This window comes from Pistacia vera, unplaced genomic scaffold (genome assembly GCF_008641045.1).
Source record: "Pistacia vera cultivar Batoury unplaced genomic scaffold, PisVer_v2 Contig829, whole genome shotgun sequence".
Classification (NCBI taxonomy): domain Eukaryota; kingdom Viridiplantae; phylum Streptophyta; class Magnoliopsida; order Sapindales; family Anacardiaceae; genus Pistacia; species Pistacia vera.
In genome coordinates, this window is record NW_022196700.1 from 701,693 (window position 1) to 845,871 (window position 144,179).

General features: G+C 35.0%; 5 protein-coding genes, 1 non-coding gene and 3 pseudogenes across 6 annotated transcripts; 5 read left to right on the top strand and 4 right to left on the bottom strand.

The window, feature by feature from the left end:
- Positions 1-605: 605 nt before the first annotated feature.
- On the bottom strand, positions 606-911 carry LOC116117980 (auxin-responsive protein SAUR64-like). Its single transcript, XM_031403960.1, has one exon. The coding sequence runs from the start codon at positions 909-911 to the stop codon at positions 606-608; it is 306 nt and encodes a 101-aa protein (XP_031259820.1).
- Positions 912-26,529: 25,618 nt separating this feature from the next.
- On the top strand, positions 26,530-27,201 carry LOC116117981 (secreted RxLR effector protein 161-like). Its single transcript, XM_031403961.1, has one exon. The coding sequence runs from the start codon at positions 26,530-26,532 to the stop codon at positions 27,199-27,201; it is 672 nt and encodes a 223-aa protein (XP_031259821.1).
- Positions 27,202-29,851: 2,650 nt separating this feature from the next.
- On the top strand, positions 29,852-38,995 carry LOC116117982 (annotated as a pseudogene).
- Positions 38,996-55,826: 16,831 nt separating this feature from the next.
- Positions 55,827-63,287, bottom strand: LOC116117983 (dicarboxylate transporter 1, chloroplastic-like). Its single transcript, XM_031403962.1, has 3 exons — positions 62,127-63,287; positions 60,741-60,962; positions 55,827-55,961 (listed from the first exon to the last, which is right to left on the bottom strand). Exons 1-3 carry the CDS (start codon positions 63,222-63,224, stop codon positions 55,827-55,829), a joined length of 1,455 nt encoding a protein of 484 aa, XP_031259822.1. The 5' UTR covers positions 63,225-63,287.
- Positions 63,288-66,131: 2,844 nt separating this feature from the next.
- TRNAS-GCU lies at positions 66,132-66,213 on the top strand. The gene has a single exon. It is a non-coding gene; the product is annotated as a tRNA-Ser (tRNA).
- A 15,516-nt stretch (positions 66,214-81,729) lies between these two features.
- On the top strand, positions 81,730-83,368 carry LOC116117984 (annotated as a pseudogene).
- Positions 83,369-103,142: 19,774 nt separating this feature from the next.
- LOC116117985 lies at positions 103,143-110,515 on the bottom strand (annotated as a pseudogene).
- Positions 110,516-129,211: 18,696 nt separating this feature from the next.
- On the top strand, positions 129,212-130,432 carry LOC116117986 (uncharacterized mitochondrial protein AtMg00810-like). Its single transcript, XM_031403963.1, has one exon. It carries the CDS (start codon positions 129,212-129,214, stop codon positions 130,430-130,432), a length of 1,221 nt encoding a protein of 406 aa, XP_031259823.1.
- A 1,926-nt stretch (positions 130,433-132,358) lies between these two features.
- On the bottom strand, positions 132,359-140,458 carry LOC116118000 (outer envelope protein 61-like). Its single transcript, XM_031403985.1, has 11 exons — positions 140,363-140,458; positions 138,651-138,881; positions 137,220-137,276; positions 136,979-137,107; positions 136,674-136,751; positions 136,484-136,554; positions 136,049-136,098; positions 135,726-135,924; positions 134,154-134,691; positions 133,616-133,759; positions 132,359-132,964 (listed from the first exon to the last, which is right to left on the bottom strand). Exons 1-11 carry the CDS (start codon positions 140,456-140,458, stop codon positions 132,818-132,820), a joined length of 1,740 nt encoding a protein of 579 aa, XP_031259845.1. The 3' UTR covers positions 132,359-132,817.
- Between the last annotated feature and the right edge of the window lie 3,721 nt (positions 140,459-144,179).

Sequence of the window (144,179 nt, forward strand, 5' to 3'; positions counted from 1 at the left end):
ATCTGGTCTGGAGCAGTTCACATAGCTGTTCTGTAGGCATGCTAAAGTGATGTATTTTGGTGAATTCAGCATGTATTTAGGTTGCCAAACTTGTAGCTAATTAATGTGATGTAATCAGAGTTGCTAAGGATGAGTGGTTTGGATGTCATTTTGGACTAAAATATGTTTTATGGTTAGGTGCAATAGTGTCTATCATGTATATATGTCTGCTGTAATTTCCAGATTAATGTAATGCAATATTTCAGCTCTTTTCCTTTCTTGTTTTTCACCCTTTTCTCTCCCGTAAGACCACATTCATGCTCATAAAACCAACAGAAGAAACATAACTTGCATCAGTTATTAGACAAATCTCCTTCACAGTCAATACAAGAAAGGACAAAAAAATTCCTTTCGGATTTACAAGATTAAAAATTATGAATAAAATTACAGCAAATAAGTAAACTGTGCAATCTGTTTTTAGTCAGTAAGTCTACAAAGTCATTGCTATTAAAAAAAAAAAATCAATAGCCAAATATAAGTGTTTGCTGATGGCCTTGTCCTTGAGTAAGAGAAGATGATGCCAAATGGTGACATGTTGCAATAGAAGTGAGTAAAGCCTTCTCTAATTATGCAGGCATGTGTCCTCGGACCAATGAAATGACATACTTTAAGAGGGTACTATCACAAGGCAATGTGATAGCTCCATGAGTTGGAAGACCAAACTCTTCTTCAGACATTCTCAACAGCTCTATGAAGACATTTTGGCTGAGATATTCCAAGGGAACCATGAACCTTTTCTCATCAGTTGTATACACAACAAAATGGCCTTTATCAGCAACTAAACTTCTTGGATACATGATTCTCCTACGCTTCGCAGAAGCCATTCTTTGCCACTTCCTTGCCAGTTCAATAAGCCTTTTTGGGCTGATCATGATTGGAAATCCGACTTAGACCTTTAACAAACTAGAACTTTGAGTTATAGAGCTTATGTTTTTAAGCACGACAAACTATGCTATGCAGAAGTCAGTCAGCTGTGATATATATAATTTCACAAGTATAGCCCAGTTCACTTATTTTTGTCTTCTTTATGTTATGTTGATTGGAAGAAATGCCATGTGATCATCAACTATGTTTTGATTATTGCTAAGCAATAAGCATCAAGCCCCATGTAGGCCACAATCACTTGGTTGTTATGCATTTGTTTTCTTCTGCCAAAAGGGATGCATTAAAGTTCTTAGTCCCACTTAAGCATTAAACTTCCCAAGAGAAAACAGAAATCGAACAAAATCATGTTGTTATTCAAAGTATGTTGAGCTTATGTTAGACCAAAATCTTCTTGATAAAAGCAAGACCTAATTACTATATATGATTAATTACCTATATATGATTTGAGGCACAAAATCTTGCATGCTTATGTAAACAAACAATCTTTGAAGAATCTGCCAAATTTATAGAGCAGTAATTGCAAGGAACAAGCCCATGTGCTTTCCTTGTGCAGTTACTATCAATGCAAAGCTATTGTAAGTACCCACGTTAGACTAAATGATGTAGATATTGAACACAAACGAGACAGAGAAAGCAACAAAAGGCAAGCATATTACCGTGATTTGAAATTTGGCTGTTTCTTCTTTCAAACCAACTACTTGAATCAAATTATGGAGATAATTTTGTCTATTTCAGATCTTCACTTGCCAAGAATCCATCAAGCTGATTATGTTGCACATATTGTTCCTCATATGGAACAAATGAGTTAGATTTACCAAGCCGTATTCCTCATAATATTTTGCCTAAGGATTTTTTTTGTCTTCTCTTACTATTCAGTGTATCTTCGAAGTGAATTCTATTATTAAGTACGATAGTTATAAATCCTCTCTAAGAGATAAAAAATTGATATATCCAGGAGGAAAATCTTAAGAAATTGAACTACATTCAATACACGTTAAGATGTTCATAGAAAAAAATGACTTGAATTGTTGAAGGTTGATGCTGTGCTGGAAGTTTGGTTTGCCGAATGTATGAAAAGGCTGAAAATGTTTTGCTCTGCATGGACGTGCATGGGGTTGCTTCATGGTTCAGCAGTTTAAGTTCTTCTGTAATTTTAATGTTAATCCTTGTATTTATTGGCTCAGCTCTTTTGTAATGAAGTTGTTAGTTTTTTGAGTAGTTTAGCTGAGATTAAGGAAAAGTCTTTGATAGTTGTTGAAACAATAAGTGGAAGTATGTTATATGCAGACTTTTGTCTAATGAAAAGATATCCAGTTTTTAGTTTATCTTTCTTCTTCTTTGCACAACCAGCATCATAAAAAACGAACATGGTATCAGAGCTATACTAACCAACCATCGTCTATCAAGTTCACTCAAAAACTCATCCCAAATCACCATCAAACTTCAGCCTTATGCAAGAACAAAATTTTTCAAAAAACTGCAACTAGTTTTTCGCATGGCTTCTCAATCTGCGTCTCTCTCACCTCCAGTGTTCAATGGGGACCAGTATCACATTTGGGCTGTTAGAATGAGAGCCTACCTAAGAGGACAAGGGCTGTGGCAATATGTGGAAGAGGAGAAACAGCCACCTGAACTTGGTCCAAACCCAACTTTGAATCAAATGAGAATGTATGAAGAGGAAATGTCCAAAGCTCCAAGAGCTCTTTCTCACATACATTCGGCAGTAATAGACCTTGTATTTACAAGGATAATGGCATGTAAAACTGCAAAGGAAGCTTGGGATAGACTAAGAGAAGAGTTCATGGGAAGTGATACAACCCGTAACATGCAAGTCATGAACCTGCGCAGAGAGTTTGAAATGCTGAGAATGTAGGAGGTAGAGAAGGTTAAAGAGTATGTAGATAGACTCATGAGTGTGGCGAACAAAATCAGATTGTTGGGAGTTAAGATGAGTGACAAGATGATAGTTGAGAAAGTATTAGTCAGCCTTCCAGAAAGGTTTGAGTCCAAGATATCTTCCTTAGAAGATTCAAAAGATCTCTCCCAAATCACCCTCACTAAATTGGTTCATGCCCTGCAGGCCCAAGAACAAAGATGGTTGATAAGGCAGGAGGACTCAAATGAAGGTGCTATGTTGGCTGCTCAAAAGGGAGTGAATATGCAGGGAAGTAATAGAAAATATGCTAGGGATAAGAGAGGAAAAGAGAGAGCTGGTGGACAGTGGGGAAAACAGAGTGGAGGAAGAAATTATCCACCATGTTCCCACTGCAAAAAGAAGGGACATCCGGATAGCAAGTGTTGGTTCAGGCCTGGGATTCAATACAGGGGATGCAAGCAGTTCGGCCACATTGAAAAGGTGTGCAGGAACAAGGCTGCACAGCCACCACAGCAAGCACAAAGTGTAGATGACCAGCAGCAAACCAGTGAACCAGAACAGTTATTTATAGCTTCATGCTACTCAATGCAGACCAACAGAGATGTTTGGCTGATAGACAGTAGATGTACTAACCACATGGCAACAAATGTGGAGAATTTTGTTAGACTGGACAGGACTTACACTCCAAGGTTTACATGTTGGAAAATGGGGACTTATGTGAAAAACACCAGCAGCCATGTAGATGTAGCACCAAACTCAGGCAAGTGGATTAACCGAGTATTATTTCTAATGTTTTATAATTTTTTATTTTTAATTATATTAGTTTTATATAAACCTTTATTTATATTTTTTTTTTTTGTACCCCGTTTGTGTTACCCCCCCCCACCTTTTTTTTTTTTATTTTATTATTTTATATGAATTTTTTATTTGTTTTTTTATTAATTATTAATTTTTATTATTATATATTATTTTTATTTATTATCTTTTTTTTTTATTTATTTTTTTTTTTTTTATAATTTTATATTATTATTTAATATATTTTTTTTATTTATTTTTTTTTTTTTTTTGTATTTTTTTTTTCTTTATGTATTTGTTTATTTATAATATTATTATTATTTTATTTGTTATATTTTTTTTTTTTTAATTTTTTTTATTTTTATTTTTTTTTTTTATTTTTTATTGATTTTTATTTTATTTATTTTTTTTTTTATATTTGTAAATTAATTTATATATGTATTATAATTAATATTATTTTATTTTATTATTTTATAATATTATTTTGTTTTTATTTGTAGTTTATTATCTTATTTTTGATAATTATTTTTATATTAAATTTTTATTTTAAATTTTATTATATTTTTTTTATTATATTAACTTTAATTTTTTAATTATATTTAGATCTATTTTTTATAATATATAGTATTATTATTATTTTTATTATTTTTATTTTATATTAGATGTTTTTTTATATATTTTTTTTTTTTTGTTTATTTATTTAGTTATATATTTATTTTATTTAATTATTTTTTTTTTTTTTTTTTTTATATTTTGTATTTTATTTAATTATATTTTTATATTTATGGTATATATTTTTTTTTTTTTATTTTTTCTTATTTTTAATTGATTTTAATAATTTTTTTATTTTTTATTTTATTTTTATTTATATTTTTTTATTTTTTTTATAATCTTTTATATTTATATATTTTTTATGTTTTTATATTTTATTTTTATTTATTCTTTATTATTATTTTAAATTGTATTTTTTATTTTTTTATTTATATTTATTTTATTTATATTCTTTTTATTTTTTTTTTTTATTAATTTTTTTTTTATTTTTTATTTTAATATTTATTATTTTTTATTTTTATTTATTATTTTATTTTATTTATTTTTTTATATTTTTTATTATTTATTTTTTTATTATATAGATTTTTTTATTTTTTGTTTTATTAGAATTTTTTTTATTTTAATTTTTATTTTTATTTTTTTATATTTTTTTTATTTTATTTATTTTATATTTTTTATTTTTAGTTTATTTATTTTTTAATATATTATATTTTTTTATATTTTTTATTTTTATTTTTTTTTTTTATATTTTTTTTTGATTTATTTTTTTTTAATTTTTTTTATTTTTATTTATTAATATTATTATTTATTTTATGTTATTTTTTTTTATTATTTTTTAATTTTTATACTTTTTTTATTATTTTTATTATATTTTTTATATTATATTATATTATTATTGATTTTATTTTTATTTTGTTTTTTTATATTATTTTTATCTCATATTAATTTTTATTTTATATTTTTTATTTTGTTTTATTTTACCCCTGAAATCGCACAAAATTTGCTAAGTGTAGGTCAAATGTTAGAGAAAATATGACGTTGCATGTCCCACAACATTCTTGCATTATAAAGGATAGTAGGGAAATGATTGTTGAGTGTAAGGATGCTTGGTAAAAGGTTTTCCTCTGGACTGGAAAAACCCGAAACTCAACATTAATCACCAAGGTTGAAGAGTCTGAGTTAATGGCATAGGAGACTTTGACATTTTCATTACCTTGGAATTAAAGAGCTTAATTCAAGGGCCTGGTATTAGACCTGCTCGGATGAAGAGAAAAGGACTTGTGCACAGCCTGCCACGCTTGGAAAACTTAACAGGCCCTCATTCCCTTCGGATCAAGCTGGAGCAAGTCACAAGCTGCAATGTGATCCACTCGATATGTGTGGGTCCCAAGGAAGACAGAATCCTTAAAGGGAGCAGGTACTTTGTACTCTCAGTTGATGATTGTTCTAAGAGTGGCCTGGTTTATTTCTTGAAGAGAAAATGAAGTGGCTGCTATGTTCAAACAATTTAAGTTGCTGGTGGAGAATGAAGCTGGAACCTTATCAAAGTATAGAATGACAATGAACAAGTACACTTCAAATGAATTTAAAACAGTCTGCAACCTAGCTGAATATATGCGCAGTCACAGCACCATACCCCCTCAACAGAATGGTGTTTGTGAAAGAAGAACGAACACTATGAAATGCCAGGTGTATCGAGGCTTAAAACCTCCCTAAATGGTTCTGGCAAAGCTGTTAATACTAGCATGTTTTCCCCTGAATAGGCTGCCCACCAGGCAGTCAACCTCAAATCAACACCAATTGAGGCATGGAGTGGAGTCAAGCCAGCAGTAGGAACCTGAAAGAATTTGGAGCATAGCCTATGTGATGATCGCCCAAAAAGGTCCAATTGGATGACAAGGCGAAATTGGATATTTATAGCCTACGCAGCAACTCTAAAGCTATATAGTTTTTGTTCCTGAGTCCAAAGGATTGTAATCACAAGGGACATAAAGGTTGACTGTTGAGTCTGGATGGGAAGAAAAAAAAGGTTGATTTGCAGTACTCAAGTAGATGAGAGAAGAGAGGACTAGTCAGAGTGATTCAGAATGAGGAGAAGAATGCGTTAGAGGAACAAACTCTGGACGATTGTATGAAAGGTGCAATTGGTAGTGGTGCACCAAGATGCTTGTGCTGCAAAATCTGAATTTTGGGGTGCAATGCAGGAAGAACTAGTAATGATGATCAAATCAAACCTGGAATGTACAGAGACCTGAAAAAAGGAAAGTATTCAGGTGAATGGTTTTCAATAAAATCACACCTGATGGCTCAATCTACAAGCACAAAGCAAGGCTGGTGTAAAGGGTTTTGCACAGCAACCACGAGTGATTTTTCAGAACCTTTGTCCGCCGTTGCTAGGCAAGACACATCAGTGTGTTGGCTTTGCACTTGACTCAGTTCATTGGAATTTTCCAGTGGATGTCAAGTCAGCATTCCTGATGGATGGATTTCAGGAGCTGTATGTAAGCAACCCGAAGGCTACAAGGTGAGGGAAAGGAGGACGATGTGTACCTATTGAGAAGCCTTGTATGGTTGAAGCAGCCCCTAGAGCCTGGTAACCCCGAATAAATACCATTTGTGCGCGTCTTGGATATACAAGTCCTAATGAACACACTCTCTAATTGGAAAACGAGAAAGGAGTGGCTGTGGATTTCTCTCTATGTTGATGACAGTAATCCTGATGAATTGGACCATAAGTTGGATATGCAACTGAATTTGAAATGACATATTTGGATTGATGAAGTACTTCTTGCATGGAGATATCAGGCTGCTGGTGAGATTTTTGTGTGTCACAAAGGTATGCAACCGAGCTTCTCTTAAGGTTTGGAATGGAGAATTGCAAACAGTGAATACCCTCTGGTCTCCACCTAAAATTAAGCAAAACAGATGGTCAAAGGGTGATAAGGGAAATACAGAAGCTAGGGAAGTTGTGTATCACACGCACCAGACCTGATCTTATGTTCACTGCAAGTTCCTCTCAAGGTTTTATGAGCAACCCAAGTGAATTGCATTTAAAGCTGCCAAACTTGTGCTGAGGTATGTGAAAGGAACCAGCATGTTAGGCATCTGTTTATAAGAATCTGAAAGTCCTAAGTTGTTGGGGTCACTGACAGTGATTGGGGTGGATCCCTGATGGGCAAAAAAAGCACCTCTGGTTATGTGTTCTATCTGAATGAGGGTGCAATCAGTTGGCTGTCAAGGAAGCAGGAAACTATGGCATAGTTTACAGCTGAAGCTGAATATGTATCTACCGCAGCAGCTGTGAACCAGGCAGTGTGGCTTAGGAAGATGCTGAATGACTTGCAGCAAATGCAAGTGGATCCTACTTTGATTCTATGTGATAACCAGTCGGCTATAGCAATGGCAAAGAATCCCGTACTTCACTATAGAACAAAGCATATTAAGATTAAGTATCATGCTGTTAGGGAAGCTGAACAGTGTGGAGAAGTGAACTTAGTTCACTGCAGAGGGGAAGACCAAGTTGCAGACATCATGACAAAGGCATTATGCAAATCCAAGTTTGAAGCCTTGAGGCTAAAACTTGGTGTTTCCAGCCAAAGCACCAAGGTGGAGTGTTGAAGGTTGATGCTGTGCTGGAAGTTTGGTTTGCCGAATGTATGAAAAGGCTGAAAATGTTTTGCTCTGCATGGACGTGCATGGGGTTGCTTCACGGTTCAGTAGTTTAAGTTCTTCTGTAATTTTAATGTTAATCCTTGTATTTATTGGCTCAGCTCTTTTGTAATGAAGTTGTTAGTTTTTTGAGTGGTTTAGCTGAGATTAAGGAAAAGTCTTTGATAGTTGTTGAAACAGTAAGTGGAAGTATGTTATATGCAGACTTTTGTCTAATGAAAAGATATCCAGTTTTTAGTTTATCTTTCTTTTTCTTTGCACAACAAGCATCATAAAAAACGAACATAAATAAATAGCAGCCGTGTGATGACTTCTTCCTAAAGATTAATATTATATCCCAGAAACTAAATTTAGATCAAGATCATTAGGAGTTAAGAATCTTGTTGCGAAGAGTGAAATAGAAAAAGACTATAGAGGGAACATAACTAAAATCTGTGGAGGAAACATAACTAAAATCAGTTATTCAAGTCAAACTTTTCCTTCCCTGTAGTTAGGACATTGCAACTGCTTAGCTTCAAGAAATCATTCCCTTTAGTCCTCGTTAAATCTTTAGTACCTTTATAAGTTTCACAGCTTATAAGCAGCCCTGCTTTTCTGAGTAAACTACGGCAACTGATTAAATTGATCTATAGAAACTCAAATAAATTTTAAGGAATTTAGTAAAATGAAAATTTGCAATTCATTAGTACAAGTAGTTTGATGCTATTGGTTACAAGAAACATTCATCTGAAAAATCCATTTCTCATTCACAGTCAATACTGACAGAAAAAAGTTTTCTTCCGGATTAACAAGATTAAAAATTATGAATGAAGTTACATAACATCAAAAGCTAATTGTATAATCTATTTACAGTCAATAAGTCTATAGTCATTGCTATAAAAATATTTTCAATAACCAAATATCAGTGTTTGTTGGTGGTGGCTTTGTCCTTGTGCAAGAGAACATGATGCCAATTGGTGACATGTAGCTATGTGATGAGCAACCAAGGGGAAGGGTTTACCGTAGGAAGAAGTGGGGTAAGAAGCAGGGGAATAATTGCCATATAGGAGGTTAGAAGAATTTTTTATGAAGGGACACGTGGCCTGAGGGGATTGGAGAGAGGAGAAATTCTGTTAGGAGTAAACTTAGGTGCCAGGAGGGAATAAGGGAGAGAGGAGAAAAGGGAGAGGCATTGAAAAAGTTGATTAAGAATTGGAAAGGGAGGTGACTGACCCTCGAAGTCAGTATTATCATTTTGTTTTCTCTTTTTATACTTAGCTTAATTTGCTGGNATTTGAGTTAAATAAGAGCACAACCTTGATGGCTCCAAGCATCTGCCGGCACTTAAGGCCAACACAAGTTGCAACTCATTCTACATAGTCAAATCATGGCCTAACCTACAACATTAGCATCATTTAATCAACTGTAAAACCTGGTTGTTCTAAGACTAGCACACAACGGTGAACTTTCCATTTTGGGAATTAGGCTTAATTTCCAAAGGGCGTGTAAGTTCAGTAGAATGAGTTTCTTTTCTCTTTCTGAGCCTATCTATATGTCCTTGTAAGATTAATGCTCACTTTACTTATTTGAAGAGACTTGATATGATTCTTAAAGCCAATGGTTTCCCAGAGCCTCTAGGGATCGGTTTTAACAGAACTTCCTAAATTTGAATTCTTCATTAAGCAATTTGAGATTAACTGCAAAATATTTATTTGTTTCTAGCATGCGCAAGAACTTCAGAAAAGTTTCAAGGAGTTGATCCTTAATGTTTTCTATTGATATGCCATATTGATTCATACTTCATAGTTACTATTTTACACTGAAAATTTCTTTTGAATTATCAAAAGATGTATAGTGCAAAAACAATATATAAACAGAAGTGCCATTCATTTACAGAACCCAATTGGGATTATAATACAATTCAATAGCCACAAACTGAAAGTTGGCCTGCATGTACTTGATGGAAAGAAGCAGATAATGAGCAGTGGCTAGCAGTAATCGAATCAAGCAGAGCTTTCTTGAGACCTTCACTAACACCTTGCTGAATGAGTGAGACTAATTTATCCATGAAGACTGCATCACATGGCAATGTAATAGGGCCATCAGTTGATAGTCCAAACTCCTCGTCAGACACCTTTAAGAGCTCAAGGAAGATGTCATTGTTGAGATACTTTAAGGGAAACACAAAGCGCTTTTGATCAATGGTGTAGACAACAAAATGGCCTTTCTCAGCGACTGATGATTTATTAAAATTACCCGCATTCACGTCTTCCATCTTCTGGCTCTTCCTCACCAGCCTGATCATGAATTTCTTGGGGCTTATCATGCTGCCTATTGCTTGACACTGTATATTGGGGACTCGTGAATGGACAATTTAGAATAAGAGAGCAACTACGTGTGTATATGTTGGCTTTGCAAGGTTCTAAAGTTTTGAAAAAAGGTTATTTGTGCAAGAGAGAAAGAGCTAAAACGGAAGAGAAAAACTGACAGCAAAAAAGTCCTTGTATTTTCATTCAAAAACAGAGAGATATATGGTCATCATACAATACTGTTACAACCACTTCACACCATATAAATAATCTTTAAAATGATAAAATTTGAACTACCCTTAACAACCACAAATAGCATTGGGATTTTGTTGCCTTAATCACTGGCTGTCCTCACCTAAACAATATATAAATATCACTTGACAGACAGCCCCTTTAATTCAAAAACTAGCGCCAAACCTTCAAACCAGCCATGCAAAAAGTTTCCAGCAAAATATCATTTGCTTCAACACTCCTCGATATTTTTGCTGGAAACTCCAAGTCTAAATCTTAATTCTTCAAACTTGGATCGGCCTAAGGGTTTGGTCATCACGTCTACCACTTGCTCCTCTCCTTTGCAGTGTATCAGCTTCACCTCACCATTTTGCTCAGCCTCTCTTACTACATGATACTTGATTCTGATGTGTTTTGTGCGACCATGGAGTACTGGATTTCTGGAAATTGCAATTGCAGACTAGTTGTCACAGTGTAGTACATTTCCTTGAGTTTGTTCCAGGCTTAAGTCTTTCAAGATTTTTCTCAGCCAAACTAACTGGTTTACTGCAGCAGCAGCAGCAACATACTCAGCTTCAGCAGTTGATTGTGCTACTACCTCTTGTTTTTTTGAATTCCAGCTTATGGCACCTGCATTCACAAAGAAGACATAGCCGGAGGTGCTTTTCATGTCATCTAGGGAGCCACCCCAATCACTGTCAGTGAAACCATGCAAACTGAAATTTTCAGCTTCCTTAAACCATATTCCCAGGTCTGGACATCCTCTAATGTATCTGAGGACTCTTTTTAAGCTGCAACATGCAAGCTCACTTGGTCATTCATGAACCTAGAGAGTAAGCTTGCTGCAAATAATGTCTGGCCTAGTTGCAGTCAAGTATAGCAAGCACCCAACTATACTTCTGTACTTAGTTTCATCAACCTTAGCAGCACCATCACTTTACACAGCTTCATATTTTGCACAGAGGTGTGTTGACAGGTTTGCAGTTCTCCATTGCAAATTTTTTAAGTAGTTCATAGCATACCTCTCTTGGGAGATAAATATCCCATAAGGAGACTGCATACTTCCATTCCCAAGAAGTAACTCATCTCCCTAAGTCAGTCATCCAAATTCTTGTGTAACTCTTCTTGAAATCCAGCAGCCTAGTGGAGTTAGAACCTGTCACCAGCAGATCATCAACATACAAGGATACAAATATCCTTTCATTATCAACCTTTCCAACATATAGAGTATGCTCATTAGGACTTCTTTCAACACCCAAAACTATAGGAACTCATAATTTGCTATACAGGCCTAGGGGCCTGTTTTAGTCCTATAAAGAGCCTTCTAAGGAGGTGACACCTTATCCTACTGTCCTCTAACCACATACCCTTCAGATTGCTTACAAAGATCTCTTCATCAAGACACCATTCAAGAATGCAGATTTCACATCCATTTGGAAGACTTTCCACTTTAAATGGGCTGCAATTGCAAGAAGGATTCTGATGGTGTCAAGTCTTGCAACTGGTGCAAAGGTGTCAGTAAAGTCCACCCCAAACTATTGTGCCTAACCCTTTACAACAAGCCTTGCTTTTGTCTGTTGACTGAGCCTCAGGATTCAATTTTTTTTGTAAATCCATTTCACCTGGATAATTTTCTTCCGGCAGGTCTGCTTACCAGTTCCAGGTTCCATTTCTTAATCATGTCCAGTTCTTCATCCATTGCTGCCCTCCACTCTTTGACCTTGGTGCTTCAACATAGCATGTTGGTTCCATCAAGGCCAAATTACATCTATCATAAATTTCAACCAAAGGTCTAGTTCCCTGACTGGAGATTCAGCTCAGAATCAGAGCTGAAATCTGGAGCATCCTGGTCAGTAGTCAAACCTTCTCTTGTCTGCATGTTACTCACTTCCATTTCATTTCTGTCCCAATTCCACAACCCTTCTTCATCTATCTTTACATCTCGATTGACCAAGAATTTTTTGGTCTTAGGATTGTAAATCGTATATGCTTTGGATAGGCTATATAACCAACAAAAATTCCAGTTTCAGCCTTTCATCTCGCTACTCCTCTTGTTGGCTGGAATGTGAGCATAACAAATACTTCCAAATATTTGAGGTGGTTGATGCTTGGTTTTACTATTACCATGCCTCAAATGGTGTTTGTTATCCAAGGCTTTGGTGGGCCTGTTGAGAAGATAAGCTGCTGTATTTACAGCTTCAGCCCAGAAAACTTTCGGAAGTCTCTTTTCAAACAGCATGCACCTTGCCATTCCATTAGAGTTTTGTTCTTTTTCACTCACACCATTTCTGCTGTGGTGTGTATGGGGAGCTCAACTGGGGCTTCCGGATTCTGCACAAAGCATTTGAAACTGGTTTGAGGTATACTCAGAAACATTGTCACTCCGGATGGTTTTCAGACTCAGACCAGTCTCATTTTCCACCATTTGCTTAAACACTTTAAACATTGCAGCCACCTCGCCTTTTTGTTTCAGGAAGTAGACCCAACACAGCCTGGTGAAGTCATCAATAAACAGTAGAAAATACCTGCTGCCATTCAAGGAGGGACACTGCATTGGACCACACAACATTTGTGTGTATAAGCTGAAGTTTTTCAGTAGCTCTCCAGGATTGGTTTGCTGGAAATGGTTGCCTAGTGATTTTCCCTTGCTGGCAAACTTGACATACCCTTCCTTCTCCTCAATTTCAGCATACTTTGAACAAGTTCTTTCCTCCTCATTTCCTTAAGTCCAGAATAATGAAAATGCCCAAATCTTTTGTGCCAAACTTCAGTTTCAACACATTTTGTAGACAAGGCATGGAAACTTGAGTTTTCCATCAATTGGAAAACTTTTCCCTTAATTCTCACATTCATCAACTCATTCCCAAGTTGTCTAATATTATGCAAGACATGTTTTGGAAATGCAAGGAGTAGTTCTTTTCAACATTTGACCCACACTCAGCAAGCTTTGGTTAATTTCAGGTACAAAAAGAACATTTGCAATATATTTAGTACCTAATGGAGTTGGAACAGCAACCTTACCTCTTCCTTGACTTCCACAAATTTTCCATTAACACTCTTGACTTTGGAGTGGAAAGACCTATCAATGCTCACAAAACTTGATAGATTTGGAGTCATGTGGTTTGTCCAACCACTATCAATCAGCCATACTCATCACACTGTTGTGGTTTGTGCATGAAGCCATGAAGAGTTGTTCTGCTTCTGGATTTGGTTGCTGGACCTCCACCACTGCAGCCTGCTGCTCCTGTGATTTCTTTGCTTTTACACACTTTTTCTATGTGTCCATACTGCTTGCAGACCTGCATTGTATGCAGGTTGAACCAAAACTTATATTCTGGATGGGCTTCTTTTACAGTGCACACATGGAGGAAATGATCTTTGTCACCACGTTTCCCTCCTTAATTGTAGCTCTTCTCTTTTCCTTTGTTTTCACCACATATTTCTTGTCTTCTCTTCCTTGTACTCTTCCTTTTTGACCTACATACAATGGCTGTCTCAGTTGAGTCTTCTTGCCTTAGCTGCCTCCTTTGTTCTTGGGCTTGAAGTGAATGAACCAGCTCAGCCAAGCTGATAGGGACAGATCTTTGGAGTCCTCTAGGGACAAAATTTTTGCTTCAAAACTCTCAGGTAAGCTCACCAGAACCTTCTCCACCACTCTCTGGTTGGTTAGTTCTTCCCCTAGTAGCTCGATTTTGTTCACCACAGCCATGAGTCTGTCCACATATTCCTTGACAGATTCTACCTCCTGCATCTGAGTACTTCAAATTCTCTCCTCAAGTTCAGAACCTGCATGTTCCTTGTCTGGTTACTCCCTCCAAACTCCTCCTTGAGTGTGTCCCATGCTTGTTAGGGGTTCACATGCCATGATCCAGGAGAAGACCTGATCTGTCACGACAGAGTGTATACAAGACAATGCTCTTGGAGCGTTTGGCGCTTCTTCTCATGAACTCTCATTTGGTTCAGCGTAGGGTTGGGTCCAAGCTGGGGAACTTGCGTCTCTCTTCCACATATTGCCACAAACCATGGCCCCTCAGATATGTTTTCACTTGAAGCAAACATGGTACTGGTCACCGTTGAAAACTGGAGCAGATATTGGAGCTGAACTGGGTGCCATGGAAGAGCTTTTGTGTTGGTATTCTGGTCCGAAAGATCAAGGAAGCTTGATACCCATTGTTGGCTTTGCAAGGTTCTAAAGTTTTGAAAAAAGGTTATTTGTGCAAGAGAGAAAGAGCTAAAACGGAAGAGAAAAACTGATAGCAAAAAAGTCCTTGTATTTCATTCAAAAAAAAGAGATATATGGTCATCATACAATACTATTACACACTCACACCATATAAATAATCTTTAAATGATACAATTGAACTACCTAACAACCAAAATAGCATTGGGATTTGTTGCCTTAATCACCGGCTGTCTTCACCTAAACAATATATAAATATCACTTGACAGACACCCTTTAATCAAAAACTAGCGCCAAACCTTCAAACCAGCCATGCAAAAAGTTTCCAGCAAAATATCATTTGCTTCAACAGTATAGCTTAGAAGTACTGTACTTATATGGCACAAGGATCGAAATTTGTTGCTCCAAAACCTATGCTGGCATGGTGGATATATCGAAATATGTTCACGACAAAGATGCCTTGAGGCATGTCCTTACTAAAACTCCCCACAAAGTATAGGAAATTTACCTAAAGGGACAAACAGACTGAAGAGTAGATACTTCTCATGCTAAATGATACAGTTTAAGACCACGAGTTCTGGGATTCTGGATGCTTATCCAATTTTCTTGTTAAAAATGTCGTATAGAAACAAACAAAAGGAAAATAAAAAAACATGTTTGCATATTGGCTGCTTTCTTTCAAACACAACTGCGCTAATTATGGAATAAATTGTCCTCTTCCACATCTTACTTGCTAAGATTCCTTCAAGTTTGCTATAATAAGAGAACAAACTTGAAGGACTCTTAGCAAGTGGATGTACAGAAGCACTGTACATAATCTTCCTCGGACAGAACAAATGAATTAGTTTTGCCAGGCCTCATTCTTCAGATTTTTCCTAAGTACTTTACATGTATTTTCCTACCATCGTATCGTATGTATCTTCATAGTGAATTCTGTTATATAAACAATGAACTTATAGTAATCTGTATATATCAATGCACTTAAATTGAAAAAAAGAGCACATGGCAAAAAATACAATTTAGAAGAAAAATAGGAGTGATACAAGGGACTTGGAGTTTTGCCATGTACATCAAGAAGTTTAGACGAGTTGGCTAATATTATATAGCAGGACATGTTTTTTCTTTACATCCCACCTTGATCAGGAACTGAACTAAATAAGAGAACAACCTTGAAGGCTCAAAGCCTGAGCCGGACCTCAAGGGCATGACAATTGCAACCATTCTACATAGTCAAGTCATGTCATAAAGTACTACATTTCAATCAGCCAAAAAACAGGTTATATAAGACAGGCAAGCAGCGTGAATTTTCCTTTTTAGGAATTAGGCTTAATCTCAAAGGGCATGTAAGTTCAGCAGAAATGAGTATCTTTCTCTTTCAGAGCCTATCTTATGTTCTCTTAAGAAAATGCTCATTGGTAGATTTATTGGAAGAGATTTCACTATAATTCTTAAAAGCCAATGGTTTTCCTGGGCCTTTGGGGATCATTTTTAACAGAACTTCCTAAATTTGAATTCCTCATTAAGCAATTGTGATTAACTGCAAAAATATTGATTTGCTTCTAACATGTAGCACGAGGTAGGGCTGTAGTTGAAACATGACCTGTCAAGCGCAAGAACTTTCAGGGAAAGTTTCAAGGAGTTACTCTTTTTGTTTCTGTTGATTCTATACTGATTCATACAAAAATATTTACTATTTTACAGTGAAAAATTCTATTGAATTATAAAAGATATATGGAGCATAAACTATATATACACAGAAGTTCAATAATTTCACAATCCAGTTGGGTTATACAATTCAGTAGTCACACAAACTGAATGTTGACTGATGTACTTGATGGAAAGAAGTAGATAATGAGCAGTGATAGGCGGGAATCGAATCGAGCAGAGCTTTCTCGAGACCTTTACTTACACCTTGTTGAATGAGTGAGACTATTTTATCCATGAAGACTGCATCACATGGCAATGTAATAGGACCATCACTTAGTCCAAACTCCTCCTCACGACACCCTTAAGAGCTCAAGGAAGATGTCATGTTGAGACACATTAAGGGAAACACAAAGCGCTTTTGATCAATGGTGTAGACAAAAAAATGACCTTTCTCAGCGACTGATGATTTATTAGAATTACCCGCATTCACTTTTCCATCTTTGGCTTTCCTCACCAGCCTGGTCATGAGCTTCTTGGGGCTTATCATGCTGCTTGACACTGTATATTAGCGATTCGTGAATGGATGACTAGAATAAGAGAAGCAAGATTAAGTTAATATGCATTAAATGGTTTGAATATGGTTAATTAGCATAATTTCTTTATATATATAGCTCGGAAGAACTGTACTTATGTGGGCAAAAGGGTTGAAATTGTTACTCCAAAACCGGTGCTGGCATGTTGGATATATATGTCGAAACATGTTATGCAACTAAAGATGCCATGAGGTTATGTCCTTATTCAAATCTCCAGGAAGCACCGAAATTTTACCTGAAGGTATAAACAAACAAATGTAGATACTTCTCATGCTAAATTATACAGTTTTAAGACCAAAAGTTCTAGGATTCTGGATGCTTATCTAAGTTTTCTGTTAAAATTGTCACATTGTACTAGGTAACAACACCCGTACGGAAGTTCATCAATTTTTAAAAGTTTAAAAATAGTATTTGACCTTTCACCAACCCTTTAAAAATATAAAAATAGATATTAACAATGTGCAGCAAATTGAACAAGAAATTATTATAGTCAGAAATAATGAAATACCAGTTTGATGACTCCGGAACAAACTATGTAAATGATAAACATACAAATAAAAGCATGACCATAAAAGAAAATTAATTGCAAATAGAATAGCCCGAATCTCTGGCTCTGAGCTAAGAGTTTATATTTATATATATTCTTGCCTCAGAATTAAGACCAAGTAATAAAAGTGATGTTAGGACCAACAAAACGATAACAGTTGACATGGATTGTCAAGTTGAGCCAAGTTTTTAACAGTTCTCCTCAGTTCATAAGTGATGAAATTGCCAGGATTAAACAAGTACTAATAGCACGGAATTCCAGGGCTGATGATGAAAAAAGGAATAATTCTCACTAATTGCTACCAAACTAACCAAAAATAGAACAAGGGACCAAAAAAAAATAAGACTTTTATTTAGGGAAAATTATAGAAGTTTAGTAAAACAAGTTAGTAAAATTCAAGACGCGTGATTTCAAGTTCGAATCTTCTTTATTCCTAAGATTTAAATGGATGATCATGATGATGGGTGTTGTACTAGTCATCTACAAAAATTAGTTGAGGTGCACGTAAACTGGCCAGACCCCTTGTTTCAAAAAAAAAAAAAAAAAAAGTTGGTAAAATTCCAAAACAGTAGTAACAAATTTTGTTATTGCTTTCTACACACTTTTGTCCCCTGATAAAACATAAGTGGGAAAGTGGTTTCTACACACTTTTGTCCCCTGATCTGGCCACATTTGGTCGTCCACGATGGCCAAAGATACGGCCGTCGTTGACGACTGGCTATGACCAAAGATCTGGCCGTTGATCTTTGGCCGTAGATCTGACCTTTTCTGGCCATATCCACCATAGATCTGGCCAGAAAATGCTAAATCGGCGCACTACCTGCCAGATTCAGCCGCTAGTGTGCCATTATACCAGATTCCGGCCACTTTTCAGCAGTGGTGGAAGGAATCTCATTTTATGATAACATATAAGTGGGAAAGTGGTTTCTATGTAAAGGCTCTCATATAGTAAAATGAGAAGTAAACGAAGTGCATTTTCAAGCACTTGAAAATAGCAGCCCAAGCCAATATTAAAATTTGATCCGAGAACAAACCCACCGATTTGGGCTTACACGGACAAATTGTCATATTGTTTTCTTTTATCTGTTTTTCATTATTTAGTGTTGAGACTGTGAGACTAATTGAGATCATGGTTGTTAGTATCCTACGATACGCGATACGTATCCTATAATACGATTTGATATGCATCGTCAACAATACGTATTAGAGAGTGTATCTTAAACCTTTCGATACGTTAATATATATCCTATGATACGATACGTATCTATTTGTATCCTTAAAAATATCAATACAAATCGATACGACTTTATTAATTTGGGTCAAAGGTCCAAAAAAAAATTCAAGTCGAATACAAGTCACCCAACCCGGTTCACTAAAACTTGCCCAAATTTACCCATTTTACATGGAGAAAGTGAAAAGGAAGATGTGTTGCCCATTTTGCATGATAATAATAACACAAGTGGAGTTATAGATATTGACATTGATCTTGAAAATGATATGAATGGTTAAGAGGAAATGATATAAATTCTTAATTTTATGATTAATTTTGATNTGTATTTTCCTACCATCGTATTCGTATGTATCTTCATAGTGAATTCTGTTATTAAACAATGAACTTCATAGTGAATTCTGTTATATATCAATGCACTTAAATTGACAAAAAAAGAGCACATGGCAATAAAATACAATTTAGAAGAAAACTAGGAGTGATACAAGGGACTTGGAGTTTTGCCCATGTACATCAAGAAGTTTAGACGAGTTGGCTAATATTATATAGCAGGACATGTTTTTTTCTTACATCCCACCTTGATCAGGAACTTGAACTAAATAAGAGAACAACCTTGAAGGCTCAAAGCATAAGCCGGCACCTCAAGGGCATGGCAAATTGCAACTCATTCTACATAGTCAAGTCATGTCATAAAGTACTACATTTCAATCAGCCAAAAAACAGGTTATATTAAGACAGGCAAGCAGCCGTGAATTTTCCTTTTTGGGAATTAGGCTTAATCTCCAAAGGGCATGTAAGTTCAGCAGAATGAGTATCTTTTCTCTTTCAGAGCCTATCTTATGTTCTCTTAAGAAAATGCTCATTGGTAGTATTTATTGGAAGAGATTTCACTATAATTCTTAAAAGCCAATGGTTTTCCTGGGCCTCTGGGGATCATTTTTAACAGAACTTCCTAAATTTGAATTCCTCATTAAGCAATTTGTGATTAACTGCAAAAATATTGATTTGCTTCTAACATGTAGCACGAGATAGGGCTGTAGTTGAACCACATTGACCTGTCAAGCGCAAGAACATTCAGGGAAAGTTTCAAGGAGTTACTCTTTTTGTTTTCTGTTGATTCTATACTGATTCATACAAACATATTTACTATTTTACAGTGAAAAATTCTATTGAATTATCAAAAGATATATGGAGCATAAACTATATATACACAGAAGTTCCAATAATTTACACAATCCAGTTGGGATTATACAATTCAGTAGCCACAAACTGAATGTTGACCTGTATGTACTTGATGGAAAGAAGCAGATAATGAGCAGTGATAGGCGGTAATCGAATCGAGCAGAGCTTTCTCGAGACCTTTACTTACACCTTGTTGAATGAGTGAGACTATTTTATCCATGAAGACTGCATCACATGGCAATGTAATAGGACCATCACTTNGGTGAGACTGGTTTGTTTGAGTGATAAATAGAAGCGTTTTGGTTAATTGGAGTGTAAAATGGTTTGTGTAGAATGTTTACTCTTGATTTGTCAATTCAATCACTTGAGTTATAAAATTTATGTTTGATGTATCTTGTGATAATTGGTGGTTGGTTTGGAAAGGGATGACTTTTCCATGTTGGTAATTTGAGTTGAGTGAAATGTTGTTGGGAATGTGTTGAAAAGGGGGTGAACTGCAAGTTTTAGAACTTTTTTTAGGTTCAAGTGATAGGATTTAATACATTGGGACTATATTAAAATTCTGCGGTGCGGCGCCATAGGCAGAGGCATGGTACATTCTTGAATTTGGACTAAATTGCCAATTTTGAAAGTTTCTTTGTTATTTTGGGGGTGTAATTGAAGATATTTAATATTTTGGGACCTTATAAATATATCGATAATACTGTTGTATTTATATTTTGTTTACATTACATGAGATGCTATGAAATTTATTATATGCTCATGAGAAAAAAATGTTTTGAGAATAAGTATGAAATGATAGTGGGTTTTCAAACCACCCTGTGTAGTACCCATTCCCCTTATGATGTGGATTTGATTCGACACATGCGTATGATTTGATATTGCTGGCCCTAGGTGGGTCGAAGGCTTGAGCGAGGCAGATATCGCTACAGATGATTTGATATTGCCGGCCCAAGTGGGTCGAAGGTCCAAGTGAGGCAGATATCGCTACATATGATTTGGTTTTGCCGGCCCAAGTGGGTCGAAGGCCCGAGCGAGGCAGATATCGTTAAACAGGATATGATTGTACCGGCCCGAGTGATGCTTGGACTCACTGGGTCGAAGGCTTGAGCGGTGACCGATTCCGCCTAGCAGGATGGATTTATTGGTTCAGCCCGCACGATGTTAGATCTTATCGGGTTAGACGGATTTACCACTAGGTACTAGTTGGGTGAGAGTTTTCACATGTGATTGAGAGATGGTTTGGATATATATATATCATTTATTTGAAATGGAAATTTATAAATGAAAATGTAATTGTATATGAAATGTTTTTAAAATGATATGTGTAGAGAAACAAGAGTATTGATTTGTTTATCATAATAGCTTTCAGAATGAAGTTTTGCAATGAGAGATTTCAGCATTTCTATGAAAGATGTCTTATATTATAAAATGTGTTATGGAAATGAAATCTTATACGCATGAGTGTTTGTATTGTATATTGAAATGTGTTGTTGAAATGTAAAATAGGAAATAGAATTATTCTCTTTGTAATATAGGAAATAGAATTATTCTCATTGTAATATAGGAAATAGAATTATAATAGGAATAGGAAATAGAATTATAATAGAAATGTAACAATTTACTTCCTAGATTAGTTTTGTTGTTTTTGCTATAAATTCATTGTACAATTCATTATGAAATACAAGAAAATATTTCTCCACATGGTATCAGAGCCAAGTGTCTAAAATTTCAAATTTTTTTCTTCTCTCTTTCTCGGAATTTTGTTTTTTTTTTTTTTTTCCGATGACTGTTCTCCGGTAATGATTAGAATCTGATCTAATCACACTAGACTGATCGTCTTCCCATTATCGTCATAACCTGAGTGATTTCGTCGCCGGCCGCTGCTACACGCGCCCTCACACGCCGATCGATTTTTTGTCAGCTTCTGCTCTGATCTGTTTTTTGGCAAGTGTACTGTTTTTCTGGCGAGTGTTCTGTTTTTCCAGTAAGCGTAAGTTTCTGTGTTTCTATCAGTTTCAAGACTTCATGGATTCTTTAAAAACAGCCTCTCCTTAGCATCCAAGTGGTTTTTCTTTTGTATCTCTCCCTCCTATCACCACTGAGCGATTAATTGGGACTGCTAATTATTCATCATGGGCTGCCTCTATCAAATTATGGTGTATGGGTCAAGGTCTGGAGGATCACTTGACCACCAAAGCTGCCGATATTACGTCAGATAAGTCTTCCTAGACTAAAATTGATGCTATGCTGTGTAGTATGTTATGGAAAACTATTGATCCCCCCCTTCACCCTATTTATAAATCTTACCGCTCTTGTGTTGATATTTGGAGTCAGGCTAAACTTCTCCATACAAATGACATTCAATGTTTATATTATGTTGTGTCCAACCTAGTTCATCTCAAACAGCAGGATATGAATATGTCAGACTTCCTTGGTAAGATGGCTTCCCTTAAGATAGAATTCAATCTACTGTTACCAACTGGTAAATCTGCGATAGAAGATTTGGCTCAACAGGACAAGTTCTTTATGGTCCTGACACTTGCAGCTCTCGGTCCAGATCTTACACCTGTTCGAGATCAAATTCTTTCTAGATCCACCGTGCCTTCCCTTGATGAAGTGTTTGCCAGATTACTTCGGGTTTCCTCCCCTACTATTGTGCATTCCCAAGGTGACTCTTCGGTCCTTGTTTCTCAGTCCCACACTCTTCGAGAACAGGGCGATCGAAGTGGCAGAGGAAATCAGCCCAAGTATAGTTACTGTCATTGGTGGGGGCATACCAGAGAGAAATGTTTTAAGTTACATGGTCGACCTACCCGAGCTGCTAATATTGCTCAGGCTGATCACTCTGATCTTCATTCTGAGTCCTCTACAGTGCTAGCTCAGCCCTCCTTAGCTCTCACAGGTACTGATTATGATGAATACTTACAGTATCAGGCCAGTAAGCAGTCTTCTTCATCCATTGCCTCCGTCGCTCAAACGGGTAATTCAGTTGCTTGCCTTTCTCAGTCTTCCGCTTTAGGACCTTGGGTCCTAGATTCAGGTGCCTCGGATCATATTTCTGGTAACCCTCATTTACTTACTCAGATTACAAATACTGTATCTTTACCTCCTGTTACTTTAGCCAATGGGTCTAAAGCCGATGTTCAAGCTATTGGATGTGCAAAACCCCTCCCCTCTTTAGCATTAGACTCTGTGCTTTATATTCCCAAATGTCCATTTAATCTCGTGTCTGTTAGTAAACTTACCCGCTCCTTAAATTGCTCTATTCGTTTTGATACTGACTCTGTTGTTATACAGGATCGCGACACGGGACGGATGATTGGCACAGGACGTGAGTCACAGGGTCTCTATCATCTCCATATCCCATCTACAGCATGCATTGTCTCCGAGTCTCCAGATCTCCTTCATAATCGTTTGGGCCATCCTAGTCTTTCCAAACTTCGGAAAATGATCCCAGGTCTATCTACATTATCATCCTTGAGTTGTGAGTCGTGTCAGCTTGGAAAGCATACTCGTAGTTCTTTTCCAAAGCGTGTCAATAAACGGGCTGCGTCCCCCTTTGAGTTAGTGCATTCAGATGTGTGGGGTCCTTGTCGTGTTAACTCTACTTTGGGATTTAAATATTTTGTTACATTTATTGATGACTATTCCCGTTGCACTTGGTTATTTCTTATGCGCTCTCGTTCTGAATTATTTTCCATATTTTCATCATTTTGTGCTGAAATTAAGACTCAACATAATACTACCATTCGTATATTACGAAGTGATAATGCTCGTGAATATTTCTCTGATTCCTTTACTAAATTCATGACATCTCAGGGAATTCTTCATCAGTCTTCTTGTGTTTATAGTCCTCAACAGAATGGCATTGCTGAGCGTAAAAATAGACACCTCATTGAAACTGCTCGCACTCTTCTTTTACATAGCCACGTCCCTTTCCGGTTTTGGGCTGACGCGGTTCTAACCGCCTGTTACTTAATAAACCGCATGCCTTCTTCTGTCTTACAAGACCAGGTTCCACACTCCATATTATTCCCTGATACTCCATTATTTTCTCTTCCCCCGCGTGTCTTTGGGAGCACCTGTTTTGTTCACATTTTCCCTCCTGGTCAGGATAAACTGTCAGCCAAGTCTACGAAATGTATTTTCTTAGGGTATTCACGTCTTCAGAAGGGCTACAAGTGTTATTCTCCCGCCACACATCGCTACTTCATCTCTGCTGATGTTACGTTCTTTGAGTCTTCTCCATTTTTTCCTCATCCTCCAGTGGAGTCTGATCCGGTAGTAGATGTTCTACCTATTCCATACGTTGCTTTCCCACCTTCGTCTGTTTCGATACCTCAGTCTCCTACTAATACCACTCTTCCTGTCGACAATAGTCTTGTTCCTTTTACAGGTGATCCTGATGTTCCCGCTGCCGTTCCTGAGATCCCTGTCACTGCAGGTCCTGTGCCCGATTCCTCCAATGCCACGGTCCTGTCTCCAGCTGATCAGTTTCCCATTGCTATTCGTAAAGGTATGCGGTCTACACGCAACCCTCATCCCATCTACAATTTTTTGAGTTATCATCGTTTATATCCTTCATATTATGCCTTTGTCTCCACCCTTTCTTCTGTTTCTGTTCCTTGCAATGTTCATGAGGCACTTTCTCACCCCGGGTGGCGTCAGGCAATGGTTGAAGAAATGTCTGCTTTGCATCATAATCATACTTGGGAGTTAGTTTCCTTACCTCCGGGCCATTCGACTGTTGGTTGTCGATGGATTTACACTATAAAGGTTGGTCCAGATGGTAAGGTTGATTGGCTGAAAGCCCGTTTGGTGGCCAAGGGATACACTCAAATCTATGGGACATATTATAATTGACACTTTTTCTCCTGTTGCTAAGATGTCTTCCGTCCGGTTGTTCTTTGCTATGGCTGCCATTCGAAACTGGCCTATGCATCAATTGGATATTAAGAATGCTTTTCTTAATGGTGAACTTTAGGAAGATATTTATATGGAACAACCTCCTAGTTTTGTTGCTCAGGGGGAGTCTGGTTTGGTATGTAAACTTCGTCGTTCTCTATATGGTCTAAAACAGTCTCCTCGTGCTTGGTTTGGACGATTTAGCACAGTTATCCAAGAGTTTGGTATGATTCGATGTGAGTCTGATCACTCTGTTTTCTATAGACATACATCATCAGGGCAGTGTATCTATCTGGTTGTCTATGTCGATGATATTGTTATTACAGGAAGTGATCAAGATGGCATTGGATAGTTGAAGCAACACTTATTCAAACACTTTCAGACGAAAGACTTAGGGCTACTCAGATACTTTCTTGGCATAGAAGTCGCTCAGTCTAAATCTGGTATTGTTATTTCTCAGAGGAAGTATGTACTGGATATTCTAGAGGAAACAGGGATGTCAGATTGCAGACCAATAGACTCTCCTATGGATCCTAATTTAAAACTTTTACTTGGACAGGGGGAGCCTCCTACTAATCTTGGAAGGTATCGAAGACTTGTTGGAAAACTTAACTATCTTACTATCACACGACCAGATATTTCTTTTTCTGTCAGCGTTGTGAGTCAGTTCCTTCAAACTCCGTGTGATAGTCATTGGGATGCAGTTGTCCGGATTTTAAGGTATATCAAGGGAGCACCAGGTAGAGGCTTACTATATGAAAATAAGGGTCATTCACATATTGTCGGATATTCAGATGTTGATTGGGCAGGTTCTCCATCTGATAGACGTTCTACCTCAAGATTTTGTGTTCTTGTTGGAGGAAACCTAGTTTCATGGAAAAGTAAGAAACAAGCGGTTGTTGCAAGATCAAGTGCTAAAGCAGAGTATCGTGCAATGGCCTTAGCCACTTGTGAGCTGGTTTGGTTAAAACAACTAATTCAAGAGTTGAGATTTGTCGAAGTATCACAAATGAAGTTACTCTGTGATAATCAGGCTGCCCTTTATATTGCTTCAAATCCAGTGTTTCATGAGAGGACTAAACACATAGAAATTGATTGTCACTTTGTTCGAGAGAAAGTTCTATCAGGGTGTATTGCAACTAGTTATGTTAGTTCCAACGACCAATTAGCAGACATCCTTACTAAGTCTCTTAAAGGTTCTCGTGTTGACTTTATTTGTAACAAGCTTAGTGCATATGACTTATATGCTCCAGCTTGAGGGGGAGTGTTGAAATGTAAAATAGGAAATAGAATTATTCTCATTGTAATATAGGAAATAGAATTATAATAGGAATGTAACAATTTACTTCCTAGATTACTTCCTAGATTAGTTTTTTGTTTTTGCTATAAATTCATTGTACATCTCATTATGAAATACAAGAAAAATATTTCTCCACAAAACCTACCTGAGCATGCCTGCCTGTTGCACAAGTCCCTGTATGGACTAAAACAATCCCCTAGGCAGTGGTACAAAAGATTTGACTCCTTTATAATGGGAATTGGGTTCATTAGGAGTGCTTATGATAGTTGTTTGTATTATGCTTGTTTTAATAACATACCCATGTACTTACTGCTATATGTAGACGATATGCTAATAATCAGTCAGTCCAAACCTCAAATAGATGAATTAAAAGCAAAATTAAATGCTGAATTTGAGATGACAGATCTAGGATCTGCAAAAAGGATATTAGGGATGATGATTGATAGAAATAGAAAAGAAAATAGATTGAAACTACACCAATTCCCATATCTGCAGAAACTAATATCCAGGTTTGGTTTGATTGGTGCTAAAACTGTAAATGTACCCTTAGCAGGTCATTTCACCTTAAACAAAGTTCAATCACCCAAAACTGATGTAGATAGGATTAAAATGGATAACATCCCCTACTCTAGTGCCATAGGATCAGTGATGTATTCAATGATAAGCACTAGGCCTGATCTTTCATTTGCAATATCTCTATTAAGTAGGTTTATGTCAAATCCAGGAATAGAGCATTGGGTTGCCTTAAAATGGACACTTAGATACATTAACACTACAATGTATGTTGGATTAGAGTATTGCAAAAGAACTCCTGCACTTGATCTTGTTGGGTATGTGGATTCTGACTTTGCAGGAGATCGTGATTCAAGGAAGTCCACCACAGCCTATTATTTCACTTTAGGTGGAAACTGCATTAGCTGGAAATCCCAGCTTCAACCATTAGTGGCACTGTCCACAACAGAAGCTGAGTATGTGGCAGTAACTAATGCTTTCAAAGAGGCAATCTGGCTACAAGGGATTTTGAAAGAGATAAACTTGATGAATGGCCCTGTGACTGTATATTCTGACAGTCAAAGTGCCATTCATCTAAGTAAAAACCCAGTATACCATGAGAGGATGAAGCATGTGGATGTAAAGTATCATTTTGTCCGAGATCAGATTTCAAAGGGAACTGTCAACCTGCTGAAAATTCCAACTGAAGAAAATCCATCTGATATGGGAACCAAAGTTGTAACTGCTGCAAAGTTCAAGCACTGCTTGAACATTCTTCACATCAACTGAATTCAGCAGAGCAAAGAAAGAGTATGAGTACTGCTTGCTGCACCTGCTGGTTACTAACAAAGGAAAGAATAAGGCTTCAAGGTGGAGATTGTTAAATGTGAAGCCTCATTACGACATCATTTAACGTAAGCCAAGAAGTTCCAAAATGACACCGTTGTGACTTAAACCGACGCTCAATCCTGATTGTTGGTTTGAATCCAGATCTAATGGCTGAGGACTAAGGCTGAGTCAAACCTATAAAAGCTGATGACTCTTCAGTTTTTCATTAACGCGTTTTTTCTCTCTGTTCAATATCTCTCTAAGTTACAAATTAGGGTTTGTTCGTGTGGGTGTAAATCTACGGGAAATCTGTCCATTGAGTTGTGTTTCTTGGTGGGGAGGGAACCTGGTGTAGTGTTCTTATCTCAGATTGTAGGTTTACTGTTGTTGGTTCAAATCCTGTTTGATCTTGGTTGAAATCTTGTAAAAGAGAGAGGTTGAGGGTTGTAATCATTCCTGATCGAAATAGAAAGTACAGCGAGCATCCATATTCTGAAGCTCAATGTGGACGTAGCTTGTTCAATATTGAACAAGTGAACCACGGTAAATACTGTGTGTTGAATCTGTTTGGTTTGCGTTGATTGTGTGTTTGTTGGTTGATGTTTACTTGATTTGTTTACGATTCTTTAGAACAGAAGGAATGAGCAATCTCACTTTTTGTGCGTATGTTTTCAATATTGTTGCCTTGATTGTTTGTATGATCATTGGTTCAATCAAATATACTTTAGTTCAAATGCTACAAATACAATTATAGTTGATGTGATCTTGTATAGCCTTATTTCTTTTTGCTAGTATACGATAACAAATAAGTAATAACGAATTTTGTTTGTTTGATGGCTCCATATCTATATACTGATCAATCAATAAACTTAGTTTTTGTTATATACGTGCCAGTTTTTATTTTTTTTATAGAGATAAAAACCAAATGGACTTCCATGTATCTTGTGAGTTGGTGCCAGTTTTTCTTTCTTGGGGTTTTATGATATGATATTCATTGAAAAGAATTATTGATGTTCAGATCTTATCAACTATATATCTTGAGTTAGTGCATTTATTTTTAATCCATATTTTGTGACCAATCAATAAACTAAGTTTGTATTATGCAAGTGCGAGGTTTTATTTTTGATGGAGACAAAAAACAAATTGACATCTATATATCCTCTGTGAGTTGGTGTATATTTAGTTATAACATTCATATTTTTCTTTCTTGGGGATTTCTAATCTTACATTCATTTATAATAATTACTGATGTTTAAATCTTATCAACTTTATTAATCTATAGTTGCTTTATTTTTCTGTGATCGAAAGTTTTTCTTCGCGATTTTCCCCCATCAAGGAAGGGGGGCTTTTGTAAGAGTGTATTGATCTCGAGTTGCTTCATTTTCAAGTATAAATGTAAAATTAAGGGTCTCAAGTGTGACTTTAAATTTTGCATACCCTTTTACAATTTATTTGAGATATTAGAAATAAGCCCAAAATATATATGAAATACTAAAGAGTCTCTTTTTCTTAGTATAAAGACTATTTAATATATTTTCTCTTTAATTTCAACTTGATATGGGTAATTGATTATAGTACCACCTCTCATATGATATAGATTACTTTTTGTTGTTCTCCTATGTTGTTCAGCTAAATTTTTCCAAAACTGATAATTTTTTGATTGAAGGGATATATATATTAATGTGTGTTGTTTGTTTCAATTATAGAAAGCCCTTGATGGCGTTGAGTTTGCTACAGGTGACTCAGGCTCTAATTGGGGGTCTGTACGAGCTGCAATGAGACACACTAAACCTTTTAACTTAAGATATGATGTTGTTGGAAATGAAGAATGCTACTCTTTCGATACAAGTGATTATAAAGGTTTGCATCTTGTTCTAACTCAATTATTTTGTTTTCGTTTATTTATACTCTTTTGAGTTACTTAATTTCAAGTATTAAATGATTAGAAAGTGCACCATGATAATGACACTTGAACTAAACTTTTACTATATGAAAGAGCTTTTGTTTATGACATCTGTTGAGAATGAAAGTGATTTGATAGTAAATTCTTAATAATCTAATGGTCATTCATTTGACATTAAACTCTCATCTATGAATTTAAACCTTGAAGTTCAATATATGGTTAATAAACTCTGTCATGATGTCTATTCATTAATGATCTCTTCTAAATTTCTAGGATTATTTCTCTTTGATGAATTCTTATACGATTTAATAAATTTTGCAACAATTTCCAGTGGCATTTTTTTCCTCTTTTTTTTTTTTTTTTTTTTTTTTTTTTTTTTTTTTTTTTTCTCTCTCTCTAGTACAAGCTTGCCAAAAGAGTTTACAAATGTTACCCTGCTCTTTTAGATTCATAGATATTATACTCACCTTCTTTTAATGACCAGAAACTACCTCAAGTTCTACAATGCGAAAAACGCTATTATCCAGGCATCAGAGTGATCTCAAACTATGACGGGTCTGTGGATCAACTAGATCATCCAGCTGATTTATATGATTTCATGTAAATTCTTGAGCGTGCAGCTCTCGTATATTATATATAAATGTTTTCATTTTTTCTTGCAATGAAAGTAACCTTGTTTATTCTCTTTCTTTAAATAGCTTTATACAAATGCCAAGACTTATTTTCAACGTTCATCACTTTGACCATATATCACGTGGTGGTCCAAAGGTATGCACCTCTCTATGATCAATAGTTTTGTTTGATTCAACCTGGGAATCATAGGTTATTCATATTGTGCAGGTGTTTGTTAGTGGATATGTTGTGTATCAAGAAGATGCTGGCACGGTAAGTCTTTTAGCAACACTAGGGGAAGTTGGATTCCTCATTGGCAGGAAAGGAACAGGTATGCCAATGTGCATAAAAATCCAAGTGGTTATGTTTTGTTTGGGTAAACGAATGTTTAAGTAATATATCACACAAGTTTCACTATTCTTTCTAGCTCCAATTTGACCACAATCCAAGTACGTAATCTTTAACTAAAATGATGTTAAACTACTAATTATAACTTTATTTGCTGCAGTGATGTTGTTGCAATGGTATGATATGCACCGCCGTTTGTGAATGTACATGATAGGAGGTAATTTCGTCATCTTTTGAATTTATAAAGCCTTGTTATTTTTATTTACGATTTATTCTAACGTTAGAAAAAAATTTCTTCTAGTTGAAATCCGAGTGCATTTGTCTTCAAAGCATATGGAACTCCTAGCTACTGGTTGCAACATTTTTTTTGCAGATGGAAGTGGTGCAATGCTTCTTAATGCAACCCTCCTCACAAATTCTCCAACTTCAATCCTTGCATCTACAATAGCTTGGCGGAATTCAAGTGACGACAGATGCTTTTTGAAAGCAAAGGTATTTCCTATTGCATTAATCCGATCTACTCTTGAAAGGAGTTTTTTTTTTTTTTTTTATATAGATCTTCTATCTTGCTAACCATTTGTATATATGTTACTGTGGCCCATGCGCAGGTTGTGAATTTTGGGAGCATTCAAGTAAAACTGAAGATATCCGTGTATGGGTTAGGGTCAAATTCATCAAGATTAACTAAAATTGTACTCACATCTAACAATGTAATGGATGAGAATTCCTTGAACGAGCCAAAAAAGGTAAAAATCTTCTCTCATTCATTAATATTCTTGAAGGTTAAGGACTTTTTTCTATAAGCACAATTGATTTGTTTTGAACTCCAGATATGTAGGTGGTGCCAAGAAGTAGTACACTTGAAAATGCTGGCAAAAATATGAAAGTTGTAGTATCTCCACACTCAAATCACTTCTTATGATTTCATGTTGGACAAACAATGTTCGGGCAATCTCGATATTTTTAAAATCATGAAAATTTGTATAATTAGTTTATATATGTAGCATTACTGTTTTTGAATAATAACTTTTTAAGTTGTGATTTAGTTCAAATTTATGATTGATAGGGCTCGTGTAGCAGCACAAGTGAGTTTGAGATTTTAGCTATTTCATATGGTTAAGTAAAGTTTTGCATTTTATGTTTGGTTTATCGTCTAGATGAATATATATATGGTAACAATATCATATTTATTTTACCTAATGAGATTTAAATCTAATATTGTTACATATATACACCTATAAGATAAACCAAACTTAAATGCAAAACTTTACTTAACCATATGAAATAGCTAAAATCCCAAACTCACATTTGCTGCTACACAAGCCCTATCAACCATAAATTTGAACTAAATCACAACTTAAATCGTTATTATTAAAAAACAATAATGCTACACGTATAAACTAATTATATGAACTCTGTCATGATGTTAAAAGTATCGGGATTACCTGGGCATTGTCTGTCTAACATCAAATCATAAGAAGTGACTGGGTGTGGAGATACTACAACTTCCATATTTTTGCCAGCATTTTCAAGTGGACTACTTCTTGGCACCACCTACATATCTGGAGTTAAAAACAAATCAATTGTGCTTATAGAAAAAAGTCATAAACCTCCAAGAATATTAATGAATAAGAGAAGATTTATACCTTGTTTGGCTCGTTCACATGCATGATTTTATTATGACATTTAAATTTGATACTGTTAGAACTTTTAATACCAATTCTATCTTGGGTACATTTATTAATTTATCATAATATTAATGTGATTGATATTTTTAATGTTAACATATATATGGTAACATTTTATTTGATTGTTGAATGGAGTAAAATGGTAATGAAATTGAAGTTTCTAGCAAATGTTATTATATATATTAACTTCCTTTGTTGTTTACTGGCTATAAGTAATAACTTTAAAGAGTAAAATAATCACTTAAAAGAAAAAAAAAACAATGAGGACCACCAAACTTGTGCTTTTTTTCTTCTTCTTGATTATGTTATCAGATAATATATTTTTCTTAATATTATGAATTAAGTTTTGTATTTTTCATTGTTTCTAATCGTTTACTTCTAATGTTTGATTGATTTACTGATAAGATGATTCTTAAAAATGAATTTTTTTTTGGTAATCGAGGTGTTTGGGCCAGTTTATAGGTACCTTAACTAATTCTCAGAGCCTATTGAACACCCTACAAGCTCAAATGACTAGGTAAGCTATAATGTTATTGTGGTAGGTGACTCCAAGATTTGAATCTAGGAACTCAAGGAAGAGAGTCAACCTCCTTAACCGCCGACCAACTTCTTGGGGTTTAAAAATGAATTATATAGATATTTTATTGTTTATTGGCTATAAATAATAATCGAGAGACTTAAAGAAAAAACACAAAATATTTTTCAATGCTTCTAGTTTTTTCCTGGTACTTTCATCTTGTAATACATTTCTCTTATTATTATGAATTAAATTCATATTTTTCATTTTTAACTATAAATATAATGGTTTTTCATCTTTTAACTATAGATCTAATGTTTGATTGATTTATACATATGGTAGCATAATAGATCTATATTAGTTATTTTAAGTCGATAATATGTTTACAGCTATAATTGATATTGTGAGATTGTAGGTTGATGAAGCACAGGCAAAGTATGGTAGTTGTGGTTCTTACATACCTTTTCTTGGGATATTTACCAAGGTTCCATGTCTTACTAGTTGCTTTGATAAGCATAGTCAAAAAACCATTATGAAAGCTATATGTGAAATAGACACCAAGTGTTGCTGCATCACCGAATAGTTGTTTTTTAATTTTGTGTTGATGCACTGTTTTCACTATCAGCATTGAGTTTTTTTGGCTCTAATTTCACGAATCTTTATACGAAGGATAATTTAGTAGTGTAACTGAACGAAAGTGGTTGTTTATTTCTTCAAATTTGTTGAGACTGTAATATTAGGAAGCATTTGTATTAAGACAGTAATAGTAACTCAACAAAAGCACTTGCTAATTCCACCTTAAACTACCATTTTGAGTACATAATAGAAAGATAAAGAAAAAGGGAATTCCAAGCTTTAGATTGAAAGCCTATGTTTTCAATAAAAACTTAAAACAGAGATGAGATGTGACAATATGGATAGCATCTGATACAAAATGCTTTACGATTGGGATACCAAATATTTCACATTGTCATTCTTAAATAAAGGCTTCGTTCCTCTTAGAGACACCTGTCATAGTATCCTCCAGTCTATATATATACATATAGGTAATCCCGGTAATATCATTGAAAAAAAAAGAAGAATACAAAAAAAACAAAAAAAAAAAGAAAAGAAAAAAAAAGAGGAAACCCTCTAACGCAGAAACATCTTGGACAGGCCCAAGAGAGAAACACAAGAGGCAGGGGGCAAAGCAAAAACAAGCCCCGAAGGACAAGGAGAGCAGGAGACCACTAAACAAAAAGGCTACTATACAAAAAAGCTTTGACTGTTAAACCAAGAACCACAAGCAAAAATGTAAGCAAAAAGCTTCGTCATATAAAAGCATTCAGAACAGAGCAACAACTCGTACCGACTAATTAAGATGGAATTACAGAAATCAAATTGATGTTAAATCTCATATTCAACCCAAAATTCGAGGTTTCTCTTGCTTCATAGAAAATACAAATTAATATGTGAATGACGGCATCTTTGAATGTGGAACCAAAATTATAATGAGAAAAATGAGAATTCCCAAGTAAACTCATTGATACACCATTATAACAACATTCTCAAGTAACTTATGAAGTGCAAACAAACAAACCCATACAGCCAAAGTTCTTTTCCCCCCAACAGTGCTCCAAAACCCAAGAAACTGTAACATAGCTCAAGTAAACACTAAACACTCGATGTATACCAATTCTGTTTCTAAGTTCCTACAAAAACCTATTCTAAGTTCCTACATTTGTGACACCACTCACTTTTTTCTCAGAAGTAGAACTTGAGGTCCATGTTTCCAAGCATCATTCACATTTGTGTAATAATGATGTGTCTATTTCATGTATAAACAATTTTGTTGATATATTAGTAAACAATTTGCTATTTATCACCTCAATTATTAAGACTTTGGCAATATATTATCATCTAAATCTTCTCACTACTCATACTGAGTATTAAAATACCTCATTTAACCCTTTGATCATGTACTGTATATGCACATTTTCCTATTGAGTTAATGACATGTTCCCACCCAAAAAATGGTCGATTGACAAATTCATACTCGCTCACTTTTTAAATATCATTTTACTATCCATAGTAGAAATCCGTTAACAGTATTCATTGTGATAAAGGGTAGTATGGTCTTAATTCATTTGTAAGCAAGGGTAAAATGATCAATTGACATTTTGTACAGGAAATCAAAATATAAAATTACAATATGGGGAATCATAAGGCTAGAGTGATGACACGTGTCCAAGGAAGTTGACCTAAGCAAAAGAGAAAAACAAAAGTCATTTTACCTTTGCGAATCTTTTATCCCTGCTACTGAGTTTGAGGATTTCTTTTATATTGTTGTTGTTGTTTTTTTTTTTTTTTTTGATATGAGTGAAGTGGATTCTGACTTAGGCCAGGTGGGTTTGGGCCAGCCCAGTTTATTGATTGATTAGGCCCAATCCGAAATGAATCAGCCCATTTTGGCTTAGTAACTTATTTTCTAACATCTATTTATTTGAAGAGCGGTGTTATTTAACCTCACTAAATTTACAAGTCCCGTATTATTTTTTTATTTGTTATTTGAAATTACTTAAATCACCACGAATTTTATTTTATCAACCATTTTCTATCAAATACTTATGGTTATCTTTTTAAATTCTAATCTCAAATTTTGTAAACGAAACTCTAAATTCATTATGACTATAAACCATCACAAACAGATTCATAAAACAATTGAGAAACAAAGTAATAGAAATTGATTCAAAAGACCAAACTTAAAATAATGGTCTAAAAATAATGGAACCAACTTAAAAGACCCAACACTGTATATAAAAGACAAAATCTTTGCTTGGCTGTGCAAGTGGGTGTTGGTGTGCGTTTAGGTCTTGGGTCTGCGTTTTGTGATGGGTTCTCCCTTGGGTTTGAGTTCTAACATTGATACTTTTGTTGAGAATTGCGTTGCGGAAAGGGCTACTTATAGGCTAGATTAAGGTGCAGTGTGCTCTCCTTAGGAGGGACTGCTGCATTGAATAATTGATAGGTGAATGAAGTCGTCCAAAGGGGGAAAAGACTACCATCGGATAAGTGTCGATAGAGTGAAAGCCGCCGCGGACGTCGACTCTTTAAGGGGGATGCAATGTCAGGATCCTACATTGGGATCTCACACCCACCAAGTGTGATACTTAAGCCTAGGGGCTCTTCCACCTATCAGGCCGATCTTTTGGGTTAGACTTTCCCTTGAGTTTTAGTTCTAACAAAAGAAAAAGAGAAAGTGAGAGAAGAGAGGAACGGACAAAATAGTAAAAGAAAAAACAAACTATTCTATTAATTTAACTTCTGTAAAATGATTATAGAGTCTGATATTTAGATAGTCGATGTTTTAAGGATTTATCCTTTTTTTTTTTTTTTAAATTAAAATTCTAAACTTAATTTAAATTTATAAAAAAAAATAAAAAATAGTTGTATGAATCTTTTAGATTTTTTCTATCAACACTAACCGTGATTCATTCTTAATTATCTCTCTTTGTGCATTTTAAAACTCTTTATGTGTTGTATTTTATGTTAGTGGATAAGACAAGAAGTAGGGATTCAAAGATGAATGATTAATTCAAACTGTACTTTGTTAAAATTTAGAAAATATGTGTCTGTTGTAGGCTGTATATATGAGATCTCATATTTGATGAGACCATCAATAATGATAATGTAACAGAAACGTGTTGATTAGCAGTAGTCGAGGCCTCAACATGCAGTACCTGGCTTATATTTTGTTTTTCTTCAATTAATATGATTGTGTTTGTTTGTATTTTTATCATAGATGCCTGTATCTAAGCCAGCTTATTGCCTTTCTTCAATTATTATTGATAGTGTTTGTTTGTATATTTGTCATATATGCCTGGATCTAAGAATCATGAACCACGTTGCTTGCTTATAACATATAATTACTCTATTGGTTTTGGAATATTATATGAAATTGAAATATAATAAAAACCGTTTTCCTGGGGGTTGTTGAGTTCTTCCCCATGTGAAATAATGGGCTCGACAACTGGAAGCTGTTTTTTCTTTCAAATTTATGTAACCTTAATTTAAGTCTATAATAAACTTCTCCAATTAAATGTTCTATGACTTATTTCTAATCGTGTTGAAGAAGAAAATGCCCATGTGAATGCAATCACTTCAACAATTAGTAAACTTATAACTCTCTCTAAAAAAAAAAAAATACTAGTTTACACATGGATAAGACAACAAGTAAAGGGATATTTTTGTTTTATTTTATGCTAGTGGGTGTCTCCTTCTCATGCATGAAATTGGAGAACACACTCTTTTAATGCAAAACCTCTCTGTCTCTTCCACTGCTAGTCCCTTTTAAGTTAACCACAAAACCTTTTGTACGCAAAGAAGATCATCACAAAACCTCTGTCTGTTCTGTTTCCTTCTTGTATTGAGAGAGTTTGCCGGTTGAGGTTGGTGAGCACAGCAGCAGCAGCCACTGAGTTCAACCGTTAAGATTTAAAAGCGCTGGATCGAAGGTTGCCGGTTGAGGTTGGTGAAGCAAAACCTTTATATGTTTGTTTTTTGCATGGATTTGACTGAAATTAGTTGGGTGATGGTAGCAATAATTTGGTACAAAAATAGATCCTAAACCTTGCATTTGCCCACCGGATTCCGCTTAACCTCGATCTTCTTTGGATGGCTGGAGCCATGTTTATTACCTATGATTAACTCTAGAGTTTAGAATTCGGATCTAGCTTATATATAGTTGATTCTGATTGAGTCTGTGATGAGGAGCTGTGGTTTTCTTTCTTTATTTTTTTTCATGGGCACTGTATGTGTTGATCAGTTTCATTAAAGCGTTGGAGTTTAGTCTTGCGAAAAGAGTGCTTGAGAAGAGAGAGATAGAAAAGGTGGAGAAGAAAACTTGTTAGATTTGAAAATTGTTAGTTTTTTAGTTTAGAGGTATTCTGAAACTTTAAGTTTGTTCTCTATATATCTCAGTTACCGGGCAAAGGACATATTCGATATTTCCTTTCTTAAATATCAACTTTTTCAATCTTCTCTCCAAAACCAACTTAGAAAATGGGAAATTGAGTTTCTTACTTTTTTTTTTTTTTTTTTTTTTTAAGTGAAAATGTTGATTCTATTCCTACCTTTGGCTCCTCGTTTTGAAGCAGAGAGTACTTGTTTCTAAGACTGATGCTTTGTTAATTAAGCTAATGGGAAAATAAAAGAGAAAACCCAAAATATATACCAAACTAAGAACAGAGAGTAAAAGGAAAATCTTATTTTCTTTGTGATCTGGTATATATAATGTAGAACGTGCATTATGTGTCATCATTGCACTCTTAAGCTTAAGCTATTTAATGTTTTAGCATCTGTTTATTCTTTTTAGGTTGCGTTTGGTTAGAGGTTAGGAGGATTATTCCGATAATCTATCTTTGATTATGGACATTAATTTCGTTGTTTGATTGTTAAGTAATAAAAGAATTTGGTAATCTTCCATTACCAATATAAGTATTGTAGGTGATATAAGCGTAATCAGGTTACCAACTCAAGGGGTGTTATTCTTTGATTACTGGTGTAATTCAAATTTTGTTCATTTTTACCCTTAATTAATAAACATTTTGGACATAAATGCCCTCATATGTCTACTAAATAACAATTACCCAAATCTTTCTATATTTGAAAATTTAGCTAAAACACCCCAATCACAATAAAAGTTTAAAATTTAACAAAACACCCCAAGCCACCCAAGACAACTAAACGGTCAAATCAGACCGATCATGCGTCGTTTCGACGGCTGGCACTAGCAACCGGCAATGGTGGCTGACGACTGGCAGTTGTCTCGGGTGACTAGGAGTATTTTGTTAAATTTTAATCTTTTATTGTTGTTAGTGTATTTTAGCTAAATTTTCAAATGTAGGGGGTTAAAATAACGCTCTAAATAGTAATAATAATATTATAAAGGAAGGGTAATTTAGTAAAATGCTTCTTCAAAATTTTTTTATTCCTCTCAATCAAAACATATTAATTATTTATAACCAACAATCTAATCAAACATATTAATATAACACTCCCTAGTAATCTTTAAGGTAATCCATTTCACTGGTAATCATATCTTTTAAATAATAAAACATTCCTGAAACCAAACAAACCCTTTGGGTTATGGTTTCTCTGCAATAGTTGTTTTGTGTAAGAAGATGGTAATGTTGTTTTTTGTATTCCTTTTCATGTTAAGTGAACAAAATGTAACCTTTATTATGCATGGTATGTTAGGTATGGCTCCCAACAAGGTGAATTGCATTGTTATTTTGCTGTATTTCTTCTGTGGAGCGGCTTCTGTCTCCAACAAAAATCAGAAAGCAGAATTGATTGTTAATGCTTCTGAACGCAGACCGATTCCTCAAACATTCTTTGGAATATTCTTTGAGGTAGTTTATTGTTAGCAGCCACTTGGAGTAATTTTGTTTTAATGTTAACCTTATTATTATTTTTTTAATCCAATTCATGTTGGTAGACCTGCACATACACTAACATACTACTTATAAATGTGGCTACTAAATTTATTAAATGCATAAATGAGAAAAAGTAAGGCAAGGTAAAGTAACTAATTATCCATATTACTCTGTTTTTCTCCAGGAGATCAATCATGCCGGTGCTGGCGGATTGTGGGCAGAGCTTGTGAGCAACAGAGGTCATTCTTTATTCTTCTACTTATATATTTGATGTTCGGTAGCTTAAGTTACATGGTTGTTGATTTTAGTGCATAAGAAAAACGGATCAGGGGTTAATTAGTACGCAACAATATTTAATGTTTCCCGCATACCACTTCAAAGCCACAACATATTAATTCAAGAATAATGCTAAAGTTATCGACGGGTGTGTACCGAATTTGTGCACCGAATGACGTGGCAAAATCATGACCGTTGATTTATTATCAGTTAATATTAATCAACGGTCAGGATTTTGCCATATCATTCGGTGCACAAATTCGGTGTAAACTTTTCGATAACTCTATCATTTTCCTTAATTCAAAGTCACTGACAAAACTCATTCCATACATTCACATACACTACAAAACCAATTCCATTCATAAACATAGCCTGCTGTCATAAAAAACATTAATATCTCTCCATTCCAAAAGATTTAAAAAAAAAAAAGCTTCAACCACAAAATCCAACTTCTCATTCAGATAAGACTGTACAGACATCATGTTGTCATTAGGACTATTGATATCTCTCCGTCCAACATTAATTCTTTCTCAAAGAGCAACTTCAAACTCAAAATCCAACCCTCTCTAGCAAAAAGATTGACTATTTCCTAGGGCAAAAGGATATATTAGTTTTCAGTTTTATGTAAGACTTTGATTATAATTATTGATCAATGTGTAATAATAAATTTTCACCCTCAAATTCTTTATAGGCATCTCCCTTTTCTTCTAAATTATCTTCCTTTTCTTATTCTCTAACTTATGATATTATTTGTCCTATACTTACTAAACTAGAAGATTTATATCTTCGTCAGAAAACATGATATATCAAGAGCTTTCTAACAATGATGCGAAACAAATATTAAGTTTTAAAACAACAATCAAAAGCTTTAACTTAAAATTGTGTATACCTTTGTCCTATGTCCCTTGTAGTCATCTAGAGCTTGGCTTGATAAATATTTCAATTATCAAGCATTACACTGTAACACCTGCTCTCTACTACTATTCTTATAGTTCATACTATGTAAATTATAGATATACATAGCATATGAAAAATAGTGGGCTCAAATTTTTTCTTTACTCAATAAAATATAATTCTTTACAAATATAATATACTATATATTAAAAACTTTCTACTTAATACAAAATATCATAATTGGTGGACAGTAGTGCCAATACTCTCCGCTCCTCGACGTTCATCCGACCGCTGCTCCTATTTCTTGCAAAACAGGGAAGAACAATGGGGTGAGCACAACAATGCTCAGTAAGTAAATCCTTTACTACTTGTCCTCGCAACTCATTCTTTGGTTCTTTCCTTACTCTATCGTTCTTCTATTTCTAATTCTCACTGTTTTTCTCTTTCTTTCTAATACTTTTATTCTCCTTTAACTCTGTTTTGCTCTTTTTATTATTTCTTATTCTCTTTTCTCCTTCTCTTATTCTTACTCACCATGAAGGAAAATCATGGTTCTCTCTTATTCTCATCATACTCACCATGAAGGAAAATCATGGTTCTCTCTTATTCTCATCATACTTACCATGAAGGAAAATCATGGTTCTCTCTTATTCTCATCATACTCACCATGAAGGAAAATCATGGTTCTCTCTCTTATTCTCGTCATACTCACCATGAAGATTCATGGTTCTCTCTTTTATTCTCGTCACACTCTCGCTAACCATGAAAGAACTCATGGTGCATGCATGTATGAGATGTACATGCAATTAATGCAAAAGAACTGCATGTTTCTTTCTTCTACTCTCTATTCTTACTAACTCAAACTCTCTCATTCTTTCTCATACTCTCTCTTTCTATCTCATTCTTTCTCAAGCTTTCTCATTCTTTCTCATTCTCTCAGTCTCATTCTCATAATTCATAATTCATTTCTACTAACTCGCTCTTTGAATGTCACGGCCCCATCTTACCGGAGGCACTGCCGGGACTTCTCCCGCTCTATGTGACTTCTACTGATTCTCTTTCTGTCTCTCTTTCTCATAACTCTTTTCTGTTAACTTTCTGTTGTAGGTCACGGCCTCATCTTACCGGAGGCACGGCTGGGTACTCATCCCACTCTTCATAACCCTACTCATTGTCTCTCTTTATTCTTTCTCATGTTTGCTCATTCTTTCTCACTTGCATGTCACGGCCTCATCTTACCGGAGGCACGACTGGGTACTCATCCCACTCTTCGTGACTTCTACTCATTCTCCGCCGATCGGACTCGGTTATGCATGGATTCGGAACCCTTGGCCATATGAGTGTATTCTCTCTCTCTCTCTCTGAATGTCACGGCCTCATCTAACCGGAGGCACGGCTGGGGATCACAAAGCACCCACTCTCGTGACTTTACTCATCACTCACGGGTTCCCCATCGCACAACCTACTCCGTTCTCTTCTGTAGCACTTTTCTCTCTTTTATTCGCTAGTGCTCAATCTCTCTTTCTCTTTACTATTAGAGTGTTCTCATTCTCTTTACTCTTAGAGTTGCTATTCTCAACATTCTCTACTCTTTCTCACTCAAACTATTACTCATAGTATAGCTTATACTCAAAATTCTCTACTCTTGCTCAAGCTAATACTCATCTCTTCCTCAAGCTAGTACTCATAGTATAGCTTAACTCTTAGAGTAGTCTATTCACAAAGTTCTCTACTCTTTCTTAGGCTACTTCTCAATGCACAATTAATGCACATGGATGGCTTATGCTCAATAATGAACTTAGGAAATGCCAATATGCAATGTTGCATCAAAGACAGTCGTTCTATGCAAGTCACACTCAAACAGGCATAACTTGAGTTATACAGATTGGATTGCTACGATTTTTGTCTCATTTTAAAGTTTAGAGACAGGGCTATAACTTTTATGTTTTGGTCTAAACCTAGTTTAATCCGTAAGATGCCCAAAAATCACTCATAAAGTCACGGCTGTGACAGGGCAGTTTGGTAACATGTTTTCACTTAGGCATTTCATCAAACAACTCATGTGCATACAAAAACTCCTCTATAACTACAACTCTATTTCTCTTTTTAATCATCCAAAATGAGAAGAAACTCCCTTCTATGGACATAATTCCTATCATAGAAGAACACTCCTAAAAAATTTACTCAATCTTCTCCAACTTCATCTCAAATTCATCACACATCAACACTTCTCATAAAAGGAAGCATATCCAACAAACACAACATGAATATTCATCTCAACTCCATTTATCAACAAATAGACATACATCTCTACTCAATTTCTCAACAAGCATCATATATACATGCATAAAGAAAATCTCTACTCAAGAATTTCTTAAACTTTAGCTTGAGTTGGATTTACTTACCTCATACTTGAGTAGTCTCCACTAAAACTCTCTACTCTTGTTGGACCTTAGCTTTCCCTTATTTCCTAAGCATAACCTTAGTAAGAACTTAACCCTTACATAAATAAAACTCATATCTAGAGTAGAGATTCTTACCTCTTCTTGCTTAGGATCAATTCTTTGTCAAATCCCAACTCAAAACTCTCAAAAATCCCTTGGAAAATTGAGTGAGGAATTGAGAGAAAATGGGAGATGAAGAAGCGGTGGAAATGGGTGAAATGAAGGGGTTTAGAGAACTAAACTCTTATTAGCTCATATAATATACACTCTTTCCCATTTTGCCCTTACTCTTTCTTGAAAATTCCACCTTTATCCTTTGATTCATTACACTCACACCCCCACACTAACCTATTCTCCATGAAATTTCCTTGCATTTTACTCCCCACTTTTCCTGCTAATTAGGGGTAGAATGGTCATTTTGCCCTTAGGAAAGAATTCTCTAGAAACTCAAACAAAAACTCAACCGGCCCTTCGCCGCGGCGAAGAATTACAGAACCGACATCGCCATACACAAAGCCAACGTCGCCGCGGCGAAGACTATTCTTCGCCTCGGCAAAGACTGCAACTCCAAAATCCACTAAGTCTTGATCAATTCCAGGGTAAACACTCAACCAAACCCAAAACATAAACTCAACCAAGGGCCAACCAAACAACATGAATAAGATACAACCTCATTTAGGGGCAATTCAGTAAACCTTGAGGCCATAACATAAACAATGGCTATGTATCTCAAATGGGGCGTTACATACACAACCCAACCTATTCCATGTATATTAGAATACGAACAATGCTATGTTTACAACTAAGTCATACAACTAGACAAAAAATGAAGGATAGATTAGTCATTTTATATGAATTTTGTATAATTTTTATTTGGTTGTATAACTCAATTGTAAGCAAAACATTATTGTTAGAATACTCATATGTCATATAGATTGACATAATGTTTATCCACTCAAAACCAATTATCTTCATTGTATGTCATATAACCACACACTCTTAACTTAAAATGGGCTAATCAAACAACTTGAACCTGGCAAACTCATTAAGTTGCTTAAGGAATAATTAATTATTAGAACCATACAGTGGTAGTTGAGTTATTTTCATACCTGAAAGAGCATGGGGTTAAATGAATGGAAATTATATATATGTGCTATTTAAGTAACCCTAAATAGCACGTCACTCTTTTACATATTGCATATATAACTTAGTAAATACTTCATTCAAATCCCATCTACGGGGACTCAGTATTGATGTATTTAAAATGCCACATTGTTACCGATTTAAACATTAAGTCTCTTTAATTAATTTGAAAATTCAGGTTTAAAGTCTTAAAGCCAATCATTTTCAAAAAGTCATTGGATTTCTAAGGGTTAGAGTGAGTTAATCATATGAAAATATATGACTTATTTTCATCAATTTCCTCACGGGAAAAAGTTTAGGTAACCAACCTAGAAGGTACCAAGTGAAACACCCAATGAAAAACTCAGAAACATCAAATAGGGAAGGAAACACAAATAATCAGAAGCTCAAACACAGATAAAATCTATAGGCACAAAGAAATTAACAGTGAAGGAAAAGAATCAGGGTTCAAAATTCGGGGGAAGAAAAGTTGACAACGAACGAGAATATTTACGCATAAAAGACTCAAATAAACTAGCTTTATAGATCCGACCACTTAGCAAAATTGCCTTGAAAACTATCATATGATATTTTAATATTATTTAATATATATGTATAAATTTAAAAAGAGTATATAATTTTTATTTTATTTATTATAAATAATATTATCTTATAACAATTATTATATCATTATTTAATTTATAAAGTAATTATATTCTTTATAATATATAATACATACTATATAAACTAATACAATAAATTAATTATTAATTATTATTAAGTATATATTCATTATGTAGTTTAAAAAAAAATTCATGTTAATATTGAAAATTATGAAAAATATAGAACAATTCTGATACCACTGTTGGATTCATGCAAACCAGACATGGAAATGGTGTATAAATGATGAATAATGTGATGAACATAAGGTAGAACACAAACAATTAAAACATTAACAAGTTAATGTAAGAAAATTACCAACTCCTTTGCTTTTAAATAATTGGATCTTGATTCTTGGAGTCTAGATTCTTCAAATGAGATTGAAGAAACTCAAAATGTAATCTACCTAAGCCAAAGATGAGAGAGCGGAGATGAGTGAGAGAGAAAGTAAGAGAGTGATTTTGTTTATTCAATTAAAAATGGTATAACACTTGATTATATACCATGGCCAAAAAGTGCAATTTCTAAATTGTTTTTGGAAGGCCATAAACAATTTAAAATTAACTTAAAAATAAACATTTAGGTCAAGTCCTTAGTTTTATGGTTAATTCATAATTAGGCCAATTTTTAATTCCATTAAAAGTTATAACCCTTCAGAATAAAGCCAATGCACTTTTGTCCAATTATCGAATCCAATTCAATAATAATAATATTTAAAAGTCCTTATTACCCTTGGTTAGTGCTAGCTATCCATGGATAATCATTTCTCACAATACATTGATTCGGATGCAATTGTTTATGTCCGAGCATCATTAATCTAATTAATGATGATTAATGATATGTATTACTATCTCTCCTTGAGCTTGGTTTTATGTGTGACCATTTTGGTTCATTGTGATCTAACTATGGGCCCAATATCGGATTCTGATATATTTCGTTATAACTCCTTATGATCGAAACTCCCATCGATTACAGTAGACATTAGCAATGTTCCATAACCCCTAAACCATAATGAAGAATAAGCTCCATTAATGAACGATCGTACATACCATGTAGTAAAATCTGTTCGTCGTCCAATCTCGATCAAGAATAGATTCATGATATGTCATAATCCTTTACTTAATCTCTATCTGCATTGTTAATCGATACATTGGAACACATCGCCATGAAACACCTTTCATGTGACCTTATTATACACCTCGGCTGAGGATTTTTCTTTTCCAATGTTTATTGACATTTGTTTAGGAACTTAAAGCTATTTCGAGTTGACGAATCCCTTCTTGTCTATCACTTGTCTTCGTACATAAACAACACATGACCAAACCGGCTTCTCGCACATGACATGATTTGCCTCTTGGTTATACACCATATGAACCATATGCATCTATAATGAATTCGATTGTGATATCTCATGTCTAAGGATCAATGGTACACTAGTACGATCCTACGATATATCATTGACTACATTCTAGATGTCCATGTGATTCATTGTAATCAGTCATGTTCGATAAGTAGTTCACTAACCGCTCATCCACACTAATGTCATCACATGACATTTAATGTAGACATTCAACATGCCTACTATGCAATGTTATTGCCCAATTAACATTATGTATGTAGGGAAATCTTCGATGATATGACCTTTTGAAGATTCAGATTATCCAGACATTCCACATGTATTATAAACAAAGTATAGATTTGAAGCAACTCTGGGTGCTACAGGCTCTTTTTCTGATCTTGTTTGGGGCATGTTTTTTTGTTTTGTTTTGTCCATCTAGACCTTGGTGGATTTACGCCATTTTGATGATTATGTGGCTGCTTTTTGTTGAGTGGTCTATATGCTACTTGGTTGATGGTCTTGGCTTTTGTTCTTCTGACATCCCAGTGGTGATTTCTTCTACTTCAAGTGTCTTGTTGGCATGTCATAGCTGCTATGTTAGGAGGCCGCTACTACTGCATTTTTTCTGCACTTGTTGCCATTTCTCTTTTTGTATAGCACCCTAAGATGCTCTTGGTTGTTTTTGGGGTAAGGGAGGGTGTGTAAAGGATTGTACATCATGGGCTATTTTTGCTCTTTTTGTTTTGCGTCGTCCGCTGATTTTGTTTAGGGATGTGTCGCTTCGGATTCTCCCTATTCAGGTGTATTTTTTTATTCTTTATAAAATTACCAGTTACGAAAAAAAAAAAAAGTATAAATTTGAAGCAGTAAGAGAAATATGTGAAATAAAGAACAATTCTTATAATATTAACAATGTAATTAATCCATCATTTTAAATAAAAGGTAATGTGCCCTGAAACCGATAACACGATTGGTTTCTAGGGCATACAGTAACAAAAGTCCCACTTCCACTAGAGCCAACCGATGTGATATCTCATACCCATCTTCTCAAGATGATAATTGAGTTGCTTCTATGTAATCGCCTTAGTCAGTGAGTCAGCTATGTTCTTTACTGAAGGTGTCTTCTGCACCAAAATTTCTCCAACTCCAATGAATTCTCTCAAAATATGATATTTTTACTGAATATGTTTTGACTTCTGGTGTGCCATTGGTTCTTTTGCCTATGCAATAGCACTATTATTGTCACAATATAGGTTTATCGGATAAACCATACTCAAAACCACACTAATTTCAATTACGAACTTCTACATCTAGACAACCTATTTCATTGCTTCTGAAGCGGCAATATATTCAACTTTTGTAGTGAAATCAACAGTCATTGGTTGCTTGGAACTCCTCCAACTGACTGCTCCTCTATTTCATATGAACATGAATCTAGACATAGATTTTCTATCGTCCACATCTGATTGAAAATCAGAATTTGAGTATCTCTAGATTTTCAATTCTGAACCTCCATAACTTAGTATTAGATCTTTAGTTCTTCTTACGTACTTAAAGATCATTTTCACAACTGACCAGTGTTTCTCCCCTAGATTGGACTGATATATGCTCGTAACACTTACAGCATAGGCTATATTAGGCCTCATACATAGCATGACATACATGAGGCTATCTACGGCTGAAGCATATGGTATCCCATGCATCTCTTAGCGCTCCTGATCAGTCTTAGGACTCAAGTCTTTTGAAAGATGAACTCCGTATATGCAAATTATAGAGTAGTTTGAAAATATAAACAAGAATTCAAGAACATTGTTATGTTGCCAAGAAAGTGTAGTTGAATAAACTAATAAATTCATAATTAGCTCATACGAAACAACTAACATACCTAAGAGCACACCATAGCCATAAGCACATGCAAGGAACCATTGCTTCCTTGAACTCTTTGACAACACTATATGCAAGGAACCATTGTTCGCAATCATTTCAATGAACATTGTTATGACTATTATAGAAGAAAATGATCAAGCTTAAAGATCAAAGAGCATCAATACTTCAGAGTTTCTGTGCTTTCATTGCTTCTCTTGATAAGTAATCATGTTCTTATTTAATTATTTTAACGAACTTTAGTTAATGAAGTTAAACAGTAAGAGTAACGAAAGTTGGGTAAAGTTCAGTTAAAATACAATGTTCGTTAGTGACTGTTAATTGCTAGCACAAAAACGATGTGTTTTGCGCTGTTGTTTAGAGAAGAGTGATAGTGAAAGATATGTAGCTTCTTTGATGAACTATCATCTCTGATCTTTGCTTACAAAATCTAAAAATGTGTTTTCTCTTAAGTTTAAATTTGTGCTTCCTGTTGAAGTTACTACACTGGAGATTGCAAAGAAAAGAAAGAGAGCAATTTTGAGAATGAAGAGAGTTGTATTTTTCTGCTTAATCAACTGAGATTACAGCACAACTAATAAAGCAGATATCTTACTGTTTACACCAACTTTGCAGACATATTATAACTTAAATTAATCTAAAGCCATACATTAATACCAACTTACAACAACCATTACAAACACATCCTTTATAACCTGGCAGTACATATTTAACATTACAAAATGAGTTAAACTTTGCTGCTTCACAAAATGGACCACGGCAGGTTGCCTTTCAGTTTTGGCGCCAGAACATGTTCAAAACAAACTGGTAAACTACTACATTTCCAGCCAAGTATCAGTGTTCAACACTTCCTTTGATTGATGACCTGGAATCCTTCAAGTGGATTGCCAGCGTGTACTTGTAATAGTGTATATAAAGATCAAAGGTATAAAGAAAAGAGAAGTATTGAGAAGAAGCTTGATCTATGATTTGGGAGAAAAGAAGAAATTGATTTGGAAGATTGTAATTACATTAACCAACTGAATGAACAATCAATACGGAGTACCTTTTTATATACAGGTAGCAAAAGGTAAAGTAAGAGTAGGTGAACTCAACTACTTTGACAATAAACGAAGTGAGTCAAAATGACATCACTTAATACAAATTAAATCAATCCTACAATATTGAAAACTAACGAACTGGTCCACATTCCCCCTTAAACCAAACAGGGAACTTCCATGATTCTTCTTCTGGTAAACTAATACTCTTTTGTCCACATTCCCCTTGGTATTTAGAGCAGTCCATGCTTTGCAGCTTGAAGAGAACTCAATTGAGCTTACCTTGTGACTTGTAACTTGAATTTACACAACTGTGACCTGTAACTGAACTTACACAACTGTGACCTGTGACTTGAAATTACACAATTGATTTGTGTTTAGCAAAAGCTGAACTTACACAACTGATCTGTGTTTAGCAAAAGCTGAACTTACACAACTGATATGTGTTTATCAAAAGCACAATTAGAAGCACAAGCAGCAATGCTGAGTAGAAACACAAGTAGAGGCACAAGCAACAATACTTAGCAGAAGTAGAGGCACAAGCAACAATACTTAGTAGAAGCATACACAGAGACACAAGAGTTGTGATACAGCCATTCGAATAGTGCTCAGCAAAAGCTATCATAAGCATAAGCATAAGCAGAAGCACAATATCTTTAATACGAATCAACAATACTCCAACTGATCAATAACCAAGAGTTGTGACATAGTCATTCAAACAGTGTTTAGCAAAAGCTATTAGAAGCACAATATTTTCAATCATTGTAATACTTATCAACTTCAACTAATAAATAACCATTTACAACACTTACTCCCTCATAAAGGCGAACACAGTGCACAAGTCTTAATAAAGACTGACATTTCACATGATTACACATAAGCAAGTAAACAGGCACACTTTCATGACTGCTCAGAGACATGGACCTGTACGACATTCAATTTTTCTTTCAAATGTTGAAATTGAGTAATACACAAGGCCTTAATAAGAATATCTGCAATTTGCAATTTAGAAGGGACATATTGAACCACAAGTTTTTTGCCAATAACCTAATCTCTAATGTAATAGGCATCAATTTCAATGTGTTTGGTCCTAGCATGAAAAAAAGGATTTGGTACCAATGCCCCTGCACTAACATTTTCGCATCTAATGATAGGAGAGCTATTTAGAGTTATGCCTAATTTAGAGAACATACTTTTTAGCTAAGAAATTTTAGTGGATGTATGAGCAAGTGCTCTATACTCTGCTTCTATAGAGGATAAGGCAAAAACTTTTTATTTTTGAGAGCTCCATTGAATCAGGTTAGGACTAACGTAAACACAATAACCGTTGGTGGATCTTCTATCATCAAGATTGTTGCCCCAATCAGCATCAACATAGCATTCAATGCTTAAAGAAGCAACAGGTTTAAATTGAAGTCCATGATCTTGGATTCCCTTTAAGTATCTCAAAACTCTCTTGCAAGCTTGCCATTGCAACTCAGTGGGAGCTTGAAAAAATTGACTTAATTTCTTAATCGTATAGCTTATATCAGGCCTTGTTAAAGTCGAATATTGAAGGGCCTCTACAATGCTTCTATACAGACTTGGATCTTTGAAATAGCACTATCAGTTGAGAAAAGTTTAGTACCAACTGCCATTGGTGTAGAGCAAGCATTTGCATTTGCCATATTTTTTTTTTGCAAGTAAATTAGCAACATATTTGGTCTGTTTAAGATTAAGACCATGACATGTCCTTGTAGCTTCAATTCCAAGGAAGTAATGCACTGGCCCAAGTGTTTTTAGATTGAATTGCTCATTTAGATCATATACCGACTTATGAATAAAAGATGCATCACCTCTAGTAATCAATATATTGTCTACATATATGAGAATGTAGATCATAGAACTATTATGCTTGGTGGTGAATAAATTACTATTAGAGATAGAATTCTGAAATCCTTTCACTGAGAGGGCTTGTTTCAGTTTTTCATACCAAGCTCTTGAAGCTTGTTTCAGCCCATAAAGGGCTTTATTAAACTTACACACATGGGCTGGAAAGTGAGGACTTTCAAAGCCTTCAGGCTCTGCATAAAGACTGTCTCGCTCAAAGTTCCATTGAGGAATGCATTGTTAACCTCAATTTGCTAGACGTCCAAACCATATGTAACTACAAGGGTGAGAATAATCCTAATGGTAGAAGGCTTTATTACTACACTAAAAGTCGCAAAATAGTCTAGCGTAAGTGTTTGCTGAAAACCTTTAGCAACAAGTCTAGCTTTATACTTTTGAAGACTACCATCTGCATTATACTTAGTCCTGAATACCCACTTATTACTAACAACATTCAAATCAGGTGTCATAGGTACAAGTGTCCAAGTATCATTTTTAACTAAGGCATTGAACTCAATTTGCATTGCCTCTTTCCATTCTTCTCTTCTTAAAGCTTCCTTAACTGAAGAAGGTTCAGTTTGAGCATATGAAACTTGAGAGGAAACAAGGGCAGTTTTACCTTGAGCAACTTTGGCTTTGGTGAGCATGGGATGAGTGTTTGCACGAACTAAAGCATCTTGAGTGTTAGGAAGAAACTATGGTGGAGACAAATCAACTTGAAGATGGTAGGATGAGAATGTAGGACTAGGTGCAGGAGAAGACGAGGATAAGAACTGAGGTGATCTTAAATCTACTTCCAAGTGACATGGTTGAAGAGTGGTTGTAGAAGTGGGACAGGATAATGGTAGATGTGATGAGGCTAAAGTTGAATTGAAAGGAGATGATTGTGTTGAGGGTGATTTTAAAGTGGGTGGCTAGGGTGATAGTAGAGATGATTGTGAGTTTGATAAAGGTGATTTGAGAGCCTATGTAGGTGAGTAAGCTGAGGAAGTAACAGGAATAACAGATGGTACAGCATAAGTTTTCTTACCAATCGGTGATGGTGGAATAGGTCAATTACAAGGTACTGTTGGAGGAACTGTAGCTGGAGAACTTGTATCAATTGTCTTGGTATTGTGTTTAAATGAGACAAAAGGAAAATTGGAGGTATTTGTAGCTAGTTTAGAAGAGGTTATGTGTGTAGGAGAAGGGACAACATTAACAAAATTGTGAGAATAAGGAAACTTAAACTCATTAAACCTAACATTAGGAGTTATATAGACTTTACCATTAGAATTCATACACTTGTAACCTTTATGCACCAAGCTATAGCCTATAAATAAACATTTAGAGGAATGAAGACTAAACTTGTGATTATTAAAGTCCCTTAAGTAAGGAAAACAAGCACAACCAAACACTTTGAGAGTTGAATAAAGTGATAATCTACCAAACAGAACCTGATATGGAGAATTAAATTGTAAAACTGAAGATGGCATTCTATTTATAAAAAAATACAGCTGTGTCAAATGCACACCACCAAAGATGCATGGGCATGGATGCATGAGCAAGTAAAGTTAAGCCAGTTTCAACAACATGTCTGTGTTTCCTTTCATTCCTACCATTTTGTTGATGGACATATGCACATGAGTGTCTAAATTGAATTCCAGCAATGTTAAGACAGGAAATTAGGCCTTTGTATTCCTCTCCTTGATCTGATTGTAAGCACTTAAGTTTGTGACCAAATTGTCTTTTAACTAAGTGGTGAAATTTAATAAAGACAGAGGCAAATTCAGCTTTAGTTCTTAAAAGGAATAACCAAGTAAACCTACTAAAATCATCTATGGACTGAAGATAATACCTAAATCCTTCTAGAGAGGTTAATGGGGTAAGACCCCAAACATCACTATGCACAAGAGCAAGTGGTTCAGTTGCTCTTGAATAAGATGTAGGAAAATGATTCCTATGCATTTTACCAAGTTGACAATCATCACAAAAGGGCACAACAGATACAATGTTAGATTTGGGCAATGAAGTACTAGACATGTGATTCATAATTTTGTGAAAAACTTCAGCATGAGGGTGGCCTAACCGTTGATGCCATATCATAGACATGATGTCCTTAGTGTTATTAACTTGACATGACAAAGCAGAATTTTGAACAGATGCATCAGACACAACAAACATTGACTTATTAGCAACATTAGATAAGCAAGTGATATCAACATCATCAGGATTTTTAACATATGCATCAGAAACAGCAAATTCTAAAGTATTAACAGCATTAGTCAATTGAGTATTATAAACATTTCAAACAAAGTTGGTATTAACATGATCAAGGTAACAAAAATCATTTTCATTGAATGATAGCTGTGTATAATTATTAGAATCAAATTGACCGGCAACACAGTTTGTGAGATTAGAAGCTATATTAGGCAACACAGAGCAAGCATTATTTGTACTGGTAGTGGCTAAATCACTAGATACAATATTACTTGAATTATCACAAGAAGACTTGATAACAATATTTATTGGACACTTAGACTCTACTGTGGAAATGAAGGACTTAGACACAAAGGAACCAGATCGTGAAGGAAAATTAGATTGAGTTGAACATGAGGAAGGCTGATAAGGTAGAACAGATGAGAGATTCAATTGATATAGCCCAACTTTAAGTTCTCCTTGCAGTAGCACTATGTTGGAGACTTTGTCTTTAACCACACAACAATCAGAAGAAAATTCAACCATAACATTTTTATCCTTTGTAAATTTGGAAATACTAAGCAAGTTTTTAGTAATCCTAGGAACACATAATACATTTTTCAAGTAAAGACATTTAGATTTTAATGAACTAGGCAAGAAAGTAAGACCAACGTGTGACATATTAAGAAACTCACCGCTGCGAACTTGTAATTGTTCAGCTCCCTCATAATTCCTACTAACATTGAGATGACTTAGATCATCAATGACATGATCTGCAGCTCCTGAATCCATATACCAGGCAGGATCCTATGTCGTAGCTGATGTAACAGTCATGGATGCTCTAGGGTGCATAGGACCAGAGAAGCTTGGATGAGCAGCAAAGTAAGCTTGATTGGGGCCAAGCTTGCTGTGTTATGGCCGGTATAACAGTCATGGATGCTTCAGGATGCACAGGACTAGAGAAGTTTGGAAGAGCAGCAAAGTAAGCTTGATTGGGGCCAAAAGCTTGCTTGCTAGGAACTTTGAACCCTGCTGTATTAAGACCAACAACTGAGGTACTGGACAACAACTGCTACTATTGATAACTACGATTCAACTTTGGTTGCTAAGTCACTCCATAGGTGGAGTTGTAAGGAAGCTGACTCTGAAAATGTTGAATACTAGACGTAAGAGAAGAATGCAGTCTACCACTGGATTGAAACTGCCCAGGATTGCCAATTTGTCCTCCTAAGTAAGGAGAGGAACCATTATAAGAGGAGTTATACCGATGATAACATTGGACTGTAGTATGTCCAACTTTGTTGCATACTTGACAAACTCGTCTTCCTCTATTATTTTCTCTGCCTCTGCCTCTTCCAAAACCATTAAATCCAGGAGAAACAAGACTAGGAAATAGAGCTCCATATTGGCCTATATGAGCTAAAGAATGATATGGATCAGGAGGTATGGAGTTAGGTAATTGTTGGGGAAATAGTTGAGAGTAATGTTTGTTAGTAAACGGTCCCGTATACGCAGCGGAAACGAAAAATATAATATAATAGGATCGTTTACATGAGCCAAGATCAAGGGTATGATTTTACNTTGCCCCAGACACACTCTTTTCTTCCTTCAAACCCCAAAAAAGCTAAGCCCGGGAGTTCCAAAAAGACTTCTGTTTGTTGTTATTTGTTAGAAGAGAGAAGGAGAGATGTAGAGGAGAGAAGATAAGAGTTTTGTTGTCCTTTAAATTTTTTAATGAGGAGAGACGGAAGAGAAGATGAAGATGAAGATGAAGTGGAGTGAGGTGAGTCTTTTTTCTACAAAAAACACTCTTCATAGGCGTGCTCTTGTGTACTTTCCGTTTTCATCCTTAATAAATAGACATCCAACTACTTAATTACTAAAACAAGTGAAAGTGATAAAATTGCTGAGGGAAATATTCTCAACCCCCGAGGTATACCTCAATTAATGAACCCCCTCTGGTTTCAGAAATACCTCTAATTGGTTAATGACATTTAAGTTTTGTTTGAAGCGCTTGCAAAACTCTCTCATTTAAGACGAGACCACCTTGAAATATCAATTGGCTTGGTGATTTTTGTGTTTTTTATTATTGATGTGGTGATGGTGGCTGTTTGCGAATAAAAAAAAAATCATTTTTTGTTGTGCAATGAAAAATTAACAATTTTGAAAGCAAACAAGTTTTCTATCTCTCTCTTCTCAAGCACTCTTTCCTCAAGACTAAACTCCAATGCTTTAATGAAACACAACACATACAGTGCCTACTAAAAAAAGAAAGAAAACCACAGCTCCTCATCACAGACTCAATAATCAGAATCTACATATAAGCTAGATCGCGAATTTTAAACTCTAGAGTTTATTATAGGTAATAAACATGGATCCAGCCATCCAAAGGAGATCGAGATTAAGCGGAATCCGGTGGGCAAATGCAAGGTTTAGGATCTACTTTTCTATCAAATTATTGCTACAATCACCCAACTAATTTCAATTAAAAAAAAAACATATAAATTAAAGGTTTTGCTTCACCAACCTCAACCGGCAACCTTCGATCAAACGCTTTTAAATCTTAACGGCGGAACTCAGTGGCTGCTGCTGCTGTGCTCACCAACCTCAACCGGCAAACTCCCTCAATACAAAAAGGAAGCAGAACAGACAGAGGTTTTGTGATAATCTTTCTTTGCATACCAAAGGTTTTGTGGTTAACTTAAAAGACTAGCAGTAGAAGAGACAGAGAGGTTTTGCATTAAAAGAGTTTGTTTTCCATTTTCATGCATGAGAAGGAGACATCCACTAACATAAAATACAACAAAAATATCCCATTACTTGTTACCTTATTTACTTATCTATGTGTAAACTAGTATTTGTTGGCACATCATCGATCAAGCATAAATGTAATTTTACCTCTGTGCTACTCGGTTGCCTTATTAAGCAAGGACCCCAAGCAAAGACTAGCAGTAGAAGAGACAGAGAGGTTTTGCATTAAAAGAGTGTGTTTTCCATTTTCATGCATGAGAAGGAGACACCCACTGACATAAAATACAACAAAAAAAATCCCTTTACTTATCTATGTGTAAACTAATATTTGTTGGCACATCATCCATCCAGCATAAATGTAATTTTGCCTCTGGGCTCTGTGCTACTCGGTTGCTTTGTTAAGCAAAGGATAACATTTTTTTTTTTTTTTTTTTATGGATAGGAAAAGAACAGAAGTTTTGAAATACACAAAAAAGGGACAAACTACCGTTAGTTATGGTTAACTTTAAAAGAAAATTGTTAAAAGACCCAAAAAATCTTAAAACATCATCGACTATCCAAACATCAGACTGTATAATTATTTTACAGAAGTTAAATTAATAGAATAAATATTTTTTCTTTTATTATTTTGTCCCTTCCTCTCTTCTCTTACTTTCTCTTTCCCTTTCCTTCAACTCCATCACAAAACGCAGACCCAAGACCTACAAAACTAGCAGCACCTAAACCAACACCAACACCCACTTGCACAGCAAAGCAAAGATTTTGTCTTTTTCTTATTTTGATCTGATATATTTGGGTAACAGAGTGTTATTAGAGATATGATTTTTCCCAAGAATTGCGAAGGAAAGAAGTTTGTTTGATTGATAAAAACAAAATTGTCTATTTTTATTAATTTACATGCACCGCGTCTACTCTTCTAAAAAGTGATCAAAGAGTTAAAACACTAACAAAAACCTGTAAATTTTAATTTAATCTTGACTGTTTTTAAAATAGGGTGATAAGTGATTAAAGTAAAAGCTAGAAACCTAAAACTTAACAATTATAATAGAAAACACAGAAACACAAGAAAATTCAGATAAACAAATCAATTAAATATTTAACAAACATACAAGAAAAATGAAGCTTCACTAACGTCAACTGGCCATTTCAGACTCAGTTTTCCAAACTTCCTAATGCTTTTCCAACCGGAAGATATGATTCATTGATTTGATGGATATGAGAATTATTATAGGTCCCACTTAAAGATTTTTACTTGAAACAACATGATAACTTCAGATCACTTATGACCAAACAATGGAGAATAATAAGTTGGTTGCATTTCCTATTTAAAAATATATATAAAGCTCCAACCTGTAAGTTTTCGGATACTTTTTACATACATAGACAAAAAAAAAGGTAATTAAATCAAAATAAAACAAAAATATTATACGCACCCTAAACATTTCACCCAATAGATTAGGCATTAAAATTTTCACCATCAAACTTACCATTATGTATACATTGTAATTTGTAACTTTTTATATAATTGTTGTATTGACCACCTAAATTGTAGTAATTTGATTAGTGGAATCAATCTTACTAAAAATCATAATGATATTTATTATAACTATTACTCCCTCTTTTTTAATATAAATAACGTTTTAAGTTTTTACATAACTTTTAATGAAACAATTTCATCTCTTTCCAATTTGATTGTTTTCCTCTGATTTTGTAGGTGAGAAAAATTTGTTTATCCTGCTACACACATAAGTGAACTATTTAAATAATTTAATATATATATATATATATACTGTCATTTTCTCTCTCCTATTATCATAGATAAGACAAACGATATTTAATTTGAAAAAAAATTACACTCTCAAAATGACATTTAGAAAAAAAACAGAGAGAGTAATATAGTAGATGACTTTAAGATTCTAATAAAAAAAATCAATAAAAAAAACAAACATCTTTAACCGTTAGACAATCGTTAATTTGTCCACATTTGCTTACTCACTTTAAATCACTTTCCAATTGCAATATTTTTTTTTTTTTTTTTTTNAAAAATAAATACATAAAAGTATAAAACCTAAACGTTGGACCATTAACTTAGGGTTAGAATTTATGAATTTATTTGAAGTTGAAGAGAAGGGTACATAAGTCAAGTCCTTTTACATTAATTATTAATTATAATAAATGGTTTACATAAATAGATACATCGTATATACTTTTGACCAAGGAATATTGACATTAAAATTTTCAAACTTAAATTTTTTTTTATTTTCAGGAAAGAGAAGACACTAATCAACACATCTAACAACCATTAATCAACTTAACCTTCCATAGTTAAGGTATTGATGTAACTTTAAGAAACAATTAATTAAAATGTAATATAAAAAAAATCAAAAGATAATAAAATTGATGAATACAGCCAGCACATGCATGCATACATTTATCATTTATAGACATGTTCAGAGTTCAGAGATGGGCGATGGGACAAAAATTAAAGCCCCTTTTAAGTACAATATGAAGAAAGTTCACCTTATTACTCAATATCTCACTTCCTTACTTTATTATCTACTAATAAAAACTTGGAGACCATTTTTTTAAGAGTCCAGCTAGATGATGTCGAAATCTTTTCCTATAAATACAAATGATATTTACTTCTATTTTGGAGTTTGAAATGCAGATAAAATTTATTTAAAAGGAAATTAGATAATAAAGTGGACATTACCAAAGCTGGTGTATTGATTATCATTTCAACGTCACTGCAGGAAATAAATTAAATAATCCTTTGTAGCTTTGTCCTTATTTTCATTATAAATTAAATTACATACAAAATTAGAAAAGTGATGCACATGGAAATTTGTCAAAACTATACATTTATTTCATTAAAATAATAATAATAAAACACCAAAAAAATTATATTGCAGTCCAATATATACATGCATTCAATGAAAAATTGAGATTCAAGTTGTTGTACTAAAAAACGACCCACCACAAATTTAAAACAAACCTTCCAAACCTTTAGTTTATAGTATAATATCACTAACCTCACTTACGTATTTTGGATGTAATTTTGTCTATTGTAGTTTATAGTTGGGTGGTCGTGGAAAATAATTTATAGTTAGAGGAACCCACCAAAGGAACGGGTATAAAAATAATTTATATACGTGGTTAATTTGTTGTTATTTTATCATGATACAACACTAACCTTATTTGTCTTCTTATTTAATTTACAAATACTTATAAATAATGCGAAATGAAACGGGACTTCCAAAGCTTTTTATTAATGTTAAATGGGACATGAGAGACATATATAAATTCAATTTTCTTTATAAATGGGACCTTTGAATAACATCAATAAAGAATCATATTATACTATTCAGTGATGCAGCAACACTTAGTTTCTGTTACACTTACACATACAACATTGATAATGATTTTACGTTTATCCTTATACTCATGCATGCAAAGGTTAAGACATCAAAACTTTGTACAATTCCCCGTAAAAAGATATGAAAGAATCACAACTATCATCCTTTGCATGTGCTTCATCAAACATTGTACCTATAATCTCACAATATCAATTATAGCTGTAAAATATATAGGGTAATAATACATATTATCGACATAAAATAACTAATATACACCTACCGTACTTACATATACAATAAAACCTCTCTATAGTCATAATGGTGAAAATAACTAATTTTATTATTATGAGGAGGTTATAACTTAATAAAAGTGTAGTTACAAAAATTTATTATTTCATAATTCATGTTTTAGTAGTACAACATTAGGATTTCAATTCATGTTTTAATAGTATTAGGGTTTCAATTTAGCACTTCAATTGCCTACTTTTAAAACGGATAGAAGATCGTATCTTAGAACCAACAAAGATAAGTGTCTTTGATAGAATTGTAAATGCAGTTACTGCATGGTTAATTGATATGAAGCCACAAACAATTGTCAATTGTTTTAAGGATTGCAAAATTAAGACCCCTAGTGTCGATGAATTGCAAGTTACAAATAAAGTGGATAAGGAGAATCAAATAGTCATTGTAGAATTGAGTGATCAGATTCGACAACGTCACTACACTAATCAAATGGATATTAATGTCTTCCTCAATCATCCAAATGAGCAAGAAGTCATTTTGTTTTAACTGAAGAAGAAATCATTGCTACAATTAGACAATAAAAGAAAGAAAATAATCATGAGGATGATAGTACGGAAATACAAAAAGTTTCATGTCAAAATACTCTAAACATGCTTGATTTTTTAAGTAATGTATCCGTAAGTTAAAAGACATGGTAACAACTCTAAAACATAAATCATTGTCTCAAACAACTTTAAATAAATATTTTATTTTATCTTAAACCCTTAATGCAACATAACATATATTTTTTTGCAATATACAGATAATTATTACTATGTGGAAGTAATTTTCTTTAAGACGGGAATTAGAATAATTATAATTTATTACAATGTAGAGTTTATTCTTATTTATAACTATCTATAATTTAGAACATAATTTTTTATGACTATGTAGAGTTTATTCATATATAAAGTATCACTATAGAGAGGTTTTACTATATAATTCATTTTTTTTTTTAAATCACATTAGCATATAAATCAATGAAACAATAGATCTATAGTTAAAAGATGGAAAACCATTATATTTATGAATACATACACAAACTTCTCATATAAACTTACTTATACAAACAGATGTGTTTAATATGATTTCATTATTTTCAAATTAGGGATAAACTTAACAAATAAGAGGAGATGATGTGTCAAACATGCAAGGTTGCCACATCACTTTTTAGAGAATATTTTGTATAATTAGTTTATATATATAGCATTACTCTATTTCGAATAATAACGATCTTAGTTGTGATTGAGTTCAAATTTATGATTGACAGGTTGTGTTGACGAGCAACTTAGTTTTACCTATTGATTATGGTAAGTAAAGGTTTGCGTTGTATGTTTGGTTTATCGTATGGACGAATGTATATATGGTAAATATATTAGATTTAATTGTTTTATAGTCCCAGAGAAACAGTCAAAGCAATAATGTATACATCTATTGCAGTGTCATTACCATTGAGGTAAAATAAATATGATATTGTTACTATATATACATTCACATGCTTGATTTTATTTTGATAGTTAAATTTGATATTGTTAGAACTTTTAATACCAATTCAATATTTTTGGGTACATTTATTAATTTACCATTTGAAAGAGTTCATGAACTCTTTTTAACGCACAGCGAAACTGACAATAATATTGAATTCAGAAAACGCAGCCTATGTTTTAGAAACACCCCTGCCTGAACCTCCTCCTTCTGATGCTCCTTCTGATGAGCATAATGAATATAAAAAATGGAAGGAAGATGAACTTAAAGCTCGCTCTTATATGTTGGCATCGATGAGTGACGAGCTTCAGAGAAAGTGTGAAAAGATGAAAAGTGCTAATGAAATTTACCTCGCGTTACAAGAGTTGTATCGTGAGAATTCGAGGATAAGGCAATATGAATTAAGTTCAACTTTATTNAAAAGGAAACTAAGACAAACCTTAACCACGGTCTGGCTGAACCAGGAGATGAGACCATATTTGTTGAGATACCCAGCCATAGCGATAAGTGCAGCAAACCATGTGAGTGTATCCCAAGCAACTGCTTCAGCTAAGCATTCCTTCCATGTCACAACGCCAGTGATAAGGAGGATAGACAATCCAAGAATTGCAGCAGTAACAGCATCCATGTTCAGTACCCCTCCGAAAATCCAGAGCCCCACCTGATATAACAAAGAACAAAACATGAAAAAGAAAATTAATTACCAAACGAGGAACATCAGCATACTTCCACACACACAAGTCCCACAGAACAGGCACAACTGGATATACATCCCTGATAACAAATTGACTATGAAACTCCAACTGTCTCTACGTAACAACACATTAGGAACAAAATACTTGACAGATATTTTGATAAATGAACCATTCTTAAAAGCAATCAGTCAAGTTTACTAGACTGCATTGTCACTACAACTTCTAAATTCAGCATATTAACCTCAATCATCAACAGAACACATGTAGATTATTTCGCCCACAAAATAAATGACCCTTTCTCGTTTTCTAATCCGATTCTAACAATGCTTTAACAACTGTTCAAAACTATATTTGAATTCTGTATCAAACAGGTTCATAGTTCAATTGAATTTAAATTTCTAAGGGACTCCATAATCATAATGCAAATTAAGTGAAGAATCACTATACCATAAGAAGCAAAGTCCCAGCCATAATAGTATGATATAACAAAGAACAAAAACAAAAAAATCACTGCCAAAAGAGGCACATCCGCATACTTCCACACACACAAGTTCCACAGAACATCCCTGATAACAGATTAACTATCAAATTTAGCCCACGACAAACTAATAAACATACCCGAAGAACACAATTCCAACTGTTTCTGCAAAACCACACACTATGTACAAAATACTAGGACGGAGATTTCAATAAACGGACCACTCTCAAAAGTAATCATTCAAGTTTACTAGACTGCATTGTCACTCCAAATTCTAAATTCTACTACATCAACTTATTTCGCCCCCAAGATAAGCAACATTTTTCTCGTTTTCTAACCCTATTCTAACAATGTTTTAACTCCTTTCCACCAACCGTTTAAAATTTTATATCAAACACGTTCATAGTTTATTCGAACTTAAATTTCTAAGCTACTCCATAATCATAATGCAAAATCATCAACAGCAGCTTATTTCACCCTCAAGATAAAGGATTCTTTCTCATTTTCTAACCCTATTCTAACAATGTTTTAACTCCTTTCCCTCTAAAACTGTATTTAAATTTTATATCAAACACATTCATAGTTCAATCGAAATAAAATTTTCTAAGCTACTCCATAATCATATTGCAAATTAAGAGAAAAATCATTCTACCGTGACAAGCAAAGTGGCAGCCATAATCTTCTCATTGTTGCTCATTGGCCCCATCTTCTCCAATCTCTCTCGGGCCAATTTGGGCGCATCCGGGCTACTCTTCACAGTAGGTGGATAAATGACATACAACAGCAACGGTACCACAATCAACGACACCAATCCCGGCACAATCGCCGCCTTGGCCCAGTCCATCCACCCGATCGTCTGATTAATCGCGTTCAACGTCAACTTGGCACTTAACGGATTCGCCGCCATCGCCGTTAAAAACATTGACGACGATATAACCGAAGTTTGGAAACACGTCAGCATCAGCCACGACCCTAGCCTGTTCTCCGTCCCGTCACCGACGTTACTCCCGCACGCCACGCACAGAGACTTCACTAACGGCAAAAAGATCCCCCCGGCACGTGCAGAAACCGACGGAATCGCCGGAGCTAGCAGCGCCTCGCTGAAGACGAGACTGTAACCTAACCCTAACGACGAGGATCCGAACAAGGAGACGAATTGGTAGGCGATACGGTTGCCGAGTCCAGTTTTGATGAAGCCGCGGGCGAAAAAGAAGGCGAGCGCGATGAGCCAGGGGATCGGGTCGCCGAAAGCGGAGAACGCGGCGGAAAACGTCAGCGTTTTTGTTAGAACGGAGGCTCCGAGGCCCATGAGAGCCACGGCCCCGAGCGGCAACGGTTGAGTGATGATGCCGACGATTGTGGCGAGAAAAATGGCGAGTAGTTGCCACGCGTTTCGCGAAACTCCGGACGGTACAGGGACGAACCAGAGGATGACTCCTGTAGCTATCGAAGCTAGTAACGGCTTCATTGCGGCTCCCTGCCATGGCTGCGGCGCCGGGGCAGCCGGAGCCGACGCGGAAGCTGAAGCTGAGGCTTTTACGGTTAGTTTCTTTGAGGAGGTAGGTGATCGAATTGATTTAAGGAGCTGTGGGGATTTGAATGAGAGATTGTTGGTTAGTGTAATGGGGTTTGGAGTTAGAGAATGTGAGCGGGGAGCGAAGTTTGATCTCGGTTGGAATTTGAGATTGCGAGATTTGAGTGATTGGGAGGATAGAGAGCAAGAATAGGAAGTGAGAGCCAGAGACGCCATTGTCGCGTGGCTTCACGCTCTCTTTCTTCTTTCTTTTTAGTTGGTTGAGACTTCCAGTAGCAGAGAGTCGAGAAGTTTTTATAATTACTAAAACTTTAGGGAAAATCAATTTTCCCCGGTTGTTTCTATATTTTTCACTTTCCCCCTTTCCTAACTATATTTTTTTGAGAGTGACCAAACCGACCATGACAAGCCAACCTGACACGAACACAAGCGGGTTGAGTTGAGACAAATAATATTTAGGTTGGGTTCTGATTGAAAAACTCAACACGTTTAATCAATGGGTGAGGTATAGGTTGAGAACGAACCGTTTATGACACGATTAATAATTAATAAAAATAATTTTAATAATAAAAACACATAACAAAAATAGCAAACTAAATGTGTATTTATGTCAATTAATACTTTAAATGTATCATAAACAGATTAGTTTTGTTAATTGTTAAAGAGATCAAATGATTAAATGTGTTTTAAACGGGTCAAATTATTGAACGTATTATAAATGGGTTGACACAAATAATAAATAGGTTGGTTTTAGATTAGGACCGTTAAGGCTTTAACATGAATAATTTAAATAAGGAGTAATGTGCAGTTATCGGAGGATGCACACCGAATTCGTGCACCAAATGACGTGACACAATACTGACCGTTGATTTATTATAAATTAATATTAATCAACGGTCAAGATTTTGTCACATCATTCGATGCATAGATTCGATGTGTAATTTTTGATAACTCTATCATTTTTCTTTAAATAAGTCGGGTTCGTATTGATAATTAGTTAAACAATATGGATATGGTACGACAACTAGTTTTGAAACCCTTAAGTATTTTTCCAATGATAGAGGGTTGAAGTGCTAATTTTCAAAATGATAGGGGTGTCATGGTACCTGTTTAAAGAAGGAAAGTAGGGAAGGTGGATGTGGAGCGTTGAATAAGAAATGGATGGCACAGATGGCGTGTGGAATATACGATTGGCTGTTGCTGTTCTGTTTCGCTTTGTTAGTGTCGTAATATTTGAAGTTGAAAGGTCCGTCTTAGGTCTTCTGGTTCACCGGCCAGCTTGGGCTTATTCTGTGCACACTGACTAACCTGCACGACCTGGGGAACAATACGCACCCTCCACGTGGCCACTTCCCAACGAACCACCGGCTGAATCACGCTGGCCTTCTCAGTGACATGGATCGAAATTCCACGTGTCTAGTTGTGATTGGGTAAGGTGTCTGTTTTCGATTCTATGAGCTAGAAAGTGGGAGATCTCTGATTCTGAGGCGGGAATTGAGTGAGAAGAGGAAATGACAGGATTGTCCCTGGGAAGAAATAGTAGCCACAGAAATGCACGTGCAGAGGGAGTGGCGGATCTAGCGAAGTTTGTATGGTTGGAGGTTTATGTGTGCGCCTAAAGTAAAGTGTCGTGTGATGAAAAGGAGAAAATTTGATGGGAGAAGAATTCAATAAATTCTGCCTCCTTTTAAACACCAAGAGCCGAATTTTTCTCTCCTTTGGGCCACCTATCTTTGGCTAGCTACTTCTTTTTTTTTTTTTTTTTTTTAATGGATTAAATTTTCACATTTGAAGAAGTTTTATTGATCGTGATGGTTTGTATCGTGATAAGTATTAAGTAACATATGAGAAACTGACGAGAATTTTTATATGTGATTTTAAAATTTGGAGATGAAGGTCAATTAGGTCTAAAATTTATGGATAATTTTATAAAAGCTGAGCTGTTATTGGTATTTTAAAATACCAATTGTTTAGATTGTTATGCAATTAAAAGTAATTGCAGTTTTTTTTTTTTTATTTGGAAGCAAATTGCTTTGGTTACTGCGATTCAAAGCATGACGATTTCTTATATTAATTTGAAGTTTAATGGTGACAATTATAAGGGTTGTTACAGAATAAAAAGTTGGGTTGTTATGAATGGATTGTCAAGTATAAAAATAGGTGTTTATTCTCTTTCGAGGTATAATCTTTCCACTTAATAGAATCCACTTTTGCTTCTACATCTTTATTCTATCATCTTTCCTTCGCCACTTCTACGTTGCCTCATACTGTTCTAAGCTTCTGTTAAAGAGTAAACTTTGACTAGAAGTTCATCATTATATCCTGGAGTCAGTCTGCTGTTGAACCTTTTTGCACCACGAAGATTCTTCCAGTAGGGGCGGAATTCTGATCTTAAGGACAGTGCTTTTGCATGTCTTGACGTTGCTGTATCGTTGTTGTTTCACTGTTGTTTCGTTGCTCTATTCATTGTTGTTTCACTATTGTATCGTTGTTGTTTTGCTGTTGTCTCTCAACTGTTCTTATGCTGTTTTGCTACTAATTTGTATTAAATTCAACATTTGACAGTTTGGATTAGAAAACATTTGAGGAAAGATGAGAGAAAGGGAGCGAAATTTTCAATCATAAGGGGTGTTTGAGATAGTTTTTGCGTACTTCAACTAATCCATCGAGACCCTAGAAGTATCGACCAGATAAGAGTCTTAGTGGTTACCCTCATTAATGCATGGGAGCAGTCAAACTCAAAAGAAGATCACGAAACCTCTTTTTTGCTATTTTACCATTAGGTCACCCAATGCTGATTAGTGATTTCAATCGTATTTATTGTTAACTACTCTTTTTTATAAAGTAAATTTTCTCATTTTAGGAAAGGGGTTTTGCTAAACTACATGTTTGTAATAATATACACTTTAACCAAAGCCTTTCAAAATTATTTTGAAACTTTTATCTTAAGGAATGTGTCGTTTTATGTAGATATTGATATGATAATGTCATATATGAGATGGGGACGATAATTTTGATATATGGTTTGTGATAATATATTGTAAAAATCTCTAATGGTGTATCAATTTATATATTAAACAAATTGAAATAAATATAATTTGTGAGGAAGTACAGCATTCCAGCGTCGCTTTGGCCGAGTGGTTAAGGCGTGTGCCTGCTAAGTACATGGGGTTTCCCCGCGAGAGTTCGAATCTCTCAGGCGACGTCATTATTCAGTTTTTTTTTTGGATTTAATTTATCTTTAATTTCTAACTTAATATGTTGTTTAATATAATATAATACTGACAAAGGGGTTTTTAAGTAACAATTTTATGCCTTTTATTATGAGACAAAAATATAAAATAAAAGCATGAATATTACTACATATTCAAATTGATGTGATATTATTATAATAATAGTTACATTATATATTTTTAATTACTTTAAATTATTTTTAATTAGCTTTGATTTGTTGTGGGCTTGTAGCTAAAAACATCACCAATAATTTACCCAAATCATGCCTTTAAGTTCATTAAAAAAAAAAAAAAAAAACTGATATCTACAGAAAGAAAGTATTCATAAATCATAATAATTAAATTCATTTATTTAAAACTAAAGTTTATCCAAGAATAAGTTTCCATGCTTCATAAATTGAACATGGATTTCAAGGCCTTTTAGGTGTGCATAATAGGCCTAGGAACATACATTTTGGGTGTGCATTATGGGCCACAAATGGCATACCTGTAAATTAAAAGTAATTATTCGGTTTATTAGGAAAAAAAAGAGAGGAATCATAAAAAGATTGCCCTCATACCCTAAATTCATCCAAAGAAAGTTAACACCCAAGGATACTTTAGTCATTTAATCTGACATATATTTATAAAAATAAATGGGGGAAAATTAGTAAAATTATATAAATTTCCAATTTAATTTAACACACTTGAACGACGATGAGGTTTAAGGGTAGTTTTTGATGATTTCTTGTAAAATGCCATAAAATTTAAGTATTAGCTAAACTTAAGGGGTATTTTATAAGAATCTCCCATTGGTATAAATATACGTTCCATCAAATCGACATACTTATTTTACCCTCACTCCCTAACTTCATCCAACAAAAATTAACGCCCAAGGATACTTTAGTCATTTAATCTGACATATATTTATAAGAACAAGTGAGAGAAAATTAGTAAAATTATATAAATTTCAAATTTTAATTTAATAAACTTACCTGACGATGAGGTTTAAGGGTAGTTTTTGATGATTTCTTGTAAAAATGCCACAAATTGGAATATTATCTAAACTTTGGGGTATTTTGAAAATCTCCCACCATTGGACTGACAGAAATAAATGTTCCATCAAATTGACATATTTAATTTATATAATTAATAATTATTTTTGCTCAAATAATGAACGGATGATTGACCAAGAAATTAATTATAGTACATAATAATAATATTTTTTCATTAAACTCCAAAGAATTATGATTTCGATTTGAAAAAAAAAAATTGATAATAATTTCTAGAATTTTAAGAATTATTCGGAACGAAATTTAATAAGAATAATAAAAAACACTCAAGGACTCCATGATGATTCCCATTCCTATGCAAAAGTTTCGAGCTTATTTAGTATATTATTTGAAATATGGGCTCCGTTTGGTTCACAATTTTGTGTTTTCGGGAAAAGTTTTTTGAAAAAAGTTAAAAAAAAAGTTAGATTAGGCGGGTATTACGATGTAGGATTTACAAATTGATAAAATACCCCCTATGTTTATTTTTTTACAAAACACCCCTTATAATAAAACATTAAAAGTTAACAAAAACACCCCCAATCCACCCTCAAATACGGACAACCGGCCACCACCGCCGGAGGGTGGCCGGAGTCGCCGTAACAAAAACATTGAAAATATTTAGGGGTATTTAATTGAATTAACAAATTTAGGGGGTTTAAAAAATGTTGAATAAAGTTGAATAATATTGTGAGTTTTTTGGTATTTTACTGTTTAACTTTTTTGGGAATACTAAAAGTAAGTATTCCCAAAATCCAACCAAACGAAGCCATGATGTTCTAAAAAACTATTTTAAATATGATATGATAATATTAAATCAAATAGGACAGAATTCTAGAATATGTTTGGAAAAAAAATTCTAAAATTTTTTTAATTATTTTTTAATCCTCCACATTTGTTAATTTAGCTAAACAATCACTTTCCCTCAATAAAAGTTTATAAATTAACAAAAACACCCCTATCTATCCAACCGACTGTCGGTAGTCGACCATCACTGTCGGACGGTACTCGACAGTTGCCAGAATGACGCACAACTGACTGGATCTGACCGGTTGTGCACCAATATGGGCTTTTCCGGCCAGATATGGTCGTCGTCAACATCTAGATCTCTAGTTGTAGATCTAGTCAGAAATGACCAGATCGACGCACTATTTGCAAGATCCAATCGATCGTGTGTCATTTTGGTAGCGGCAGCCAGCAATGACAGTGGACGATAGTTGTTGGAGGCCGACAGTGGCTTGGGTGGGTGGAAGTGTTTTTGTTAATTTATAAACTTTTTATCGTGAATGATAATTGTTAAATGTTTTGAGTTGGATATAATAAGATTAGATTTTGAATTGAATAGTCAATATTAAAACAAACACCTTTTTTACTGTTTAGGATATGATAGGATAATAGAAAAGTATTTCAAAAAATTAAACAAACGGGGGGTTCACTTTTTCATCTTAATTTGTTTGGAGCAAACTTTATAAATTTGAAAACTAGGGCTTCGTTTGGTTGGATTTTGGGAATACTATTTTTAGTATTCCCAAAAAAGTTAAACAGTAAAATACCAAAAAACTCACAATATTATTCAACTTTTTTTAAACCCTCTAAATTTGTTAATTTAATTAAATACCCCTAAATATTTTTAATGTTTTTATTACGGCGACTCCGACCACCCTCTGGCGGTGGTGGCCGACTGTCCATATTTGAGGGTGGATTGAGGGTGTTTTTGTTAATTTTTAATGTTTTATTATGGGGGTGTTTTGTAAAAAAACAAACATAAAAGGTATTTTATTAATTTGTAAATCCTACATCGTAATACCCGTCCAATTCAAATTTTTTTTAACTTTTTTCAAAAAACTTTTTTCAAAAACACAAAATTGTGAACCAAACGGAGCCTAGTTCTTCCTGACACCGGATAAAGAAAAGAAAGGCAAAATTCTATCAAATCGCCACTTGTATCTTCACTTTGTTTTTATATACAAAATTCAATAGACCCCCCATTTTTTAATGATATTCTTGTCTGGGCTCCAAGACAAGTTCCACCCAGGTACCCGACCTCGGTTGCTATTCTAGGTTCTAGGTCCGGGTTTGGTTTCAGTTCCTACACATACAGAAATTGGAACCGGACCCGCATAGTATCGGTTCCAATTATTTGGAACTAAAACCGACCATATGAAGGCCAATTTCGGTTCTACCCATTACCCATATGCTCACCCCTGTGAAAGTATAACAAAGTTAAATTAGTTACCTATCTCAATAAATAAAGCAATGAAATCTATATATCATGAATTAAAGTTATAAAAACTAATAAAAGATTAATATTTTACGTATGGGGAGGGTTTTGCCACTCCTCTTTTTAAGCACAAGTTTGTGTCATTTAGATTAAAGCAAAATTAATGGTTAGGATAAGAATGAGGTGAAAATTATATATTTATAACATTAAATGTGCATTTGGTTTAGGAAATGTTGTATTACTGGGAATGTTATATTAATTGAATGATAGATTATCTTGAAAATTATTAGAAATATTTAGGAAAATGTGTTTGGTTAAGAGAAATAAATTGTTGTGTATGTTATACAATTTATTAAATTGCCCTCTATTTTAAATATTAATATAATAGTATTTTTATTATTATTTTTACATTTCAGATGTAGCTAAAACACCTAACAATAAAAAAATTTAAAACTTAACAAAAACACCCCCACCCACCTCAAGCAACTGCCCGCGGCCTGTCACCATCGCTAGAGGTGGCAAAAGTGGAGATCTAGCTGTGAAACGACGGCCAAATATCTGGCCTTTCATGACCATATCTAATTGTTTTTGGCCATGGATCTAGAAACAACCTTCTCAGCGCACGGCCGGCCAGATATGGTCGGTTGTACCCCATTTTGTCACCGCCGACTAGTGATGGTGGCTAGATCCAACCACCACCCTTGGGTAATTTTTTTAAATTTCAGAGATATTTATGTCCTAAAAACTTTGTATATAAGAATAAAATAGTCAATTGATATTTTTGTATTTTTTTTTTTAAATAAAAGCATTATTGTCCTAAAATTTTATTAATAGGGGATAAAATTGTAACAAAAATAAGATTATCAAATAATCTTAAAATATTTGAGAAAACGAAGATAATCAAATTACTTCATATATTACCAACAGTAACTACTATTAGTGTTGAAAGATTACCGAAATTTTATATTACTTGACAATCAAATATGATAATTAAGTAATATAAGATGACATTACCTCAGTAATCTCACGTAATTATAACCAAACACGCCCTAATTTGTATCTATTATCTCTCCCTTATTTCTCAACGTAATATCTACCTTCAGTTGTTGTAAAAAACCTCAGTCCGTCATTAATTATACAAATCTCTCTCCCATAATTTATTTACCCCGTTAAACAAATGATCAAGTAATAGAGAGCCTCATGGCCGTCCAAAACAATTCACTTAATATATTCTTTTAAGGCTTTTGTTTAATTAATTAATTCATTAATAAAGTTTAAGTAATCAAATTGTCTAAAAATATCCTTACAAAAATTAAATTAATTAAATAAGTCATTAAATTATTTTTATTTTATTTAAAGGGACCATAATTCAAACTCGTTAAAGTTCTACACTCACCAAATTATCACAAAGTCATCATTTCATCCCAATAAATACCGAAGCACGCATTTTTCTAGTGAAAAATGATAAAGAATAAAAAGAAGAAGAAGAGGTCCGGCTTCCAATCAACAAAATAATTCTATGGGCTGTGGGGCAAAAGAGGAGTGGTGGCTATGGAAAATAGAAGAGGGATGAGTGAGGGTGGCCATGGAGAAAAGAAAGAGGAGTTTGTCTTTATAAAATGTATATGTATATATTTATACACGTATGTATGTATTTGTATATTTACTTTCCCAAAAGTGAACAAATCCTATATGACATACATATACAGGGATAGTTATTAACAGAGTAAACTACTTCTTCCCAACCCAAGGTTTATCTCAATGGCACTTTCTCACCCAAAAAGTTTAAAAATACAACTTTTCCACCTAAAGTTAATATTTTGTTACTACCCAAAGCTGATTATGGCGGAAAAAATTCTCTCTCTCACCACCACTAGAAACTTCGATATCATTTCTACAAAGCCCCTCTCACTCTGGCATATGATTTCTCGCCAATTGTCAACCACCGTAAAGCTAAAGTTTCAGTTTTTAGCGGATTTTTGACTGATTCCGACAGCAAATATTCAATTGGTCACTACCATTCGATCCACCGGCCTTCACTCTATAAAACCTCTCTTACCCTGATTCCTGGTAACTCATCGAATGTCAGTTGAGAAAGTGAAGTGTATTTTGGATATTAGCGAAATATAAACTTTGAGTGGAAAAGAGGTATTTTGAAACTTTTTGGGTAGGAAATTGCCACTAAGGCAAACCTTGGGTGGAAGAAGGTAGTTTACTCTTACTAATACTAGACCTTTATGCTATCAATATTAATTCAGGATCCTTCATTGTTTAGACTTTTTCGATAATTTTAATAAAAGGAGGGTATAAACATAAGAATAATACTACGCTAATAAATAAATCTCATAAACCCGACATGGTACCAAGTTGACATTACCACGTCAACTGACGACTTTGACTAAACATGAAAGACCGTTCCTTAGGAAGGAACTATCGTTAATTCATAAGAAACGGTTGTTCCATTCATAAAGAACGGCCGTTCCTATAAGGAATGGTTGTTCCTTATGAATGGAACAATTATTCCTTATGAAATAGCCGTTCCTTCTTATGGAATGGGTGTTCCATATGGAACAGTTGTTCCTTATGAGAACGATCGTTCCTTATGAGGGAACGACTATTCCTCCCTAAGAATAGTCGTTCATTTATAAAGAATGACCGCCCCTTATAAAAAAACAACCATTTGTCCTTAGGAAAGGCCGTTACTTCATACCCATTCCATAAGGGAAGGAATGACCATTTTTTAGAGAGGAACATCCATTTCTTCCCGTAGGAACGACCGTTCCTTTCATGAACGGTCGTTTCTTGGGCTTTGTTAAAATCATTTTATGTTGAGTGTGGTCGGAGTTGTCAATTCAACTAATACATGAGCGTTTGTGAGAGAAGTTTGTTAACCTATTTTTATTATAAATATAAATTAACCTGGGTTAAATAATTAATATTTAATGAGAATATTAAAAAGTAAAAAAAAAAAAAAAAATCCTGTACCCCAAACACCACCACGCCTACAGCGCTAATCCCACTCTATCCCCCATTCCCGGTCCCACCTAACCTCTATTCCGTTGAATCCCACCCAATGTCACAGCCTAGTGCGCCTGCCCCCACACCGTAATAGGGTGGTGCGATTTCTTTATTATTGTTGGTGGTGGTTTCTTAATGGTGTGGAGTCTTACAATTGATGGATGTTTTTGTTTTGATGTTGATTTGTGATATGCGTTTCCAAAGATTGATGGTGGCTGGATTTGATTCAAACATATTTATGTATAGTGACTGGTTTGATTTCGTTTGTTTGATTTGTGTTTCTAACGGCTGTTGTGGTTAATTTGGGTTTGTTTGTGTAATCTGCAAGGGTTTTTTCTTCTCAAGGGTTCTTTGTGAAATTGGGGTTTTTGCCCGTTTGATGAAATTAGGGCATTTTAGAGGTTGATTCTTGAAATTGGCACCCAATGTCACAGCCTAGTGCGACTGCCCCCACACCGTAATAACGTGGTGTGATTTCTTTATTATTGTTGGTGGTGGTTTCTTAATGGTGTGGAGTCTTAGAATTTGATGGATGTTTTTGTTTTGAGTTTGAATTTTGGTAACCCTAAATCAACTCAGATATCTCACTCACCCACTCGTAACCGCCATCTTCCATCTGAAAATCTGGGGTGATAAGACAAACCTTCTATTGTTCATTACTATAGATTTGCGTTTCGAATCTATTACAAGGTTGATGGAGACTGGATTTGATTCAAACTGTGGTGGTTGCGTTTGGTTTCCTTTGTTTTTGATTTGTTATACGTGTTTCCAAAGATCGATGGTGGCTGGATTTGATTCACATATATATAAAGCGATTTGATTTGTGTTTCTAATGGCTATGTAATCTGCACGGTGTGGCCGGCGCGTCGATTCCTTCATCGGAAACTACCCCGTCACCACCTTTCTTCTCATCGTCACCTCCTCTCCGAAACCCCCAATAGCCCTAACACCGCTCACTTGCCTATCTCTGCCCTCCTCTCTAGGGTTTGTTTCTTCTCAAGGGTTTGTTTCTTTGTGAAATTGGTAATTGCCCCTGCGCGCACACCGGTGACCCCATCGTCGGATTTTGGAGAGTTGTTGGGTTTGTTTTTTTACTGTGATGGAATTGATTGAATGGTGGGTTGATTGATTAAAAAAATTAGACTTATGGAGGCGGTGGAGTTGGTGGTGGTGGTGGTTCTGGCCACGACGGAGGCTAAGAAGAGAAGAGTAAGAATGGGTGTTTGGAGGTAAGAATGTGGTGGAGGAGTTGTTTCTGGAATGGAAGTCAGAATGTTTGTTGGGGTAAGAATGGTGTGGAGGTGAGTTAAATCAAGTGGTTTTTAAATGTAAGACTGGACACGGTTTTAGTTGAGACCAATTTGTCATTGCCAAGCTTGAAGTTTGCTTCCTCTTGGAATTATGTCAAGGGTCGCTACTTCAGGTTTGGTTTAACCTATATTGTCATGTAAATATGTATTCGATTGAATTTGCTTCATACTTGACCTAAAATATGATTTTGCAGGAACTCATGCAGAGCCACCAGCTCTGATCGCTCTACCACCTCCCCAACAGACACCAAAATCCTCCTCCAGCTGTGGTGGATCCTCCAACACCTCCTCCTCCAAGTGGGTCCGAAAAATGGTATGCATGAGATGGTGTTCTATATGATAATAACTAATTATCAGTTTTGTCAATTATACATCAGTTACGATCAAAACAAAATCAATAGGCCCCGTTCGGTACCTTATTTGAAATATAATATTCTTAAAAACTATTATGAATAAGATATGATAGGATTCTGGGAAAACATTTAGATTATTTTTTAACTCCTCACATTTGTTAATCTCCCTCACAAAAAAAGTTTATAAATTAACAAAAGCACTTCCATCCGCCCAACTGACGGTTAACAGTTGGTCACCACCGTCGTACGGTGGCTGGAAGTCATTGGAATAACGCACGATTGACTGGATCTGGCCGGTCGCGCGTCGATCCAGCCTTTTCTGACTAGATCTATTGTTTATTTGGCTGAAAACTGCTAGATTCATGATGGATTTGGTTGGAAACGTCTAGATTCGGTCGATCGTGTGCCGTCCTGGTGGCGATTGGTGATCGGCAGTGGTTGTTGACAAGAGATAGTGATTTGAGTGTTTTTGTTAATTTATAAACTTTTACCGTGAAATGTAATTGTTAAATATTTTAAATTAAATAAACTATGATTGAATTTTGAATTAAATAGTTAATATTAAAACAACTCTCTTTTTATTATCAGGATATGATAATATAATAGATTTTTAAAAAGTTAAACAAACAGAGAATATTATCCTTTTTAAATAATGCAAATATTACATTACAATACAATATACTTAACATACAATTTGTAATATATATATATATATATATATATAGAGAGAGAGAGAGAGAGAGAGAGAGAGAGAGAGAGAGAGTATATTTTAAACAACATTTACGTTATCTTATCCCATACACGTAGTACAACTTTGTTTTCATTTGATATTTGGTATCTACTCCATAGTAGCCGTTAACTTTGCCTGCTATCCTTATCCTTTCAGCCATTAAACAATGAGTGATGCTATGAGTACTAATGGATGAGTACTAATATGTGTACTAATTAAAGCATAGTATCCATACTATGCACATAATACGGGTACTATACTTTAGTTAGTACACATATTAATACTCATCCATTAGTACCCAAAGTATTATTCTTAAACAATACAGAACGCTTCTGTTTTTTATTCATTGGATTCCTTTACGAGGCTTTTGCTTTTGGATTCCCTATAAACAGACTGCGAAAGCCCAAAATAAATAGTAATTAATTTCACTTCTGAGGGAGTTATTTAGGGTTTGTAGCTGCTTCATTTACCCATTGAAAATGGCCAGAGTTATATATAATAGATGTTCTTTCGTATCACTTAAACCCTAGGCTTTTAAGCTGGAAACCCAACTCAAGATGAACACTCCAGAAAATCCGCTTTTCCAGTAAAAGTTTCTCCTCTAAATTTCTCCCTTTGCCAAATGTGCCTAGAACTTCATATCAAGCTCTGTATTTGGTTGATCTTCTGTTCATCAATCAATCGTTTATCATTCTCCCAAATGCGAATTCCAGGTATTCCACAAATAGTTATGTTGACTGGGTTTGTTTTTTTTTTTTTTTCACATTCATCCTAAATTTAAAATACTTTTTATTTATTTATTTATATTTCATATTATCACCTATTTTCTAATAAGTAAGTCAGATTTTTTAACTTTTAAATGAAATCTGAAACAAATGTATAGCTTAAATCATCTAAAATATACATTTATCTCATAATGAATATAAATATTTTATAGCCTTGACTCGAATCAAGTTAATTGAAACAAAAAATAACCAGTTGGGTATCTCTACTTTCGGAATCCAGTTTTGGCCATCCCATATCGATTAGTCACGTTTAAGCCAAATTAGTTTATAAGAATGACTAGTGCTCTCATTCAATGAAGTTTTGTTGGATGAGGAGTTAGACCCAAGTCTAACATTGACCATATTTTTTTTCATAGCGCCAATTTATCTAGATTTTAAAGAGAAATATGAGGTCAATGAATATTTTACTTTAAGATCTGGCCAAGAGACCTGGGATTGTCTAGAGAATGGCTTAAATGATGATTGAGATTGCATTTGGTGTGTATCGATTTGTATTTGTGGTGTGTTTACTAAATTTTAAACTTGAAATGGGAATTTTAAATTTTGGACACTCGGTATGACCGGCCGGTCACATCGGGACCTAGAAACTTTGTCGGGTTTCACCTTTTTTCTTGAATCTCTTAATCAAATTAGCATTTTATAATAAAAAAAATCAGAAAAAATATGTTTTTTATTGAGTTTTATCTTGGACCATTTTTTTATCTAAAAAGATTATGTTTTATTTATTTATTGAGAATTAAGAGCTTCTGTTATATGCTTTTTATTTCAATTGTTAACGAAATTTTCCTATTATTGTAGCAGGCAAACTACATGTCTCGGTTATTAATTGTTATAAGGTCTGTTGGGCATGCCGTATTGTATTTGATAAAATGATTTTATTAAATCAAATAAACATATATAATATAGCTTGAAAATCAAATGATTATTTTTATAATTTACAACAATCCCAAACGCACTTTTAAAACTCCAACAGCTTAAACATATGGGACTTGCATCTAAGTACATTCAATTTTTTCCTGATTCCTCATTCTCTATGTACCTTAACTATATTGTACGTCAACAGAGCTAATGCCAAACCTTACACATCCATCTTATGAAAATAGCAAGAAAAACCATAGGATAAACGTAGACAAAAGTGGCTTTTGAAATTTTGTAACTATGCATGATAATCGAGAATATAACAATTTGAAAGACAAAACATGAAAAATCAAAAGCTATCTACTTATCAAATATACACTATGCAGATTAAAAGAAGAAAAGGGAAAAGCCAAAAGCCAATATTCCAACTTCTATACCATGCCGATGCTTGGACTTTGCTCAGGAGCTGACATCGGTGAAGCAGGCACAATCTTGTTGCTAGCCATTATTCTTTGTGATTGAGATTCATTAATGTTCCTGTTCCTGAAATTAAGTTTCTTAAAGCCTTGATAAGACAAAAGAGCATAGTGAAGAGAACAAAGTAGAAAGATGATGGACAAAACGACTGGGAGACTTATTGCTATTATATGAACTACGATGTTTGGGTTTGGGTCAGGATGTTTTATCACTGTCAGAGTTACCCACACTAAAAAACCCACAAAGGCTGCAGCTGTAATTGATATTATTCCAAGATAAATAGATGTTATCATCATGAAATGGTGTGACTGAGAGGAATTGAAGAAAGGAAAAATAATAATGAAAATAGTTTTCTCATGTTGGCTTGAGTTTGAAGGGTGCCGGAGGATCCAGGAATGAGAATTTCTTGGAACTGTAGGATAAAAATTCTCGATAAAAATTCTCTTAGTAATCTTCTTTTCGATGAATTCAAGTTGGACTTAATTGTAGAAATTTACAAGAGAACTTTGTGCATGATAGCAATAGTTATCGTTTTTAATTCAGAATATATGTGTGTGTGTTTTTAGTAATTATATAATATATATAATGAAATTTGCAAAAAGTAGTTAAGAAAAATCTGCTCTGTAATTTTTTTTTAAAGAAGATGAAAAAACACTAATTAATCATAAAGAACTCTGTCAACGAGTTTTGTAGCTTGGAAACATAGTAGTTTTAGACTCTTTCCATTGAAAGTGTTTTGCTTATGGAGGTGCTACTATAAGAAGATGAGTAATGCTACAGTTATCGAAGGGTGTGCATCGAATGATGTGACAAAATCCTAACTGTTGATTCATTATAAGTTAATATTAATTAACGGTCAGGATTTTGTCACATCATTCGGTGTACAAATTCGATGTATAACTTTCGATAACTCTATCATTTTCCTAAGAAGATATAATATCCTAAATATACGAAAAATAGAGAAAAAAAAGTTAGAGTAATATTATATTCACAAACACTTCTCACTAATTTTCTCTTACAAATGCAACGTATCAACTTGCAATTGATTAGCTCGCCTGGGTCTTATCTGCCCAACAATGGATCCCGCCTGATCTAATCAATTGCGAGTTGCCACATAGGGTTAGTGAGAGTTGTTAATAAGACTAGTATTATTGAAAAAATTATAACCATACACAAGAACACCAAATTTATGCCGGTTGGTAAATACTTGTCAACATGTAGGATATGATCAATCAACAAGAAAAATTTATATTAATAATTTATGAGTTTAAGTGCTTAAGTTTAATCTCAAACCTAAGCTATGAAACCTTTGTACATCTCTCTTAGCTTCCTCAAATCCTTGATAATTAATTCTTTATATAAATTTATTCTCTTATTTTTCATAAATCTCTAACCTTGCAGGTTATGCTACAGTAGCACATGATGACTCCAAAAACACGCCATACAGTTTTGCACGAAGCCTAATATATCTATATCAAGATAATATTTTTTTCTAATCGCAATATTGTCCTTCCAAAAATATGAACTTTAAGCCAACATTTATGAGTGGTAGCCATGAGCCTAATACTATAAGAAAAATCTTATGTTTATAACCTAATCTCACAACCTTTTCATAGGGGACAACTGTTCCTTTTGAAGGAACGACCATTCGTTTCTCGTAGTGCTTTAGATGCTTTGGGTATGGTGGGGTTGACGTAACAGTATAAATCTGAAGGAATTACCGTTCCTTCACAATGAACAGTAAGAACAATCATTTCTTCATAAGGAATGACTGTTCTTAAAGAACAACCAAAGGAATGGCTATTCTTAAGGAACAACGTTGTTCCTTGAGGATCAACCATTCCTTATGAAAGGAATGACTGTTCCTTCATAAGGAATGACCATTCTTTTTGTGAGAAACGACCATTCCTTTATAGAGAACGGCCGTTCCTTATAAAGAAACGATTATTTATTTGGTCTAATCAAAATTATTTTGTGTCTTGGGTGTGGTGGAGTTGACGTAACAGTGCCAACTCAACTATCACGCCTGGGTTGTAAGAGAAGTTTGTGAGAATAGGTTGTGGACATAGCATTACTCATACTATAAAGCCAATAACAACTCATCGTTAGGTATTAGAATATTCACTCAATCTTCAATGTGACATATTGGTACATTGCAAGCATTGCTTGAACTTTTCCTGTAACTATTTCAAGTCTTTTATGGTAATTCATTATTAAAAGAGATCATGAATTCATGATTAACGAAGAATTCATGATTAATGAAATAAACTGCTTTGTGGACTATCTTTGTCTAAAACACAAACAGATAACCATTCCCTGAGTGACCGAGTAGTTTAATAAGAGATTTTTGGGTGTATTACTTAAGAGATCTTGAGTTCGAATCCCTCATTGAGTGCTAATAGGGGTGGCCATTGGAGGTTTATCTAGCCATTAATTTCAGGACTCCGAAAGATTAGTTGAGATACGTGTAAACTAACCCGAACACTCCTTATCACAAAAAAAAAAAAAAAAAAAAAAAAAAAGAAGAAGATAAACTAGGCAACCCAATATGGATTCTTGTGAATTGTGATATCAGCACATTCATTAAAAATTCTAATCATTTAGCCTCGACAACACCATTATTTGTTCAATTGCCTTTTTGATCTAGATTCTTTTACATTAAACTATGAATTCATTCTCATATACTCTCTACAATTGTCAACTTTCAAATTTCTAGCCCATAGCCTTATTTATTGAGCAAATTTAGCACCACTAAACTTGGTCATAGAATCTCTTAACCAACAATGGGTTGAGCGAGTGGTAAAAGCTTAGGGTCAAGGGGTTTGCTCCTCCTATGGTCTTAGTTGGAATCATAAGAACGGTTGCTAATATTGTTAGCTACGGACCGTAGGACTTGTCCTATTTCGAAAGCCTTGTTCAGGGTTAAAGGACTAGTTGAGGTACGCGTAAGCTGACTCAGCAACCGCTGGGGGATACAAAAAAAAAAAAAAAAAAAAAAAAAAAAACTTGGTAATAGATGATTTTTTTTACCGCAGGGCACCCAACATTCTATCTGAACAAAATTTGGGTTTTATTTATATATATAGATTACCCATATAATTAATACTTTAAAACTTAAAAACAAGTTCTCGAGCTTATGTACTAATATATTAAAATAAGTGTAAAACTTAATCACATACATGGTATAAATTGAATAAATTTTCATACATTATTTGTACATTATAAAAGTCAAGTTCATCTTTCACTCGAGCATAATCCTAAGAAATCTATAATACGTACATACTATTTTGAATAATCATAAATAAAACAATGACAATATAGCGACAAAGAATTAAATAAATAAATTAATGATTAATTGAATAAAAAACTTAAAAGTTTTTCAGAGTTGCTTAGGAACTTTATTCATATAGTTTTTGGAACATACTTATATAATATTCCAATCATATCAAAATTTTAACTTTTTGAACAATAAATATCCGCTGTATAGAATTTGTGGTAACTATTGGTGTTAATTTTTATTATGAATAACAAAAAATATATTGATTAAAAATTTAATCTTTTATAATTTATCAAAAACTGAATTTTTTTTTTTTTTTTTTAAAGAAAAAATGAATGAAAGGTTTTTACGCCCCGTTTTAAATAATATAATTCAACTTAAACGTAGTCTTATTATTTTATATTTTGCGTGTGTAGAAAAGAAAAGCAGAGCTATATCAAGTTAAAATAAAATGAAATATGAACATCAGAAGTTACGTAGTTGCTTCAATTTGCAGATGGAAAAGCTAAGTGAACTTAAGTTGAGCAAGAGAGGAAAATTAACAAGACTGAAATAATGACTGTAAGTAATGACCGAAAAATCAGCAATCACATGAAGCTCTGCTGGTTAATTATCAGATTAGCCCTCAACTTCAGCAGCATGATTGCAAGAACTAATTACAAATTTAACTGTTACAAAACCAAGTCCAAGTTAACTAATGGCATTTTCAGATCAAAACCAACTGGGCATCACAGGAAGTGGATTTTGTACTCTTTAATTTCACCTAGCAATATGGTTAGGAAGTGTAGGCACAAACTTATTACTAGGCACGCCGCTACACTTGTGATGGATTCTCAGTCTCAGTGTTCCTGAAATGAACATTTTCAAAGCCATTGCAGCAAGCCAAAAAACCATAGTAAAGAGAACCAAGTAAACCCAAGATGACAAAGAGTTAACAAAACATAGTGCAAAGTAGTGGAATCAAGATATCGGAGTCAGGATGCATTATTCTCTTTCACAGTCATCCAAACCCAAGAAACCAGAAAAAGCTGCGCATAAAACTGACATTGCTGCAAAAATAGAGTCGATTTTCTCATCGTAACATCCACAGCTGCTTAACCGGTGAGAAGGAGAGGTTGGAGATTGAAATTAAAAAATGGCCGATAGGAAACAAAAAATAATAATTTTTTTTTTTTTTAAGTGCCTAATAATGCTCTTGAAGATGTGACGAATTATAGAGGTAAATTTTCTCTCGGAACTCACGGATGAATATCTCTTAGTTCTCGCCGAACGGATCGATTTTATGGATGGACTTATGGAGAAAAGTGCATGAGAAAAAACAAAATGAACTATTTGAAAATGAGTTTTGATTGAAATGGTGTATAACCATATTTAATCTTTTCCCATTCACACAAAGTCGTCAATACTAATTTATGTTTATCAATCTAAATGACGGTCGAATGTATCTTCATTGGATCACCATAATAGAAAAATTGTTTGTATTCTAGGAAAATTTTATGGGTGAGCTAAATATTAAAAAATGAAACAATATTTGTTAGAGTTTGTGTCGGTTGGTGCATAACTAATAATTTCTTTTGTTTTGAAGGAGTGGCAAGGAGCAAAAGGAAACATAAATGCGAACCACTAATTTTTGTGAATCAACCATAATAACTTACTCGAAATATCGCGCCATATATAAATCCATGTAATCTTTGGAAATACAGCAAACTAAGACATTTACAAACAAACAATCTAAAGATCGCCGCCATGACATTCCCTTGTCAATTATATTATTGTTGTTGGCTTTCATATTGCCAGATTACACTACTCATGCGCGGTCACCAGTTAAACATCATAGGCCAAATTTTAAGCCTGGTCCTTGGAAGAGGGCTCATGCAACCTTTTATGAGGGTGACACAGATCATTCGGTACGATAATATAACAATGACTTCCTTCCTAACGTTAGCTCTCATATTGTCAAAACCTTTCTAAATATAATACGAGTTTGCAATATTTAATTGATTTGAAACTTTCTATGCATCGATTCTACTTGGGTTAAAATTGAAATTTAGACATGCGGTTCCATATCCAAGCGCAAAATAGGGATGGAAAGACTGCCTAATTAATGGGAGTTGGACCCGCGTACAGACTTATAATGCATATCGTTCTTCGAAATTAAATTTAGTATTACATTATATTTTGTGTTCCCGTGGACTATCTGCAATAGTTCTAAAAGTTTAATTTATTATTACAGGTGGGGCTTGTGGTTATGAAGATGTAGGTACACAAGGCTATGGCATGGAGAAACAGCAGCATTGAGTTCAACTTTGTTTAATGACGGCCAGACTTGTGGTGCTTGTTATGAGATTAAATGTACCGATAGCCCTCAATGGTGCAAGCTTGGACAACATCTCTCTTTGTCACGGCCACAAACCATTGCCCACCAAATTTTGATTACCAAACGACAATGGAGGGTGGTGTAATCCACCTCGTGAGCATTTTGACATAGCCTACCCCATTCTCCCATATTGCAGAATACAAGGCTGGCATTGTCCCAGTTGAATATCGAAGGTCTCTTTCTTCTATATCATAACTAAATATTAAAAGAAATCCTAATAGAGTAATTTTCAAGTAATTTCTAATTGTTTTTAGAAGTACACATCTTGTTTATATTTTAACTTCAGAATAAGAAGGAAGGATTTCATAATGAACTGAAGAAGAAAACAAAATCAATCAATCTTCCATTAAATGAAGTTCTGACTTGTTTGAATACTATTCCAGAGTTTCATGCCAAAGGAATGGAGGGATTCGATTTACAATAACTGGGAACCTTACTTCAATTTAGTCTCAGTTTGGAATGTAGGAGGGCAGGAGACGTTGTTAGCGTGCTAGTAAAGGGTGATGGCAAGTTGAAATGGACACCACTGAGACGAAATTGGGGTCAAAAGTGGGAGACTGGTGCAAAGATGACTGGAGAGTCACTGACCTTCAGAGTTAGAGCAAGTGATGGTAGAACCTCAACTTCATGGCATGTGGTGCCAAGAGCTGGCAGTTTGGCCAGACTTTCGAGGGCAAGAACTTCAAGTAGATATCATATCATTAAAGCTTCACTTCTATTACCTTCTTATATTTGTATTAGTCATCTTCGACTAGTAACTTGCCATGGCGAGAATAGCTATTAGATTTTTATCCCTTACATTTAGTTCAACTAATAATATTGTTCCCAGAAACCAGAGAAGAGAAAACCCACTAGAAATCGTGGAGTGTTGTTCATCAAGTTAATAGTTTTCATTAAATATAGTTGATAACTTTTTGGTTATATATAATTTTGATCAGTTAGTTTTACTTTTCTGCATCTTTTATTGGAGCTTCCGCTTTAGAAGTAATATAATCAATTTTCTCTACTTTAGATTCGAGCACAAGGTAACAAAACGAGTCCGTTTTTTGTCTGGTTATTTTGAAACTTGTCTGTTTCGTTTTTTTCACAGAAAAAAAAAAAAAAAAAACTTACTTCCATTTATAGTATCTTTAAATTAATGTCATCTACTTGGAGGAAAAAAAAAAAAAAAAAAAAAAATGTTTGTCATCCGTTGTGTTTCTCACATCAGCACCAAGTGTAACATTAAATACATAGCATAACAGTTCCTAAAGTTAACAGATGTTCTCTTGTTATGGCTGTGCGCAAGACGAGACGCCTTTCAACAATTTAAAGACTTGTTACTGTGTCTCAATGGCAATATCTCATCTTCATTTCACACACACAAAGTGGTCAATATAAAAAAAATAAATTAGAAAATAAAATTACTTCAGGATCTTTAAAGGGTATTCCCATTAAAAGCTTGTAGTCGGGCATCCAACCCTGACGGTGGAAAATAAAGAATCTTCGTGTCCAAAAAACTCTTGCTCACTATGGCGGGGTTGGAGTTCGACAATGACTTTTTGCAACTATGGCTAGTGGACGACCTCGGTGTGGAATCTCCGACTATTTTGCACTTCAGTTAGGCGATCATGAAGATCCTCACCTGGGTGCTCACTCTATTTTATCAAACACGTAGATTACTATTCAAAGGAGCGTATTGTTGTCCCCTTTTCTGGCACTGAGTTATGAGTGACACGGTGGGTATGAGTTTCTAATTAATTACTTAATATTTATAAATGTGTGTGTGTGTGAAATAATAAAAAACGTATGGGGATCATGTTGATTTATCTTCTACATCAACAATCAAAGAACCACTCTCCTCGACCTCACTATTAATGCCCGTCAATTTGTTAATAAATGAATAAAACTGAAAACCTTACCCAACAGAGGTAGAAAAGTAGCAAGTTCAAGAACCATGCCGGGGAGGTCGTTTCAAATTTTCAGCATATTCTAATAAATAAATTGAATTCAAACTAAACATTGAAAATTGTGTAATTTAAAAACATTCTCAACTGGGATATTCAGAAATTCAACAAAAATAACTCAAACTAATCCAAAGATATGAAAATAAAATAATAATTCAAAGGTAAATTTGAAAATATAATTTAACTTGCAGAATATTCTAATATAATATATATAAGTCTGAAAAAGAATGAGTAATAAATATGCAAATGGTAAAATAGAAAATAAAAATGAAGCCCAGAAATTTATATTTCCATACAACAACTCAAACCCACAATTTCTAAAGAAATAGGGGCTAAGATTACTATACAGGCAGGCAGAGCAAAATTACAAGACTTAACAATTCGAACAGTAATAATTTACAATTCCAAACTGTAAAACGTAAAGCTTACCATCAAATTTTATTTTTCTTCTATCTCCTTAAAAAATATGATTCTAACCCAAATCCAATGAATATGCAATTCGTACAATTACCGTGTTATTATTATTTTTATTTTTAATGAGCTGGAGGGTGAATTCTACATCTTTCTGAGAAGGACTCCTCCAAAATCCAGCTCCATGAAACTGATCCCACATCTCTTCTCCAATCAAGAATGCTCACATTCTCCTCGTATTCGTGGTCTCTAATAATTCTTCCATTTGGGTCCCATGATCCAACAATGACCCCACATTTGGCCCGATCAAAAGCCCACCCACTGTTTTCTCCTCGCAATACGCTGTCGTCTCCTCTGCATACTCCACGCCTTCCTGCACAGTCCGGCCGGCACCTTGTACACCGCAACACCACCAGATTCATCACCGCGCATGGGCAGCACACCACACCGCAGCGCACTCCGCCGCCGTCTCGCCGGCCATCTCGCCGAACTTTCGGTTTTCTTCACTTGACCGACTTCTGGGGCTAAGAGAGGCTGCCCCGTTGGGATCATCGACGGCGACCGTACCACCGTCAGCCCGTCCATTGCGAGTTTAATGAGAAAGATCTTTGTACTGGGGGTTTGTGTTGTGTTTTAATTTAATTAAAAAATAAAAATAAAAGAGGAAGAGAAAGATAAAAAGTAATTTTAATAGAGGTAAAATTGATGTAATAAACAGTTAACAGCTGTGTAAATGCGAAAACATCCGGATTTCAAACGGCGACAGTTTATAACCGGTATTTTAAGATTTCTTTAAAATGTTTAATTAATGGATTTTTTAATTAAAAATTCATTTGAATAAATAAAATATTTTCGAATTTTGTAAAAAATGTGTTAAATACTTATAAAATAGGTTGCAATGCTTATAATTACTTAAAATTAAATAAAATGTTTAAATTTTAGCTGAAAAATCTCCCTTTTAATTAATATTGTTCTAATTAAAGTGGTCCAATACTAAAAGATAAAAATAAAAATAAAATAAAAATAGGGTGGAAAAACAAAAACAAGAGCTAATCTGTTTTTCATATCAATCTATTTAAGGGATTTTTGTTATTTTAGCGCTATTTACTTTCTCAAATAAGGGAACTAAATTGTTTGTTTGCTTAGATTTGTTGGGCTTTTTTTTTTCTATTTTTTTTTAAATTACTTTTTCCAATCAATAGCTCAAATTTAATGCCATATATGAATACAACTTTTATTAATTTGAACATATATAATACTATATATACCAACTTTATGCAAAATAATTTCATACAAATATGTAGCAATGAGTTAATAAATGAGTGCAAATAAAAATACTCAAATAAGCACATAAATATAATGCATGATGTGTACAAGAGTTTGCATATTAATTGTATACCTTAGATCATTCCATTATTTTTTGTTAAAGTTTAAAATTATTTTATTTTTATGAACCTAAACTAATGTTTGATACATTGTGGGTACCAATAATTTAACTTGTAGTTAAATTTGGGCATAGTGAAATTATATAAAAATATTATATAGACAACAAAAACCTAAAGCTACCAATAATTTAATAATGTTCAATATGATATTAATAAGTTTGCTATCATTCGTTTCTATTTTTATTTTTTCTTTTCTCTTTTAATTAAAAAAGAAGAAGAGAAGAATGAAATTTATTTTAGTTCATTATACTTTATTCATAGAGTAAAAATCAATTTACCCACCTAAAGTTTTGGAAATTCACAGTTTTGGGGCAACAATAACGATTTTATTAAATTTCCCCCAATGGTTTCAGAAATCCATCAAATTCCCCCTAAAATCGTGCCCAGTCTATTGTTAATAGTTGTGGTAAGAATGTAGTAAAAAGTCTAAAATGCCTTTTCAAAACTTTCTCATTTCTCCCTGTCTTTCATCTTCCCCCATTTCTCCCCCAACCTTTCTTCCCCCTCCCATTTGTTCAAATCGTGTCCAACCCCAATCCCCACCACCACACCCCTCAACTCAAACATAACCCTCACCACTTGTTTTCTCAACCATCGTGCCTCCCCTTGACCCTAGCTCACTTATACTTAAAATGATGCCCCATCTCCAATCTCTCCACGCTCATGGCCACCAAACTCAATCCTCACCAACCTCTCAACCATTAAAGCCCCCAAACTCCCTACCTTCACTAGGGCTGTTCAAATCCGGATATCCGATCTGAATAGGGCTTTTCCTGATCCAATCTAAATTTTCGGATAAGGCTATATATTGATCCGAATCCGATTCGAATTATGTGGATATCCGGTTTTACGGATATTCGATTATTCGGATCGGATAATCGGATATCTGAAATTGATCCGAATTTTAAAATTTTCTTATTAAAATCAAATAATTCCAGCAATAAAATTGAAATTATAATTCCCTTACATGATAAAAGTATCTAAAAAAAATTAACATGAAGCACAAAACATTTAACCTATGTTGTCCAAACATTGTCACAGTCTAAATGACTATGCTATCTTCATTGCCAATTCCTACTCGTCATCATCCTCCTATACAAAACAAAACAAAACAAATAAACCATTTCAATAAACAACTTTTAAGATTAAGAACAAAATTAATTGCATAAGGAATAAATTATACCTCGCCACTGCCCTCCTCATCATCACCATGCATTGGCAATATTCATCACTGTAGTGTTCAGATTACACAATCAAACCCAAATTAACCACACAACCGTTAGAAACACAAATCCAGTCACTAAGTTTGAATCAAATCCAACCACCAACAATCTTTGGAAACACACATAAAACCAAACCCAATCGGCACAGTTTGAATCAAACCCAGCCTCCATCAACCTTGTAATAGGTTCGAAACAGAAATCAATACTAATGAACAATAGAAGGTTTGTAACCGGGACAAAGAGAGAAGGCACCATATTATGGTGCCATTATCATCAAACTCAAATCAACATCAAAACAAAAACACCTATCAAATTGTACCATTAACAAACCATCACCAACAATAATAAAGAAATAAGCACCACGAAATCGCACCAGGCTATTACGGTGTGGCGGCAGTCGCACTAGGTTGTGACAACAATTGATTGAGGGCTTCAATCATCAGAGAGACTGAGATCTGAGAGAGTTGAGTGAGAGAGACTAAGATCTGAGAGTGTTCAAGCGAGAGAGAGTGAGAGACCAAGAGAGTTGAGCGAGAGAGACTGAGATCTGAGTCTAAGAGAGTTTTGAGTGACTGTGTGTCTGTGTCTATGCCGCTGTGCGTGTTCGAGCGAGAGAGATTGACAGAGTTGAGCGAGAGAGACTAAGATCTGAGTCTAAGAGAGTTTGAGTGGCTGACTGATAGTGTGTTTGTGTCTATGCGTGTTTGAGCGAGAGAGACCAAGAGAGTCAGAGAGTTGAGCGAGAGAGACTGAGTGAGAGACTGAGATGAGATCTGGTCTGAGAGAGTGAGAGACTGTGCGTGTTTGAGCGAGAAAGACAGAGTGAGAGACTGAGATGAGATCTGGTCTGAGAGAGTGAGAGGTTGTGCATGTTCGAGCGAGAGAGACAGAGAGTGAGAGAGTTGACTTAATTGTGTTAGACTGTTAGGGTTATTTTAAAACTCAAAATGACGTAGTTTAGTAAAATCCGGACCGGATATGGATATCCAATTTTTTAACAATCTGATCCGGTATTCGATCCGAATATTCGGATTTTTTTAAAATTACAATCCGTATCTGATTCAAATTTTCGAATATCCGATTTTTTCAGAGCGGAGCGGAGCGGATTAGGATCGGATATCGGATATCAGATTTTTTTGCACAACCCTAACCTTCACAACAATTACCATCAACAATCATCACATTTAGAACCACCACCAATAATCACAAACATCTAACAATAATTAAATTAAATAATTTTTAGCTTTTGAGTTTGAGGTTTGAGGGTTTAGGGAATATTGTTGCGTTGAAGCTTGATGCATAATGATGAGGAAGGTTGATGTTAAGGGGTTTAGGGATTGTTGGGTTGAAGCTTGTTGTGGGGGAAATCTAATAAGCATGGACTCATGTCATGTGTTCCAAGAATTTGCTTTTGTTCAACAGTTAGACCTACGCCATGTGTCAGCCTACCTTGAGCTAATTACATTTACAAGTTAACTGATACTTTCAAGTTAAACATTGTCCATAATTTAAAGTTTGACAACAAGTTAGACTTTACTTACAAGTTTGCTACTGTGACAGCCTATATAAATAGATTTTTTACCCAGATGTGGTGCAACTCTCTATCTTACTAAGAGAAGAGAATAACTCTTTGTAATTTGTAATCAAAGGGGAAAACACCCAAAATAATTACATAACAATGGATGTAGGCTTGGTTTTAATCCGCCGACTATAGATGCAAAAAATCTACTGTTACGGAAAGGACAGATCCTCTGAGGTTGAGGCCACTGACAATCCACTAATCTGTAGACACGAAGATGTAAGTAAACGACCCAGTTACGCAGCGGAAAAACAAAACATAAACTCTATGGATCGTTCCTTAGAACCAAGATCCGGGTACAAAAATCACAATTTACATAAAATAATCAAATCTGCAGAAAATCAGTTCAAGGTTTAAGAAACCATACCCACGTTTGGAGGCTCCACCAATATTGTCTCTGAACGTGTTTGCTACCGATCCAAGTGTAGGATTGAACCGTAGAGGTCCACATGAAGACAATCAACAAAAACCAAGGAGGGATTTGCTAGATCCTCCTTGGCCTTAAGAAATCAAGAAGAAAAATTGGATTTTGGCACACAACCAAAATTGGCGTGGGAGAGGAAATGGGGCTGCTGTGTTTTTGGTTTTACAATGAAAAATGAGCTAAAAAAAAAAATGTTATGTTTTACAAATAAACAGTTTCTTTTATAGTAAAACCTTAATACCCTATTCCCACATGGGATGGGCTTGGGCTCCAACCCAAACACCCCATGTTGCCAAACACTCCCAAATTAGATATTTTATTTATTTCATCATTATTTCAATTAAACTCAATTAATATATATATATATATCAACATTTAACAATAATGATAATTTATTTAAATATATGCGAACACATATTTAAGCAAAATTTCACTTATTTAATTTTTCTAACAAATTAAATAAAAGGCTACGACCTCAGCAAATTTAATTGCACTGTGAAATTACCAAAATACCATTTCGCCCTTCCTTCTTCTTGGCTTTTAAATTATCTTCTATGTGTGTGACCTATAGGCTCCTCATCATACCGGTAGTGTATAGTATCGCGATTAACACCAATTAATCGTCTCACTAATACACATACCAAGATTGGCCCCTAGCAAGGCATCATGGCCACCCGATAGATTCAGATTCAACAAAGTAGCTACCTGTCAACGATATGGTTACCGTACAATTTGACCCTTTCATCATATGTTATCTCTACGAGACGAAGGCATAGAAATAGTGTCAACCTTCGATTACTCTCGATATTATGTATTCAGTTTCTGGACCAATGACTCGTATTATAAACTGGATAGAGCAACAACTCAATCCCATTGTGGCCACAGTTTTAGTGTCATTGCCATATACTGAATTGCGCCGTGAGATAACTTTCTCCCGTACCCGGGAGTGATAAATCCTCTGTCAATCCACCATAGTCTTGATACACTCCTTGATGCAGCCAATCACCACCGTATTGACAGCTCTGAAAAGAACTGCGTTAGGCTAGTGTCAAACTACACCAATCGGTGCACAAGGCGCTCCGGTGATCTCAAGTCTAAGGATCACATGCACCACCATTCGTTAGAGGATTTGTTCCATAGACACTGGGGTTACCATCCATATGGAATCCTCTGGTGGGTCAGTCCAGTGAACTTGCTGTGGTGTAATCGCCTACAACAAGCACCCATGTGTTGCACCAGGTTGTCACCAAACAACCTTGACAAGTGAGATCAGTCACTGCCTTTCGACAGGGTCGTTCAACACTATGATAGCCTTACCGTATTATCTGTGCCCTTACTTCAGAATAATACTCGGGCTACGGACGTTTCTAGAATGGCCACCATATGTGCTCATAGGGTTCTCACTATCAAGATTTGAAACACTTGATACCCTCGTCACGGTTCTACCATTCTAAGGACATATATTAATACATATTGCAATAATAATGATTTACGCGATATAGAATAAAATGCCTTTTGTTATTGATTAATGAACATTATTACAAAGAGTCAATTCTACAATAATTGATTGGCTCTAGGGCATCTACTCTAACAGAAGAGACAAGTGTGAAGCTTATTGGAACACTAGATTGGTTTTTGCAGTAGGCATTTTGACGCTCAAGTCAACAAGACTGAAAGAGGCTATTTAATAAGAGTTAAGGGAAAGAAGGATTATCGAGAGTCTTGTCGGAGGCCAAGACTACGACGAAGGTGTAGAATTCTTGGGAGCAAGAACTTAAGAGCAAGTAGGTGGTTTTGAATATTGGAGATTGAATGAATTATGAGAGAGCAAACCTTTGTTTATATAGTGAACCCCAAAGGGTTGGAATCCTAGTAGGACACTAAGTCCTACTTGGAAGACAATCCCTATTAGGAAAGAAAAATGATTTCTTATCCTTATCAGATTAGTTTACTAGTTTGAGTAAGATTTAAGATCTTAGCAGAAGATGAAATAGAATGAGATTCTGATTTCCTAATTATGAACTGTTGTAGGCTAATAGGTCGAAACCCAAATTAACTTAACTTGTAGGATAACCCAACTCAAAGAGTGGACAGTTCACAAGGTGACTTTAAGCGTAGACCCAACCGAAGTTAGGCTAAGACCTTGGGCCATGACATGTTTATTTCGTTATTGGGTCTCGTCAAACCCAAGACGATTTTTTGCCCATATAGTTAGCCCCCTACTCTCTAAGTTAAAGGGTATTTAGCTTAAAGAGTAGATTTAATCGAATGAGTTCGGACTGAGCAGGTCAATGCTAGCAGCTCATCAAGTCGGGTGGACCGTTGTTTGGAATGTGAAAGTTCACTCTACCAACCTGAGTTGGGAGAAGTTTACTTGACCAACCTGAGTTGAGAGGTGTTTGTTCAACGAACCTGAGTTGGGAGGTGAATGCTCGACCAACTGGAGTTGGGAGAAATATGGATGTTCGCTCGGCCAACTTGAGTTGGGAGGAATTTGCTCGACCAATTTGAGTTGGGAGGAGTTTACTTGACCAACCTGAGTTGGGAGATAAATGCTCAACCAACCCGAATTGGGAGGTGAATGCTCGACCAACTAGAGTTGGGAGAAATATGGATGTTCGCTCTACCAACCTGAGTTGGGAGACGTTTGGTCGACCAACTTGAGTTGGGAGAAATATGGATGTTCGCTCGACCAACCTCAGTTGGGAGGAGTTTGCTTGACCAACCTAAGTTAGGAGAAGTTTACACGACCAACCTGAGTTGGGAGATAAATGCTCGTCCAACCTCAGTTGGGAGGTGAGTGCTCGACCAATTGGAGTTGGGAGAAATATGGATATTCATTCTACCAACCTGATTTGGGAGGAGTTTGCTCGACCAACTTGAGTTAGGAGAAGTTTGCTCGACCAACTTGATTGGGAGGTGTTTGTTCAACCAACCTGAGTTGGGAGTATTGAGTATCTTGGAGAGTATATTTTTTCTTTTGTAGGTGTAAGAATATATGAATCATAGCCCTCAAGGGTTGAGTCGATTCGACTTGGTTCATCCACTTGTGGATTTGGGTGAAGTATTATGGAGTCATTTCAAGACGGTGACGTGTACCTCCCACTCGGCTCGACTCATGCTGATGAGTAGATGGCGCTAACCGAGTGGAGAATTTTTTGGTGATAAATATGAGATGGTATATATCTCCTACTCGGCTCGGCTCAGCTTGGCTCATGTTAATGAGTAGATAGTGTATGCTGAGTGGAGCTTGTATGGAGCTGAGTTGTGGTGCATGACCGAATGGAGATGCAATGTGTCAAATGAAGGTGCTTAGTCGGATGAAGATGCATGCGGCCGAATGAAGGTGCTTGACCGGATGGAGATGCATGCGGCTGAATGAAAGTGCTTGGTTGTATGGAGATGCATGCAGCTGAATGAAGGTGCTTTGCCAGATGGAGTATAAAGCCGACTAACACTGAATCAATCTTCTTTAAGCCATTGAGGCTGAATAAAGCTTGAGGTTGTGCACATGAGGTTGTCGATGTTTGTTTGAAGGTGATCGAGCCGAATGGAGAAGTGATTCATGGCATGCATGTGCAAAACCAAATGAAAAATAAAATTTAAATGGAGAAATGACATGCATGGAGTGCATTTATCAACAATAAACCGTGTAAGTAAAAGGGAGAATAAGTCATAGGGAGAAATAATATGCATGGCAGCATGACATGCATGTATAATAAACCAAATAAATAATAAGTTAAATGGAGAAAGAAACAAAATGAAAAACCAAAGAGGGTGAATGAGCCAAATGGAGATGACTGAATTGAATGGAGAATTCTAGTCGAATGAAAACCATTCATTCGTTATGTTGAAGTGAGTGATGTCCCCCATGCTAAGAGAACAAATTCGGTGACACGTGTTGGCCGTATGGGGCTCATTTGCATTGAAAGCATGAGGTTGAATGGAAATAATAGCATGAAAATGTCTTTGGCAAGACGAATAGATCCTTGCCTGAATTCTCTTGGTAGGCCGAGTGGGACTTGTAAAGCCTATTGAGACGAATGTTCATGTGTTGCTTATCTAATGCCCACTTGGCAAACCGAGCCGAGTGGGGACATTGACTTAATTCAGCAAATTAAAAGGAAAAAAAAAAAAGAATTCCAGATAAAACTTTAAGGAGTATTAGAGCATGTGAGCACAACACATGAATGTGGGCTCATTGTGCAGGAGGCAGGAATAGAATGCTTACCTTTCAAAAAAATTTGCCACGTGGTATTTTGGGAACAAGGTGCATTAAATGGCATGAAAAAGTGTTGCTACTTTTGAAGTTTGAAATATATATAAAGGGCTCTATAAAAACTAGCTTTGAGTATTAAAACTAATATTGGCGACTATGTCCTACCATGGAGTGGCTTTTTTCCTAAATGAATTATTGAAGTTCAAGCAGAAGTTGTCTGGCTTCTTGCTTTGATCGAGCAGCTGTTGAAAGATGTTGGGGGATTTGGGTTAAACTAATTGTTTTTTTACTACATCTACCGAATGTTTATGGGGGTATTTTGTAGTATTGCAGCTGATATTTTGCGGCTCAGATTTTAGAGAAAAGAAGGTTGAGGATCTTGGGATATTTGGACTTTCGAAGGGGAATTTTGAGAGGAAGATAATGGGTTGGAGGCGAAGGGCTTTGTACTAGTGCTAATGGTGGAGAATAAGTTAGAGCAGAGGGCTTTGAATTGGTGCTAGTGGGGGAGAATAAGTTGGAGGCGGAGGGCTTTGTACTGGTGCTAGTGGAGGAGAATATGTTAGAGTAGATGCCCTAGAGCCAATCAATTATTGTAGAATTGACTCTTTGTAATAATGTTCATTAATCAATAAAAGACATTTTATTCTATATCGCGTAAATCATTATTATTGCAATATGTATTGATATATGTCCTTAGAATGGTAGAACCGTGACGAGGGTATCAAGTGTTTCAAATCTTATTGAATAAATACAATAGTTATTAAAGCATAATGGAGTTACATACCTCACGTGGGTGTTACATGCGTTGCGATTGATGGGATAGTAGGTGAGGGCATTAAGTTTAGTTATCCTTTTATGGTTAAAACTAACAAAAAAGACATTGAAGATAGTGAGAGTAATTACCAATACTAAGGGTTATAGATTTGACCAAATAGGGGATTTAAACTTTAAAGTACTATCCCTATAATAAGAAATATTTACTTGTACACTGATGTTGAATTTTTAGATAATATTACTCTATTACATTATTGAGTTATTGTTAAACAGTAATTAAGATTGTATTTATCCAACAATGATTATCAATTCTCTTATAATTATAAAATATATAGATTTTTTGTGTTTATACCGACGTGTTTGAGTTTAGTTTATGTATACGTTAACTAATTTTTGAGGTCTATCAATTATTAAATGTCCTATAAATCTAAAAAACTAAATAAACTATAATATTATTAAATAGACAACTTCAAATATTTCAATATTATTATATTTGACAACTTCGTGGAGTTGGTGTGACCGTAAAGAGTTCTAAAATATATTTTTTTGAATTAAAAGTTATCAAGAATTTAGTGTACAGAACTTGTCGGAAGGTGAGACAAAGTACAATTAAAAATGAATGGAATTTAAATCAGATTTGAAAGCGGGCGAAGCCCTAAAATAAGTCAAACATCGTTATCAAATCCACGTTGCCACCTCAACTGCCAATAGTTTGATTAACGGTAGAGATTAAATTACCCTTTTACGGCTCCCCATGACCTGTTTGTAATTGATAACTTTCTGACGTTCTCTTCTATTTTTATTGTTCACTCACAATAAAATCCAAAAAATATTTAAATGTGGAATTTTATTTTTTGATTCTGCATTTTATAAATATAGACACTAAGAAAAATGATACTTCTTATTCATTCAGAAGGTTTAACTTAATTTATTAATTTAAAAGATTGATCCTTTTGAATTATTAAATAACAAATGTAATATAAAGTTAAATAAAAAAGAGTTGAACCATAAATATCGAATACCAATTAACAACACTTTTCACTCATTTTAATTTTAACTGAATTTGATGGATAATTAAATGGATAAGTGTCTTACTATTGTAGATTCTCTTGATCAATGTTAAAGTAAGTTCTATAATTATATATATACACACACACGAAATGTAGTTTGAGGGAGAACCACATTTTCCCCCCCAAGGTTTGGCAAACCACCTTTTCCACCTGTTAAGTTTCAAAACAACAGTTTCCCACCCACTATTATGTCCCATTAGGAAAATTGTTCTTTGACATGGTATAAACAGTGTGAAGACGAAAATACTATTCTCCATTCTTTTCTTTTTTTCCTCCTTGCCATCTCTAATTCCGTATTAAGCAGTCCAACATCAGTTCACTCATGCAAATGCAGCACTCTTGGCATCCTCAAAGACGCTTAGTGCAACCACATTCTATATCAGATGGACACACCTCTGATAATTGTTCAGAAAATACCAAATGGTCTTATGCATAGCTGAGTATCCTTTACCATTATGTAATTTACAGTTGTGTTACGGTTGTTATGCTAGCTGTATAACATTCTTTGGTTTGTTACACTTTGTTTTGTTGTATAAGCGGTGGCTCATGTACAGTTTCATTTAATTCATACAATCAATGCAATAGCATTTTCGGCAACACTGCTCTTTCCTTTTTGTTATTCTTCTTATGTTACTCTTACATGGTATCAGAGCAAGGTATAGAGTAAAACCTTCTTTTTTTTTTTTTCAATGGCTGATTCTGCTTCCAAAAACGTGATGCTGCTTCCAAAAACCTTTTTCTAGACTTTTCCAACCCCATCAATCCTTACAGACTTGATCATGGAGATATCCGTCCGCTTCCCTTAGTCTATGACCTACTCACTTCTAAAACTATATCTACTTCGTCAAGAGCCATGTGCAGCCCTTCGTGCCCAAAACAACTTGGTTTTATTAATGGCAACTTCTCTAAACCGAAATCAACCTCTGATCCCTTTTTGATGCCTGGGAGCGTTGTAATGATCTTGTATTTTCCTGGTTACATAACTCCATTAATCCCTCCCTCAATCCAACATTGCTTGGTCAATGATGCTGCTCAAGTCTGGAGGGAACTTAAGAACGATTCACTCAATCAAATGGTCACTGGATTTTTCAACTTAAAAAGGCATTACAGTTTGACTCAAGGCAATAATTCAGTTTCTGTTTATTTTGGTAAACTTAAGACTCTATGGGATGAACTCTTTATGTATGATTCGTTACCTGACTGTTCTTGTGGCAAATTGGTTTGTTCTTCTTGAACGATATCAAAGGGATTGTGTAATCCAATTTTATAGAGCCTTAATGATTTATTCAATGCCACTCGGTGATCAGATTATGATCTTGACCCCTTACCACCCAAAAAAAAATATTTTCCATGGTTAACAGCAGAAATGCACCATCTCATGGTGCCTAATCTCCCTTCTACTGAGTCTTGGGCGCTTGCTGCTACCGACCTTACTTACCATACGGATCCTCACCTCAATCTTCCCAATCATCTAAACGAGACTGACCATTTTGCACCCATTGCAGATTTAAGCCACACCTTGATCTTTGTTCAAAGCTGGCAACGCTCAACCACCAACCTGCACCCACTGTCATATGACAGGACATATAGCTGCAGAGTGCTATAAACACACGAGTATCCACTAGGCCACAACTTCATGCAAAACCAAGCAGTACAACCCATATGCTAACATGTCCTCTCTCGACCCTGAAGAGAAATTTCTGATATCAAGAGGACTTTTACTAGGATCAATACCAGAAATTGTTGGCTCTAGTGCACCAACGAAGGCCTCCATTGCTACGCATGCAGTCAATAATGTCCAGGCAGATTGTTCATTCTCACCCACCATGTATGGTATTTCCTCATCCTCACACAAACAGACTCCTTGGTTAATTGACACAGGCGCATCTCATATGATCTATATTACCCATTCTTTTCTCAATAACACTCTGCTTCCTTGTTGTTAATCACCCAATGCCAAACAGCGCCTGTTCCCATATTGGCACAGTCCATATCAACCCGAAATTACTTTGCACAATTTTTTATGTGTGCCTTCTTTTCACTTCATTGATTTCTGTCAAACAACTAATCAACTCTTTTCTTGTTATTTCTTTTTCTTCACATTTTTGTCTATTCACATTTTGTCGTGGACCACTGGGCATGGTGAGATGAAAGCTGGCACTTACAATCCGATTCCACTCAAGTTCCTCATACACCACTTTTTGACCACTTTTCCATTTCATTACACAAAAATTTCTGTTTTAGCCATTTTCAAGGAGGTAATCTAATTTCCGATCTCTGGCATTGTAGGTTGGGTCACACTCCCACTTCCAAAATCATGTAATCAAGACCCTTGTATTCAAAATCATGTTTCTACTATTTTAAATAAAAATTATTGTCTTGTTTGCCCTCTTGCAAAGCATCATTGTCTACCTTTTCCTGATGTATCATCAAAGTAAAGCCATTTTGAACTCATACACTGTGATATATGGGGACCCCATTCCCTCACAGCATATGATGGCACAAAATATTTTTAACAATCATTGATGACTACTCGAAGTACTTGGATAATTTGCTTAAAGCTAAATCGGATACCAGAAAATGTATCGAGCTTTTTGTAATCTGGTAAACACTCAATTTCATACCAGAGTTCAAATCCTTCGTAGTGATAATGGTCTTGAATTTCAAATGACTGAATTCTTCAACACCGAGGCATTATCTCAAACGAACGTGTGTGGAAACTCCACAGCAAAATGGCAAGGTTGAGTGTAAACCCAACATTTATTAAATATTGCCCGAGCCAAATTCAGTCTAACATTCATCTACTGTTGACAGTTGCATACTTACAGCTGCTTACATTATTAATCGCATTCCTAGTCCATTACTTTTAATAAAACACTATTTGAGCTCTTGTTTAATAAGCCTCCTACATACTCTCACATGAGAATATTGGTGTCTTTGCTTTGCTTCCACCCTTTCCCACAATTGCCAAAAATTTGATCCAAGAGGTCGACATGTGTTTTTTCTTGGCTATCCTTTTGGTATAAAAGGCTCAAAATGCTAGTCTTAATACCACCTATTTTCCTCTCTCGGATGTAACATTCCATGAACACATTTTCTATTTCATCAACAAACCACCACTACATCTCCTCCCTTTCCCTACCTTTACCATCTCCTTATCCATGCAATCTGTCCCTTCACAAACTTCTTCCTCTCCTTATACACTCCTCCAAACCTTACCTCAATATATCCTCTACTATTTCCCTATCCCTTTCACCCATATCCTCTCATCTCTCTTCTCCCCATCCCAACTTTACTGCTACAGCACCATTTCCTGCACATCCACCTACACGATTCCTCTTCCTTATCTTATCCTGCCTACCATGCGACCTTCCTCGAAGATCAACCCTGCAAGAACAACTCCTAACTACTTATAGGATTTCATTGTCAACAAGTCAGCTCAATCTCATCTAACCAATCCGTGACAGGCATCAACTCCTTTAGGTATTCATTTTCCTCGGCTTCTTCTATTTCTTATACACGTTTATCACCTTCATTTGCTTTATTTTCTTCTACCATTTCTTCATAACAAGACCCACAAACTTTAACAACTACCAAGGACCTTGATTGGTGCAAGCAATGGAACGCATTGATGCACTTGATGCTCTAGAACTAAACAAGACTTGGATCCTTATAAGTTTACCTCCTGGAAAATCTCCAATTGTTGCAAATGTGTGTATAAAACCAAATACCATTCTAATGGTATAGTTGAACGAAGAAAGTACATTTAGTTGCTCATGGTTTTACTAGCAAGAAAGAGTCGATTATCTGAAACATTCCCCCCCATTGCCAAGATTGTTACAATATGAACTCTGCTTGCCTTGGCTTCCATTAAAGGATGGCATTTACACAGTTTGACTGAATAATGCTTTCTTCATTCATGGAGATTTACATGAAGATATCTATATGAAGAAGCCCCCGGATATACTAAAGGCAACCTGGACAAGTTTGTAAATTGCTCAAAAGTCTGTATGCCTAAACAGGCCTCACGGCAGTGGTATATAAGTTCCTCAATCTTTGATCAGTTTTGGTTTCAAGCAATCCAGGCTGATTACAACATTTTTACATATATCACTGCCACTGATTTTACACTCACACGTTCTAGGTCGATGACATAGTAGTTGCTAGCAGCTCTCTTACCTCCATCTCTGTTCTCCGAAATTTTTTGAACACCCTTTTCTCTTAAAGACTTGGTTCACTAAGGTATTTCCTAGGCATTGAAGTGGCTCGTTCTCCAACAGGAATTCATCTATGCCAGCGAAAATACACTCTAGATATCTTGGCTGATACTGGTAATCTTGCTTCCAAACCACTCAAAATCCCCATGATCAGAACCCTAAACTATCTAAGACATCTAGAACCCCTTGTCTGATCCCACCCCTTACCGCCAGCTAATTGGTCGACTACTTATCTTACTCTCACCAGACCCGACATAACTATCCCATTCAAGTCTGGAGTCAATACATGGATTGCCCTACCATTACTCATCTTGCTGCAGCTCATAAAGTGCTACGTTATCTCAAGAATGCTCTTGGCCAAGGCATCCTCTGTCTGCTGCTCTTCATTACAGCTCATTGATACTCTGATCGGACTGGCATCTTGCCCTAATACTCGCAAGTCTTTAACTGGCTTTTGTGTCTTCTTGGGACACTCTCTCATTTCTTGGAGATCCAAGAAACAACGTGGGTATCGGTCTTCTCTGAGGCCAAATATCGGCCATGGCTTCTATCTACTGAACTCACTTGCTAGGCAATTGTTAACTGATCTTGCCATCCTCTCCCGATCAGCTGAGCTATTTTGTGACAATCAAGCCGCCTTGCATATCGCATCTAATTCGATGTTTCATGAAAGGATAAAACACATTGAAGTGGATTGTAATCTTATAGGTATAAGATACAAGAAGGCACACTTCGGACTGCTCATGTTACTACACAGCTGCAGCTTGCTGATATTTTACCAAGTCCTTGCCCTCTCATTTACTCACTCACATTTGTCCAAGATGGAAGTAGCTAATATCTACTCTCCATCTTGCCGTGGGGTATTAGAGTAGTCCACATCAGTTCATCTCATGCAAATGCGCAGCTCCTGGCATCCTCAAAGACGTTGATATCTAGCCATTCTATACAGATGGACACACCTCATATGATAATTGTTCAGAAAATTACCAAATGGTCTTATTCATAGTTGAGGTGCCCTTGTACCATTATGTAATTTACAGTTTGTTACGTTGTTATGCTAGTATAGCATTCTTTGGTTGTTACACTTTGTTTTGTTGTATAAAGCGGGCATCATGTATGTTTCATTTAATTCATACAATCAATGCAATAGCATTTTCGGCAACACTGCTCGTCCCTTTGTTATTCTTCCTGTACTCTTACACCTGCGATTCTGGTGACTCACCCTAGTTGGGTGGAATCAGCCAGAATCAAACCCGCCTTCTAACCACAATCTTCTCGCACAAAATAAAACACATCTCAATCCACCACAAAACCCTCCTTCCACCACAGGCACGAGGGAAGAAAGTCAATCGAATGGAGAGGCATAATGACAGAAATGTCGCATAACCGCGGGGACCAAAGATTTCATAGGGAGGAAAACATAGCTACAATGAAGACCCTAGGACTAACACAACGCACAGCTAGGCTGGACAAGAGCTCTTGGCAATCGCGCACTGTCACACACACAAGCGCGCTCGTACACGTAGATCCGCATGGCAGAGGCAAGCACTTATAAGAAGTGCCCAGACAACAACATGCACAAGTAGCAACGAAGTAGGGTCGCCGAGCAACAGCAGCGAAGAAGCTGAGCATGTGACAATGGTTGCACTGATGAACAGAGCCAAATCGAGTGCCTTTTTTTGGCCAAATCACCTAAGCCAAGTACAATTCCGATCGATTGGTGGGTGGGTGTAGGATTTTGGGGCGGTGGGATGTGAAAGATATTGAAAGGGTTTAAATTACAATTTTTGTTTTGTTTTGTTTTTTCAAAGTTCATATGTAGGGGACATAATGACTGTCGTTTGAATTTACTATTATGTTGTTTTTCAGTTAAACTTGATGGACGGATTTTAACATGGGTGGGAAAGTGTCGATTTGAAACTTAACGGGTAGGAAAATGTTGTTCTTCCTAAGTTTGGGGGCCATGTTGCCCTATGTGAAGATTATAATAGTCGTCTTAGGTAGATTTTATTTGGAAAGAAAAGAATTGGTATATGAACAAAAGAAAAGGACAATTAACAAATTAGTTGTTTATATTATCAATAATACTAGATGTACAAATAAATTATACAAAGATTTGTGTACAAACTGATATGGCACAACTGAATGGAAGAATAAATAAAAAAGTTAAATTATTATATTCACTCTTCCATTATTTTGTCCCCATCAATTTGACAAATCTTTGTAAGATTTATTTTGTACATGTAACATTACCTCTATATATAAGGTCTAAATAGAACATGACACAAGAAGTTAAAGAAACGAGAACAATTCGGATTTCAGATAACAATGACCCAATAAGAATATGAAAGATGATAGGTGTAAATATAAAATCCACGAAAGTTGCATAAGCTTGAAAAACATGCAATGAAATCCAGTTGTAAAAGAGTAAAGTTACAAATTAAAAAGGTCAAAATCTTAAAGAGTGACACAACAAGTTTGTCGAACTACCACTATATATATCTAATTTGATTTCTCATCCCTTTGACCCTTTCTCTTTATTTTGTGCAATCAGTTATGTAACTGATTTTGTTTAATTGCTCAAATTTCATCAATTGCATAAGAATGATTCAGTATTTAAGAAGTAAAAAAATGTATAATTTGCATAAAATTTGGAACTTATATTAAACACCCAGATTCATCCCCTCTTGGGTAAACCTAGCTCAAGATATAATTGATACATAAAAATATATGTATAAAACCATAAAGGTCATTTTTGTGCAGGTATTACAACTCCCAATTGTTTTTCAAACACATTTCAATGACTCGGTGATTGTTAATGAATGAGACAAGATTAGACAGTTAGTGCAATGAAGATCCATTTTGACATTCTTTTATCACCTCACCCAACTTACAAAAGACGCATATAGTTTATCCAACAACATCCAGTTCTTTTCACTGGAAGTTCCAGTAATAGCATACAAAAAGATCATGGGCATCATTTCACCCACTTAACACAACCCCATCCCTATCTCGTTCAAGCATTACTGCTCTTGTTTTACTCACCTTGCTACGATTATATGGTTGTAGGGACATGCTGGGTACAAAGATTGCCGCTCTCTATGGGTTAAACTAGAATGGGATCAAGTATAATGAATAGAGCTGGGTGTAGGTCTAACTACCGATGAAGCCCAGCCGTTGAAGCACACCCGCTAATGAGTCATACATATTGCTAGAATCAAACCAGTCTCCCTAGCAACCAGTTCTTTGTCTTTTAAACACCTTCAACTCCTCTTTGAACTTTATCTGCCCACCGCATCTGCACAAGTTAGGATATAAAAGTTAACATCTTTATGTAGTGTGGTAGGAAAATGTACTATTTGAAGTCAAAACTGTTTGAGAAAAGAAAATTTCGAAAATAAAATACGATCAAGACAATTAGAGACATTAATAAGTAAGAAAAACCAAGAAATATCTTGAGCCTCAATCTGTCAACTCCTATCCTAAACTCATATTTGGCAACTGGTAGACTATGTACATGTGACTGTGCTTTTGTGAGACATGTCTAAGCGTTGTTTGCCAGACAGAACAAACCACTAAGATCATAAATTTTTTTTATCACGCTGTTCCATCCACCCTCTTAATCCTAATGGATTAAGAACAAAATGAAATGGTATCCAGCTTGAAAATAAAAGGACAACATAAAAATTAAAGATCTCAATATAATCCATTAACTCATCAAAAGCATCCTTCGCCATTTGTGAAGCAGCAATATCATAATCTACAGCAACAAATTAGAACTTCAAAAAAACAAAGAGAAATCAATTATGATTCCTATGTTGGACATCTAAAATCTTGTCAATGCTACGATCTTCATTATACTATACTGACAATAAAAAGACAAAACTAATTTAGTAGATCACATGAATAAGTAATCATGTCAAAGTTACCATTCTGTCTAAGTCCTGCGGTGATAAGATGACATTGCTTGTTGAAATTTTGCCGCCTTTCCTGAGAAAGCTTCAATCCAAATTGTTCACTCATATTTGCCATCATTTCTGGGCTCATATCTTATCATGATGCGAACATCTGCCAATTTGCAATTAACCAAACATTCAGGAATGAAAAAAAGGTCATGCATATTTTAAAAGCTGAAGACAGACTTTCTAAAGGAGAAGATGTAATTCCATGCATCTTCATAGCAACTGAAGATATATTAACTTGTTTTCTACTATGTAAACAATAGACTTGCACAGCCACATCATTCTAAAAATTGGATGTACACCTCAGGCTGTTTTAAAGAGAATTGCTGTAAGTTTTCAGAGCCAAGGCACAAGTATCGAATCTAATCATCTCAAAGCTATAAAAATAGAGAAAACTACCTACATCCTACACTGCAGGGATGAAATGTTTTCATTGTCATCAGATTTGAACCAACCCTTATTAACAACATGAAAGGAGAAGTCAAACATACCTCCTCATAGCTGGATCATTCATTTGGCTTTTCATCTGTTGTAAATCACTGCTTGAGGGTTGGAAGTTTGACTGAAGACCACTTCTTGAATTTGGAAAAAACTACGAGAAAACTAGTGTCACCTACAACATTATTCCCACTGATACAGAACTTTCCTCGGATTCTGATGATTTGACCCAGTACCTAAACTGACTCCATTTGCTGACATTGGACCTGTGTCTCTAGTTTTTAAAGAGGATGCCATTCAACATTTTCTGGAGCTCTTCGGTGGTATCCACCCATCATATCAGAAGCAGTTTTAAGCATATCAGGTGTAATATTTTGAGCATTGACCCAGGCGTTCATATACTCCCAGTAGTAAAGACCTTCCCCCAACTGAACCATTTTTGAAGTTCTTCAGGTGACATCTTGCTAATCATATTTGATGCAGCCTTAAACATGTCGGGAGATATCTCTCCAGCTTTCCACTACTAGCAGCCAGGGTTTCGGGATTGGCATTAGAAATGAATCTTGAATGATCTATGAATCACACCAAAAAAAAAAAAAAAAAAAAAAAAAAAAAAGGATAAAATAATAAATAAATAATAATCACGGATAAACAAAACAACTCAGCTCAATGGAAATTGTTTGTAAGCATGGTCATGATGGAACAAACAAAAAAGGAACTCCCCTAACATAAGACTACTTTCAGCCTTAAATAAAGGGGTAGCAGTAGGTTTATAGACTGAACACATTGTTTTTGATCCTCAAATCAACCTAATCACTGAGTTCCTATATTAATAATGTTACCTGATAGATTCAGTGTTCCATTGTGATTTATTTGTGTTTGCCTGTTAGTTGGAGGTGTAATCATTTGATTACTGACCATCACAAGAAATCATCAAGAGGACCATGAGATATCTAAATGAAGTTACTATCCCATGGCTTAAGTATGTTTTCTGTACAGTCTTCTAACTAATCATACTTGGCATTTCCTTGGCCTCCTTTTCCTTGCGCAAACCCAAACACTACATAAGTTAAAGTCCCTGACTGTAACTTCCCACTTTCTGGACATCATAAATGTTCTAAGATATCCAAAAAGTAAAAATGAAATAGCTCAATAAGTAATAATAGTTAGTCCAATCCCATAATGTAAACTACAACTAATAGTTTCTCCAAACTGCAAATTCTCATGAACAAATATTTGGGTTTTTGGTTCCTCTCATCCACAATGGCTTTTCTGTAGTGTTTATCTTTCACTGCACTAATTCTAGATTCAGATTTATTACTACTTTTCCTTTTCCTTGACTCAACACGTTAACTTAATCTGAGATTTTAGTCATTCTCAAAACTTTCCTTTTTCATTACTCTCGCCTTTTATCTCTAGTGTATATGTCTTCCACAAGTTAAATTTAAAATATGTTGAGCATTATGGCTCTCCATTCCTCACACTCCAATCTCATAGAACATCTTTTCTCATTTACAAATGATCAAAGCTCCATGAATTCTATACTTGAACATTATCTTCCTTGTAACAAACCTGATAGCCTCTGGTCATCCTTCAAACCCTGAAAAGAATCTGGATTGGTGTTCAAGCCCCCACATTAGCCCACTTTTACTCTGCGAAAAGTCGGTTCTTTCCTGTGGTTGTGTTACTGCATATCCTCCAGACAACTTTCATGGTTTCCGGAAGACCCTGCCCCAACTTCTTCAGTTATTCTTCAATACTAACCCTATCCAACAAGATCAGAACAAAAGTCTCTCAAAATTTGAATAACACAATTATGCAGTTAACCGGAAGAACACTGAGAAATACAATAAACGTTGATTATTCTTAAAAGAGAACATACCTCCTGGTGCATGAAACCACTTCTTTAGCCAGTCTTTCCTAGCATCTCTGCATCAACAATGGATATCATATCTCAAAATGTAGAAATAAAAAACAAAACTAACTTCGCACTAAAAATAATCTGAAAAGAAAATGTTAAAAAGGACAGCAAACCTAATTCTTATGCAGAAGGGAATGTCAGATTGCAAAAGGTCAAAGATACTCAAAGAGTAAAATGAAAAAGTCCATAAAGTACAAGACGTCTAGCTTTAAATAGCCATATACCCAAAAGATTGAAAAATAAAAGAAAATCCAGAGGATGATTGGAAATTTAAATAAATGCAATGGCTAGCCCAAGATGGCTCACATCATAGATAAGTTATGGCATTCACAAAAGCATCCCATGTTTTTTGAAATCAATAAATTCATACCTCAAGACATCTGTAATAATTTCATCATTGGGGAAATTTCATGTGCATGCTCAAATCAGAGACAGCATCCTATATAATACCGAGAACTTCATAAGAAATAGGACATATGTATAAAGTAAATCTTGCATTAGCACAACTTGGCAATCAGTGAACAACATTCACTTTTCTATCTAAGAACTCACTCCCAATCGCCCAGTTCTTTATATCTTGACCCCTTCGATAAAGAGCTTTGACATTCTTTGGATCATATGCCAACACCTGAAATAAGGCCAATATTTAACTTTATCTGCTCTCCATTTGCAGTTGGTGTATGTTTGCTTCTAAAAATTAACATCTTAATATATATATTGTTTATTTTATTGCTGCTAAATTCAATTTGTTTCTTGCAAGTTTCTTACAGTGAAAAGCTAGATTGGGCATCTGGACTGATATATTTTATAATACAGGACAACAAACAAGAGATAGAAATGGCTTATTTATACCTCAGAGCCTTCTTTTACACTCATCATACTGCCTTGTTTTCAGGTAACACAGACATCAAGTAAGAGAGCACGCCAATAAAAGTGTTCTTCCTTTAGTAGGAATTCCTTCAAATTTTTCTTCGCCTATATGTGTTCAAAATGGAGGAAATTAGAAAAAACATAAACCAAAACATGAGTCACCAACAAAAAAAAATAATAATAAAATAAAATAATATCAAATTCAGCCTTACAAGCAAATATTTCTCTGTGCAGCTTGAACTGTCCTTGGCTGTGAAGCTCATTCCCCGCCAAATTCCAGTGGTAATTGAACCATTACTGAATGGGAATATAAAACAGCAAGAGTTGGGGAATCAACTCAATTTTATTAATCAAATTTGAGTACCCCAACTGCCAAATGCACAACACACATGCGGACAAATACCAAGAAAAATTGAAAAAAGAAATCAACAAAATAGAAGATCAATCACAGATTCAAACTCTTAAGTAATCAACTTTGCGTGGTCCCAAGTGCGTTAACCACACACATATATGAGAATCAATGACCCCATTGTTTTACATAAATTATGACACATCTTCTGGGAAATTAATCAACGAACTTTAAATACAGTGCATTAATTAGGCATCTAGATATGATCTCAAAAATCAAGTGTGAATTAATTGTTTTATGGATCCAGAATTGTGTCCAACTTCTACAAGAACAAGGGTGCCATCAATCTTCACCTTATACACATACGGGAACGCTAAACCTTCTGCAGCAGGAGGCATTTAGTGTACCTCAAGCATTATAGACAAAAGGACCTCATAAATCCTCCAGTAATACAAGTTGCCTGAATGTTATCATTTTGTTTCTCATTTAAAGCATTGTTTCAAATAATTTTCTATCACCACCTTAGTTTTTCGTAGTTAATGATGGAACTTGGATGAGTCATTGCTTTCCAGTAATCATGGAAAAAAAAATATAGCAAAACCCTGTAAGCGCATTTTTTTTTTTTTTTTTTTTTTTTGCATCACTGTCAAATTGATTTCACTGGTTAAGTTACATGACAATAGACCCAAATACAACGCTCACCTAAATAACACAAATACTCATATATTCAACTTATTTTCATCAAAAAAGTTTAATCAAATGAGAAATCATTTATATCCTTCATGAATTAATGCTCAAACTACTGGAGAGGTTTTTTTGTTTCTTCAAAGTACCTCGTCTCTCAGAATGCATACAAATACATGGTCATGGTGGCAATACCAATCAAAGTTTCCACTTGGGCACGAGTAGGGCAAACCAGTTAAACTAGATGAGGCAGAAAGAGATCTTCTTTCCTATCAACATTACTTTTTTGTTAGGGTTTTATCCATATAGATATGGCTTTGAACAAGCCCAAATTCTCAAAGGAAAAGCTGAAAGAACTAAAATAGTGAAACTTGGAATACTTTAGTTAACACAGTTTTAATTCAAGAACTTGACTATAAAATAGGAAACGATGGCTTGAGTACAGAAACCAGACAAAAGACCAACAGGCCACTGAACCTATATAAAGTAAACTGGAAAGACTCAGGAAATGGATTGCAACTGATTCCATATCTGAAATATTACAACTATAAATAAAATAAAAGTTACCTGTGTCTTCAACATCTGTGCAGCATTAATTCATAAGTCACTTGAGCATCACACGAGTACGCATAGAGGCAATCCTTCAGGAGTGGCATTAGCCAATTTTTCACCAATCTCAGCCACTCCTCTGGACGGGTATGATTTAACTGTTGAGCAGCACTTTAAGTCTTCAGGCCTATGTTCTCACACTTTCAGTAGCCATTTTCATAATCAGATTAGCCATCATCTGTAATGCCAGCAGCACATCAAAGTCAGAAGCTGGAAGATTGACCATACACAAAGCCATGGAAGAGCTCATTGGACATTAAACACCATGCCGCAATTATATATTCTTGACACACTCAACCTTCAATAAAAATTGTTTCAATAATATGCACACCTCGAGCTTACAAGGCATTGAGTTCATCCCATTGCTTTTGGTGATTTAGATATAATAGAAACTATAAACCACTCAAAACAAAATTAATTATAACATTTAAAATTTGAACTATTTTTGCTAGAGGACCTGACTTTGAGTCAAACAATCTTCAAATTTCTAATTGTTTCTGTTCAATTAAAAAATGGTTTATCAAAACACTCAATTGGAAAAAAGTTTATGAACTTGCTTCAAAATTGAATTAAATCTAAAATTTTTTTTTTTTTTAATTATCAACCATTTTTTTCGGTTAACAAAGCCTAGAATTAATTATAATAATTTCAAAGTTATGATTTTTTTTTCAACTTAGGACTTCACACAACGTAGCAGCTATGACATTCACCAAATTTCATATTCTATAGTGATTAGTTATCACAGCAAGAAATGAACGCAGATTCCCCATCCACACAGCGTGGCTAGAAGGTTTTAACAAGGGCATATTTAGTATGGATATTCTGGATAATATATCAATTGTTTTTGAAATCAATGTTCAACTAACCTAAATTATTTTAAACATCAACTCTACATTTCTATAAACGTCCACACACGACAATACTTCATATAGAAGTTTGATACAATTGTATTAAACTACATTAGTGCTTTCTTTCATGGTAAGGCAATTTGATGTTAAACTCCTCCCTACCCTTTGTACAGCTAAATAATTAAAAAAAATGGCAACACAAATCAGACATGCTCCTATTTTACTTTTAAATAGCAATGATCCCAAGCACAAAACTTCCCTGTTTTCACTTATCTCAAATTTGAAACTCGGAAATCCATCAAGGCTTGTAAATGTTTTAAACTAGAGTTCTATATTTAAATCAAATTTGCTAAACGGTTGTGATATGGTGAAATTGAGACGACAAATTCCACGTATCCACAGCAACTAGTTCCCCATTGAAGTTTAGTTGAATATGTACATTGAATGTTACTTCCTTACGAAATCAACTATTTCCCTAAGCCAGGTGTGCCTTAATATAACGTTTGTTTAACAGGAACGTTGTTAATCATTAGCGAAAAAATAATATAATCAGATTCGATTTCAAATTATCAAACAAAATTTCAAGAGAATCCTCACTAAATCCATAATTCGCATCACAAATTTATTCATTACCCGACGTTTAATCTTGATAATTCATATTTTAAACAAGATTTTACTAAGAAATGAATCAATTAAAAATCGCATCACAAGATCAATCAAAATTGGGCAAATCTGAAGATAAGGTGAACAACGATTAATTACCTGTTGTTGGATCCTGGCGACTCAGCGGGTGCCATGCGACTCATCTGCTCCTGAGCGAGTCGCATCAATTCCGGATCCATCATCCGTTAACATTTTCTGATTATTCGTTTTCAGATCAACACCAACAATGTGTTTTCTTTTATAGTGGTAATTGAGACTGTTTTGGCTGTTTGGTTGGTTATCAATTAATAAATAATTGTATTTGGAGGAGTCGCCCACCAGAGCTGACGGTGATGGGTTCGGTTGAAGAAAGGATCAAACAGAAGGGGAATTGACGATGCGTACTTAATTACTATTATGCTTCAGTTTGGATTTATTATGTTTGTTTTGTAAACGTGTTTTTTTGACAGTGTGCAGTGGCTTGTGTGTTGATTCAAGTCAAATATTAGTTTGTTTAAAAAGGGTTATCAGCCTCATGACAGAGGTTGTTGAGTAGGTTTCATGTGTGAAGACATAATAGCCACCTATTAAAACCAATTAACATACGTTAGTGCGAATTTATGATCACACCCCCTCCTTTTATCCTACATAATTATAATTACACATCTTTTAATATATCTAAAATGATAGTAAAAATAAAACACTAAAACAATAAATAAAAATAATTTATGGTAATCTTTTGTTATTTTTTACACATTATCAGAATTATAACACCTTGATGTTGGAGAAGGTCTAGAATAAGAATAATGTGTGAAAAAGAAATATAAATGAGAAATGTATGCAACAGAGAAATGGGAAGATGTGTTTCCCAAGAGAACAATGTAAAGACAAGAGAAAATACTAAACAACAGATTCTTTCACATGCCTTCTCCAACAAAGAGAGAAGAGTCTTTATTTATAGAAAATACAAGAATCTCATTTAATATACTTACATGGCTTGACATAATTGATTTTTTAGTTTTTTGTTTTTCACACTTTATTGACTTTTTTTTTTCACACGGATATGATTGCACTTGAGTTGGCAAACTGCCATTTTGTCCGCGTCCTATTTTACAGATAACATAAAGACATAAATTTTATTTTAAGACACGTAGACTTTAACATTAAACAAGTTTGTAACGTGTCACGAGTCTCATCTTGGATTGAGCACGCCCATTGCTTAAATCCATAATAGGAATTGGTCGAGAAGATGAATTTGGATGAATATCTGGAGAAATGTCTAGAATTGAGCTGGCTGCCCTACAGAGGTACTTCGTGCATGTATGTATGTGTTGTCTTTTGGATTTATAAAGATAGTAATCCGAGACTGTTGAAACCTCTTCTTCCTACACGGTATTTGGCTCAGAATCTGGGTACCACCATTTTGGACGTCTGAAGTGTCATTTATTGAGTAGTAAGGAACTCATACATGTTGTGTTGGCCTGGAGTATTTTCTCAGTGTACACTGGAGAAGTGTTCCCATAGCGCATCATCATGAAAAATGGCCATATCTCTTTGGAATCGTCCGATTTTCTCAAAAGGTCTTCTAAATTAACCTATCTCAACGATGGTCAAACATATTATAGACGAGATCATATGGATAAGACCGATGAAACGTGACTTGATGCTATGAAAAATATAGGCCATCGGATCTGATGGAGTGATGTCTTGAAAAACGCATGGCCATGCCATTTTGGACATAAGACCTGTGTATCAAGGAAGTTGATGAGCAAACACAAACTCATTTTCCAAGGTTTGAACAATTTTAGAAAAGTCATCAAAGGGTGTAACTCAGAGGTCGAGGATGATTGATACCTGGAAATCATTTTCACCATATATGAATGGGAATTGAATGGCAATGGGTTTGGTGTAAATAACCAAAAAGCCATAATATTCTCTGGAAATATGATATCTGGACTCGGAGGTAAACAAGAATTTTTGAAATGGGTTAATCTGGATGGACACCTAACATATCAACATGGATTGTCCACATTTTTCAATGCATGTGATCTATAAGAAAACATGGGTGGTGGCATTTTCATCATGGTACGAGTTCGAACAAGTTCATCAAATTTAGGAGTGTTTTGGCATATTGTGTGGTAAGAAAGGATGAACAGAACGGCTGGGTTTAGTGGTTGATACTGAAACAGGGAATTGGTTTAGACCTAAGGTTTTGAAATAAACTTGTTTAGTTTTAGGCCTGAATAAATAATCTGCAATGGTATTGGTGTGACATTGATGTGCTGGATAGTGAAAGAATACTTGCTGAACCATTCTGCCTATCAAAGTAATGTGTTTGTTTGGAACCTTTTTTCTGTTGAATCAGAGCATTTGATCAAAAGACTTCACATCCATTTCAAACAAAGAAATGATGTCCAACAAGATGGAATTCAAATCTTTCAATAGCATTTTTTATTGCTCTAATACTTCCTTGAAAGTATAATGATAATGTTGTTGATATAGTTTGAATTGTTTGTAAGTAAATCGATGAGTAAAAGTAGCGGAAAATAAAAATATTCCCATCGATTATCTGATTATCCAGTCAGGTGGTCTGATATAATTACATCTTAAATTGAACAACAAAGAATAACATCAATCCATCAAGGATCAAGATCTCCGCATTTGAAGGCTCCTTCAAATGTCTCTGATTTACTTCACTACCAATTTAATGTAGAACCGAACCGAATGGTGATCCACACGAAAGACAATCCGAAGAACCGAGAGGGATTTGCTAGATCCACTAATTGCTTCAAAAATCAAATTAAATCAAAGAAAGTCTTTTATTCAAACCAAGGAGAACATGAAGAGAAGGAAAAGGGGCTGGCCTTTTCTTTTTTATAATGATGATATTTTCTTAACACACACTTGCCTTTATAGTGCAACGTTGTTAACCCCTACTCCTAGAAGGAATCAACCCATGTGTCCAACTCTAATTCACCCTTGTATCCAACACACCCTTTCTTATGGTATTTTATTTAATAATTCTTATTATAATTAAAAATCAATTAATATATTTATTGAATATACATTTAAATATATGCGCAATATATTTAAAATATAATCTCACTAATTTAATTTTAATATTAATTAAATATAGCCAACTTCAACAAATTTAATTATATTGTGAGATTACTAAATTGTCCTAAAAAACGAAATACCCCTTGCATAAACTACTTCTTTAAATTCTTCTAATGTGTTGACCGTAGGGCTCCTCATCATATATAGTGAGTAGTACTGCATTAACACTAATTAATCGTCTCATTATACATAGACCAAGATTGACCCTAGCAAAGCATCATGGCCACCCATAGATTTGGATTCAGCAAAATAGCTATCTATCAACGATATGTTACCGTTAATCAAACCCTTTCATCATTTGTTATTCATCATCGAGACTGAGTACTGAATAGTGTCAACCTTCATTACTCTCGATGTTTGTATTCAGTTTACGGGACCTAATGACTAGAATAATAATGATGGCAACAACTCAATCCCACTTGCCACAGTTTTAGTGTCATTGCCATTTACTGAATTGCATAGTGAGATAACTTCTCCGTACCCGGAGTGATGATCCTTTGTCGATCCACCATAGTCTCGATGCAGTAATCACTACCGTATTGATAGCTCTAAAAGAACTTGTTAGACTAGTGTCAACTACACCAATCGGTGCACAAGGCCCTCGTGATTCAAGTCTAAGGTCACTGCACACCATGCTTTAGAGTTTGTTCCATAGACACTGGGGTTACTATCTATATGAAATCCTTAGGTGGTTTAGTCTAGTTAACTTGCCTGACCGCAAGCAAAGCACCTATGTGTTCACAGGTTCAACAAACACCTTACAAGTGATATCATCCTGCCTTTCGACAGGCCGTTCAACCTATGTAGCCTTATAGTATTATCTGTGTCCTTTTAGAATAATAATAGGCTACAAATTTCTAGAATGGCCACCATATGTGATCTATGGGTTCTCACTATCAAGATTTGAAACACTTGATACCTCATCACGGTTTACCATTCTAAAGGACATATATCAATACATATTCAATAATGGTTTACCATATAGAATAAAATGCCTTTTTATTGATTAATGAACATTATTACAAACAGTCTAAGTCAATTTTACAATAATTTTTGGCTCTATGTTTTAAATATATATTTATTTTATCAATTCAATGAATATGGATTCATTCATGTATTTTATTTTGCCTTTAATTTTTCATTATTGTGTGATGACACTTATTGTGAATTAGTAGGTTGTTTTGTGGTTAGATGATTGAATGAATGATTAGTATTTGTGGCATAACCCGCGACAGAATATTAGTTGGTTCATGATTTCTTGAATATTAGTGTTTGTGCATATGCCCGACTAGATGCGCATTGGTTCTTGATTTCGAGTATTCCTGTGTTTAATGGGTTTTTAATTCATAGGTTAGACTATACTCCCTAGCTAGTCTTGTGTAAAAACCTAGGTTAATCCCGCGTCTTACGGTAATACCTTGACTTAGTAATGCAAACCCTAGCAACTTTTTTGAAAACAATAGAAAGATGTTTGACATAGAGCTAGATAATTATGGTGAAATTAGACCTAGTTTTGGTTAATGGGTTTTTAGATAATTTTAATAGTTTTTTTTAATTTTAGTTTTTTCAATTGTTGCTTCTAAGATGATTTTTTCATAATTCTTTATTATTATTCTAGTTATTTATTTTATATTGAAGCTAGTTTTAAGATTCGAATTTCTTACAAATCCTATAAGATTGACCCTGCTCTTGCACCTAGACTACAGAGCGATTCGTGCACTGCGAGGAATTAGAATTTGTTTATCAAGTTTTTTGGCCGTTGCAGGGGATTTGTTTTAAGTTATTTAATTTTCTTGATAACGTGTGCTTTAATTATTGATATTATTTTTCTGTATTATTAATTTTATATATTTTTTATTTGGTTTACTTCTTTTTTCTTTTCTTCTTTGGTGTGTTAGTTTTTGAATGCAAGGTCGTCGCTCACTGGATAAAAAATTAGTTCCTTACTCCCCGATATGATTTGATTGGTAGAAAAAGAGGAAGGAACCAAACTTCTTTCTTGAAAATTCATCAGATTTAGAGTTGTCTATACAAGTTCAGAGCCAGAGATTATGGCAGAATTACCTCGACCATGAGCGATATGCACATCCTAACCATAGGAATGTGCTCTTGCATAGTGCTGAACTGAGGCAGCAAGGAATTACGAACTGTAGAACATCACTTTCACAGATGTTATCGTCGTCCATGCATAGCACAAAAGATCCACTTACCTTTATTCGTGATTTTTGTTTCTACTGTTCCAACTTTCCTTTACAGAGTTTGACAAAGGATCAGTTGCAGTACATGTTCTTTTCCTACACATTGAATGATGCAGCAAGAGAGTTCAGTGACCTTGACCCAGCTCACTTCCCAGTGGGATGTAGTTTACAACAGATTTATTGGTAAATTCTACTCTCTCTAATGCTTTTCCGAACTGGTGCGTAAGATTGCCACCTTTACTCAGATAGCAAGTGATTCGTTCCATGAGGCTTGGAAGCATTTAAATTATTGTTGGTTCATGTCCACATCAGATATCCTTTAAATTGCTTAACCAATTTTTCTATGATAGACTGACATAGGCTTGCCAAGCCATAGTTGATAATGCTGTAGGGTGTTGATGCATGGAGATAAGACTGCACAAGAGACATACAGTATATGAGATGCTTGGAGCAACTCAACCAGAAAGTGTTAGAGGAAGATCCAAGGGAACTATGAAGTGAACAATAACACTAAGCTCCAATGTAGGTTTCAGAGCTGACAAACAATGAGACATGTGCAATATGCTGATGGGACAACGACAAAGTAACTCTTTAGAGGTATGTTCTATTTGTAATGTGGGCATACAACTAACATTTGTCCTTCTAGTGAAGTTTTCCAGAGTATATAGAGCAAGCAATGCAATGAATTCCTACAATCAAAGGCCCAACAACCCATTTTTCAATACTACAACCAGGTGGAGGAATCATTTGAACCTTTTCTTGGAGTAATAATCCACATAAGTGAGCTCCACAACAAGGAGACTTATTCAAGTCTCTCAGAAGAACACCAGACTTTTGGGCAGAGATTTTAGTACAATAGGCATCCATAAGGAAGTGTGGCAGTCCAATAGAGCAAATAGTAGAGTGGTTCAAGGGTATGTCCTAGGAAATTACCAAGCCAACCTGAGCAAGCAAAAGCAATCACAACTTTGAGACGTTGTAAGGTACACTAAGAAATAATTTAAACTAATGGAGAATTGGGTTTAATTCAAGGAATGATAAGCCAAGGAGAAACAACCAAGTCACCTGTTTAGACTGAATATATAAACTCTACTGTATAATATTCTTTCTAGCTAGTATTTCTTTGGAAAATATAACGAAAAACTCACTAACCATATATGAATTTATATATAAGTATGAAATAGAGGCCCTAATTGTTTTTTCTTTATATACAAATCTCTCATCAATTAATAAGTCACAAAAAACTCAAAATACAGTCCGACAGTGTTGCCTTTCTCCTCTGCTACTTGACGTCCCCATTGACCGCATCTCATCTACTACCTGCAAAACATGAATCCCGGAGTGAGCATAATTGCTCATAAGTATTCTGTATTTTCTTTCCTACACCAAACTTCTCAACTCTTCTCTGCTTTTTCTAAGATCTAGTTCTCACTTACACGATCGGAGCACAAATGGAGACTAACTCGGATAGTAGGAAATGGCAGGACACTATGCACAAATGCATAAACTTTTCTATGCAATGCATTTTTTTTTTTTTTTTTTTTTTTTTGCATTTCTTTCTTTTTTCTATTCCTCTCTTCTTTTTTGTTTCTATTCTTTGTTTTCTGTTTTTCTTGCTTTTCTATTCTTTCTTTCTTTGCCGATCGACTCGTTGAGCATGGTTTGGAACCCTGACCGTGTGAGTGTATTCTTAAATTCTTTCTTAGGTACAGTCCTCATCCACATCACTTCTTGGACTGTACAAATTCTCTTTCTTATTCTTAGGCCGCTCACTAAGGCCGTGCATGCAGGGCTATTCTTCTTCTTCTCGATCACTCACTGGGCTCCTCATCGCAACAACCGTCTCTTCCTTATCCTTTTATATTTCTTTAAGTAAAATTTCAGTTATGAAGTTTCTTTAATTTATTCTTTAGAATATGATTCTAACAATTTATTTATTTTCTTTCTTCTCTTTATTTTTAATGTCTCATACATATATATGTGTATGCAAATATGCCATTCTTTGCTATTCTTTCTAAATGCCAATGTAGAACGTAAGAATGCTTTATGGAACTAGTATTGTTCTATCATCAACATTCCATAACAAGTAATAATCTAACATACTCATATATATGCACTTTCTTTGACATTTCATCAAACTTACAGCAAATTGAACGACTATTTTCTACTCGTATTAATCATAAAATATTGCATAGTAAAATACATTAAAATACATAAATAGTTGGGCCCAAATTTTTCTTTTAATTAAACATCACATTCTTTACACAAAAAGTTATATCAGTATAAAAGCCATCAAACAAGGTGACCAGTGTAGCCATTTCTCTTCACTTAACAACAAGCCCTCCGACCGTTCCTCACCTAGATCCTGCAAAACATAGAAAACATCGGGTGAGCACAAAGAATACATTCACTACATCACTATCCCCGTAACTCTCTCTCTCTTCGAGTCTTTCCTTACACGCTTTTTACTCCCCTTTTATAATCTTTTTCTGTTTCTCTTTCTCGTAACTCTTTTCTACTAACTCTCTTAGTAAGTCACGGCCTATCTGACCGAGCACGGCTGGGACTCATTCCCACTCTACTGCCTGTACTCATTCTAGCCGTCACCTCGGTTATGCTGGATTTGGAACCCTTGGCCATGTGAGTACATATCTCTCTCGTCGGTAACACTCGGGTATAGTCCTCATTCGCATACACTCTCACGGGCTACACCACTTCTCTCTGATACTCATGCCGCTTTCATCATGCGGGTACATACGAATACCTACCCATACTCACGGTTCCCCATCGCATAACCTACTCTATTATCTATCTAGCACTACTTTCCCCTTTTTTCTCTAGTGCTCATACTCTTTCTTTCTCTCACTCTTAGTAGTTTAAACTCATTTCTCTATCTCTTTTTTCTAATGCATACTATTGCATGATTAATGCATATAGAGACTCTGCTAATTAATGCACTTGATGAATTGTTATGCTATGTAGCAAAAATTAAGGCTTTTTACTCTTACTCATGCTTTCTCTTGAGCATTTCACCATACAATTCAATGTATATAAAGCTCTACTTAAACATAACTTTTTCGTTATCTTTATCATCCAAATGGAGAAAAACTCCCTCATACACTCTAAATCCCTGTTAAAGAAAAACACTCTATAAGTTTACTCAAACATCTTCCTTCAACCTCAATCAAAACTCACTCAACATCATAAAATCTTACACTTCTCATAAAGGAAAAACTTCAACCAATTCAACTGAATACTCATCTCAATGCAATTCATCACAAGCTAATACAAACTCATACACTGCATATATCTCTACTCAATTTCTACTCAAAACTTATTCAAATCCCACTTGTGTTGAATTTACTATCCTTGTGAAAAAGTGGACTTCTCTAGCACTTTTCTTTCCCTTCTTGCTTGTCTTCTCTCTACAACTCAAAACAACAACAAACAACAACACCATACGAAGACTTCAATATAACTATAAGACTCACATCTAAGCAAGAATCCTTACCTTAGGATGCTTTAGATGAATTTCTACTCAAATTACTCAAAAGCTCTCTTAAATCCTTAGAAATCTTGAACACATTGAAAGCAACAAGGCGAGATTGAGCGAATGGATATGGTGGGGGAGAAGAATGAATGAAGGTTTATTACACTTAGCCCTTTTTAGTTCTGAGAAAATCAACACTTCCCAACTTTTGCCCTTGATCTTCTTTGAAAATTCCTCTATATCCTTTGATTCATTATACTCACACCCCATACTAACCCATTCTCTATGACATTTCCTTACATTTTACCCCCCTTGTCCTCTAACTTAGAGGTAGAATGGTCATTTAACCCTTATGGAAAAATACTTAGACCTCTCAATACACTTTAGTCGGCTCGTCGCCGCGGCGAAGAAACTTCCATCGCCCCCGGCGAAGAAAGACAGGCCTACACGCCTTACTCCAAGCCAACTTCGCCGCGGCGAAGAATGCAAAATATAAAATTCCTCAAATCTTAACCATGTCGGAACCACTTCAACCACTCACACACAAACTCAATTAAAGCTAAATCAGTAACATTTAAGCAAAATAGCAAATCTTAAGTACGTACCTCAGTGGGTTGGTTACACACGTAAATCTCTAAAATTGGTTACACTTCCCACATATTCTCAAGTCCCAAAATGGAGCAAACAACCCCTAAAGCCAACAGCCAACCTAAGCCGATTTCATCCTCCCCTTTCTACACTCGATTCTGTTCGATTTTTCATCAAAATCCCCTCAACTCAACACATACAATCCATCACTTCTCCTCACATACCATAAATCAATCTCATCATTTACTAATAAGTCCTTCCATAACATACTAATAAATTACTTCTCATCACTATATAAATTACTTCTCATGGCCTGAAATTCACATATCAAACAACTCAATTTTCAATCCAATTCCCTCACCATCCAAACACCCAACACATCAAAATTTCTCTACACAAGTATTTATCCAATCAAAGCAAAGTTGGTTACTTCACCGTTGAATTTAGCAATTCCAACACTATAATCTCTCTTTGGTAGATTCCCCTTCCTCTAACCTAAGCAATAAAACCATAAGAATTCAAAACTTTAAAATTTATCTCACATCTTGGTGCAAGAATCTTACCTTTGATGCTTAGGTTTGAAAATATATCAAAATTGAACTAAAAATCCTATAATTTCCTGAAAATTGAGTGAAGAAATTTGAGAGAGAATTATGCTGAAGGTGCGTGAACTATGGGTAGGGTGCTAATGTTCTCTTTTTGAATCCTTATTACTATCATAATATATATTTTTCCCATTTTACCCTTGCACTTTCTAAAATCCATATATGTCCCTTAGTCAATTACAAGATGTCCTCATTTTTATTAACTTCTCCATGTTATTCTATTTCTCTTTCACTTCCCCACTTTTCATAATTATGATGGTAAAAGACCATTTTACCCCTAATAACATTTAAAGAATTTCCTTAACACTTGTCTAGATAATTTAACAAAATTCAACTAAGTGTATTAGGCATAATAAGTTACGTACCTTGATGTGTCGTTACATACTGTTGCTCCACCCAAACCTTATTTTGCATTGTGCCATTATCCGTGTCAATTAAATAAAAGCAATGGGATAAGTCCTTCTTTGACATTTTTGATATGTCCAAAGTGAATGTTAACTTGCCTGTGCTTGGAAGTGATTAGGAACATGCTGCTGCTGCAAAGTTCTTCAAAGACTTGATACATAAGCATATATTGAGCCGAATGAAAAAGTGACGATTTCTATGACAGTAAGCGCAGTGCGTCAATCAAATTGTCGCCCAAGATGAAGGATCCTGGAAGTTTTATTATCAATATCCCGGTTGGTTGTGAAAAAGCAATGTTGGGTTTAGATGCAAGCTCACTCCATCCCTATTGATTGATCAACACTTGGGACTTGGAGAACTAAGCATTGACAATGCACTCTACTGGGCAGATCGTTCTATCAAGAATCATAGAGGAATCGGTTGAGGACATTTTAGTTCAAATTGTACGTAATGTCCTTGTTGATTTTGGGATTTTAGATATGGAGATGCCATCAACGTGACAATGAATTGCTGATTTTGCTTGCAACGTCCTTTCATGCCACCACAAGACGATTTGATGTGCAGAATGGATGACGGTTTTAGATCAAACTATGAATTTTGTTTTCAAATCTTAATCTGTCTTGCAAATATAACGATTGTTTTCTTGTTGACTCCTTAATCCTATCATTTTCTCAAGTTTTATTGCAGAATAAGACGAAAGATAAATTGGAATGGCCTTGATAGCAGCAGAATGAAAGTTCCTTGCCCAAGAACTAGGATAGTTAGACTACTGGTTAGAGTAGAATGCCCTAGAGCCAACAATTATGTAAAAGTGATGAAACTTTCTAATTAATGATGTCAGTCAGAAGGAGTTCTGTGCCTTTTCTCATGTTGCAAGTAGTCGTTGGTAGATGATTGTTAGGGCCCCACGGTGGGCTCCAAACTGTAGATGCAAAAAATCTACGATTATGGAAAGGGCGGATCTTGTGAGGTTGAGGCCATTGATAATCCGCTAGACTTGTACACACTAAGAGACAAGTGTGAAGCTTATGGGAAGCACTAGATTGGTGTTTGCCGTAGGCATTTTGACGCTTAAGTCAACAAGGCTGAAAGAGACTATTTAATAAGAGTTAAGGGAAAGAAGGATTACCAAGAGTCTTGTCGGAGGCCAAGACTACGATGAAGGTGTAGAATTCTCGGGAGCAAGAACTTAAGAGCAAGTAGGTGGTTTTGAATATTGGAGATTGAATGAATTATGAGAGAGCAAACCTCTGTTTATATAGTGAACCCCAAAGGGTTGGAATCCTAGTAGGACACTGAGTCCTACTTGGGAGACAATCCTTATCAGACAATCAAAATCTCCATTATTCTTATCAGATTAAGTTTACTAGTTTGAGTAAGGTTCAGGATCTTAACAGAAGAGGAAATATAATGAGATTCTGATTTCCTATTTATGGACTATTGTAGGCTAATGGGCTGGAACCCAGTTTAGCTTAACTTGTAAGATAGCCCAACTCATAAAGTGGATAGTTCACAAGGTGACTTTAAGTGTAGGTCCAACTGGAGTTGGGCTAAGGCCTTGGGCCGTGACATGTTTATTTCATTATTGGGCCTTGTCATACCCAAGACGATTTTTTGCCCATACACCGAGTCACTGACCACTTTAAAAATCCTTATCTTTTTTATCTTTTTGCTTTCAACATGTTCATCTCACTTTACTGGTTGATCACAACCACGCACCCACCTGACTTAGTCTCGTCGAGGTCGATCAAATATTATCAGTTGTTGTGAATTTTTATAACAACAAAGCTTAGTGCGGAATGACGAGGAAGGTTGATGCTAGGTGGGTTTAGGGATTGTTGGGTTGAAGCTTGTGGGTTATGGGCATGGGCTACGACTATAAAGGAGCTTGTAGTTGCCAACGACAACCATAGAGTCTGTGTTGATAGTTATGGATCAGGCGATGAGAACCATGAAGCTTGTGAGGACAACCATGAGCTTGAAGGCAACCATAGAGCTTGCGATGGGGATTTTAGGTGGTGGCGATTTGCACTTAGGGGTTAATGGAGCTCACATTGGCAATTTTGGGTAGCAACAATTTGTAATTAAGGTTAGTTGGTATAGAATCAAGGTGGTTTATGAATAGGTGAAGTGGGGATGGTGGGTTGTGATTTGGGATGGTTGGTTTGGTGAATGGGTGAGAGGAGAAAGTGAGGAAGAAGAGAGGAAAATGAAAGAGTTGGGGGTTGCTAGAGATGAAGTGAAAGTAAGGGGTGCGTTGTAATAACTCTTTCTAGCTAGTAGACTTTGGAAAAGATAATATGAAGTCACTAAATATATCATAGAAAATATATATGCATTTAAGTACAAAATAGTGGGCCCAAAAATTTATTTACATTAATAAAAGTGCCATATACATAAACTCAAAAACAGTAGGCAGTAGTACCATTCTCCTCCACTCTCGACGTTCCATCTGATCGCTTCTCACATATTTCCTGCAAAAACAGAGAAATTAACGGAGTGAGCACTAATTGTTCAGTAAGTAAATCCGCTATGATACCCTTCTATCTCCGTTGCTCATATTCTGAATTTGTTTCCTTACATCACACTTTTCTATTCTTCTCGGTTCTTTCTTTGTTCTTTCTCTATTTCTAATTCACTCTCTGTTCGTTCTCTATTTCTAATTTCTCACTATTCATGATAGTAAGCATGGTATCATGCATAGGTATGATGTAAATGCACAAATGCATAAGATGTGCATTTTTCTTTCTGTTTTTCTATTTCTTATTCTGTTTTTCTTTCTTTTCTGTGTTGTTTTCTTTCTTGTTTTTCTTTCTTTTCTGTGTTGTTTTCTTTCTCTGTTTTTCTTCTTTCTTTCATTCATTCTATTCTTTCCTTTCTTTCTATTCTTCCTTTTCTTTCTATTCTTTCATTTTCTTTTTTTTCTGATTCTCTTCTTTCTATTCTTTTCTTTCTTACTTTCTTTTTTTCTTATTCTTTGCCGATCGGACTCGGTTGAGGCATGAATTCGGAACCCTGGCTGTGTGAGTGAGTACAATCCTCATCTATATGCATTTCTTACGAACTGTACAAATTCTTCTTCTTCTTAGGCCACTCATCGAAGGCGACATGCATGTAGGTAAATTCTTCTGGGTACAGTCCTCATCCACATGCACTCTTACGGACTGCAAAAATTCTTCTTCTTATTCTTAGGCCGCTCACCGAAGACGGCGTGCATGTGGGAAAATTCTTCTTGTCACTCACGGGTTTCCCATCGCAACAAACTCCTGTTCTCTTAAAAGTCTGCAAATTCTAATTTTTCAATCTTTCACATTGAAATAAATAAAACTAAGGGTATTAAAGCATAATGGAGTTACATACCTCAACGTGGGTGTTACATGCGTTGCGATTGATGGGAATAGTAGGTGAGGGCATTAAGGTTAGTTATCCTTTTATGGTTAAAACTAACAAAAAAGACATTGAAGATAGGGGTTGAGAGTAATTACCAATACTAAGGGGTTTATAGATTTGACCAAATATGAGGGGATTTAAACTTTAAAGTACTATCCCTATAATAAGAAATATTTACTTGTACACTGATGTTGAATTTTTAGATAATATTACCTCTATTACATTATTGAGTTATTGTTAAACAGTAATTAAGATTGATATTTATCCAAATCAATGAATTATCAATTCTCTTATAATTATAAAAAATATAAGATTTTTTGTGTTTATAACCGACGTGTTTGAGTTAGTTTATGTATACGTTAACTAATTTTTGAGGTCTATCAATTATTAAATGTCCTATAAATCTAAAAAACTAAATAAACTATAATATTATTATAATAGACAACTTCAAATAAATTTCAATATTATTATATTTGACAACTTCGTGGAGTTGGTGTGACCGTAAAGAAGTTCTAAAATATATTTTATTTGAATTAAAAAAGGTTATCAAGAATTTTAGTGTACAGAACTTGTCGGAAGGTGAGGACAAAGTACAATTAAAAATTTGAATGAGAATTCATAAATCAGATTTGAAAGCGGGCGAAGCCCTAAAATAAAGTCAAACATCGTTATCAAATCCACGTTGCCACCTCAACTGCCAATAGTTTGATTAACGGTAGAGATTAAATTACCCTTTTACGGCTCCCCATGACCTGTTTGTAATTGATAACTTTCTGACGTTTCTCTTCTATTTTGTAATTGTTCACTCACAATAAAATCCAAAAAATATTTAAATATTTGGGAATTTTATTTTTTGATTCTGCATTTTATAAATATAGACATAAGAAAAATGATACTTCTTATTCATTCAGAAGGTTATAACTTAAATTTATTAATTTAAAAGATTGATCCTTTTGAATTATTAAATAATCAAATGTAATATAATAGTTAAATAAAAAAGAGTTGAACCATAAATATCGTAATACCAATTTAACAACACTTTTCACTCATTTTAATTTTAACTGAATTTGATGGATAATTAAATGGATAAGGTCCTTACTATTGTAGATATTCTCTTGATCAATGTTAAAGTAAGTTCTATAAATATATATATATACACACACACGAAATGTAAGTTTGAGGGAGAACCACATTTTCCCACCCAAGGTTTGGCAAACCAACCTTTTCCACCTGTTAAGTTTCAAAACAACAGTTTCCCACCCACTATTATGTCCCATTAGGAAAATTTGTTCTTTGACATGGTATAAACAGTGTGAAGACGAAAATACTATTCTCCATTCTTTTTCTTTTTTCTCCTTTGCCATCTCTAATTCCGTATTAGAGCAGTCCAACATCAGTTCATCTCATGCAAATGCAGCAGCTCTTGGCATCCTCAAAGACGCTGATGTGCAACCACATTCTATATCAGATGGACACACCTCATATGATAATTGTTCAGGAAAATTACCAAATGGTCTTATGCATAGCTGAGGTATCCTTTACCATTATGTAAATTTACAGTTTGTTACAGGTTGTTATGCTAGCTGTATAACATTCTTTGGTTTGTTACACTTTGTTTTGTTGTATAAAGCGGTGGCATCATGTACAGTTTCATTTAATTCAATACAATCAATGCAATAGCATTTTCGGCAACACTGCTCTGTTCCTTTTTGTTATTCTTCTTATGTTACTCTTACATGGTATCAGAGCAAGGTATAGAGTAAAAACCTTCTTTTTTTTTTTTCAATGGCTGATTCTGCTTCCAAAAACGATGATGCTGCTTCCAAAAACCTTTTTCTAGACTTTTCCAACCCCATCAATCCTTACAGACTTGATCATGGAGATATCCGTCGCTTCCCTTAGTCTATGACCTACTCACTTCTAAAAACTATACTACTTCGTCAAGAGCCATGTGCAGGGCCCTTCGTGCCCAAAACAAACTTGGTTTTATTAATGGCAACTTCTCTAAACCGAAATCAACCTCTGATCCTCTTTTTGATGCCTGGGAGCGTTGTAATGATCTTGTAGTTTCCTGGTTACATAACTCCATTAATCCCTCCCTCAAATCCAACATTGCTTTGGTCAATGATGCTGCTCAAGTCTGGAGGGAACTTAAAGAACGATTCACTCAATCAAATGGTCACTGGATTTTTCAACTTAAAAAGGCATTAACAAGTTTGACTCAAGGCAATAATTCAGTTTCTGTTTATTTTGGTAAACTTAAGACTCTATGGGATGAACTCTTTATGTATGATTCGTTACCTGACTGTTCTTGTGGCAAATTGGTTGTTCTTCTTGAACGATATCAAAGGGATTGTGTAATCCAATTTCTTATAGGCCTTAATGATTTATTCAATGCCACTCGTGATCAGATTATGATCTTGGACCCCTTACCACCCATAAAAAAAATATTTTCCATGGTTCAACAGCAAGAAATGCAACATCTCATGGTGCCTAATCTCCCTTCTACTGAGTCTTTGGCGCTTGCTGCTAACCGACCTTACTTACCATACAGATCCTCACCTCAATCTTCCCAATCATCTAAACGAGACTGACCATTTTGCACCCATTGCAAGATTTAAGGCCACACTCTTGATCTTGTTTCAAAGCTGGCAACGCTCAACCACCAACCTGCACCCACTGTCATATGACAGGACATATAGCTGCAGAGTGCTATAAACTACACGAGTATCCACTAGGCCACAAGCTTCATGGCAAAACCAAGCAGTACAACCCATATGCTAACATGTCCTCTCTCGACCCTAAAGAAGAAATTTCTGATATCAAGATGACTTTTACTAAGGATCAATACCAGAAATTGTTGGCTCTAGTGCAACCAACGGAGGCCTCCATTGCTACGCATGCAGTCAATAATGTCCAGGCAGATTGTTCATTCTCACCCACCATGTATGGTATTTCCTCATCCTCACACAAACAGACTCCTTGGTTAATTGACACAGGCGCTAAGATCATATGATCTATAGTACCTCATTCTTTTCTTCAATAACATCTTCTGCTTCCTTTGTTGTTAATCTACCCAATGGCCAAACAGCGCCTGTTTCCCATATTGGCACAGTCCATATCAACCCGAAATTAACTTTGCACAATGTTTTATGTGTGCCTTCTTTTCACTTCAATTTGATTTCTGTCAAACAACTAATCAACTCTTTCTCTTGTTATATTCTTTTTCTTTCACAATTTTGTTCTATTCAGGACATTTTGTCGTGGACCACGATTGGCATGGGTGAGATGAAAGCTGGACTTTACAATCCGATTCCTACTCAAGTTCCTCATACAACACTTTTTGACCACTTTTCCATTTCATTACACAAAAATATTTCTGTTTTAGCCATTTTCAAGGATGTGAATCTAATTTCCGATCTCTGGCATTGTAGGTTGGGTCACACTCCCACTTCCAAAATTCATGTAATCAAAGACCCTTGTATTCAAAATCATGTTTCTACTATTTTTAATAAAAATTATTGTCTTGTTTGCCCTCTTGCAAAGCATCATTGTCTACCTTTTCCTGATAGTACTCATCAAAGTAAAGCCATTTTTGAACTCATACACTGTGATATATGGGGACCCCATTCCCTCACAGCATATGATGGCACAAAATATTTTTTAACAATCATTGATGACTATTCTCGAAGTACTTGGATATATTTGCTTAAAGCTAAATCGGATACCAGAAAATGTATCGAGGCTTTTTGTAATCTGGTAAACACTCAATTTCATACCAGAGTTCAAATCCTTCGTAGTGATAATGGTCTTGAATTTCAAATGACTGAATTCTTCAACAACCGAGGCATTATTCATCAACGAACGTGTGTGGAAACTCCACAGCAAAATGGCAAGGTTGAGTGTAAACACCAACATTTATTAAATATTGCCCGAGCCTTACAAATTCAGTCTAACATTCATCTACTGTATTGGACAGATTGCATACTTACAGCTGCTTACATTATTAATCGCATTCCTAGTCCATTACTTTTAAATAAAACACTATTTGAGCTCTTGTTTAATAAGCCTCCTACATACTCTCACATGAGAATATTGGGGTGTCTTTGCTTTGCTTCCACCCTTTCCCACAATTGCCAAAAATTTGATCCAAGAGGTCGACATTGTGTTTTTCTTGGCTATCCTTTTGGTATAAAAGGCTACAAAATGCTTGATCTTAATACCAAGACTATTTTCCTCTCTCGGGATGTAACATTCCATGAACACATTTTTCTATTTCATCAACAAACCACCACTACATCTCCTTCCCTTTCCCTACCTTTACCATCTCCTTATCCCATGCAATCTGTCCCTTCACAAACTTCTTCCTCTCCTTATACACTTCCTCCAAACCTTACCTCAGATATATCCTCTACTATTTCCCTATCCCTTTCACCCATATCCTCTCATCTCTCTTCTCCCCATCCCAACTTTACTGCTACAGCACCATTTCCTGCACATACACCTACAACAGATTCCTCTTCCTTATCTTATCCTGCCATACCATGTCGACCTTCCCTTCGAAGATCAACCCGTGCAAGAACAACTCCTAACTACTTATAGGATTTTCATTGTCAACAAGTCAGCTCAATCTCATCTAACCAATCCGTGGACAAGGCATCAACTCCTTTAGGTATTCATTTTCCTCTGTCTTCTTCTATTTCTTATACACGTTTATCACCTTCATTTGCTTTATTTTCTTCTACCATTTCTTCATAACAAGACCCACAAACTTTTAACAAGCTACCAAGGACCTTGATTGGTGCAAAGCAATGGAAGCTGAACTTGATGCACTTGATGCTCTAGAACTAAACAAGACTTGGATCCTTATAGATTTACCTCCTGGAAAATCTCCAATTGATTGCAAATGTGTGTATAAAACCAAATACCATTCTAATGGTATAGTTGAACGGAAGAAAGTACATTTAGTTGCTCATGGTTTTACTAAGCAAGAAAGAGTCGATTATCATGAAACATTCTCCCCCATTGCCAAGATTGTTACAATATGAACTCTGCTTGCCTTGGCTTCCATTAAAGGATGGCATTTACAACAGTTTGACGTTAATAATGCATTTCTTCATTCATGGAGATTTACATGAAGATATCTATATGAAGAAGCCCCCGGGATATACTAAAGGTCAACCTGGACAAGTTTGTAAATTGCTCAAAAGTCTGTATGGCCTTAAACAGGCCTCACGGCAGTGGTATGATAAGTTCTCTCAATCTTTGATCAGTTTTGGTTTCAAGCAATCCAAGGCTGATTACAACATTTTTACATATATCACTGCCACTGATTTTACATCACTACTTGTCTATGTCGATGACATAGTAGTTGCTAGCAGCTCTCTTACCTCCATCTCTGTTCTCCGAAATTTTTTGAACACCCATTTTCTCATTAAAGATCTTGGTTCACTAAGGTATTTCCTAGGCATTGAAGTGGCTCGTTCTCCAACAGGAATTCATCTATGCCAGCGAAAATACACACTAGATATCTTGGCTGATACTGGTAATCTTGCTTCCAAACCACTCAAAATCCCCATGGATCAGAACCCTAAACTATCTAAGACATCTAGAACCCCCTTGTCTGATCCCACCCCTTACCGCCAGCTAATTGGTCGACTACTTTATCTTACTCTCACCAGACCCGACATAAGCTATCCCATTCAAGTCTTGAGTCAATACATGGATTGCCCTACCATTACTCATCTTGCTGCAGCTCATAAAGTGCTACGTTATCTCAAGAATGCTCTTGGCCAAGGCATCCTCTTGTCTGCTGCTTCTTCATTACAGCTCATTGGATACTCTGATTCGGACTGGGCATCTTGCCCTAATACTCGCAAGTCTTTAACTGGCTTTTGTGTCTTCTTGGGACACTCTCTCATTTCTTGGAGATCCAAGAAACAGACTGTGGTATCTCGGTCTTCTACTGAGGCCAAATATCGGGCCATGGCTTCTATATCTACTGAACTCACTTGGCTGAGGCAATTGTTAACTGATCTTGCCATTCCTCATCCTCAGTCAGCTGAGCTATTTTGTGACAATCAAGCCGCCTTGCATATCGCATCTAATTCGATGTTTCATGAAAGGATAAAACACATTGAAGTGGATTGTAATCTTATAAGGTATAAGATACAAGAAGGCACACTTCGGACTGCTCATGTTACTACACAGCTGCAGCTTGCTGATATGTTTACCAAGTCCTTGCCCTCTCATTTACTCTACTCACATTTGTCCAAGATGGAAGTAGCTAATATCTACTCTCCATCTTGCCGTGGGGTATTAGAGTAGTCCAACATCAGTTCATCTCATGCAAATGCGCAGCTCCTGGCATCCTCAAAGACGTTGATATCTAGCCATATTCTATATCAGATGGACACACCTCATATGATAATTGTTCAGGAAAATTACCAAATGGTCTTATTCATAGTTGAGGTGCCCTTGTACCATTATGTAAATTTACAGTTTGTTACAGGTTGTTATGCTAGCTGTATAGCATTCTTTGGTTTGTTACACTTTGTTTTGTTGTATAAAGCGGTGGCATCATGTATAGTTTCATTTAATTCAATACAATCAATGCAATAGCATTTTCGGCAACACTGCTCTGTCCCTTTTGTTATTCTTCTTCTGTGACTCTTACAACTGCGATTCTGGTGGACTCACTCCTAGTTGGGTGTGAATCAGCCAGAATCAAACCCAGCCTTCTAACCACAATCTTCTCGCACAAAAATAAACACATCTCAAATCCACCACAAAACCATCTCCTTCCACCACAGGCACGAGGGAAGAAAGTCAATCGAATGGAGAGGCATAATGACAGAAATGTCGCATAACCGCGGGGACCAAAGATTTCATAGGGAGGAAAACATAGCTACAATGAAGACTCCTAGGACTACAACAACGCACAGCTAGGGGCGTGGACAAGAGCTCTTGGCAATCGCGCACTGTCACACACACAAGCGCGCTCGTGACACGTAGATCCGCATGGCGAGAGGAGCAAGCACTTATAAGAAGTGCCCAGACAACAACATGCACAAGTAGCAACGAAGTAGGGTCGACGAGCAACAAGCAGCGAAGAAGCTGAGCATGTGACAATGGTTGCACTGATGAAGCAGAAGCCAAATCGAGTGCCTTTTTTTGGCCAAATCACACTAAGCCAAGTACAATTCCGATCGATTGGTGGGTGGGGGTGTAGGATTTTGGGGCGGTGGGATGTGAAAGATAGTGAAAGGGTTTAAATTACAATTTTTGTTTTGTTTTGTTTTTTCAAAGTTCATATGTAGGGGACATAATGACTGTCGTTTGAATTTACTATTATGTTGTTTTTCAGTTAAACTTGATGGACGGATTTTAACATGGGTGGGAAAGTGTCGATTTGAAACTTAACGGGTAGGAAAATGTTGTTCTTCCTAAGTTTGAGGGGCCATGTTGGCCTATGTGAAGATTATAATAGTCGTCTTAGGTAGATTTTATTTGGAAAGAAAAGAATTGGTATATGAACAAAAAGAAAAGGACAATTAACAAATTAGTTGTTTATATTATCAATAATACTAGATGTACAAATAAATTATACAAAGATTTGTGTACAAACTGATATGGCACAAACTGAATGGAAGAATAAATAAAAAAGTTAAAATTATTATATTCACTCTTCCATTTATTTTGTCCCACATCAATTTGACAAATCTTTGTAAGATTTATTTGTACATGTAACATTACTCTTATATTATAAGGTCTAAATTATAGAACATTGACCTAAAAGAAGTTAAAGAAAACGAGAACAATTCGGATTTCAGATAACATGAGACCCAATAAGAATATGAAGAATGATAAGGTGTAAATAATAAAATCCACGAAAGTTGCATAAGCTTGAAAAAACATGCAATGAAATCCAAGTTTGTAGAATAGAGTAAAGTTATCAAATTAAAAAGGTCAAAATCTTAAAGGAGTGAACAAGACAAGTTTGTCGAACTACCACTAGTCTATATAAGTATCTAATTTGATTTTCTTCATCCCTTTGACCCTTTCTCTTTATTTTGTGCAATCAGTTATGTAACTGATTTTGTTTAATAATTGCTCAAATTTCATCAATTGCATAAGAATTGATTCAGTAATTTAAGAAGTAAAAAAATGTATAATTTAGCATAAAATTTGGAACTTATATTAAACACCCAGATTCATCCCCTCTTGGGTAAACCATATGCTTTCAAGATATAATTTGATACATAAAAAATATATGATATAAAACCATAAAGGTCATTTTTTTGTGCATGTATTTACAACTCCCAATTGTTTTTCAAATCACATTTTCAATGACTCGGTGATTGTTAATGAATGAGACAAGATTAGACAGTTAGTGCAATGAAGATCCATTTTGACATTCTTTTATCACCTCACTCAACTTACAAAAGACGCATATAGTTTATCCAACAACATCCAGTTCTTTTCACTGGAAGTTCCAGTAATAGCATACAAAAAGAATCATGGGCATCATTTCACCCACTTAACACAACCCCATCCCTTTCTTATCTCGTTCTAAGCAGTTACTGCTCTTGGTTTTACTCACCTTGCTACGATTATATGGTTGTAGGGACATGCTGGGTACAAAGATTTGCCGCTCATCTATGGGTTAAACTAGAATGGGATCAATTATAATGAATAGAGCTGGGTGTAGGTCTAACTACCGATGAAGCCCAGCCGGTGAAGCAACACCGCTAAGATGAGCATACATATTGCTAGAATCAAACCAGGTCTCCCTAGCAACCAGTTCTTTGTCTTTTTAACACCTTCAACTCCTCTTTGAACTTTATCTGCCCACCGCATCTGCACAAGTTAGGATATAAAAAGTTAACATCTTTAATGCATAGTGGGTAGGAAAATGTACTATTTGAAGTCAAAACTGTTTGAGAAAAGAAAATTTCGAAAATAAAATACGATCAAGACAATTAGAGGACATTAGTAGTAAGAAAAACCCAACAAATATCTTTGAAGCCTCAATCTGGCAACTCCTATCCTAAAGCTCATATTTTGGCAACTGGTAATGACTATGTACATGTGACTGTGCTTTTGTGAGACATGTCTAAGCGTTGTTTGCCAGACACAACCAAACCACATAAGATCATAAATTTTTTTTATCACGCTGTTCCATCCAGCCCTCTTAAATCCTAATGGATTAAGAACAAAATGAAATGGTATCCAGCTTGAAAATAAAAGGACAACATAAAAAATTAAAGATCTCAATATTAATCCATTAACTCATCAAAAGCATCCTTCGCCATTTGTGAAGCAGCAATATCATAATCTATCAAGCAACAAATTAGAACTTCAAAAAAAACAAGAGAAATCAATTACGATTCCTATTTTGGACATCTAAAATTCTTGTCAATGCTACGATCTTCATTATACTATACTGACAATAAAAAGACAAAACTAAATTTAGTAGATCACATGAATAAGTAATCATGTCAAAGTTACCATTCTGTCTAAGTCCTGCGGTGATAAAGATGACATTGCTTGTTGAAATTTTGCCGCATCTTCCTGAGAAAGCTTCAATCCAAATTGTTCACTCATATTTGCCATCATTTCTGGGCTCATATTCTTAATCATTGATGCGAACATCTGCCAATTTGCAATTAACCAAACATTCAGGAATGAAAAAAAAGGTCATGCATATTTTAAATAGCTGAAGACAGACTTTCTAAAGGAGAAGATGTAATTCCATGCATCTTGCATAGCAACTGAAGATATATTAACTTGTTTTCTACTATGTAAAACAATAGACTTGCACAGCACAATCATTGCTAAAAATTGGAAGTATCACCTCAGGCTGTTTTAAAGAGAATTGCTGTAAGTTCTTCAGAGCCAATGCACAAGTATCAAATCTAATCATCTCAAAGCTATAAAAATAGAGAAAACTACCTACTATGCTACACTGCAGGGATGAAATGTTTTCATTGTCATCAGATTTGAACCAACCCTTATTATACAACATGAAAGGAGAAGTCAAACATACCTCCTTCATAGCTGGATCATTCATTTGGCTTTTCATCTGTTGTAAATCACTGCTTGAGGGTTGGAAGTTTGACTGAAGACCACTTCTTGAATTTGGAAAGAAACTACGAGAAGAACTAGTGTCACCTACAACATTATTCCCACTGATAACAGAACTTTCCTCGGATTCTGATGATTTTGACCCAGTACCTAAACTGACTCCATTTGCTGACATTGGACCTGTGTCTCTAGTTTTTAAAGAGGATGCCATTTCAAACATTTTCTGGAGCTCTTCCGGTGGTATCCTACCCATCATATCAGAAGCAGTTTTAAGCATATCAGGTGTAATATTTTGAGGCATTGACCCAGGCGTCATATTACTCCCAGTAGTAAATGGACCTTCCCCCAACTGAACCATTTTTTGAAGTTCTTCAGGTGACATCTTGCTAATCATATTTGATGCAGCCTTAAACATGTCGGGAGATATCTCTCCAGCTTTTCCACTACTAACAGCAGCCAGGGTTTCAGGATTGGCATTAGAAATGAAATCCTTGAATGATCTATGAATCACACCAAAAAAAAAAAAAAAAAAAAAAAAAAAAAAAAAAGGATAAATATAATAAATAAATAATAATCACGGATAAACAAAACAACTCAGCTCAATGGAAATTGTTTTGTAAGCATGGTCAATGATGGAACAAAACAAAAAAGGAACTCCCCTAACATAAGACTACTTTCAGCCTTAAAATAAAAGAGGGGTAGCAGTAGGTTATAGACTGAACACATTGATTTTGATCCTCAAATCAACCTAATCACTGAGTTCCTATATTAATAATGTTAACCTGATAGATTCAGAAGTGTTCCATTGTGATTTATTTGTGTTTGCCTGTTAGTTGGAGGTGTAGATCATTTGAGTACATGACCATCACAAGAAATCATCAAGAGGACCATGAGATATCTAAATAGAAGTTACTATCCCATGGCTTAAGTATGTTTTCTGTACAGTCTTCTAACATAATCAATACTTGGCATTTCCTTGGCCTCCTTTTCCTTGTCGCAAACCCAAACACTACATAAGTTAAAGGTCCCTGATCTGTAACTTCCCACTTTCTGGACATCATAAATGTTCTAAGATATCCAAAAAGTAAAAATGAAATAGCTCAATAAAGTAATAATAGTTAGTCCAATGCCCATAAATGTAAACTACAACTAATAGTTTCTCCAACTGCAAATTCTCATGAACAAATATTTGGGTTTTTGGTTCCTCTCATCCACAATGGCTTTTCTGTAGTGTTTATCTTTCACTGCACTAATTCTAGATTCAGATTTATTACTACTTTTCCTTTTCCTTGACTCAACAGCTTAAACTTAATCTGAGATTTTAGTCATTCTCAAAACTTTCCTTTTTCATTACTCTTGCCTTTATTATCTCTAGTGTATATGTCTTCCACAAGATTAAAATTTAAAATATGTTAAGCAATTATGGCTCTCCAGTCCTCACACTCACATCTCAATTAGAACATCTTTTCTCATTTACAAATGATCAAAGCTCCATGAATTCTATACTTGAACATTATCTTTCCTTGTAACAAACCTGATAGCCTCTGCGTCATCCTTCAAATCCTGAAAAGAATCTCGATTGGTTGTCAAGTCCCCACCATTAGCCCTACTTTTACTCTGGGAAAAGTCGGTTCTTTCCTGTGGTTGCATTACTGCATATCCTCCAGACAAACTTTCATGGTTTCCGGAAGACACTGCCCCAACTTCTTCAGTTATTTCTTCAATTACTAACCCTATCCAACAAGATCAGAACAAAAGTCTCTCAAAATTTGAATAACACAATTATGCAGTTAACCAAGGGAAAGAAGCACTGAGAAATACAATAAACGTTGATAATTCTTAAAAGAGAAAACATACCTCCTGGTGCATGATAACCCCTTTCTTTAGCCAGTCTTTCCTTAGCATCTCTGCATCAACAATAGATATCATATCTCAAAATGTAGAAATAAAAAACAAAACATAACTTCGCACTAACATAAATTCTGAAAAAGAAAATGTTAAAAAGGACAGCAAACCTAATTCTTATGCAGAAGGGAAATGTCAGATTGCAAAAAGTTCAGAGATACTCAAAAAGTAAAAATGAAAAAGTCCAATAAAGTACAAAACGTCATAAGCTTTAATAAGCCATATACCCAAAAGATTGAAAAATAAAAGAAAATCCAGAGGATGATTGGAAATTTAAATAAATGCAATGGCTAGCCCAAGATGGCTCAGAAGATAGCTACATCATAAGATAAGTTATGGCATTCTACAAAAGCATCCCATGTTTTTTTGAAATCAATAAATTCATACCTCAAGACATCTGTAATAATTTCATCATTGGGGGAAATTTCATGTGCATTGCTCAAATCAGAGACAGCATCCTATATAATAACGAGAACTTCATAAGAAAATAGGACATAAATGTATAAATGTAAAATCTTGCATTAGCACAACTTGGCAATCAGTTGAAACAATTCACTTTTCTATGCTAAGAACTCACTCCCAATCGCCCAAGTTCTTTATATGCTTGACCCCTTCGATAAAGAGCTTTGACATTCTTTGGATCATATGCCAACACCTGAAATAAGGCCAATATTTAACTTTATCTGCTCTCCATTTGCAGTTGGTGTATGTTTGCTTCTAAAAATTAACATCTTAATATATATAATTGTTTATTTTATTTGCTGCTAAATTCAATTTGTTTCTTGCAAGTTCTTACAGTGAAAAGCTAGATTGGGCATCTGGACATGATGATATTTTATAATACAGGACAACAAACAAGAGAAAGAAATGTCTTATTTATACCTCAGAGCCTTCTTTTATACACTCATCATACTGCCTTGTTTTCAGGTAACAAGACATCAAGTTAAGTGAGCACGCCAATAAAAGTGTTCTTCCTTTGGAAGTAGGAATTCCTTCCAAATTTTTCTTCGCCTAATATTTGTTCAAAATGGGAGGAAATTAGAAAAAACATAAACCAAAACATGAGCTCACCAACAAAAAAAAAATAATAATAAAATAAAATAAAATTCAAATTCAGCCTTACAAGCAAATATTTCTCTGATGCAGCTTTGAACTGTCCTTGGCTGTGAAGCTCATTCCCCTGCCAAATTCCAGTGGTAATTGAACCATTACTGAATGGGACATAAAAACAGCAAAGTTTGGGGAATCAACTCAATTATTATTAATCAAATTTGAGTACCCCAACTGCCAAATGCACAAACACACATGCGGACAAATACCAAGAAAAATTGAAAAAAGAAATCAAACAAAAATAGAAGATCAATCACAAGATTCAAACTCTTAAGTAATCAACTTTGCGTGGTCCCAAGTGCGTTAACACACACATATATGAGAATCAATGACTCCCATTTTGTTTACATAAATTATGACACATCTTATGGGAAGTTAAATCAACAAACTTTAAATAAAGTGCATTAATTAGGCATCTTAGATATGATCTCAAAAATCAAGTGTGAATTAATTGTTTTAATGGGTCCAGAATTGTGTCACAACTTCTACAAGAACAAGGTGCCATCAATCTTCACCTTATACACATAACGGGAAAGCTAAACCTTTCCGCTAGCAGGAGGCATTTAGTTGTACCTCAAGCATTATAGACAAAAGGACCCTCATAAATCCTCCAGTAATACCAAGTTGCCTGAATGTTATCATTTTGTTTCTCATTTAAAGGCATTGTTTCAAATAATTTTCTATCACCACCATTAGTTTTCGTAGTTGAATGATGGAACTTGGATGAGTCATTGCTTTCCAGTAATCATGGGAAAAAAAAATATTAGCAAACCCATGTAAGCGCATTTTTTTTTTTTTTTTTTTTTTGCATCACTGTCAAAATTGATTTCACTGGTTAAGTTACATGACAATAGACTCCAAATACTACGCTCACCTGAATAACACAAAATACTCATATATTCAACTTATTTTCATCAAAAAAGTTTAATTCAAATGAGAAATCAATTTATATCCTTCATGAATTAAATGCTCAAACTACTGGAGAGGGATTTTTTGTTTCTTCAAAGTACCTCATCTCTCAGAATGCTATACAAATACATGGTCATGGGTGGCAATACCAATCAAAGTTTCCACTTGGGCACGAGTAGGGCAAACCAGTTTAACTAGATGAGGCAAGAAAAGATCATCTTTTCCTATCAACATTACTTTTTTGTTAGGGTTTTATCCATATAGATATGGCTTTGAACAAGCCCAAATTCTAAAAGAGGAAAAGGCTGAAAGAACTAAAATAGTGAAACTTGGAATACTTTAGTTAACACAGTTTTAATTCAAGAACTTGACTATAAAATAGGAAACTGATGGCTTGGAGTACAGAAACCAGACAAAAGACCAACAGGACCACTGAACCTATAATAAAGTAAACCGGAAAGACTCAGGAAATGGATTGCAACTGATTCCAATATATCTGAAATATTAACAACATAATAATATAAATAAAAGTTACCTGTGTCTTCAACATCTGTGCAGCATTTAATTCATAAGTCAATTGAGCATCAACATGAGTACGCATAGAGGCAATCTCTTCAGGAGTGGCATTAGCCAATTTTTCACCAATCTCAGCCATCTCCTCTGGACGGGTATGATTTAACTGTTGAGCAGCACGCTTTAAGTCTTCAGGCCTAATGTTCTTCACACTTTCAGTAGCTATTTTCATTAAATCAGGATTAGCCATCATCTGTAATGCCAGCAGCACATCAAAGTCAGAAGCTGGAAGATTGACCATAACCAAGCCATGGAAGAGCTCAATGGACTATTAAACACCATTGTCGCAATTATATATTCTTGACACACTCAACTTCATAAAAATTGTTTCAAATAATATGCACACCTTCGAGCTTTACAAGGCATTGAGTTCATCCCATTGCTTATTGTTGAATTTAGATATAATAGAAACTATAAACCACTCAAAACAATTAATTATAACATTTAAAATTTTGAACTTATTTTTGCTAAAGGACTGACTTTTGAGTCAAACAATCTTCAAATTTCTAATTTGTTTCTGTTCAAATAATAAAATGGTTTATCAAAACACTCAATTGGAAAAAAGTTTATGAACTTGCATCAAAATTGAAATTAAATCTAGAAATTTTTTTTTTTTTTTTTAAGTTAATCAACCATTTTTTCGGTTAACAAAGCCTAGAATTAAATTATAATAATTTCAAAGTTATTGATTTTTTTTCAACTTAGGACTTCACACACGTAGCAGCTATGACATTCACCAAATTTCATATTCTATAGTGATTAGTTATCACAGCAAGAAATGAACGCAGATTAACCCATCCACCAGCGTGGCTAGAAGGTTTTAACAAGGGCTATATTTAGTATGGATATTTCTGGATAATATAATCAATTGTTATTGTGAAATCAATGTTCAACTAACCTAAATTATTTTTAAAAACATTCAACTCTTACATTTCTTAATAAACGTCCACCACGAAATAACTTCATATAAGAAGTTCGATACAATTGTATTAAACTACATTAGTGCTTTTCTTTCATGTAAGGCAATTTGATGATGTTAAACTCCTCCCTACCCCTTTGTACAGCTAAATAATTAAGAAAAATGGCAACACAAATCAGACATGCTCCTATTTTACTTTTAAATAGCAATGATCCCAAGCACTAAACTTCCCTGTTTTCACTTATCTCAAATTTTGAAGACTCGGAAATCCATCAAGGCTTGTAAATGGTTTAAAAATAGAGTTCTATATTTAAATCAAACTTGCTAAGCGGTTGTGGATATGGTGAAATTGAGGACGACAAATTCCACGTATCCAACAGCAACAAGTTCCCCATTGAAGTTTAGTTGAATAATGTACATTGAATGTTTACTTCACAATTACGAAATCAACTATTTTCACTAAAGCCAGGTGTTGCCTTAATATAACGTTTGTTTAACAGGAACGGTTGTTAATCATTAGCGAAAAAATAATAATAATCAAGATTCGATTTCAAATTATCAAACAAAATTTCAAGAGAAATCCTCCATAAATCCATAATTCGCATCACAAATTTATTCATTACCGCGTTTAAATCTTGATAATTCAAATTTTAAACAAGAATTTTACATAAGAAAACGAATCAATTAAAATCGCATCACAAGAATCAATCAAATTGGGCAAATTTGAAAGATAAGAAGATGCAACGATTAATTACCTGTTGTTGGATCCTGGCGAACTCAGCGGGTGACATGCGACTCATCTGCTCCTGAGCGAGTCGCATCAATTCCGGATCCATCATACCGTTAAACATTTTCTGGATTATTCGTTTACAGATCAACACCAAACAATTGTTTTTCTTTTATTGAGTGGGTAATTGAGACGTGTTTGTCTGTTTGGTTGGTTATTCAGATTAATAAATAATTGTATTTTGGGAGGTCGCCCACCAGAGCTGAACGGTGATGGGTTCGGTTGAAGAAAGGATCAGAACAGAAGGGGAATCGAAGATGCGTACTTAATTACTATTATGCTTCTGTTTGGATTTATTATGTTTGTTTTGTGAAAACGTGTTTTTTTGACAGGTGGCAGTGGCGTTTGTGTGAATTCAAGTCGAATATTAATTTGTTTAAAAACGGGTTATCAGACCTCAGTGACACAAGTTTGATTATCCAGTTTATGCACGTGGAAACTATAATAGCTATTTATATTAAACCAATTAACATAATAATCAGTCAAATTTACGATCAAAACCCTCATTTTATCCTACACACACTTACAACTACACATCTTTTAATATAATTTAAAAGAGTTAGTAAAAATAAAACACATTAGGAACATAAATGAAAATAATATATGAGATTTTTTGCTATTCTTATCATTATCAGAATATTACAACAACTTTGAGGTTGAGAGAAGGTCTAGAAGTATGAAAGAAGCATGAAAGAAATATGAAATGAGAAATGCATGCAAGAGATAAATGGGAGAGATTTTTCCCAAAAAAACAATGTAAGAACAAGAGAAATATACAAGAGATTTTTTCACAATGCCTCCTTCTCCAACAAGAAGAGAAGAGTCCCATTTAATACACATTACATGGCTTGATATAATTGACTTTTTAGATTTTTTCTTTCACACATTTATTTGACTTTTTTTATCTTACATGGGAGATATTGCACTTGAGTTGGCAAACTGCCATTTTGTTCACGTCTATTTTACAGATAAACATAAAGGACATAAATTTTTATTTTAAGACACGTAGGGCTTTAATCATTTAACAAGTTTGTAACATGTCACGAGCCTTCATCTTGGAAATTGAGATAGCCCATTGCTTAAATCCAATCAGCAGGAATTTGTCAAGAAGATGAATCTGGATGAATATCTGGAGAAATGTTTAGAGATTGAGATGGCTGCCCTGCAGAGGTACTTCCTGCATGCATGTATTGCTGTCGTTTGGATTTATAAAGATAGTAATCACGAGACTGCTGAAGCTCTTCTTCCTGCACAGTATCTAGCTGAGAATCTGGATACCACCATTCTGGATAGTCTAAAGTGTCATTTAATTGAGTAGTAATGGAACTCAAGCATGTTTGTTTGGCCTGGAGTAATTTCTCAGTGTACGCTGGAGGAAAGTGTTCCCATGGGGCATCATCACGAAAAGATGGCCATATCTCATTTGGAATCGTCTGATTTTTCTCAAAAGGATCTTCTAAATTAACCCAATCTCAACAAGATGGTCAAACATATTATGGATAAGATCGATGAAATGTGACTTGATGCTGTGAAAAATATAGGCAATCAGATCTGATGGAGTGATGTCTATGAAAAAAACATGGACCATGCCATTTTGGTGGACATAGGACCTTTGTATCAAGCAAGTTGATGAGCAAACACAAACTTCCATTTTCCAAGGTTTTGAACCATTTTAGAAAAGTCATCAAAGGGCGTAACTCAGAGGTCGAGGATGATTGATACCGGGAAATCATTTTCAACATATAATAAACCGGGAATTGAATGGCAATGTGGTACTGGTGTAACATATACCAAAAGAGCCATAATAATTCTTCTGGAAATATGATATTTGGACCTGGAGGTAAACAAAAGATTTTTGAAAAAAGGGTAATCTGGATGGACACCTAACATATCATACATGGATTGTCCACATTTTTCAATGCATTGAATTTGATAAGAAAACATGAGGGTGGTGGCATTTTCACCAATGGTACGAGTTTGAACAAGGTCATCGAATTCAGGAGGTGTGTCTGGCACATGGTTTGGTAAAGAAGAGGATGAACATGAACTAGACTGGGTTAGTGGTTGATACATGAAATAGGGAATTGGTTTAGACCTAGGGTTCATGAAATAAACTTGTTTAGTTTTAGGCCTGAATAAATAATCTGCAATGGTATTGGTGTGACCTTTGATGTGCTAGACAGTGAAAGAATACTTGCTGAACCATTCTGCCTATCAAAGTAAGTGTTGATGTGTAACATTTTTCTTGTTGAATCGGAGCATTTGATCAAAGGACTTCATATCCATTTCAACAAAGAAATGATGTCCAACAAGATGGAATTCAAATCTTTCAATAGCATTTTTTATTGCTAATACTTCCTTGAAAGTAGAATGATAATGTTGTTGATGTGGTTTGAATTGTTTGTAAGTAAATCGATGAGTAGAAGTAGCGGAAAATAAAAATTATTTCCCATCGATTACTCTGATTATCCCAAGATCAAGGTGGTCTGATATAATATATATATATATATATATATATATATATTACATGCTTAAATTGAAACAACAAAGATAACATCAATCCAGACAAGGATCAGAGATCTTACACATGTTTGAAGGCTCCTTCAATGTCTCTGAATTTACTTTGCTACCAATTCAATGTAGAATGAACGATGGTGATCTACACGAAGACAATCCGAAGAACCAAAGAGGATTTGCTAGATCCATTAATTGGCTTCAAGAATCAAATTAAATCAAGAAGATCTTTGATTCAACCAAGGGAGAACATGAGAGAGAAGGGTGAAAGGGGGTTGCCTTTTCTTTCTTTAATAATGGAATGAATGATTTCTTTAACACAACTTGCACTTATATAATGCAAGTTGTTAAAACCCTATTCCTAGAAGGAATACACATGGGTTCCAACTCTAATTCACCCTTGTATCCAAACACCCTTCTTATGGTATTTTATTTTTAATTAATTATCATTATAATTAAAAATCAATTAATATATTTATGAAATATATTAATATTTAATTAATAATAATAATTCATTTAAATATATGTAATGACTCTCTTTCTAGCTAGTATACTCGTAAAATAACAGTAAAACTTACTAAATATATATAAGAGAATATATACATATAAACGAGTATAAAATTATGGGCCCATATTTAATTTTCTTTATACACAAAACTTTACATAATATAATAAAGTCTCAAAATAGTAACTCGACAGTTTTGCTAAACCCTTCAGCTGTGTGATGTTCCAAGTGACCGCATCTCACCTGTTTCCTGCAAAAATGTTGAAAACAATGGGGTGAGCACTAATTGCTCAGTAAGTAAACCCGCTATGCTACCCTCCTCTCTCCATTGCTTAAATTCTGAATTTCTTTCCTTACTTCACATTTCCCCATTCTTCTCTATTCTTTCTCTACTCTTACTTTGTTTTTCTCTCTGTTCGTTCTCTCTGTTCTTTCTCTATTCTAATTTCTCACTACTCGGATAATGGGCATGGTATTATGCATATATATATAATGCAAATGCACAAATGTATAAAATATGCATTTTCTTTTCTATTTTTCTTATTCTGTTTTCTGTTTCTTTTCTCTGTATTTCTTTCTTTGCTTCTTTTTCTATTCTTTCTTTTCTTTTCTAATCTTTCTTTTCTTTCTTTCTTTCTTTTCTTTTCTAATCTTTCTTTTCTTTCTTTCTTTCTTTTCTTTTCTTTCTTTTCTTTCTTATTCTTTCTTATTCTTTTGCCGATCGAACTCGGTTGAGGCATGAATTTGGAACCTTAGCCGTGTGAGT

Bases quoted from the DNA above. Each gene is read 5' to 3' on its own strand.
- LOC116117980 (XM_031403960.1), bottom strand. From the start codon at position 911: ATGATCAGCCCAAAAAGGCTTATTGAACTGGCAAGGAAGTGGCAAAGA.
- LOC116117981 (XM_031403961.1), top strand. From the start codon at position 26,530: ATGGATAACATCCCCTACTCTAGTGCCATAGGATCAGTGATGTATTCA.
- LOC116117983 (XM_031403962.1), bottom strand. From the start codon at position 63,224: ATGGCGTCTCTGGCTCTCACTTCCTATTCTTGCTCTCTATCCTCCCAA. The intron at 60,963-62,126 runs GTAGAATGATTT...TTGTTATATCAG, and splicing joins CTGCCACTTTGCTTGTCACG to GTGGGGCTCTGGATTTTCGG. The intron at 55,962-60,740 runs GTTTGTCTTAGT...CAAATATATCAG, and splicing joins TCAGCCAGACCGTGGTTAAG to ATCAAAATAAGAAAAAGACA.
- LOC116117986 (XM_031403963.1), top strand. From the start codon at position 129,212: ATGCATTTCTTCATTCATGGAGATTTACATGAAGATATCTATATGAAG.
- LOC116118000 (XM_031403985.1), bottom strand. From the start codon at position 140,458: ATGTTTAACGGTATGATGGATCCGGAATTGATGCGACTCGCTCAGGAG. The intron at 136,099-136,483 runs GTATGAATTTAT...TTGTTGATGCAG, and splicing joins ATTATTACAGATGTCTTGAG to AGATGCTAAGGAAAGACTGG. The intron at 133,760-134,153 runs GTATGTTTGACT...GCAAATTGGCAG, and splicing joins ATGATCCAGCTATGAAGGAG to ATGTTCGCATCAATGATTAA.